The sequence below is a fragment of the Callorhinchus milii genome, unplaced genomic scaffold (genome assembly GCF_018977255.1).
Source record: "Callorhinchus milii isolate IMCB2004 unplaced genomic scaffold, IMCB_Cmil_1.0 Scaffold5, whole genome shotgun sequence".
NCBI classification, from domain to species: Eukaryota; Metazoa; Chordata; class Chondrichthyes; order Chimaeriformes; family Callorhinchidae; genus Callorhinchus; species Callorhinchus milii.
The window spans coordinates 42,947,777-43,091,955 of NW_024704746.1; the positions used below are offsets into that span (position 1 = coordinate 42,947,777).

At 44.8% G+C, this 144,179-nt stretch overlaps 4 protein-coding genes across 6 annotated transcripts in view; 2 read left to right on the plus strand and 2 right to left on the minus strand.

Annotated features, from left to right (window-relative positions):
• Positions 1-4,720, minus strand: part of LOC103179365 (mitochondrial glutamate carrier 1) — an 8,304-nt gene extending 3,584 nt beyond the window's left edge. Inside the window, exons 1-4 of the mRNA XM_007894598.1 lie at positions 4,678-4,720; positions 4,271-4,396; positions 3,436-3,491; positions 1,858-1,948 (exon numbers count right to left, since the gene is read on the minus strand). Coding sequence (XP_007892789.1) covers positions 1,858-1,948; positions 3,436-3,491; positions 4,271-4,396; positions 4,678-4,697 — 293 coding nt within the window. The 5' untranslated portion in view covers positions 4,698-4,720. The remainder of the gene's footprint in view (positions 1-1,857; positions 1,949-3,435; positions 3,492-4,270; positions 4,397-4,677) is intronic.
• Positions 4,721-13,486: 8,766 nt separating this feature from the next.
• On the minus strand, positions 13,487-88,304 carry LOC103179423 (cat eye syndrome critical region protein 2). The gene is made up of 19 exons (XM_042335098.1): positions 88,003-88,304; positions 50,886-50,980; positions 46,343-46,526; positions 43,728-43,873; positions 42,312-42,425; positions 40,136-40,203; positions 38,793-38,968; positions 35,551-35,640; positions 34,686-34,842; positions 33,476-33,605; positions 31,909-31,946; positions 31,702-31,793; positions 29,919-30,045; positions 26,442-26,830; positions 24,909-25,037; positions 23,313-24,138; positions 20,006-21,536; positions 16,912-17,008; positions 13,487-16,157 (listed from the first exon to the last, which is right to left on the minus strand). Exons 1-19 carry the CDS (start codon positions 88,129-88,131, stop codon positions 16,152-16,154), a joined length of 4,524 nt encoding a protein of 1,507 aa, XP_042191032.1. The 5' UTR covers positions 88,132-88,304; the 3' UTR covers positions 13,487-16,151.
• Positions 88,305-90,299: 1,995 nt separating this feature from the next.
• ada2a (adenosine deaminase 2a) lies at positions 90,300-115,486 on the plus strand. Its single transcript, XM_007894605.2, has 9 exons — positions 90,300-90,666; positions 99,026-99,248; positions 101,345-101,555; positions 104,991-105,118; positions 105,764-105,854; positions 108,708-108,816; positions 109,538-109,695; positions 112,062-112,264; positions 113,628-115,486. Exons 1-9 carry the CDS (start codon positions 90,363-90,365, stop codon positions 113,737-113,739), a joined length of 1,539 nt encoding a protein of 512 aa, XP_007892796.1. The 5' UTR covers positions 90,300-90,362; the 3' UTR covers positions 113,740-115,486.
• Positions 115,487-142,857: 27,371 nt separating this feature from the next.
• LOC103179424 (calcium-dependent secretion activator 2) overlaps positions 142,858-144,179 on the plus strand; it is a 104,304-nt gene continuing 102,982 nt past the window's right edge. For all 3 annotated transcript variants that reach the window (XM_007894716.2, XM_042335347.1, XM_042335348.1), the window contains exon 1: positions 142,858-142,916. In XM_007894716.2, coding sequence (XP_007892907.2) covers positions 142,896-142,916 — 21 coding nt within the window. In that variant the 5' untranslated portion in view covers positions 142,858-142,895. The remainder of the gene's footprint in view (positions 142,917-144,179) is intronic.

A 144,179-nucleotide genomic window follows, 5' to 3' on the forward strand; every position in this document is an offset into this window, starting at 1 on the left:
AGAAACGGGGATATGAAAATAACAACAACTGACTGAAACAAACAATAATTAATCTCTTCTGCATATCTACGCTACAGTGTTATGAAACTGGGTAACTCGGCCGGGGTTTCAGTTCTTACACTGCAGTGAGGCAATAAATAGTATCACTTGCACCACCTATTTCTGAGACTGATGGTCAGACACCTGGATGACCAAAAAAAATTCAAACTGACATGACTCGACTACCTTTCCATATTTTTTAAAAAAATTCCAAGTTGTCTTTAGAGTTGCTTCAATATATATATATATAAAACTATATATGACAACTTGCATTTGTACAGCGCCTTTCGTACAAGATAGCATCTTGGGAGCACTATCCTGTGTGATATTCTATTACCTGGTATCCCAAAAAATGTCTTTTCTTAAAAGCACTGGCTATTCACCATTCAATTTTTTTTAGATAGGTGTTTCACTTGCCATGTTTTTAGTTTAAAGAAAACAGGCTTGTGATGAATAGTTTTAAAATACTGTATAACACAATTAGTGATGAATTTTCAGCTACAGTACCGCTACTAACCAGCTGGTAGCACTGCTACACCATTAGACCTCTGGTCTAATGCATTGCCAGTAAGCCTGCGGAGCCCATAGAACTGTACACTGTCTGAGTACAAAGGCTCCAGTTTTGATCCTGTTTTTGCAGATGTAATTTTCACACTGACTTTGCAATTGGAATGCCAACAGGAAGGCTCATGCTTTCAATGATTGACACCTGGAAGATTAGGAACAATAATAATAATCTTTTCATGTAGCATAGCACTTTTCATGTCAGGAGGATGTCCCAAACATTTTTCTTTTTTTAAAAAAAAACAGTCATACCCACATTAGAATACAGTTTGAATAATTAGGATTTTCCAGTGATCAAAGCTATTTCAGCCCTCATGTTCGATCGCAAAACCCCATTGTCTTTTTCAAATAGTTTTGTAATACTAATCCTTGCATTTGATATAGTGCCTCATCGCATCATCAAAATACGTCAAAACGTTTCATAGGATATACAGTAAAGTGCAGTGACTGTGCACTTGTGTCAAGAGTTCTCCCATAGGCTGTTTGACAGAGCTCTGTTGAGAATAAGTCACCCCATCTTAAGTAGGACACTGAAGTAATTCTTTATATCTATATGCTCTCTTTCATTTTGGTGCATTCCTTGGTGTCCAACTGCTAACTCAGTCTCTTGGAAAGCTGCTGTACTTTATCGGATTCTCCACTTCGAGGAATGTGGCTCAGCAACTCGACATGTTCACAGATCAGTTCTAGGACTAGCTAACACCATGGAAAACAGAATGAAATGATAAGAGGAAACTCAGGATAAGCATTACTTATGCATCACAAACAAGTTACAGGCTTCCCTGGTACTTGCGTAAAAGATTCTGCTCATCCCTTCTCCTCCAGCCCATTGCACGAAGTGCAGAGGTCAATATATGCTGAGAGTTAACTCAATGCAGACCAGGTTCAAATCCTGGTCTGCATTAAGTTAACTCTCAGTATATATTGACAGGGCCTCGGTTTAATGTCTCATTCAAAAGACAGCACCTCTGAAAATTTAGTGTCTCCTCAACACTGCATTTGAGTGTCAACCTGGACTGTGAATTCAAAGTCCTGACGAGGAGCTTGAACCTCCAACTCTTTGACTCAGAGGCGAGATTGCTACCGACTGACCCCGGCCAGTAGTGGTTTTAAATGGCAGATAAGAATATTTTATTTTTGAAAACTAGACCTGTCAGCAGGAACTGGTTTGATTAAAAAGGAATGAAGAGCCTTCACCAGAACTGAGCTCAGGAGGTATTTCAGACAAGTCAAAATGTTCACAACAAGACCTACCCGTCTTTAGAGAGCAGTTGTCTGAAGAAATCATTGGTGGCCAACTTGATGGCTTTCTCAGGCACGACCAGAGCCATGTTGACTGAAGCCCCTGGAATGTACAAAAACCCAGACTCATCATATATATTGGAGTAACAACAAAACAAGCCCTGATGCTCACATTTGGTATTGCGACTATTATGTCAAAATCTACTTCATGGGTAATTTGATAACACTGTAATAATTCTTGCATTTGATATAGCGCCTTTCATTACGGATGAACGTCTTCTCAAAGCGCTTCAGAGGATACACTGTAAAGTGTAGTGACTATGCATTTAGTGGTTGAATACAGCAGCCAATTTGCACACAGGATTGTCCCACAATCAGCCATGAAGCGATGAACCAATTTTATTAAGAGGGTTGTTGGCCTGAATACAAGGAGAAACTCCCTTCATTTTTTGGATAGTGTCATGGACCTTTAAACTGCCTATAAAATGCAGCGACTGTTAGGCTTGGCACAAGGTATATTTAACGAAAGAAATTACATTGCAAAATTGGAAGATGGTTTTGCATTTCTGCATAGACCTAAAACCGTTCTTATAAAATCAGACCAAAGACGATACAAACAAATGTTTTTGTTAAACGTGTCTAGAGCCAAGTGTAGTACTCGTGCACTTTGAAGGCAAACAAAGCAGCCAATATGCCCACAACAAGGTCCCACTAATAGAAATGAATACAAACGTCTTGTGCTGATTGTGACAGAGAGGCCATAGCTCTCAAAGCAAGCCAGTGTTTGCTCCTTTATTGCAGTGTAGCTGCGACATGCACAAAGACACTGATTCATTTACCGGATAAGCATGTGTTCTTTTCCTCATGCCATTCCCCAGATGCTAGAGCCAGTTAGAAGGTTTGACCACAAACCACTTGATGCAATGGAGTTGACAACAGTGCAGCAAATAGGGCAAGGATCACAGTCACACATCAAAACCCACGACTGTTCCTTGAACTATATCTTCCAACTGCATCGACAGGAACAGCCAGAACAGGCTCTCCTGATTATACCACATGCTCTGTGTTCACATTCCTGCCAGCCTGGGAAGATGGGTTTGTTAGAAGGATTTTCATGCAGGAAAATAGGGGGAGATTGCTAAAACAACTGCACACATATTTGGACACTGTGTGACCCTAAACCTGTTTAACTCGACCTTAATCACAGCACATTTCTGGACGAAAGTTGAATTATGTTTGACATAATGTTTCAACTTCACCAAGTGAAAATGCAGCTGAAATTCACCAGCCTTTTAACACCTTGGTGCTAAGGCTCTGCAAGAGTATTGTGGGTGGGATGTGACTTTACACCTAGGTGCTTGAGTTGCTTTCTCACTGCACATGGGTGCCTGGCATCACCATAACTAGAGCATCAATGGAACTGGGTCATAGGTGACCTTGTAAGATGGTCATGCGGTTCAGGACCACTGATCCCCTGAGTCTTCACTTCTCCAGTGATCCTGAAGCTTCAAACTGAGAGTGTCCAGGTGGACCTGGACAGAGTAAAAGTAAACTTGGAATGCCAAATAAGCTTACAGTAAAATCGCTCACCTTGATACATGCCAAGGAAGCCCTCCGCTCTAACTGTTTTTACCATACAGTCCAACCTGAAAGGTGAAATGCTCATTTACCTACGGCATGAATTGAAAGACCTTTCTCAGGGGCCAAATTGATACAAAACAAAACAACTTCTACATAGATAACAGGAAGCGCTGAGGAAGGAGGAGAGGGAGAATTTAAGGCTGCTGACCAAATGCATTGAGATTGGATTTTAAGGGAGGCGGAGGGAGAGGCAGGTAGAGGGAGTTTGGGAGAGGGTTCCAGGAAGCAGTGGCGTAGTGGCTGAAAGCTTTGATGGCAGGATGGAGGGAAGAAAGGAGTCAGGAGAGTGGAGGGAGAAGAGGACTGGAGCAGATGGCATAGATTCAAAGGGGCTTTGGGTTGAGTACAAATCACTCTCTGGCAGTGAGCAGGAGACTGGGCTTAGTCTAGGTGGCTTGCATTTATATAATTTATAAAATAACAATAATCCTTGCAGTTGATATACCACATTATCATGTTTAGATGTCTCAAAGCACTTCACAGAATATATTGCAAAGTGAATTGATTGTGTATTTTGTAGCCGAAACACGGTAGCCACTTGCAGTGTTATCAGCGGTGTCCCACAAACAGTCGTGGATTTTGTAGTGCTTAACAGTGGTGGAGACGGACACCGAGCCAGAGGGCAGGGAAGGAGAGAGGGGGAAAGGGGAAGGTTACGATAGGTGTGGTCAAAGAGGTAGGTTTTAAGAAGGGGCATGAAGACAGATAAGGTGGAGCGTGTCAGGGGTTAAGGAGGGAGTTTCGGAGGTTAGGTTAAGAAGAGTGAAGAATATGAAGCACCTACATGCTGGTGTAGAGATGATGCCCTTTCTGCTGGTTCTGGAGACGAGTCTTCACCAGGTCAATGGGGAACACACAGCTCACGCCTACCAGGCCAGCAATCCCCCCATTCACCAGCTTAGGAAGCAAACTGCAACACAGCAGACTTCAGTCAACAGCCGACACCCGAAGTTATTCCTCTTGGGGGGGGGGGGGGGGGAAGCTCCCTTCAAAAGGGTATTACAGTGTGGCTCCCAGTCGCAGCATTGGAAGCGGGGATCTTACTCAGGGACACCATTACTTTCTTGAGTTTTCAGTTTTTACTGTTAAAATGTACTCATTGTATACACACAAACACACACACATACAGGCACCTATATAGACCATATATGAACACGCATGCCTGCCAATGCACACACACAACAAAATAACCTGGTTTCCTTCCTGGCCATGGTGGCTTCTTTCAGAAAAATGCCAAGCTTTTAACTGGCTGCTTGTGTACAGCTCCTGGACCACGTTTCCATCCAACGAACGGGATCCGCAGGAAACCTGGAGGCAGCCTAGAAACAAGCAGCAAAGACCCATTGATAAAGGAAGCTTGTCTGCGTGACAGAATTACAATGTGCCAACGTATCATTGAAGGTGAGGGAATGGGTTGATCTATACGCACAAAATTTGCAGCTCTGATCGATGGAACAAATAGAAAAAAATTGGTCAGTCGGGTATTTCACACATGCGGAAACCTGTCACCGTACTTAAGCGTTAGTATCCAAACCAAGCTGAGAATTCCATGCATCCCACCTACACATGGAGATCCCAGAGACAGATTGTTGGAATGGAATGCGCACTCTCTCCCTGGAGGGACGCATCCTACTTCGCTAATTCCGGGAAGTATTAGGCGCAGATTGGCAAGAGCCAAGGCTTGGGGACCCCAGAGTGTGCGTTGCACAAGGCAGAGCACGTGTCCACGCGGTCACTCACTGGCAGGTACCTCGAGTGGAGATGAGCTGCAGCCTCTTGTTCACAATGGGATTCCTCACTTGCTCAACAAGGAAATAAGTGTTCACATTGGATCCATTTTCTTAAGTGGACGATTGGCAAGAGCAGCTTTTCACTGGTGATTACACCGTCCTCTACAACGACAACAATTTACATTTATAGGGCACCTTTCATTTTCAGGAGGACGTCTCAAAGTGCTTCACACAACTGAATAGGGAACCTGAGCTGTGGGGGGAGGGGGTTGCGGGGAAGGGGAAAGGTGGCTGACAGTGTAGTCAGAGATAGGTCGAAAGGCGGGATTTGAAGAATTAAGAGAGGGAGGGGGTGAGGTGAGACGGAGGGTCACTGGAATGGGGCTCCAGATTGTAACATATAAGACAGCCCAAATATTCCATTCTTGCTGACGGATAAACCAGGTTCCGTATCTCTGTCAGGCCCAGAGAGCAGATACTTAAACCCTAATAGCTCAATTTACTGTGTGTGAATTGGCAGCCCCGCTTGCCCGCAAAATACAGTTACTACAGTAAAATCCCTCTCAATGTAAAAAGCATTATATCAAGGCACTATATTATTTTTATTATTATTATCTGCTCTAATCGCACCCCTCTTTTTTCTTTTATCCTTATTATATTCTCCCAAGTATTTTCCAATTCCCTTTCAAATGTTCTACTGACTCAGCTTTGACAGTCATTTGTGGCAAAGCATTCCCCATTCTAACAGTCCTCTCCTTACTTCCCTTTTTATCTTCTGGTGATAGTGCACCAAAATGCGCATAAGATAAGATTCTGCATTACCTTGACCACCCAAGTTGTCCTTCCTCCTCCAGCGAGTTTGCTTCCCTCTTATGGCTTTTTGCATGCCTGAGAGTGGAAGGGCCCGCTCATTTACCAAATGCTTATCATGTTACGGTCTACCCGCCTCCCTCCCAAACAAGGCAAGCCTTCACTGTAACAGATAAACATCTGTCTGCCTTGGTGTCTGAGAGACGGATAATAGTGACAACCAGCTGGTAGAAACGCCCATTTTCTAATCTTTGCCATTGTTATAGTTACTTGGAACTCATATAGTCAATGCTGACACTCCAATGCATGCTGATGATACATTTAAGCCATTTAAGCCTGTTCAGGTAGACAATAATAATAATAATCCTTGCATTTGATACAGCGCTTTTCACGTCTTCTCGAAGTCTCAAAGCGCTTCACAGAATAGTCTGTAAAGTGAATTGACTGTATATTTGTGGACAAAACGCGGCAGCCAATTGCGCACAGCAGTGTCCCACAAACAGTCGTGGATTGAAAATGACCAATTTATTATTGTTTTTTTTGTTTTGGAGGGATTATTATTAGGCGTGTGGAGTAAGGAAACTTGCCCAAAGTTTCGCCCTGCCTCAAATTGAACCCAGGTGTCTCGCTTGCAAGGTGAGTGACCTAACCACTGAGCTACAGGACTCCAATCATAAGTTACCATGGCTCAATTTGAAAAGAGAAGGGAGTTTCTCTCAGTATCCTGGCATCCTATTATCCCCCAAATAAAATTGCTCACTCACTTCATGGCTGTTTGTGGGACATTGCTGTGCACAAGATTGGCTGCCGGGTTTGCCCACGAAACACACAAACAACGCACTTTAAGGTATAAGGTCAGTGACGTCCTCCTGATGTGAAAGGTGCTATATCAGGTGTAAGAATTATTATTATTACCTCTGCTTCAAGGAGAGATAAAACTTGGGAGATAAAACTAATCTGAATTCAGGAGATCAAGACTCTAAATCCTCTACATCTTGGCTTCCAGACTGTTCCAACACCACAGTGACTTTTACTGTCAGGTTCTCCTGCATGCTGAACATTTGCAAAGTCGAGAAAGGTCGCTCATATCTGCTTATGCTCAGCCCTCAGATATGGTCTTGCCCCTCTCCCACTTTAAACATCCTTACTGCAAACTAGGGGGATAAACCTGCTGCGTTTCACAATGCTTTTAATGTGATCACATCAAATGCATTGTGAAATTTCACCTAGCCCTGGATCAGATTAATAAACTCTCTTTTTTTCACAAGTCTCAGCCTGCTTTACCCAACAATAAATATACTGAGCCTCAGCCCAGGTAGAGCTGGGCTGCACATTCTGTGTTCCTCACTTACCTTGGACTGTATTGTCACAAAGGCCGTTACTTTCTAAGCCCTGGAATGACAGTTCAGATTTCAGTTTAGCCGTTCTTCCATTGAAATATTCCCAAAGTCTTATCTTACTTATCCTGCTTAGCTCAGGTCATCGATACTTATTCACCAGCCAACAGCTCAGCAGCATTATCCGACTAACATGTAGAGCTGCTCCACTGGCAGATTCCTTCTTATATATAGTAACCTTGAGCCACTGAGCCAGAACCCAGCCTCTTGGCAGTGCTGTTATGCCTCAAGTTACATTTCTTTGTTGTTGCAGCAGTTCAGAACGAAACCTTGAGATAATCCTCAGTTACACTCTGAGCTGGGGAACTGAGGGACAACAGCTTTCAGACCATCGCAGCAGAGTCTGATCTGGCTCTGTACAGTTCATCCAGGAGGAGTCCCTGTGTACCAAAGAGGTTGGAGATATCGGCTTCTTTTGCATGTTCTTAGCCAGGGGTGACTGAGGCCAGTGGTGGCTCACACTTCACTGCAGCTGAGGTTAACTCAGCCAGGGCCAGACATTGAGCCTGGGACCTTGTAAAGCTTAGGCCCACACCAGGTATTACACCCAACCAATCATCAGAGGACAAAACACTGGTAAGAAAGGAAGACAGGTAACTCAACTATAACAGGAGCAATTTCACATTTTTACAGCACCGTTCATATCGGGAGGACGTCTCAATGCACTTCCTAGAGTTGACTTGGAGCCTGAGCTGGAGGTAGGAGGAGTTAAGAAAGTCAGAGAGGTGGGTGCGAGGTGATCAAAAGCACAATGGTAAAGAAAGGATTTAAGGCAGGCTTTAAAGGTGGTGAGGGAGGGGAGAGGAAGGGCCGGTGTATGCTGAGGGGAGAAAGTGGTCCGGTGAGGCTTATAAATGCAATGATGTTGAACATTGCCCTCCCTCCCACTGTGGCTTCAGCAATGCAATACAGTCCACGGTGGGCTCAGAATAACTGATGTGGGTGCTGACCACTCACTGGGGTTAGCAATTAGAATAACAATAAAAATAGCATTTGATTTAGAGCCTATAACACAGAAATGTCTCAAAGCGCTTCAACAACAACTTGCATTTATGTGGCACCCTTCAAGCGGGATCGTGTCTCGGAGAGCTGGACATTGATGGGGTTGGAAACTCAGCAATGGGGTGGGGGGGAAGTGACCATAGGCACGGAGAATTATAGGGTGTTACCCCCTGTTTTTTTCTGACAATTAATTATTATGGAGTCCTGTAGCTCAATGGTTAGAGCACTCGCTTTGCAAGCGAGAGACCTGAGTTCAATCCCAGGCTGGTCAGGGCGAAACCTTGGGCAAGTTTCCTTACTCTACACGCCTAATAATAATCCCTCCAAAACCAAAAACAATAATAAATTGGTCATTTTCTATCTACAACTGTTTGTGGGACATTGCTGTGCGTAATTACAAATATACAGTAGTTCGCCCACAAATATACAGTCAATTCACTTTACAGTGTGTTCTGTGAAGCGCTTTGGGACGTCCTCCCGACGTGAAAAGCGCTATATCAAATGCAAGGATTATTATTATTATTTTCTATTGCAGATGAATCATGTGTAACAACAAGATTACAATTGTATAGCGCCTTTCATGTCGGGAGGACGTCCCAAGGCGCTGGACAGTGTACAGCATTTCAGACCTGAGCTGGGATCAGGGGGGAGAGGGAAGGGGAAGGGGTTGACCAATGGCGTAGTCGAAGAGGAGGGTTTTGAGGCGGGACTTGAAGGAGGCTAAGGAGGGGGTGAGGAGGAGTGATTGGGGGATGGAGTTCCAGAGGTTGGGGGCCGAGTGGCTGAAGGCTCTCCCGCCAAGGGTGGGCCGGGGGACATGGAGCAGGCCGGAGCCAGCTGAGTGGAGGGAGTGGGCGGGTTGGTAGGGGGTTAGGTCACAGAGATAGGGTGAGGCGAGACCATTGGGCTTTGTAGGTGAGGACCAGGATTTTGAATTGGATCCTCTGAAGGATAGGGAGCCAATGGAGTCGGGCGAGAATGGGGGAGATGGGGTCACGGAGTTTGGTGCGGGAGAGGACACGGGCGGCAGAGTTCTGGATTATCTGCAGCCTGTGGAGGGAGGAATTGGGAAGGCCGTCAAGCAGGGCATTTGCATAGTCGAGCCTGGAGGTGATGAAGGCATGAACAAGAGTTTCAGCCGCCTGAGGGGTGAGGTAGTGGTGGAGTCGGTGGATGTTACGGAGGTGAGGGAAGGCAGAGCGGATCATGGCTTGGATGTGGGGAAGAAGACAGTTGAGGGTCGAACAAGACACCTAGATTCCTGACTGGCTTGGTGAGTTGAAATGTGCAACCATGGAGGTTGATGCTGCCAGAGCCTGAGGTGCAGAGGCGCTGGTGGAGGGCCTCAGTCTTGTTCACATTCAACTATAAGAAGTTTACCCTCATCCAGGATTTGATATCCGACAGGCAGTCTGTCAGGACAGCAGTGGACCTGGAGTTGAGGGTGGAGGCAGCAAGATTGAACAATGTCTGATACCAGTAACTTCCTCGTCACTCCATCCATGTTACGGAAGATGTCGAACCGGACATGGAGATGGATCATTATCTGGACATCTAAATACAGTTAAACACTTGTACTGAATACAATGAAATACTTTGAAATGCAATTATCATCATTCTTCCACGTTTCAGTTGTTGGTCAGTGCACTGTAGAAAAAAACATGGGGGTAATAGGACTTTGGGCGGGGGCTTCCTCTGAAGCCTCATCTCCGCTTGCAGGAGAGGTGGAGTTTTTAAAGACTGCTTCTCCCTTTTGTTATCTGGCCGAGGCAGCTCCGTTCCATTGCAGCAGAAACCGGCTGTAAAAGTACAAGTCACTTTTATTCATCTTGTCTGGAAAAGCCAGCACTGAAGGTGTGGTTAAGGCAAAAGACACTCTGCAAATACAAGGGTCCCTGGGACAGGCTTGCTCATTAGGGCAGAATTTGAGTTATGTTAACAGCATGAAGACGGTCACTACACTTCACCATAAAATCCTGCGAAGCACTCTTTGAGAGGTTTTGACAATGTGATGGGGTGCTATACCAAATGCAACGATTATTGCTATACAGTATTGTAAGAGTGAGGTCTTCAAGAGCACTTAATTGAAAGTATTTAATAAAATGTACCATTTGCTGAGACCGGAATCAATTTATGTGAGAGACAGTACAGAGGAAAAGCAACATTGTAATATTACACATAGCTTGTTGAGGGAGCAATTCCACAGTGGTCGAGATTCAAGCTGTTTTCTTAGCATTTCAGAGTCCAGACTTTGGCAAACTTGAATTTGGTCTTCACTCTGGAGGAATAAATAACAACAGTACTAATAACACTTCAAGACGTTTTTTGAAAAAAACATCACAATAAATAAGAAATCAGTAAATTAGTTTAGTAAATCAGGTCACTCAATCCGAAGAGTGATCTCTTGCATGGACTGGCCATGAGATTATGACAGACCAGTGTGGCCCTTAGGTCAACAACAACTTGCATTTATATTGAGCACTTTGTGCAAGGTGGTGTCTCGGAGCACAGTACAGTGGTGGGGTTGAATGCCGAGCAAGGGGGAAATGGAAAAGGGAGGTGACCAAAGGTGCATTTGGAGAGGTAGGTCTTAAGGTGAGACTTAAAGGTAGACATCGAAGGAGCAGGTGGAGAGATTGAGACAGGGAGTTCCAGATGTTTAGGGGCATGGCAGCTGAAGGCACAGTCACCAATGGTGGCGAGGAGGGTTTGGAGACGGGCAACTTAGCTAAAGGGGATGGGACTAGTCGTTGAGAAGCAATGCACTTGATGACTCCAGGACACAACTAAATTTAGTCGAGGATCAAATAGCAAAAATTATCTTCAGAAGGAAATTCTAACGTGCCATTAAATGTAAGTTGATCCTGACATATGATTTTTTTTTGGGGGGGAGGGGGAGGGGGTCGGAGGCGGGGTATAACATTTTGTCATATTAACCATTTCCAGTCTCAGGTTTTCCATTTCATCTCCTCTAAATACAGTCACTCCACTTTACACTTGTGAGACACAATCCAGGGTAAACCCATCCGTTTGTTTTTAGTATATCACAGAAAATACTAAACATTAGGAATATTTTCAAAAAAATGTTTACATGGCTATTAAAATAATAATCCTTGCATTTGATATTGTGCCTTATCACGTTGTCGAGAGGTCTCAAAGCACTTTGTAGGATTAGCGCAGCTGTCAAATGTTCACACAGCAGTATCCCACAAAGAGCCATGAAGTCAATGACCAATATTATTTGGTGAATTGTTTGATGGGGCACCAGGAGAAACTCCCTTTTTTTCAGAATAAGGGGCAAAGCAACTTGAGTGAATTTAGTCATTCACTATTCCACAGTAGACCAGGCCAGTGCAAATTGAATACATTGGATTTTGTAATTCCCCAGTGTTATTTCTACACCAACTTGCATTTTTATTGCACTCACTGCGTAAGGGCTTCAAACTACACCACTGTTAAGCGCTCGGATACGCTACATGTGGGATGGGTGCTATATAAATGCCAGTAGTTGTTGTTGCTGTGGTTCACAAAGACCGGGTCAGACACTGAGCAAAGGAGTGGGGGGAAGGGAAGAGATGTTTTCTCTTCCTAGATGTCCAGTGCATTACAGTGCCTGGATCTCTCCCCCCACATCACTTGCAGAACACAAGGCAGTTGCGAAGAAGGCTTTTTTGTTACAATGAGCTCAGAAAAATGCACAGAGCATAACTTTGAGAAGAAACAACTTAACACAGATGAAGAGTGTCCCACAGAACCAGCTGAGGAACTGGCTCCAACACATGAAAGAGAAAGAGCTGGAACACAGCAGAGTGAACAAAGGAGGAGGTAGATAAAAATAGCTCATCCACATCCTGCCCATGAATTGTAAAATAGCAGGGGGTACTGAAGGCTTGAATAACCTTTGCACATCTTTACCTTATGCTCTTATGTGGCCTCACCATTTCAACAATAGAAAATAATGAACTAGTTTGGAGGATCTCTCTGCAGTTGTACTTTTACTCAAAACTTTTGAACAGGATAGAGAAGAGCAAAACGCTCCATTTTCAGAATGAACAGACCTTGTGAGAGTAGGACCTTACGATCTTACTCCAATAATGTAGAATTTTTTGGACTTTGAACGCACAGTCCAAGGCTGACATAATCCACTGCAGTCCCTGAGAGTGCTGCTGTGCCTTCTAAGCTCTCCGAGATGCTACCCTGGTAAAGGGTGGGCGTTATATAAATGCAAGTTGCTGTTTGTGGAGTGCTGCATTGGAAAGAGGTGCTATCCTAATTTCTCCCCAACAATCCCTCCAAATAAAATTGGTTATTCACTTCATGGCTGCTTGTGAAATATTGGCATGTGCAACACAACTGCCACATTCTCTACACAAAACTACACTTTACAGTAAATCCTGTAAAGTGTTTTGCGATGTCTTAACAGGGATAAGGCATTACATCAAACAAGAATTATTATTTTATTTCAGACTATCCAGAATTTGGCGAAATGTTGAATTCAGTCTAAACTTTGAAGTTGATTTCTATAGTTTTTGAAAAAAATAACTTCCAGAAAACCAACTTAAAAATTATAAACAATGATAGTAATCCTTATATTACATGCAGTGTGTGGTGTGGAATGAGGAATTCACTCCTCTAGATGGCAACAGAGGTCAATTGAAGAATTCAAAAGGCAAAAAGATAAAACTTGATAGTCAAGGGTATCAGGGGATATGGAGAGAGGGTAGGTGGGGGAAACCGAGTTCTGGATTGAACACAATCTTGAAATTTACTAGCACAGGCTGGATGGGCTGAATAGCCTCCTCCTGTTCCTATTTGGTACAGTGCCATTCATGTCAGGAGTGCATCCCAAAGCACTTCACAAGATATCCTGTAAAGTGTATTAACTGTGTTTTATGGATGACATAGTTCAAGGCTGTATTGAATCTGGACACTCTGAAATGCCACATAAACAGAATTTCTTCCCAGAGACGTCAGAAAAGCAGATTTGTGCATCAACTTTTGCGCCAGTGTTCATTGACATGAACTAAGGTCATTTTCCACACAGAAACACTCCACAAGATGCAGGTTTTTCAAACATTTATTCTAAGTATGTACAATATAGAAAATAGTAAATTCATATGGAAAATAATCTATGTCAGTCAAGCAACAATAAAAATGTTCTCTTACATAACAAGGGCCCTAGTACAGAACAACTGAGGTATGTGTCACAACTGTAACCAAAGTGACTTGACATTGCATTTCTTTAAAAAATTTCAACATATACAAAATATAAAGTACAAATAAATAGGTTTTTATGTTTCGCAGCATCGAGTGCCTCGGACAAGAGTAAAATACTGGCTGTAGCTAGTGCAGGCTCAGTGGAGGACTGCAGGAATGACAGTCTGAGGTATGTCATTGGCTTTTATTTGACAAAAATGGCCAGAAAAAAGAGAAAAAAAGTGGTCTGATCATAGAGCAATAGTTGATAGTTTGCTGTGAGTGGTCGCCAACATACCTGCCTCCAGGCAGAAATGCGTCCTTCCTACACTTGAATGTCGTTTGCAACGCCCTAAAGACTGTGAGTGGTTAGATGTAGTTATCGCTGCATAGATTTTGTAGAGATCATGGAAGAAACTTGCCACAAGAATACTTACAGCATGCACGACTTACAATCTGCCTTCGCGTCCCCCAGATGTACCGACCGGCGAGACTAACAGCCCTCCTCTGATGAAGACATTGAGTCACGCAGAGGTTACGGTTCCACGGGCTCCAGCACCCGACCATTCTTCGTACGCGGGCGCAAGGTCATGCAGTTAGTCTCCGTGGACTGATTTACCACAGTGGGTATCAATGGGAAGCCTAATCCTCAGTTTACCAACCAACGATGCCCTCCCCACACACACACAGGATCACTGACCAATTCTGTCCGTCTCTCTCCCCCTCCCACTTCTCTACTCCAGGGATTCAGGAAAAAGCAACAGCCCTCTCCCCCTTCACTGCTGCTTCCCTCATTCCGCTTGTTGGGAGTGCATGGCATCACCACGTGTACATTAAAGGCACACTCAGGCAAGTGGTGTTCATCTGGTCCCCAGTACATGGCAGATAAAACTAGAATTATTGCATATAAACCAGGCTTTGCTTTTTTCTTAATAAAATCAAATGCATCTTGTAGTTTACAGATTTTTAGGCGGATTTAAAGAGGTGAAGGCAGGGCCTCTTGTCGGGGATTAGTGGTTAGGAATCATGCTGATAAACAAAAGTACACAAAGGGAAGACTCTAGCTGTAGTTATTTTCTTTTTTAAAAAGTTTAAAAAGACAGCAGAGGCCCTCAATTCCATCTAGTCTACACCTGTAAATGCCAATGCCTTGGGATATCCTCCTGAAGTGAAAGACTCTATATAATGCTTGTTGTTGTAAGACTAAAGCTTCTTAAAATATAAGATTGTGCAAATTTGCAGACAATTCTCAAATTCAGTCTTAATTCGGAAGTCAGTTTCTTTTCTCAAAAAAGAACGGAAAATCCACTCCCAAATGAAAACCGAATTTAAAATCGTTTCCACAATTTGTTCGCAAATCAGAAGGGGGAAAAAAAAGTCTTCCGGGCTGAGATTAGGTGGAATTTCAGGCACTTCCGCAGGCCAATAGGTTTCTCTGCAGCAGAGGATTCTGAACCATTGGGGTGGTTTAAAAGAAAATCCCCAAAAGGGAGCCTAAATGAGAGCAATCCAGTCCTTTCATGAATGTCGAGTTCCAAGACCATCAACATAACTGGTCGATTCACACACATGCACACATACAAACCAAAGCTGGGATGGATGATGACTAAGGGATTGATAAGCCTTGCAATGCCACACAACTGCTGGCAGTGTCCAGCAACATAAATTACCTGTAGGATTAACCCTTCCCGCTCATCTCTGTTTAATTATACAGAGAACGGAAACAAAAATGCTTTGCTGGTGAACCTGAATCAAAATGTGTTTTTTTTAAATAAAAATAAAGTTTATTTTAGTGTTCTTGCGGGTGTCTTAAGCGGGATTTATCATTCATGGTAAACGTCACTGCTTGTAAACCTGAGACTGGCAATTAAATATTACAATTTCAACAGCAGAGAACACTTCATCAAATGTTACAAAAAAAACAGCAAGACAATTTTAAACAAAGAAATGCAGAGTAACAAACATTCTGTGCATCAGTGCAGAATGGGTTTCAATGTTAACAATTTAGTGTATCAAATGCAACATTATAGAATAAAACAGGGGAAAGAAATATACAGCCCTCCCCTTCCCCCCTCCTCCCCCTTCTTTAAAAAAAAGTTTGCAACCCCTTCAACTAAACTACTGCATCACAAAAACCTGTGGCTTTAAAATATCGGTACAAGAATCAATATCCACAGAAATTGTCCGAATTGATTCTCTTTTGTGAAAAGAATGCCTAGGTATCTTATTGCAGTGCTACTTCCATGAGGTATTGCTTACCTGGCAGCTACCTGTTTACAGATACATTCAACAGACTAGAGGAAAAGGCATCATTATTCTTGTAAACCAGTTTTAAACAAAACCCTACCTACACAGATAGAAATTGCTACAATTTAAAGTACATGTTTTACACCTGAGTTTCTCATAATACCTATTAATTTTTTTTAAAATAAAAAAAATTGCATCTACCCATCGAACTAGGAACACTGATATGCTGTCATTACAATGTCCTTTTCAGATGCTGGCATCCGTCTGCGCTCGGCTATCTTGTTCACTTCTGTAAGACATAAAAGGAGACGTCATCATTGAACTCTCGGTTGCAACAATTCTAGCCGGACGCAAATCACGTATTTTTAAAAAAAAGAAACTGACTTCTGAATTAAGACTGAATTTAACTCAACCATTGCTCAAAATATCTCTCCACCTCTCTCTCTCTCTCTCCCTTATCGCACACACTCTCACCCACAACACACCCACCCAACAATGCTCAACATGTCCTATCAGTTTTGAGAAAAACAAAGTCTCCAAAAAGAAGAAATGTATAAAACACAATTAATTATAGTGGGATGGTCCTAACTTTGGCAAGTAATGGGAAGCTTGACAGACAGTGTTCCTGATGGTAAGTTATGAGGTTTTTGCTGGTTAAACTCGAGCAGTTACCCCCACGCACACACTGGGGATCCCAAGTCTTGGCTCTCACCAACTTGCACCTAATACTCTCCGGAATTTGGTAAGCAGGGTGCGACCTTCCAGGGAGCACAGCAAAGCAGGAAGCAAGTGACATTGGACCCAATGATTATTTCAGTACAAAATGGCACCCAGCTGGCGGGAAGCGAGTGAGATGGCTGTGCACATGTCCAATGATTGGGGTCCACATAGCACCAGTGTTATAAGCATAGTCACGCTGCAGTGCAGTGCTGCGTGTTATACCAGCGCTGCACTATACTAAGTGTGGAAACTACTGTAACTACTTTAACAATCATCAATGCCTCAGATGGATTTCCACAGGCTGCAGAGGAGCAAGAACCCACCTGATCAGCAAACGGAGCAGATATCTTCTGATCACCCTCTTTCCCCGATTCTGTTCCCGACTGTGGTTTCTGGTAGGGATGCTCCTGTACTGGGATTCTATTAAGAGCAGACAAGAAAAGAAACAGGCTTTATTTCACCTCCAGTTTAAGAACAGAAGAATTGCTAGACGAAAGAAGGCCAAGATTCATCCAGTTTGCCTTCCACCATCCTAGCAGTCGCATTCACACATCATGTCCCAAACCATATACAGTATCCCAAGATATTATTTCCTAAAATAAATCCATCTAATTTTCTTTGGAAAGAATCAACACTTTCTGCTTCCACCGTCTCCCTAGAGAGCCTGTTCCGTGCATTTACTATTCGCTCACTGAAATAGTGTTTCCGCAGATTTGTTTTGCAGTTACCACCCCCACCCCTTCAATCGCAGGCCGTGAGCAACATCGAGAGCACAAATCCAGCCCGTAATTCAGCAAGATATAATTCAGAGTGCGTGTTGAAAGAAAAGCTCGAACAGTTTCCAGCCCAAAGGTGGCGCTCCTTCCAAACTGGAGCAGCAAGCATCAATGTGGAATCACCACAGCTGCCCCCTCCCCGGGCAGTGTCCCTCTGCACACCCACGCACCCGACACACACACATGCACGTACTCCCAGCCAAATTTGATCCACATCCTTCCATTCATCCTTCTGACTTTAAACTCTGATCCAAAAGCTGAAAGGCGAGTGAGCCAATGTCACCACTCGCTCATTCTGAAACCCCTCCAATTTTAACCGTCTCCAGTTTGTAAAAAGGACTTTGCCTGAGGTGACCTTTTTACTTTACTCGACAGTTAGGAAACCTGGAGGGGAAACAACCCCCACCCCCCAACTAAAACGGAGCTTCTCTGACGGGAAGTGATAGATCAGGAAACCAAAAGGCATTTTAATTTGAATACAGCCTTTAGAAGTGGGGCGAAAGGAAAAAAAAGGCTGACAAATGGGCAAAAAAGGAAAGGGGAGCCTTTCTTTATCGTGCTATTCAAGGGAGGAGCCTGTAATTGGTCTCGGAGATCACATTTCACCCAAAGCATTGGTTACTTGCAGGGCAGAAAGTTCCTGTTGACCAAGAGGAATTCTGCTGTTAAAGAGGCTGCAATTCAAAACATCAGTGCTTCTTTTTTGGGGTGTTTCCTAATTTATTAGCTTGTAAAATTGTGTTTCTTTCTAAGCGGCCATTCATTTAGCACTATTATCGCTAAATTAAATGTTTAACTCGAGGACATAAAGGAAAAGATTTTTTTTAAAAAAACAGATCAAATGTATTGACCTTCTCTCTTCCGCCCTCCCACCCCCAACTCCCTCCAGCTTTCTGCCTCCTTTTGTCCTGAGCACTCACAAGGAGCACTCACTGGCAGCTTGAGCAGAGTGCAGCATTGCTTTTAACTGGGCAAAGGAACAAGATTTTTTAAAAAAAACAGCTTCTGACTCGCCATGTTCTGCATTGCCACAGTCTGGGCTTGGAGATTTAAGTCACATTATAGACACAGGTACACTGCTGCCTTCTCAAGGAGGGAATCACCCTCTCAAAAGACCCCCACCACTTCCCCACCTCTCTGCTGAGTCTGGCGATTCACGTTGAAGCATGGTCCTGCAGTCCGGTGTTCTCACTCATGTGGCCACTCTCGTGACGAGCTGAGGCAGGCAGTGAGGGTTGGCATGCTGTGTGCAGCTGGGGGAGGCTGAAGAAAGTAAACACTGCAACCCAGCCTGAACCGTTGCTCAAACACTCCAGCAGGAATCACTGGGTGGCTCAGGGGTTGCAAACTTTGGCGATTCCCTTCCCCTAACCCGGGTGCCTCAAATACTGCGCCGGCTGAGTTCAGATAACTCAGAAAACACCAGTATCCTACTTAGTAATCGTTGCATTCGATATAGTGCCATTTCACATCACTGAGACGTTTCAAAGTGCTTCAGAGGAATTACTGTCAAGTGTATTCTGTAGGTGAACGCAGCGGCCAATTTGCACATAGCGATGTCTCTTCCTAGACAGTATGCTCTAAATGTGTGACAATGGGATTCTCCGTCTCATCTCGTACCCTCCCATCACCTGCTCAGACTGACGGGCACAATAGTGTTAGTCAGCCTTAATACAAACCTCACCTAACTGCACAGCACTGCAAATTATGAAGCTGTTCACAGCATTTCTGAGTTAAGAGTCTGAATATCGCTCAGCTCTCTCCAGGTGACTGGGGTAATGCCACAGTTAAAAGGTGATGATGTTAGTTCCCATGATAATAATATTGCTTACATTTACATTTGGTGTAACGCCTCATCACGTCGGAGATCACATTTCACCCATAGCATTGGTTACTTTCAGGGCAGAACGTTTCTGGTTAACAATCCTCCAAAATAAAATTGCTCAATCATTTCGGGCTGTTTGTGGGAGATGTGCTAATGCTTCCGACTACAAATATAGAGTCACTCTATTTATTTCACAGTAAATCCTATGAAGCGCTTTGTGTTATTTGAACTCACTATCTTTCCCTCCTGCATCTTAAATCTCTTCACAAGAGCAAAGGGGTTTAGGGCGTCGCAAACCCACTGCGAAGCTGCAGCTGACCATGCAAGGCTAGGTGAAGTGTGATGACATCTGGACACAATGCCTCACACAGGTCAAACAGCCACTGTGAAGTTCCAGCCGCGAGCTAAGCCTCTGCATTTTTATACGCTTCACTTTCCGTAAAGCGTGGAGCAGAGCCTGCGTGTCACAGCGCGGAGCCCACTCCCCACTGCATTTGTTTTTATTATATAAAAGTCATAGAGTTTTGCAACTTTAAACAAAATACCACAAATACCCCCATCCCCTCTGCTGTTTCTTCAAAATCTTTGTTAAAAAACAAAGCGTGTTCAAAACCCCCACATCAATTTTGTCGCAGCTTTGGAACATTTTAAAAAGATAAATTGAAAGCCGCATTTCCCCACCCCCACCCCGGTTCGGAACGCAACAATCTCGTAAAACAAAACTCTAGTTCTTTTAAGTAAGAGAAAAAGAAACCTCACACAACAACAGAGAAAGAAAGGTGGCGAGTGGCTTTGGGTTGCCCCTGCCTCACTTACCCTGGTAGATGATACGGATCCTCCGGTGGTCTGATCCCCTGGTGCTGCATCATCATACTCTGGTATTGACCCATCCTTTCATTGTGCTGGCTGTACAAAGGCATTCTGCCCTGTGGCTGCCCATTCATCTGGTGAGGTGGTGCACGGTGACACGTAGCGGCCATCATGGGGTGAGAAGGTCGTTGAGTTGCATGAGGGCCGGTATTGAAAAGCCCCGGAGCCTGGGACGCATAGGCAGACGAATGGGACACAATCCCGTGGGGTCCGTGCATCCCTGGATGCATTCCAGGAGCCCTGTACATTAGCCCACTTACAGGCTGCGCGGCGTGCCTTTTGGCAGCAGCGTTGTGACTGTCTAAATCGAGGATTTCCTTTGGGCTTTCAGGCCTTTCCTGTTCTTTATCCAATTTTTCATCTTTTATGGGGTTTGACATATTGCCGCTCCCCTGGCTCGTGCCTTTGTTTTCTTTACAGTTTCCATTCATCCCTTCCTGCATAGCATTTGCTGATCCGTGACTGTCAGATGACCCTTCCGAACCCTGCAAGGCGCCACCGGGCCCTCCAGCTTTCCCGGTCCCGTTCTGGGCAGACAAATGGCCTGACTGCTGGAGGTGATGGACTGCTGAGGGGGGCGGTGCTGGAGGCAGAGGTGGGGGTCCCTGGGACCAGTCCTCGGTGGAATAGCCTTGACCCTGAGGGTAAGGGTAGTAATGCGGGTGCTGGTACTGGTGGTAGGGGGGTGGAATCTGCTGCTGTGAGGGATGATACGGGTAGCACTGGACCTGGTGGCGGTAAGCGGGGTAAACCCCTGGAGGTGGCTGGGGAGGAAAACCTGGAGTGGGAAAAGTCTGGCGATTTGCATAGGCCTGAGGCCCACTCATGCCTCTCACAAACTGCCTCGGCCCTTGAGCCATATCGTACTGGGCCGGGACGGGGTAGTCGGGGTTCTGGCTGTATTGTGGCCGCGGCCCCATCATGCCCATCATCCCGGCGTTGGGCACACTGTTCATTCCCGCTTTGCCCTGCTGGGCTAGAGCATTGCTGCTTTGGCCAGAGCCACTGAGTACAGTACCGGCAGCAGTTTGCTCAGAACCCTCACTGTACTGGATGGAGTTGGAGGCTCCTTGGTTGACCCGTTCATTCTGGGCCTTCACCTCAGTTTCGTTCTTAGCTTTCTTGCCTTTTACTGCTTTGCTGCCGTTTCTCCTGCTGTTCTTCACCTTGCCCTTTGCCGGAGTCTTCCTGGCATCTTGAGAAGTCTTGTCCTGTTCCACCTGCGACCTGGCAACCGGACTGTTGCCGTCCTTCAGCCAAATGTTCAGCTTCTCATCCTTTTCGGTCTTGATGGCTCGAGTCCCATTACTCTGGGCCTCGCTGGTCCCTGGTTCAGTGGACGCGACCAGATTGGGTCTGCTGTCGCTTTCAGATGGTGGCATTGGATTCTGCTCAGCCCCCGGGGAAGAAATCCCACAATCTGTGCATGGCTGCCTCTGCTCCCCCGCAGCTGAAGTGTGTTTGATTGACACTGTTTCTGTCAGGGAAAAAATATTTCATTGAGCTACTATTTTCTGCTTAAGGCTCTTTCCTCAATTCACCCGCCCCTACCTACTAGAGTCATCAACTCATGATGGGTTGCAGCTCCTTTCTGGCAGACTCTTGGAGCTACAGACTAAACATCCACATCTACGAGCACGCAAATACACACAACACTTTTTCCTTAGTAAACATCCACACACACACACACACACACACACAGCACATACACACAACCCCACAGCTCACACTCTCTCTCCCTCTGACACACACACACACACACACACACGCCTTGTCCTTCCTCCCTCTCTATCTCTGAAATCCTACCATAAAACTTAACTCTTCAACCACCCCTATGGCTATTTCCCCCACTTCCCCCTTCCCCCACTCGGCGTTTAACCCAGTCTTTTTAAAGCACTCCGAGACACTATGCTACATGAAGGGTGCTATATAAATACAAGATGCTGTGCATGAGTTTTGGATACTGGCCATCATTGCATGTTCAGAGGCATTAAAAATGAAAGCAGTAAACCGTATGGCAATAACAAGCTTTGGATTAGGGTGTAACTAAATTACAATGGACTTGCACCTGTGATCTCTCATGAGGGTTGAAAACACAAGCAGGGGACAAAACAACAGAAATTTTCTGAACGAACTAAGGTTCGTATTTACTTTTTTGCCCGTTGCAACCCATTTTTTTCTGCCTGAGAAAAGGAAATACAACAGGGATTTCCTTTCAATTATTTCAAGCCTGATGCTATGCAGTAAGGCTTAATGTCAAGTCAAACCAACACAGCACAACAAATTGTAAATAAGCTAACTTGATGAGTAAAAGATAAGCAAAGGAAAGAAAGTGAGATAAAAAGAATGTAATATTGTACATCATTGCTCATCTTTAGTGACAACAACACCACACATCACCACAGGGGGATGCTCAGTGTTAGCAAGGTAACTGGTACATCAGTTGACTTGAGAGTAATGCTCAATACTTGAGAGCTGGCCTCTTGGTAATACATACAATACAATTCATATACACCTTTCACGTCAGGTGGACACTGTTGACTGGGGACCCAAACTGGCGTTGAAAGCTGAGGGAGAGGTGGGGACAGATTTGATTTTTGTGTGGGGAGTGAGGGAGGGAGAATATAGAAACAGGTCATTCAGCTGATCAATCAGTTTATTAGATCATGGCAAATTTTATAATCCCATTTCTCAGTCTTTGCTCTAGACCTTAAATGTGATTATGAAAAGTCTCCAGGATGGACCTAGCATTTCGACGGTTTGATATATATATATTTCAGCGCTTCGATGGTTAATTGAAATTGCACCCAATGGCAAATATTCACCCCTTAATAAATTACCCGTCTTGAATGCAAACAGCATTGCATATTGATATTGTGTCTCCATGTTAGGGTTATTTGAAAGCTTCTAACACGGTTACTTTGAAGTAAAAAAATAAATTATCATCATTATAATATGATTATTAAATAATCAACACATTGAACAGGGTGGCCAACTGGGGCTGGAAACAACAAATAAGATTTGTATAGCGGCTTTCACATTGGGGAGGACATCCTAAGGCAATCCCATCTTCCATCACATTCATTGATTCAAAGTTTCTTTCAGGACAGATAAATTGAAATCCAGTTCTCTTTTGGACTTTGGTGAAGAAATAACTCCCGCCTTCAATGGTCAACAATCTATGCAGTTTATAACCTTTCTGCACACCATGCACGTATTTGCTGATGCTTTCGCATTTACAACACGCACTTACCTCGAGTATCTCCAATAATTTCTGGCACCTCAGCAGCCTGTGGTGCTCCCAACAGATTGACGCTATGCTCCACGGCTGCTTTGTGAGGTTGCACGCCAGGCATTTGCTGCTGGGCTCCGCTGTGCGGCTGCGGAGGGGGAGGGGGAGCACGTGGGCCGGACAAATATTGTGAAGCGGGCCCTGGTGGACAGACAGGGGCAGAAAGTTGCTGCATTGCGATCATCTCTGGGCTGGACATCATGGAATCGATTTGAAGACCTTGATGCTGAGGTCTAAGGAAAGGAGGAGGCATTCTCTGCATATTGGGTGCTTGAGGAACACTTGGCAGTCTGGGGTAGCCGGGAGGCCTGTTATGAGGTAGAAGACCTGGCTGATCTGACCAGTGGTTGAGTGGCGCGGATGGTCTCATTAAGTTGGGGTCCACCATTTGAGAGAACGGGTGATGCTGCGACTGGGCCGAGTGCCCGGGACCCATGAGCGGAGCTTTGTCCCCAGGCCCCAGGGGCCGCTCGGTCGGCCCAGCGTTGCCTCCGTTCCACATGTGGCGAGGGCCGTGGCGGGGCCCATAGGGGTTGTAGATGTGCCTCGCCTGGAAGTCGGAGGGGGAGCGGTGGGCCAGTCCCTCCAGTCTGTGTGGCGTATACCCCGGCTGGAAAGGTTGGCTGGGGTACATGCTTCCCTCCTGAGGTGGGGCGCTCAGGGTCCCAGGGGGCATGGACGGAGGCCTGGGGCCCAAGGAAGGTCCGTGCACCGGCCCGGCATATGTCGGCTTATTTTCCGGTCCCATCATGCGTGGCCCTGGGTGCTCGTTCACAGAGACCTGGTGCTGGAATAAAACGAGAGAGAAAGAAAGAAAGAGAGAGAAAGACAGATCAACACAAGCTTCTTTGACCGTGCCTTCAGTTCCCCTCTCGACTCTCTACCCCCTCCTCGCTCCCTCCCTTCCCTCCCCTCACCCTGACCATTTCCCCCTTGCTCGGGTCCTGACCCAACTGTACTGCGCCTTGGGACGTCCTCCCGATGTGAAAGGCGCTCAATAAATGGAATCTTGTTGTTGTTGTTCTATAACTTGTAAACATTCAACTTTTTGAGAAAAAAACACAAAAATGTATTTTATTAAATACTTAGGAACAGCTTCTCCGTATCAGAGCAAAACCACCTATTTGCCAACTTGCACTTATACAGCGCCCTTCACACACAGCACAGAGCCTAGGAGCCTCAGGGATTGAGGCAGTGAGTTCCAGAGCTTAAGGGTGTAGAGGCTAAGGACACAGGCATCAATGGTGGGAGTGGAGGAGTCGGTGGACATGCAGTTAGCCTGTGACCACTTTATTAACATTCCTTCATTATTATTGTTTAAATAAACATCAGCCCTGAATTGAGTCTCAATTTGAAAGTTAATTTTCCGCAGTTTGTTGTGGGCACTGTGAGGAACTGGCTACCAAATTGAGAATAAATTCAAGACTGTTTCGAGAAATTGTGCACAACCCTAAAACAGTGGTCAGACGTCTAACATGAGGATTTCAGGCTCTAAATATAAAGCTGATCCAGCTTGGGGGGGGGACTTTGAAAAAGCTCTACACAACCGAGGGTTACCTGCATTATAAACTGTTGATGTAACTGCTGCCGCACTTGATCTGCCAGCCGTGGCTCTCGTGAGGAGCTGTAGTGATATTGGGTCTCCAAACCGGGTCGTGATCCAAACATACAGGGAATCGGTGGTCTCTAGATCAAGAGAAATACTAGTTACTAGTCATCAGTCCTGACATCGCCACATGCATTTCTCCCTCTCTCCAAAATCCTTTGTGTCCCTCCATTCACCAGGGTGATGATTTAACCATTTCTTTGTAGATTCTGGTGAACAATCCACTTTCCAAAACATTGGAGATGCTCCACTCAAGTGTTCTTGGACTCAATGAAGCTCTACCCCATTGACTACAGTCTACTCTAGCTTCGGATAAAACTAAATTGATGTTCAACCGGAGTCTCAGTCTCTAGTTCTACACCACTTTAATAAACTACTTGATCAGATCAACCTTATTGTAACTTTACCCAAGACCAAGGATGGAGCTCTGGTTGCAAGCATCAGATATCAACTAGTTCGTCCACTGCTTTGATGCCTGACTAGAGCAGTACATCAAGAAAATTACATGTGTTTCCTTTCACATCAGGAGGACGTACAGTACAGCTAAAGATAGGTTCACAGAGCTTGAGGTTGTGAAGTTGCTTCCTACTGCTCCGTTGTGCAGTGAACAGCAAAGCCACTGCACTAACTTGCCTAGTCAACAACAGATCTTCAGCTGAGAGAATGAATGAACAGCAATGCGAGTTGTTATCCAGGCCATTATTGTCTGTTGATTTAAAACTTCTTCCACACAAGGTTTCTGCTAATGTGTTACTCAGAATGCTGAGATTTTGAACTCCCAAGTGCAGTGTTAGACCTTTACATCTTAAAACAAACCCTTGAGTAATTGTTACCAAGAATAATTTCAGGTCTCCACAACATGTAACCTTACTAATACATAAATATACAGATAGCCAGACACACACTATAGACTCTGTGTGTGTATATATATATATATATATATACACACACACACACACACATACACACCTCCTATGGGGAAACCATGCTTAACAGTTTCCAAAACAGATTTCCACACGTGCCATCCACACATGGAAATTTCCTGGTCTGGAATGGAATACGCACTCTCTCCCCAAAGGAACTCATCCTGCTTATATAATTCCAGAGTATTAAGCTCAGGTTAGCAAAAAGCAAGGCTTGGGGTCCCCAGAGTGTCTGTTGAGGTACTGCAGGAGTTTAACAAACTAAAACCGAATAGCTTGCCATTGAAAGCGTTGTCTTCCAAGCTTCTTGCTTATTCATCTCAGACCATCCTACCTGTTAGGGCTTTAGCTTGCAGGGTTAACAGGAGCTGAGTGGCAAGAATCTCTGCCCCTGACTATGATTCCGACATTCTGTTGCCAAGCACAGCATGTCACCGTGGAGACAGTTAAGATCCAAGGAGACCCAGCTTACATACCCACCAAGAAGGACAGATTTTATATACATCTTAAATATAATACACACACACAGCACTGCGCATTGATGGAAAAAGATGAGCTTACTTGTTGACCTTGGAGATGGTACATCTGGTGAGGAGTTTCAGAAGGTGCCATTTCCTTGTAAGATGGTGTAGGGGGGAAGCCCTGCCCATTCACTAGTCCTAGTGTCCGTAAAGGAAGCACCTGGTCACAGTTGGGGTCAGACTGAGAACTGTGCATATTACCATTAAACGGCTCCGGTCGCCGTCTCAAAGACTCATCGCTAGGTTTGGTAAAGGTCTCGAGCCCGTCTTTTCCGAATCGATTAGACTTGCTTCTTCTCCGGTCTTTCTTTTCCCGATCATCCCAACGCAGATTAAATTCTTCCTCGCTGTCAGCATCCTCTGCTGGGAAGTGTTTCAACATCGCCTTGTTAAAGCACCTGTCAAGAGCTTCAGCCATCTTTGTGTACTCTGTTAGAGCAAGAAAATGTATAGAACAGTGTTTTGAAAATCGGGTCACCGTGGCTGCAGGTTGTGATTTGTGCAGCCGCATGATCCTCACTCCCACACACGCGCACAGCATGCAGGCGCTATTAGCTACTTTTAGTGTCAATACATTGCTGATTGTGCAAAACATAATCACTCTAAGCTGATTACAACTGTACCGACAATTCTGGTCCCTAATAATAATACCTCAAAATTGTTTTCATTTATTGTGCTGTCTGTGCAAGGTTTTGTGCACAAGGTGTTTTCTCAAATGTACACAAATAAATGAAAACCATTTGAGATGTCATATGCCTATACTTCATTTTTCACATGATTAAGTATTTTTAGGAAAAACTAGTACCATGGTCTAGATTTGGTGGCCATACACTGAGAATCACTGGGATGTCCTGAGAGTGCATCAGTACTACTTTCAGACCAGGCCAGAATTAGGTGTCAGCCTGGCTCAGTTCAGAGCACTTTTGTTAGAACGTTGAGGATTCATGCCCCACATTAGGACTTTGAACTCAGTCTAAGCTGACACTTCAGTGCAGTGTTGGGGGTACGCTGACATGGTTTGGATGCAATGTTAAACAGAGATCCCGCCCACCTGTTTAGGTAGACATTAAATATCCCATGGCATGATTTGAAAAGAGAAGGCCTGGCCAACAATTCCCCAGACAAAACTGGTCTGTCAGTTCATGGATGTGGGCGGGACATTGCTGTGTGCAATTAGCTGCCTCGTTTGCCTATAAAATATAATCACGGTTCTTTATAGTAAATTCTGTGAAGTGTGTGGAGACATTCTTTCGACATGAAAGGTAAAATGCAAGGATTATCAATTATTATTGTATTATCATTAGCAAAGACAACACAAGATATACTACATTTCGTCACTCAAGAGTGTTGTCAGTGTGTGTTGTTGAAGCTGGATCAATAAAATCATTCAAAGGGCAACTAGATAAGCACCTGAAAAGTGAAAATACTGAGGAATGTGGGGAACGAGCTGGAAAAAGAGATTATATAAAGGATGACTTCTTTTTAAAAAAAGTAGTGCTAACAATGATGCAATGGGACAAATGATTTCCTTCTTTTATAAACTTTCTGTTTCCCCCAATTGCCTGTCAACACAGTTGCACATTTTATACCATTTAACAGTGTCAGTCTGTGAAGTATCAAAAGCACATGTGAAGCTTTACAGGAGCAGATCTCAACAGAATCACTGGAAACTTTACAGCACAGAAGGAGCACATTATGCAGTATATTATGTAGGGCTCATTTGTTCCCCTAAAATTGGCAGTTATTAAATAAATCCTGCGTATTTGATCTCATTTTCATGTATACCATTGAGCTTTCTAGGCTTTATACTGGAACACAAAAGTAAGAACCTAGGGAAAAAGGAACGGAGTGTCCATTCAGCTCATCAAGCCTGTTCCACCGGCACAATTGGAACGTGGCCAATCTTTTAATCCCAATGTCCTGCTTTTTCATCATACCTCTACTACCCAACATAATAATCCCTCCAAAAAAACAAAAACAATAATAAATTGGTCACTTTCAATCTACGACTGTTTGTGGGACATTGCTGTGCGCAATTGGCTGCCGCGTTCGCCCACAAATATACAGTCAATTCACTTTACAGTGTGTTCTGTGAAGCGCTTTGGGACGTCCTCCCGACGTGAAAAGCGCTATATCAAATGCAAGGATTATTATAGGTAAATTCCCGTCATTGTGAACTTTTGAAGGTCATTGTTTTAAAAGAAAATGTCTGCCTTACTGGTGCCAGCCCCTCCAGTGGAGCAATCTACCCCAATCTCATGGCTCTGTCCTTTCTTCATACCCTAGGCTGCTATTTTTTCAAGTACTTGTCCCAGTTCTCTTTTCAGTGTTGTTGCAGATTCAGCTTCACCAGCCATGAATCTTGGTATGGAGGCACCAGAGTGGCATCAGAAATGAGTTTGGTGATCCAGTTTGATGAAGCTCTGCAGGACAACCTTTACTGAATAGTTGCTTTTAGTGTGGAGGGGGGTGGTAAACATAGCAATATCATGTGGCACTTACAACAAGTATAAATATTATATAGAGGAAATCACAAGATGAATGACAAACTGCAGTGTGTTGCTGAAAAGTGCTGCCAGGCAATTGTTGAAGACACTGATAAGTTGTCGGCCATGACCTGACTCCCATCACAATGGATGTGCTCAACACCAGCCATTCAGTGCATTGGTCTGCCTGCTAGTTTGGAGGATAGTGCCTTAAATTAACACTGTTGATCCAATATAACAGAAACAACCCCAGATTTCCATCTAACAAATTTTAGAAAGGAATGTTTCACAGTATCAGGTAGCACTGAAACCCATTTAGATCACTGCTCCTTTTGTCTTATCCTGAACCTCCCTTTCGTCCCGATCCTCTCACGCAGGAAGGAAGGACAAAGTCGAGGCGAGGACACCCAAGGGACAAGAAAGGAAAAGAACTGGCTTCAATGGGTGCTCACCCATCATCTTCCATGTTGTAGGAAACTCTGCTGTAATTGGTGCGGGTGGCTTTTTTTTGAAAACAAAGATACCATTCGCTGAGTTGAAAGCAATAGAGATTAACAGCATTGTCCTCCCAAGTCAATAACCAGCAAGAGGCTCATAGCACAATGTGACATTGTGTACCCGCAAATCCCTCTCCAACAATCTGCTTCTATTCTAACAATCCTCCTTTCCACCATCGCCGTCCGTGCTTTCAGTCACTACGCCCTGAAGCTTTGGAACTCTCTCCCCCAAATCCTCCACCTTGCCCCCTCCTTCCCCTCTTTTAGATTACGACTGTAGAACTTCCTCTTTGACCATGCCTATGTTCAACTTCCCCCCTCTCCCCGGCTCGGGGTCAGGCTCCGCCTCTGTTAAGTGCTCCAAGACGCTGCTCTGCGTAAAGGACACTATATAAAGTTATTCTTCTACCCCTACAGCCTTAGATGGAATGTTGGAGAAAATTCAAATTCCAATGCAGCTCTGATACCAATGATTATTTCTTGACCACAGCACCCCCCAAAGATAACAGCAAGAAATCACCACTTTCAACTCACCGTTTCCTTCACCATTGTATTCCAGACAGTTTTCAAACATGACTTTCATATCAGCTACAAATTCTTCTTTGACAGTGTAATTTTTTTCGTTGAGCTTTTTATCAATGGTTGATAGATCCATAGGCGTCTGAAAATGAAAAACAAACAAAATAATGCCTTGAGAAGGGAACCAAGGAAGCATTTCTAGCAGCAAGCTAGCAGAAACTAAACCAGAAGGTTTTATCATTGAAGGTGGTAATAGTGCAATAGAATAGACCCAGGGGATAGAAATGTTATCTTTCTAGGTTTACTTTATTTTCTGAGCATTTCAGAGAGTCCAGAATTTGTCCCATTCCGAAATTCAGAATAAGTTTTGAAGCTGTTTTTAAGTCGTTCTTAAAAGAACTTAAAGAAAACTGTCTCCAAAATTAAGACTGATCTTGTCAAATTTTGGATGCTACCACATGCTAAGAAAACAGAGTTAATCTAGACCCAGATGGAATATCTATCCCTATTCTTTGTACAGACAGGCACAAGATAGCAATCAGCCCACTCTTTATTGGAGCTTTTTTGAATCAGTTTCCTAATGCTATCCATCCTCCAGCGCAATGCTGCAACAACCATCTTGACCTTGAAGCAGGGTTGTTAAGGAAGGAGGCTTCCTGGTGATCAGCATCCAAGCAGAGATCTTGTGTCCCGCCTGAGACATATCCAGGTATCTGCAGAGCTACTACAACAACTTGCATTTTGTTTCGCACCCTTCAAACAGCATAGTATCTCGGAGCACTGCATAGTGGTGGGGGTTGGACGCCAAGCAAAGGAGAGAGGGAGGTGACCACAGGCATGGTCGAAGAGGTAAATCTTAAATTAGGGATTAAAGAGCGATAAAAATAGGATGAGGAAAATTGATGGATGCAAGGAAGTAATACTTGCAAATCCTTTTGTGAATCTTGCAAATTATACACCATACTGCAGTCTGCCCGACATCAATCCTCCAGAAGTTGGCTTGAATCTCACTGATGTTAGCACTTGATCTAACCAAGTTGACTAATGTGAGCCCTGCTGCCTTCCTCTGTGTCTTCATAGAAAAATGATCAGCGGCTATGAACCAGAGCACGACTGAGATTTATTGCCATCGGGACAGCCCCGCACGATTCATCACAGGACCTGCACTTGGGCACCAGACAATGCAAAAGTGAAACCACATTTCATGGCAAGAAACCAAGTTGGGTGCAACTTGTCTCCCACCCTTTGCTGAGGAGCGAAGCAGAGGAAGCAAGAAGCATTGCAGTTGACATCAAACCACAACGGCTGTGGTTGCAAATTCTTTCCTCTCCAGCCTCATTTAAAAGGTTCACTTTGCCTAATGATCTTTGAAGCTGTCTATCAAACCCCATCTGCAGCCCATTGTAAATCCATCAGTTTAACCAGCCACAGTTGTACCAAGTTGCTGCTGGAGAAAATGTCAGTGATCAATAAAGCTTTCTGCAAGGACATGACTCCAGCTAGGATAACACAGGGAACTGGGACACCAGCTAAAATTGCACAGGACATGGGGTACCACCTAGGATTGCACAGGACACTGAACTCCAGCTAAGATTGCACAGGATTCCAGCCAATTATACAGTAAACATGGCTGCAACTAAGATAACATCGAAAATTGGGCTCAAACGTAGATAGCACAGAGCACAGGGCTTCAGATAGTGCAGCACAGGGATGGGACATCAGCTAAGTTAGTACAGGACATTCGGCTACAGCAAAGGTAACAGCAATTCTATTCAACAAAAAACAGTGCAATTCTTACTTCAATTATCTCGTAGTAATTTGGGGCATACGATTCATCAACAGGTTCAAGGAAGGGCCAAGAATCCTTGTGGGCTTTCACAGCATCGAGGACTGAAGGAAGCAAACAATGAAATTGGAGTTGAACAAATTTGAAATTCATGCACAGAAACAAACTGAGAAATACACGCATTCCAGAACAAATCTTTTCCAATTTAAATTTGCTTACCTTTATACATGGCAATGTAATCCTCATCCAATTCAAATCTAGGGGGAACAAGATGTGCAAAATAAATAAAACTGAAGAATCATACAGAATTCAGCCACACATCAATCCTTTCCAGATTGGGATCTTTTTCTGGTCAGCATGATTCCATTAGGGCATTAAGTAACTTTTTACGCTCAGAGGTTTCACATTTATTTGCCACTGTTGCTACATTTCTGGTGGTGGGTTTATGCTGTGTTGAGATGCTTTAGCAATTGTGACTCCTTGCTCAAGCAGGGTCTCTCGTGTTATTTGACTCTCTCTATATCATGCCTCTTGAACACCAGTCATCAGCAAACTCCCAGTGTATCTAAGCAGTTTTGAATCTGGAAATAACATTGCTAACACTGCACAATGGGTTGGCACACACAGTCAAGAAGATTGCCTTAAGTTGGACATCGCTGGGTGTAGCAAATACATTAGTGGAGAGCATAGGGGAGAAAAGATTTTTTTCTTGTCCATTGGAAGATTCTGACAAGCACAAAGCACCTTACACTTTAAGAACATTGGGTGTGTTTTTCAGGTTCTGACATTCACTGAAACCCATCGCCACAAGATGAGTATCCAAACCACTGAGAGTTCCACATATATATGGTTTCTATTTGTCTGATATGAGGTATGGAGTGTGTGCTCTTTCTCCCCCCACCGCCCCACCATGAAAGGATGCATCCTGCTTATCTAAATCACAGTGTTTGGGGCAGGATGACAAAAATCAAAGCTTACGGACTCCAGATTGTGCATTGAAGTACTTTTGAAGTTTAACCAGTAAAACTGTACCTCCAGCTACTGAGAGACGTGCAGAGGTTCCGTATAAGATAATGTAAAGGCTTGCATTTGGTATAGCGCCTTTCACTTTGGGAGTACGTCTCAAACCGATTTGCAGGATTTACGGTAAAGTGGAGCGTCTGTGTTTTTGTCGATGAACACTGCATGCTAGCTTTGGAGAGTGCACTGATCATTGAATAAATGCTGTTTCTGTGTGGGAAAATCCTGTACAATGCTTTTCTTGGCGCCTCAGACTCGGTGTGTAAAAAAAACCCTCTCAATATGCAAATTTATGGTGCATGCTTTCACATTTATGGAATTTTTATTTTAAAATCTGTCAACGTTGCATTGTGTTCCGGGGCGAGGATTGTTAACACAAAGAGAACCTGCTGCTCGGAGCAGCATACTGTTTGGTTTTAGTGCCACAAAAAAAATGACACGTTTAACTGAAGCTAAATCCTTGGTGCTGGAAAACCATTGCTACCATATGGTTTCCACCCTCAGGTGCATAATGAATTCCTTTAATTCAATCTAAAATACCATGCAATTCTACCTCTTATTTAATTACCCAGCTCATAAATATCATCCAGATGGGACATTCTCAGCTTGATTCCATTAGGCCGTCAAGTAACTTCTTGCACTTTGAGGTTTCACATTTATTTACCATTTTTTCCTACAGTTTTTGAACCAATTTGTCATTGCCCGCAGGATAGGGCAGGACAGGACTCAACCTCGACCCCCTCCCCAATATTAACAAGCTACGTACATGTCTTTTGTCTTCATATCGTTCTTTATGGGGGAGAGTGGCTCTAGGTTCATAAGTTCAGGAGGCAGCTCTTTTCCCTGAGAAAGCAACCAGGCTCGTTCTTCTCTCATCTGCCTCCTTTTAGCACGCCCTGAGTGAAAGAGTACATGTGCAGGTTAAACAGACTCCAAGACTGCTTAAGAAATAATAATAATCCTTGCATTTGATAAAGTGCCTTATCACGTCTTTGAGATGTCTCAAAGTTTCGTAGAATATACTGTAAAGTGAATTGACTGTATATTTTGTGGGCAAAATGATAAGGAAGCAAACAAGTAAGTAATCCTTGGTGTCACTCCAGTGCAGCGCCTCGAGTGTGTTGCATTATTGGAGGTGCCGATCGTCAGATAAGACGTTAAACCAAGGCCCGTCTGTCTGTTCAAGTAGATATTAAAGGTGTTAAGGCAGGATTCGAAAATAGAAGGGAGTTTCTATTGCATCTTGGCCAACAATCCCCCAAATCAAAATTGGACTTCATAGCTATTTGTAGGACACTGCTTGCATAAATGGGCTGCCACATTTGCCTACATATACACAGTAACAGAGTCACTACACTTTGCAGTATATCTTATGAAGCCCTTTGAGATGCCCTCCTGACATGAAATGCACGATACCAAATGCAAAGGTTAATTATTATTACTATAGACTTAAAATAAAACAACAAATATATCAACAGAGGGATATATTTGTGGGATACGATCACAACAGCGTGCAGATAAAATGATAATCACAGCATCTACACTCGAAATCCTTAGTGTTTCTATCACCAGCAGCAAAGCAGGACAGTTGAACAGCATTGATGAAAAAAAATCAATCAGCCCATTTTTCTGAAAGCAATGCATTCCAGGACAATGTCCTTCGCACATGAATGAAACCAAGTGGAGTCCTTTGCCAAGCCCCCTGCCTTGTACTCCAGTGCACCAGCCAGGACGTCAGGTAATCTGCTCTTGCTCTCCCACCCTCCCCCAATGCAGGTTCATAACCAGCTGCAAGCACCAGTGAGAGGCAGCAGATGTAGGACTGAACCATGCTCTGATCTTCACTCCCTTTCAGCAGTGTTCCCCCTGACCGCTTGGCATAGAGCCAAGCTCCTGCAGCCACAGGCACAGCACGCTGGCTGCTGCAGTGCAGACGCGCTCCCTGATAACGGAGACTTTCTCAAGTGAGATGGTACCTTCCACGGCCTTGACCTTTTCCTCAAACTCCCTCCTCCTCTCCTCCTCCATGAGCTGCTCCTGCTCCTTCTTTTGAACAGCCAACAGCAGCTGCCGCTCAGCCTCCTCATCCCGACGTTTCTGCTCCTCCACTTTCTCAATAGCTGACATTTTTTCCTGTAATGAGCATGAACAACTCTGTTCTTTACTTAAAATCTCCCGCGTGTTTCTGAATGTGTGCGCATGCTCATTGAAAACGCTGTAGATGTCTGTTAAGTCAGATAAAGCATCTTTGAAGTTGCTCAGTTTTAATAGTTTTACACCAAATCATGTGTGGAATTTATTGGGGTCTAAGTTGTGGCATTTCTTTATGGGAAGGAATTCTGTTAGAATTCCCGTTGATCCGTGGAGGCTCCGCTCTGGAAGGAGTTTGTGTCAGAGGGATGTCCCCGTGGGGCAGGGCAAGACCAGGCTGGGGTGGGGGGAGGTGACTTATCGGCACGACTCGGATTCCCTATTAAAGAATCCCTCCGAGAAATGCTGCAGTTTAGTTCCCAACCTCCTGACACGAACAGGGTCACTCTGTGAACACGTTACTCTCTGTGTTCACGAGCTGCAAGCGTTCCTAAAACAACAGGCCCCTTTAAAGCTGGGTAAATCATGAGTTCAAAACGTCTCAAAAAGGTGCAGCGCACGTTAAAACCCTGTTTCTTTTTAAACTTTTAACTGGGGCCGCGAGGTGTCATTCATTCAGTATTCAGAGGCAGAGTCTGTGACTGAGCGCTGTTTGTGAAGAGGAACGTCAGACCCGCACAGCATGAGGAGGGTTAACAGAATGACCAAGTTCAGCAACAAAGTGATATTGTGAAACTTGATCTGTTTTACCTCTTCTTCCTGCTGCAACCGTTTCAGGGTCAGGCGGTCAGAGATTCTCCGGGGAGCCATTTCAGACAGCTTCTTCTGCAGCTGCTTCTCCTGGAAATGAAAGCCAGGGAGGGTCAGAGGTCTAACACACAGCTATTCCAGAGAGCCTGTTAATGACCATGCTTGGCACTATACGAGAAAACCCTTTTTGGATACAGGCCTGAGAGATCAGTCACACACCACATTCAAATCCTCGTCAATCCCTGAAAATTAATTGCTACAAGCCTTTGCTTTCTCTCCACCACGTCAATTCTTCCCAATTTAGTTTCTGCATGAAGCGCTTTTGCTGCTCTATTCACGCCCACCCCTTCTCTTATATCCTTCCCCTAAACGTTAAGCCTCTCATCTCCTGCTGAGTAATACAGAAACACAGGGAGGCCATTCAGCCCATCAAGTCTGCTCCACCAGTTGATTAGGTCATGGTAGATCCTACAATCCCATTTTCCTGCCTCTCTAAACCTTCCCAAGTTTCTTCCCAAGTGTTTCTCTCTATGAATAATCCAAGTGAGGACAACAGTGGGCAGGTGGTGTGCAGCAATGGAATGGTCTGTGAAGTCTCTGCTCTGCCACCTCCTGAGCTGACATAAGGGGAAGGAGATAAATGGTTCTTTACAGCTCACCCAGTGGCTCAGTTGTTAACCCACCCACTGAATTACACAGACTGGCAAGCTCCGAGATGCACTGCTCTGGCTAAGCTGAGCTGCTTGTTCTCAGCCAGGGTGGCAGCTCTAATGCTACAATTAGCCTCTGGATCCCTGACTAAGAAGGGATTTTAAAGAAAATCAGCCAAGTTACTCTACTCCTGATCGCTGTCTCATGATTCTTGGAAGGTGCTGTGCTCGTACTTTGGACTCCGTAGTCAGGTCTGTCTGTGCCACAACCTTCCTCCTCCCACACCAACTGGCCATGAATGCTGTTCAACAGCTATTTGCTGGGAGGAGTACGGTGGAATCTTGGGTGTCCACCTGACTCAATTAGCTTTTTCACTACACCTTGTCTGGCTCACCTGTGTTGAGACTCCCACACCAATATAACTGAGGCTGTGTGGAGTTAGCTAGGGTGGCAGCAGGGACCCTATGGCAACAGAGATGCTCACATTGGTTACCCCTCGTAAGTACCCCTGGATTAACGAATGGAAAATCAGACAAGGTCCTTGTCAATTTGTTCTCCAATGAATGTCGCTCAGCATTTCACCCGCCCTCCCCCTGGTTGAACAAGATTAGGTGGAATACTCCAGTGGCTTAATGTTGGCCAAGGATTTGGTTTGGCTTTTGATATTGTCTCCGCCCCTCCCCATCCCATCCACAGCAGGCTGCCAATGCTCACAGCCATGACTCACACACTCACACGTGAAATAATGACCACAAGTAATTGTGGGGAACTAACACCCAAGAAGGCCACCCCCGGTGGAAAGTTTCGCCCACAAATATACGGTCAGTTCACTTTACAGTCTATTCTGTGAGGCGCTTTGAGACGTTGAAAAGACATGAAAAGCGCTATATCAAATGCAAGGATTATTATTATTATTAAGGGAATGCTAGTCAGAATGTCTTCAAATAAAGTGGGGGTGGGGGATGGAAACCATAGCCACAACATTGAAATGAATGCAACTGAATTGTGTGTGCGTTATGTGTGTGGTGGGGAGATGGGGGTAAGAGAGAGAAGAAAGATCAATGTAAAACTGTGAATGTAGTAAACAAACTTAAGAGGAAGCTCGGTTAAACACTGTATAAATCTCCTGGTGATCAGATATGCAGTTCTCTTCCTGGGAGTAAACCAGAGATCCTCCAAATAAGAAATAATGTTGCTTCTTAAAGCGACCGTACAGTAGATGTTATTTAAATAAAAACAAGATTCAATTGGTAGGAAAAATTATTGCAGTGGCAATAAGAACTCAGGCCAGGGAAGCTGAGATTTGCACCTGCCTGGCAACAGCAAGCCAAGTGCAAGAAATTCCACCCTCTATAATTTCTCAGCCTCATCTCTTTAACCTTGAACGAAGGGATCATACAACTCGACAATAAGCAGCAACCACTAACTCCACCCCACTCTCCACCCCCCCCCACCCCTCGATGTCTTCATATAAAGCAGCCCCCGCCCCACTTCCTTGTGCACAGTCTGTGGAGCGAATCTCGTTTGGTACTTGAAGATCCTCCTCTTAAAGGTGCTACACAAATGCGCTGTTGATGAAAGCTTGCTTGTTTTATTGGAATGGAGGAATAAGGGTCCAAGTTGCGGGATTCATTAATGGGATTTTTCCTCGAGGAATCTCAAGTCACACAAATAGGGAACCCAGCAACATGACACTTAAGTGACTGGGGGCCAACAGGACTCCTCATCCTTCCAGCTGCTGAAAACCTCGCACACGATCTGGCAGCAGCCAGAATGAGACAATTACTTTCTTCTGGAAGCTGGCTTTGTATTGGCATTAATTTATAAAACTAGTGCAATGCCGAGAGGCTGACCTACAGTCACAAAGCAGGATATAGCCAATCACCAGGAGAGCAGGAGGTCACTCCTAATAGTCTATTTAAGCGCTTAGGTTTCACCACAGGAAGCTGCCCATGCAGGCAACTCCAGGATAAAAAAAAAATCATAAACATTCTGGAGATAAGTGCTTCCAAAGTTACATGATTTCCACAGCAACATTTACCCAACCACAAAGCTCGGGCACATTCTGTCACAAGATGGATTTCCAAAGCCAGTTCCGGCCTCCTCACGGCCCTCATCCCCTCCGTTTCACCTTCCGTGGCTGTTCTTTCAGGCACTACGCTCCCAAACTCCCTGTCTCAATCCCGCTTTGTCTTCAAATCCCACCTGAAGACCTTTCCTCTTCGATCGAGCCTCTGTTCACTTCCCCCACTCTCCTCGGCTCGTTCATAAGTCCTGTCACTGTGAAGCGTTCTGTGATCGCGATAGAGCTCGATATAAATGCAAGTCATTGTGGTTAATATACTCTAGATTGAATCTCAATCATTCCTATTGCCTTATCTGGGAATTTCCCCCTGAAAAGCATTGCTGAACACAGTAAGTATGTCCTGAGAGAGAGAGTGTGTGTGCGCACGTGTATGTGCATGGGGGATGGTTTGTCAGGGAATGGGAGGAAGAGTTACAACAGATAATAAAGCTACTTGTCTAACGCAATGCACTGCACACTGTCCCAGGCACCCACTGAAACAAATTACCAGCTTATGTTGCCTAACCTTATGAGCAATCATGTTGCAAATTTCAGGGAGGAAGTCTTCAGTCAGCGTTGCATGCAGCTGCCTTTCTTTAACAGACTGGTTTGTCTGGAGGCCATCTGTCAATTTCCTCCACTCCTCCTCTGTTTGACAGACCAGTTCCCAGGTGCCAGAACTTCCTGGAGTTTTCAGTGGATCTGTGGAGGTTGTGGGGCGAGAAGAACTTAAAACGTGGAACAAGCAGCGACTTGCCCTTGTGATTTGGGCAGCAAACCCTTCAGAAAATAGTCATCAAGCAGGCTGTAATCTTCCCCAGGCTGTACACCATATTAGCAGACTAGTAAAAGGAGTCATAGGTACTCGGAAGAAAGATGAAGCCATTACATACAACAATAATGCCTGCATTTAACGTCGTGCCCAAAGTTAGCAAACGTGATAGGGAATTGATGTCAAGTGCTCTGGCTGTGTATTTTTGTCGGCAAAAGTCACAGGCAATTTGGACAAACAGCCTCAAGCAATGTCCCATAAACAGCCCCAAGGTGAATGACCACTTTATGTGGGGGAAATTGTTGGCCACACTGGATGGGGTCTTACCTGTACTGGGACACACACATTTTAGAACTATTCCTTAACATTCTAGGGAGTACCTTGCATTTCAGTTTTGTTTATGTATCTTGTTTATTAAGGTCCAATTTATTCTTCACCAGATTAAAACTGGGCAACAATGCTCCAGATTAACTGGTCCCCACTTCATTGCTGTGTGTGGGACCTTGCTTTGTGTAAATTGGCAATCAAATTTGCCTATAAAGGCAGCTATTACACTTGAGAGTAATTCACCGAGGGGTTCTTTTGCCTTTTTTCCTCCCACTTCATGCTGTTCTATGTGCAATTTATTTTACAGTAAATTCTTTGAGACGTCCTCTTGAAGTGAAAGGCACTATTTCTTTTTGGAGGTGTCTGACACATGCGGAAACTCGTCACCATGCGCTACATCAAACATAGTATGGAATGCGATTCCAGAAACATTGGTAAATACGGAATGCAAGTGGCTGTTGAGCTGTGGTGTAATCTGGTGCCCTCACAGTGCAAAGACCCTGTGTGAAATTGACCCAAAACAGTCAGCAGAGTCCAGTCCCCAGTGGGCTAATGGGTGGAGAGAGCACCAAATCCCACAGAGCCTGTAGTACCCCCTTGGTCTGAGACTTGTACGGCATCAGTCACCTTGTCTGCCCCACACCTCCCCATCAGGACACGTTTTACAAGTCAACAGCAGCAACAGTGACTGGACAAACTGCTGTGGAACACGTGATGTAAAATATATCAATGCCCAACAAGACTGGAAAAACACCATTAGATTCGCTCACCTTGGCTTCTGCATTCTTGTTGCAAGTTGTCACCAGGAGGCACTTGATGGTTTTCAGTTGTGGAGTTCCTGTAAAAGACAATTCATTAAACTGAAATCCTGATCAAGAGTAGAGCCCATGTACAAAATCTCCTCCTGTTAAGATAATTCCTAATACAATTCTACATTGGTGCACATACATTCCCTGACAAAGAGAGCACAGGCACTGGGTGAGAGAGAGAGACAGAGACAGCGTGTACACTCTGTCCACTGGTGTAAACACTCCTCCACTCACTGTATTGTACTCTCCTCTCTATACTGTACCTACAGTGAAAATAATCAAGTTTAGCATACGCATCCTACCTCTAGGCACCGCAATATTGAACATGTCCTACCTCTGTATAGAGTTCTGTTGGTTAAATAAAGCATAGAGTGGGGCGGGGGGCTCATAATTGCTCTGCCTCAGAGCCTCATTTGTCCCTTTGCTGTTCAATTCTCCAGTGTCCCTGTGAGGTGCAGCGACAGAGGACTCTCGGGGCTGTTCTCCTTGTACAACGCGAGGGACATTTGCTTCTAGTTCACAAGCCTTTACACCCGACAGATCGGATTCGGAATTGGTTCATTTACCACCCTTCTGTTTTCCCATCTGGATGAGCACCGCAGGGCAAAACCTAGTGGGTGATTGGAGTTCTACTTTTTTTGTATTTGTCATTTTTCTCCCTCATCCGCCATTCCTCCTGAATATCCATTAAAAATAGCTACCTCACAAATGAATCAGGCAACTCATTCAAGATAGAGGAGCTTGAACTGATTCAGTGAATCAATCAGTTAGCACATGCTGCATGTTAAGGCAAGCAGAAGAAACTGCAGCCAACACCATGCCCAGTCTTTTCACAAGAGGAATGATTCAGACCACTTGGCAAGCAGCACAGTGCCATAGAATATAAAAGTTTATGAAAAACAAAGATAACCCAAATAAAAATAATAAAAACCCTTTCGGTGACGCATCGATCTGCTTGATTTTTTTAAAAGACAAGAAAACCACAAACTATAAAAGTCTGAAAACCAACTGAGACCACGACAAAATGTACACAGACCAGACTGTTGTACTTTATGTTACAACACTTTCCTGAATCATAAAACAGTCACTCCTGCTCAGGGACCAACTGAGTCACCCTCGAACAAAATTCTAGCTCAGGGTCATACCAGGAATTCCTTCCTGGAGCACGCAAGAGAGAGAGAGAGCAAGAGACTGAGTACGCATGAAAGAGAGAAAGAAAGAAAAAGTATGAAGGAGATCATGTGAGCCAAAAGGATTGAGGCAGATGGAAACGAGCTCCATAAGAAAGAAATTGTATCAAAGCTAATTTGCAAAGAAAACCAAGTGTGAGGATGACTGAATAAGCGCAGGAGGGCTCACACTTACCCATTATGCTGCTGATTTAGTTCATCAATGGCATAGACAATGATTTGCACATAAAATAGGAGTAATATTGCCCTCCCTCACCTCCCCCCATCCCTACTCCACTGGCTAGGAGTAACAAGGCAAAAAGTGACGTGATCTTTCCTGTGCACCCTTATAAGCTAACGTTTCAGGGTGCCATCCTTCACCAGATGATAGATAGCACCACTCGTCCCTATATAGATAGGGATTCTCCCACTTGCGAACAAGGTCCATTTCTGAAACACGAACCCAGTTTTAGGGTCCAGTGGTGCAGTGATGAGACTCAGAAAGATATGTACCCGGCTATGTCCATGCAGCCTGCTGGAATTCTGCACGAACGCAACTTCCCAGAACTGGGATCAGCGGCCAAGCAGAGTTCCAGAGGGGCCTGGATTCAGGATTTGACCGTCACAAAACCTTTAGCAAATATGGCGAAGTGGAGCCCAGAGCATCTTAAATCGTGCACAATCTCAGGTGCCGAACCCCTCTGAAGAGATTGGACAGTATCGGTAATTTTCCACTTTGTTAATTGGCAGTGACCAAAGAGCAGGCGGTGTGGTGTGTGATTTGATCTAGTGTGGTGCAATGCGACGCTCAGTGGTGACCAGAAATAAAGGGATTCCTTCTCCTCTCCCTTAGTTGGATTGGAATGTGGGTCACTGAAGGGCAATGGTCCTTCTGAGCCAGATGACTCCCAGACTGCACCTAATTAGTCCTGACTGTTGCTATTTACGGTCTCAGGCTGGCAGCTCACCTGATGTGCAGTATGCAAGCCTCTTCCAGCTTTCTTTTCTTTGACGGTCGGCCTCGCTTCCTCGGTTTGAACTCGGGGAGTTGGAAATTGGGATTTCTCAGCTTGCCATTTTCTCTGCAACATTGAAAAGGTGAGAAATTAGCAGCACTGACTCTGGTCAGCGAAACTACCACCTCCGCATGCAATCCACTCATTCCTCTCCTGGCTGACCCGTGAGTAGACGGAAAATGCCCCAATGTGCAACATTAACGTATATTGCTGGCAAAGAATGCTTCTCAGTCACTATCTGAAATCCTGCCAGTGGAGAAACTTCATCTGCCGTAGTTTCTACAAACACAGATTGTTCAGCTCCTTGGGATGTCCCCCCGACGTGAAAGGCGCTATACAAATGTAATTTTGCTCGTTTCCATATGACTTAACAAAATATTGTCATTTTGGGACTACCGAGGCTACTTCATTTCATTTCGAAGTATTTTTTCCTCCCTTGTTCCCTTTTTGTTTTACGCCAACTGGAATGGGTGGAGTGGGTGAGGAGTGAAAGTATGGGAGAGCGTTATTCATCTCCCCTCTTCATCTTCCATTCTACTCACGTCGGGCCATTTAAACCTGAAATACTTTCCTGAGTAGTTTTTTTTTAAAATGATGCCTCCAATTATTTTTCTAATATTCGCATAATTTTCCTGTGCTTCTTTGCTCCCATCTCTTGCTAGGCTGTGGTTCCACGGATGCCTGTTGTCTACCGGTATGCTGACCAAGAGATTATTATTCATCTGGGAGCCTTGGCAGACAGAGCACTCTGATGCAAGAGGGTCACAGCTGACCCAGCCTAATCTCTCCCCACCACTCGACAGCAGGCATACCACCATTAGAGGGTGCTAGAGAGGGACCAGGAACAGGATGTTTGGCTGATTTCTCCTCCCTAACCCTTGGGAGGCTGGGCCAATTAAGCTTCCTCCAAGCAATCCCAGCTGAGACCTGGATCAGGATTTGAACCCATGAGCTCCTGGTCTGTAAAATGCAGCTCTATCCACTATACCATAGGGGCTGCCTCCAGCCACTAAAAATCCCACACTCAACAAATAAGTTTCACTCCAGTCTAACACCTTCTTGTGCAACCACTGAAGACATATTTAAAGTGTGCTTTAAAAGGAAATTGCAACTCATGACTCTGTCTGGAAACCAGTAGTGAGTAATTCTCTGGAAGTAGATTAGGTTCCGGCATGTCAGCATGACACACTGATGGTTAGTGGCTTCAGACCTCCTCTAATGCCTCCCTTCTGGAACCACACCCCTCCTCTCCCCCTCCCCCAGGGTCAGTCGTCACCCAGCACATCTGCCCTCGGGAACATTGTAGGTTTAAACCCTATAAAACCATCTGCCCTAATAAATGTTGACAAAACGCCAGTCAAGTATTACATTTCTTCCGCTTCGCTGGCTTTACTTCGCTCCCACATTGAAGACGGTGCCTCCTTGTATAAGCGAGTGCCGTAGAAATACCAGTAGATTGCCCCATAGGTGTCCTCTCCCAGGGGTTCCACTCGCAAGTTATCTGCATCCAGCCCCTGACAATAGACAAGACAGAGAGAAGTGATCACCAAATTCACAGTAAATAATAAAATCCTTGCATTTGGCGCAGCGCCATAAAGTCTCAAAGCACCTCACAGGATTTTGCTGTGAAGTGACCGTGTGTTTTACAGGCAAAATTAAATTCTACCATCCTTCCTGGGCACTCCCCTCCCTCCACTATCGGAGGCAAAGAATGGATAGCAGAGGTCGAGCAACAATATGGTTGCAGGGTCGTGACAGCTTGACCTCTCTGGGAGACCACAAATTCCAGCAGGTTAACAAAGCTGCTGCAAAAACAGCTCAGCGTCTGCCAGGCCTGGCCAGGGGCTGACTGACGTTTCTGTGAACTGACAGGTTCCAGTGACAACTGAACGCACAAGCGGGCACTTCTGAACCCACTGTAGTTCAGAAGTATTTTCCTAACAATTCATTACATTTCCCGCCCCCTCCCCATCCATCCACTCCCCTCCCTCAGCCATCAACCCCTACCCCCCCGCCACCATGATTTTATATTATGTATTTAAAAAAACATTGCGTAGCGAATCGTGCAATTTTGTTTGCAAAGCTCAACGGCAACTCTCTGTTTGCCAGCACCACATTTTCAACACTGGCGTATTCAAACTCCAGCCTCCAGAGGAGCTCCCGCTGCAATCATCCATTCAAAGTTTACTTTTCCTGCACCAGTCATGCCTATCCCTCTCGAGCTAGCTTGCCAAGTCAGTGCTAAATTGCAGGCTTTCATCCCACCAGTCTGGGGCGCAGTCAGCCCCAGCCTGGTGCCAGAGGTAAGTGGACAAAGCGTTAACCAAACTCAGTTGTCCTCAAATGATTTTTCTGAAACATTTTATGTTCAAAACATTTTTTGGGGTTTTTAAAAAGATCTGGCTGACTATTGCACACATGCGTTTTCTATGGAATCTCACTTCCGTCACTTTCACAGCAAATGTGCACAGTAAATGTCTTTCTGCTTGTGGCTCTGAGAGGCACTGACAGCACAGAGGAGCTAATGCAGCATGATTAATCCTGACATGCTCGACGGCTCAGAGGGCTCTGCCACGCAGACAAAGGCCCATCAATGCCCTATCGTCCGCTGGTCCGTTCGTAAACGGGGCAAATAAATAGATACAAAGTATTGACAGCCGCTGGAGAGAGGTTGGGTATAAACACAAACAGCAAGGACCTGCTAACAAGCAGCAAACAGGTGTGCCCAATTCCGATTCACCTGATAAAAGTGGCCATTCAAAGTAGCTGAAAAAAGGGAGTAGCAGTTACAGCAGACTTAGAGAAGCAAAGAAAACCAAAATCATCAATGTCTTCTTTTAGGATAATGTGCCGTGTTTTTCACTAAATTGGGGGAATGGGGGAATGGGTGACTATGGGTGGGAGAGAAACAAACCCCACACCGGTTGAAACCTTTTCCCTAGCATTTTTCAGTTGGATAATTTTCAAAATTAACATGGAATTTTAGGACTGCTTTTCTGATGGTTTTAAGAACAATGGGAAAGCGACTTCACATTAAGGCTGAATTAAGTGTTCCAACATTTGCACGCCCGCTTCTCTGTAGTTCAATGAAGTCTTAATTCAGAAGCCTTTTTTGGTGGGTTCTTTTAAGATATCTTTGAAGATTGTGGAGTCCTGTAGGTCAGCGGTTAGAGCGCTCGCCTCCCAAGTGAGAGACCCTGGTTCTATTCCCAGCAAGGCGAAATGTTGGGCAAGTTTCCTTACTCCACACGCCTGTTTGCCTAGCAGTAAGTAGGAACCCGGTTGTTAGTCGATTGGCTGATCTTTTATCCAGGATAATAAATCTTCAAAAAAAAACAATAATAATTTGGTCACTCAATCCACGACTGTTTGTGGGACATTGCTGTGCGCAATTGGCTGCCGCGTTTCATCTGCAAATATACAGTCAATTCACTTTACGGTATATTCTGTGAAGCGCTTTGAGACGTCTAGAAAACATGAAAAGTGCTACATCAAATGCAAGGATTAATATTATTATTAGATACAGAAAAGAAAAGCAGTTGTTAAGACCATCTCTAAAATGCTAGGAAAAAGTCAATTCCCTCCCTCTAATTCCCAACCCCCTCCACCAAACTCAAATGAATAAGACAATAGCAACAACATCAAAATTACATTTGTATTAGCACCTTTCACGTCGGGAGGTCGTCCCAAGCAAGCATCCAAGTGTAATAACAATAATCCTTGTATTTGATATTGTCACTTATCACTTCGACAAGTCATCCCAAAGCGCTTCACAGGATATACTGTGACGTGGAGTGTCTGTATATTTTGCATCGCTTGCTGAGGCTGGTTCTGCGTTGCAAGCTTGGGTGTTGCACCGTGTTTACTATTACAGAATAACCCTGTTACTGTTACAAAACAGTAGTCTGTGTCCATAAACTAAGCCTCTCCCCCCCGCCCCCCCATTAAACTAAAGCGTGAAAAAGTGGCCACACCAAATGTACCTTTAAAAGATCAAACACATCGTCTGCATCCAGCCTATAGTCGCACAGTCTGTGCAACAGTTCCACCCGCAAGCGAATGGGAAGCTCCTGCAGCTTGGTGTCCTTCAGTGGGTTTGGTCGTCCCTCTTCGAGCTCCCACCGATGCTTGATAATGTCTTCCAGGTACACGTCATAGTTGTCAGGTCTGTTGAGCAACAAACGCATCAGTCACAGGCCATCAGAGACCACAATGCAAACACTCACTGAGGTGCAATGCTGTGCCACCATTTATATTTCAGGAACATTTCATCCCTCCTCTCTCCTTCCTCTCCCCCCACCTCTCCGTTGCTATCCACAATGATGGCACATTAACGTTTCAGCAGTTTCATTAATAAATAAAAGCATTTTGTAATTACAGGCCAGGGACGCAGCGCACTTACTCCACTGCCTCTCACAAGACCCTGTTCCGTGCCATGGTCTCTCAGCTATTAGAAGCTGAGCCAAGGCCGTGGAAGGGAGAATGTCAGCTGGCTTCACTCAGAACGTGCTGATAATCGCTGCATCAATCAGGAATGGGTGTAAGCCACCACCCCCACCCCCAATTCCCCATGACGGACAGGGCAAGAGGCAAGCAAGAAAACAGCCAAAACAAACAAACAGATTTCCGATTGGTGTAGAATGTATAGAAATAATCACGATGCACAACAGCTGAACGTTCACTGGATCAGAGTGCTTTGCTACAACAACACCCAGCCGCAACCCTCAGGCATCCACATTCCCAGCGAGTTTACCCACTCTTACACCTGTACTGAAAATACAAACAAACCATTTGTTTTCTTTGCAAACATCTATTTTATCCTCAGATCTGTGTTGCCTCTTTCTTTCCTGTTTTACCTGGTTCTGACATTCTTTGATGATTCAGATCTTTCAATGATTCTGAACCCTGTTGCCTTTTGCAACTCTGTTCCTTCCAATGACTTATATTTTCCCCCCAGGTCCCTACCATTTACAGATCACACCGGTTTACCAGTGGTTGCCACTCTGGGCTCCACACTCTGCTCCCACACCTCCCCTCCAGGACTCCATTACCCGCTTCAACAACTTCTCTGCACTTCAATCTTCCCATCATTCCCTCTATCCATGTCTCCAGGCGCAGTCACTTATGCTGCCTTCTTAGTTTCCTGGTTAATTTAATTTCTGATCAATTTAGCGCTGTAACAGAGTGCATTATATTGACTGCTGATCCTTTGGCAGGTCGCAAACCTTACACCATTAATATCCTCCTCACAGAGAGTGCATCACCCAGACAGTAATTCTCTCGCTCGCCAGCTCCTCCACTAACCCATTTGCAACTTACTATCACAACCAAGTGTGTTACATCACCTCACAATGCTCCTTTCAATCCTCTTTCCTTTCAGTCAAACACAAGTGTGTTTCGCAATTTGCCACTGATGCAAATTTTCTTTGCCCTGGGCATGTTTCTTCAGCATTTGCCAAAACAGTTACATCTCCAATATATTTCTCACTATTGCCAACCAGCTCTTGTCATCTGTCCTGCTAAATCCTGTTGTCTCTGCATGGACTCATGCTCATGTACTGTGTTTCTCCTCCACCTGTTCAGCTCCCATTTATCCTCTCTACATTTCTTTCTTACAGATAGCTTCTTGAGTGCTTGGCTCTCCTTCACCGCTGGGTCAATTGGTAAAGTCACTGCCCAGACTATCAAACCTAGAAGGATTCCTGCTCTGTCGTGAACTAGCTGATCTCAGATGGGGAGCTGTAAGATCTTTGAGATATCGTAATGATGTGATAAGGTGCTAGATCAAAGGCAAGGATTATTATTATTATTATCATCCCCTAGGTAGAAAGGGGGGAGGGAAAAGATATGAGCTAGGATGCCCACTGATCATTATTTAGTGAAACCCTTGTTTGATTGTGTTTGGGGAGATTGGGCAAAGATTGAGCTGTAGTCTAATAGCCTGAGAACACTCAGTGCCTGTGCTCACATACCAAGCGTAATGTACTTCTATAAGGTGCTCGAGAGCACCTGTCGAACTGGCAGAACACCTTAGCTCAAACCAGCTGCACTAGCACGGAAGTCGATGCATTTCACAGCGTCTGCCCCAGTCTCGGAGGATAGCTGGACAGGAACGTTCAACTCGATGAATGCAATGCAAGTGTCAAATCCTTGTTTAGGAGTGGGGTGGGGGGAGAGGAAAGAGAGAGACAGAAAAAAAAACAACTGGGATGCAAGTCATTGGCATAACCTTCTATGAGATTGCAATTTGTATAGCGCCTTTCACGTCGGGAGGACGTCCCAAGGCGCTGGACAGTGTGCAGCATTTCAGACCCGAGCTGGGGTCGGGGGGGGAGAAGGGGGGTGGCCAATGGCATGGTCGTAGAGGAGGGTCTTGAAGCGGGACTTGAAGGAGGCTAAGGAGGGGGCGAGACGGAGTGACTGGGCGATGGAATTCCAGAGGTTGTGGGGCAGAGTGGCTGAAGGCTCTCCCGCCAATGGTGGGGTGGGTGGTCGGGGGACGTGGAGCAGGCCAGAGCCGGCTGAGCGGAGGTAGTGGGTGGGTTGGTAGGGGGTTAGGAGGTCGCAGAGGTAGGATGGGGCGAGGCCATGGAGGGCTTTGTAGGTGAGGACCAGGATCTTACCTCTGCAAAACTCAGCTCATTTTCTCCCTTCCTTCCTCATCTCAAGAAACTGACTCAAGCAACCTCACCCATTCATCCTCCCCGCCCTCCCAGCTCGGGTGCCAACCCAACGCTGCCATGGGCCTTGGGACATCCTCCCAACGTGAAAGGCGCTATATAAATGCAAATTTGTATTATATGGACCTGAGCTGCTGCTCCACTTTGTGCAAGGCCTAGAAGCAGAGTGTCGGGCGCATTGCAAGGTTTTACTAGCCTGATCCTGTGCTCACTCTCCTTCCATCCATGGACAATTCGCAACAGGTGATCAGCAGAGGCCATCTGCATTGCCCCGATCACTGGTCTGGCACAGATCAACCAATCTGACCCCTGCACACCTGGCAAGATTCCTGGCCCAGGCCCGGTGGAAATTCACCACTGAGCCAAGAAAGGAAGAGCTCAAAACTCCTGGGTTTAAAAAAGTGATTTTTTTTTTAAGCCAACCTCAATCACAAGGGAGTGGAGCGTCCACACTGTTTGAACATAAGGGCAGGAACAGAGAACACTGCAGAGTACAGACGAGTCAGAAGAAACGCTTTTTAAACCCAAAAGTGTCCCTTGGGAGTTTGAACTGCCTAATTCAATAAAAGATTACATCCTGGCCGTAAGCACTGGACCAAGGGACGGAGATCAATCACGTCTCCACTTCACAGAAACTAAAGGAAATCAATTCAAGAACCAAAAAAAATAAAAACAGAAACAGAACACCACCCAGCCCTGAACCAGATCCGCACCCACTGCACAACCTAATTCCACATTGCTCAAGGTTTGCGTCAATATGATATGCAACTTTTCCTCCTTAGTCTACATTTCACAAAAGGATTAAGGCTGTAGAAAATTAAATGGCAGACTTTTCTTATATACATACAAATCATGGAAGAATATTACCAGTGTTCGTGAGCTGGTCCTTCTATATTATTATTATAATGATTTGGAGTTAACACAGAGGGATACAGTATGAAACAGGCCATTCAGCCCAAATCAAGCTATGTTTATATTCCACAATTGTCCTACCCCTCTTATACTTGCGCTCTCATGTATACATCAAGTTTTCTTAAATACATTGATGCTTTTTGCTTCAACATTCAACACCTTCCAGCAACGAGTTCCACATCTCACCACGCTCTGCGTGAAGAAGTTCCTCGTAATAATAATAATCATGTTCTTCATCTAGACACCATCGTGTTGTTTTTGAGATTGCAGATGCTATGGAGCAGTGTTTCTTAGAAATATAGGAACAAGAGGAAGTAGTCAGCCAGTCCAGCTTGGTCTGCCTGTTTATCAGATCAGGAAAGATCTTTCCATCCATTTCTCCTCATCCCAGTAGCCACCTCTCTTCCTGCTAAACATTGCAAGTGCATCTATGGCTTTTTAGGACAGTGTTCCGCATACGTTAATTGAATTTTTTTTTTGGGGGGGGGTGGGGAGTCTTTATAACTAAGAGTCTGAAGCCCAGACACACGCGGGAGGTGGGGGGGGGGGCACAGTCATCTGCTTAGTACTTAGTGAATACACACACACACAAACGCACTGAATTCTGCAGAGACCAGAGCCACCATGTACAGTGTAAAGTTCAAAAGCCAAACAGCTAGTGCAGGAAGCCTACAGCAAACTACTGACATCTGCAGTGGATTGAAGTGCATGGTGGAAAACTATTAGTCAGGCTGCAAATTTTACGAATTTTCCAGTAATTTTGCCACGATCTTAAATTTCACGGCAACAAAATTTAAATCATAAGGCAAAGACCATGAGAAATGTCCAGGCCTCGGGTACTTCCTGGTAAACACATCACCAGCAAAGCTAACATGCCCCAGTTTTTGCCCCTCCCTCACAGCAGTGGGACAAGGCAGTCTGGCTGATTACTCACGTGATGTCCCTGCGTTGATAGCAGCCTTGGAGCAAACAGGCAATCAGGTCATCCAGGAAGTCAATGTCATTTATCAGCAGAGCCTCCTCCAGTTCCTTGTGGGGCACAAAACAAAAAAGGCTTGAAATTTTGAACATTACAAGCTATGAAAATAGATTAAAATTAATGGTACATTATCCTTCCCATCCCAATTACTCTTTTGAGTGGCCAATGTTGAAAGCTAATATTACTTCGTTTTCAAAACTGCTTCAGGGCAAGATGATAACTGACTGTGGAATGATCACCCAAAGCCCCACCTGGGTTGTTGTAAACATTTGATAATAATAAATAATAATTACAATGCTTGCATTTGACTTAGTGCCTTATCAAGTCACTGAAACATTTCAAAGTGCTTCTCGAGCTTTACTGTATGTGTGGATGAACATAGCAGCCAATTTGCTCAAAGCAATGTCCCACGAAACCACCTATTTCTCGTTCACTTCAAACACCTCAGCCTGACATTCCCCAAGGTTGTAGGACTCCAATAAATAACCATTTCTAATGTGACCGCTTCATAAGGAATCTGAAGGCACACTTAAAGTCACACTGAACTGTGAGAACTGTGCTCTGCCAAAGTAACGGAGGGGAGGGGGGTGTCATATCATACTTGTGATTCCTCATACAAATCGTACATTTAACACTCCACAGACAGCATGATCAACAAGACACCACTTTATCCAGAAATGGAAACAGGACCTGTGAACAGTTCAGAGACAGTACCACCCAGTGCTGTGTGTAAATGCAGAGGGTATTTACTGAAGTTTTCTTTACAAAATTAACCACTATTGGAAAAGAGAAGCGAGTTTCCTCTGGTGTCTTGCCCATCAATTCCCCAAATAAAATTGGTCACTCACTCCATGGTTATTTGTGCACTAATTTACTATCGCATTTGCCTGCAAATCAATAATAATAATAATAATAATAATCCTTGCATTTGATATAGCGCTTTTCACGTCGGGAGGACGTCCCAAAGCGCTTCACAGAATAGACTGTAAAGTGAATTGACTGTATATTTGTGGGCGAACGCGGCAGCCAATTGCGCACAGCAATGTCCCACAAACAGTCGTAGATTGAAAATGACCAATTTATTATTGTTTTTGTTTTGGAGGGATTATTATTAGGCGTGCGGAGTAAGGAAACTTGCCCAAGGTTTCGCCCTCTGCCTGGAATTGAACTCAGGTCTCTCACTTGCAAAGCGAGTGCTCTAACCACTGAGCTACAGGACTCCACAATCATTATACTTTACAGTATATCCTGTGAAGTACTATTCCTCCCAACATGAAAGTGCTATACCAAATACAGTACGATTATTATTAACTAAAGGATTGATGCTTGTCAGATTAATAAACCCTATCAATTGGTTATTTGCAATTCTCTCTGCACACTTGCATTTGCACAAGGCTCATAAAGCACATGATATACGCTGCAGACTTTCAGTTTGCGATGAGCACATTTTCATCAAGTCCTGAGGTTAGCAGGTAGAGCCTTGCGTGCACAGTTACCAGCTGGTCCACCAGTAACAGATTCAGAACCACATCTGCAGGAAGAAAACCATTTTCAGATTTGCTAGTCAAGGTGATCAGAGAAAAGGTTTCCAAACAGACTCTGGACCTGCCTGGGCCAGTGCACTCTAAATGCGGGTAAGAGAGAAAAGTAAGTTCTTAAGAGCAGTGACCATTTAAGTTAGGTGGGTCCAACAAGTTGCCATTTCTAATGTGATTTCTCCAAAAAGGAATGGGACAACCCCAGTGACCCAGCGAAAATGACAGCAGAGCAGAATTCACCCGAGTCAGCATGATGTACATCCAGGTGCCTTATTAAGAAACTGTTGCATAATAAGAGCCCGGTGTCGAGGTGCATCATGTTTTCAGGCGTGCAAATGGAACCAGTGAACCATTTGGAGCATGTAGTAATAGCACCCAGCATCCAACAAAGAGCAAATAACAATCCTTGCACTTTTGTCAAGTTAATGCAACAACTGGTACAGGCCTTAGCGTAACACAGTAAACATTCAGGAAGAAGCCACATCATAAATCAGTGCATGGTAAAGGGAGGAGGATAAAGAGGAATGTTTCAGGCAACTTATTGTTTACAAACCCCCATATCAGTGTTCTCCAGTGTTCTGGGGGCTTTAGCATTTCTGTATCAGCAGGATATTAACTTAAGTCACAAACTCTGGAAAATTGGAATCCCAAACTGTTTAATTTCTACTAAAGAAAAGGTTTTAAAGTGCACAGTAATGTTTACCATGCACTGAATTTCAATCACAGTACAGATAACCTGTCCAACAAGTCATTCAGGTTTTTACCAGTCAGATAGTTGCATTCCAGCACTTAGTACCTCAAAGGCCCAAACAATGTTGAAAAGATTCATTGAGTTTCAAACCTACGAGGAAGGGAATTGCCTGAAAGGTTCCATGCACTGCTTGCAGATTTCTCACTCGAAGGCAAAAGCTTCAGACACAGTGAGAGTCCAAGAGTCCAGTGAATGCAGAGGCTCATTTAGGCTTGACCCTCTTGTGACATCCAGCTTTGCACGGATTCAGGTGTGAAGCTTTTATTTTTATGTTACTGTAAAGCAGTTCACTGGGACCCCAGTTAGTTTGGGTGGACGTTAAAGATTCTACGGCACTGCTCGAAAAAAGAAGGGATTCCTCCCCGTGTCCTGGATAACAATCCTTGGGGGGGGGGGAGGTGACCATAAGAGGGAAGTGACGAAAAGGTGCGGTCAAAGAGGTAGATTTTTTTATATAGAACTTGCCACTGCATAACAAAACCTGGGATCAGATGGGGAGCCGATCGGGATCTGCAAGTGAAAGACAGGTTAACACTTCAAGTCAAGGAGCTCTTCACGGGCACAAACACTTTTAAAACAAGACTAAACAGATGCAAATCTTACAGAAGTCAAAAATGCACTGCAAAAGAAAGCATACAGATACACATAGGATCGTCACGGAGCCAGTCTTAAACTGAGGGCACAAAGAAATCTTCCTTCCCCAACTACACCCCCAGATATTGTGTTTGTTATGTTTTAATCAAACACACAAAGGCGAGACACTTGTTTCTGAGACTGGAACTGTAGCATGAAAATAACATGTAAAATACTGTACAATGCAGTGCACCGGATAAAATTCTATCAATCAATAAACCAAAACAGTCAACTCAATAACCCTCCCAACCCCCCAAAAAAACAGGCAACAAATGTTATTTTAAGAAATATTTGGGGCTGATTGGACATTCATGCCTTGGAGAAGGTTTAGCAGCTCTGTCAAACTGTTACGTGATACAAACAACAACTTGCATTTATATTGCGCACTTCACACATAATAGCATCTTGCTGAAAATGACTATTTGTCATTGCTCCACACGAACTGGCTGCCACTTTCGCCCACAAAACACACAGTCACTCCACTTTATAGTATGTCCTTGTGAAGCACTTTGGGACGTGAAAGGCTCTATATCAAATGTAAGGACTCATTATTATTTTTAAAGGACCACCCTTCCAAGTGCTGGCAAATAGCCAGGCCAGGCTGGCTGTGCTGTCATCAGCAGTACCCTGGAGTACTGCATGACTCAGGAACTGGACTACCGAGACCGCCACCGAGAGGGCTGGCTCAATTCCAACTCAATTCTGTTATTTTGGAGCCAGTTCTGCTGCAAGGAGACCCCACTTACCTCCCCCTCCCAAGCAGGAGAGTCACAAGAGTCAAAAATAAAATAAACAATTGTAAGTATAAACCTTGCATTTGAAACAGCATCTTATGTCATCGAGGCATCTCAAAAGGCTTCACAGGATTTGTTGTTTGTGTATTCTGCTGGTAAACTGGGCAGCCAATTTGCACACAGCAATGTCCCTTTAAACAGCAATGAAGTAAATGATCAATTTTATCTTGGGGCTTGTTGACCAGGACAACAAGTCAAACTTCCTTCCTACATCCAGTATATATCTAGGGGGAGGACAGGTGGTAAATAAGAAGCTGACTTGAGAATATAACTTTACAAAACATTCAGTCCATTTGTAACTCGAACGTTTGCTCATTGCTATAAAAGGCCTCTTGGAGGTGAAGCAGCAGCACTCTGCGACATTCCTGTCCAAAGCTCCCATTAATCTTTCGGGAGATAAGGCAGCTGACAGAGGTGAAGCAGATGTTGGGTTTGGGTTTTGCCTGAAACCGGAAGCCGCCATCCTGGGGCTCAATCCATATATACCTGCAATCGCACACTCGGAATAGACCAACACGTGCACCCTGTTCCCAGGCACCCGCCAGTGATATCCAACCATAGCAAGAGCATCTCCCTTCTGCTCTCTCCACCTTCCAATGCCAGAGTGCACTTGGCCTCTGTCCAACCGCCATCCACTAATACAAGTCTTGGAGGGACAGACTGGTCACTGGAGAGCTGGGATTCTTCCCGATCAGCTCCTGTTAACCCTGCAATCCAAAGCTCTAATGAGTAAGTTGGTGTGAGCTGGGCAAGCAGCAGGAAGCTTGCCAGACAGTGCTTTCAATGGTTTCAGATGGTCTAACTCCCAACAGTATCCACAATGAACACTCTGGGTCCCCCACGCCTTGGCTCTTTGTCAACCTGCATCTAATACTCTTTGGTATTAGGGACACAGATGGTGTGATGCACCCAAGACATGTGTATCCCTTCAACAGAGCCAGGAATATGCAGCATTCATTCTACAAAAGAGACTCATACCCTTCACAGTGCTTCCAGCTGAGCAGCTGGGCAGAGACAATGGTTTTTATTCGCAACAACATTGATCATCCATCCTAAAACAAGCTGGGCATCCTCCAGCTCACGTCAGCCCAGATCCCAGTCTACAGCCTCCTTTTACACTCATTTGAAAGGTCTTTTCTTCAACTACTTTTCAGGTTTTTTTTTTTCTTTTTGTACGACAGTCCCTCTTTTAGTATTTTCTGTTTATACGATACCTACTCCCTGGGAGTCGTCGGACAATCCAGTTCTTATTTTCTAACCTTCTGATGCTATTTCTCTAAACAGCTTCTCGTTTGTCTTTATTCCATAGATTTCCTGGTTTTGGTTCCCACCATCTGAAAGGCCTTGGTTAAACATTCCCAGGACGTACACGGCAAGTGTGCATCTCCGCCACATGGACGGCATCACAACAATAGTTACTGCAGGGGACCCAGGCCGGAACGCTGCCCTTTCACCTCCACGACCTGGGTTCAAATTCCAACACAGTGATGGGATGAAGGTCTCCTCCCTTCGACAGTCGTATGCAGAAGGAGCTTGGTCCCAATTCTGATCAGAGTCTCTCTGGACAACAATACTGCTCCCCCTCCCTCCCCCCCACCTCCTCCTGAGGCAATGTTGACTGACATCTAGCTCAGACAGGCTAAGAGATAGCTGGTGTGGGAAATGTAGGACTGGGGGGAGTACTGGCGGGATTGTGGTTGGCACAGAGTAAGAGGAACTCTAACCTGTAACTCACTCATGCTGTTAGTTGATCTGGAAACAATTGGCCTAGACAGAAACTGGGTATAAAATCTGTTCCTATTCTATTCGCCTCTCCTCAAGAGTAGAAAACATCTTCCATTTTACGTCAGGCACCTCAAAGTAGAGGAAAAACTCCAAGGAGTGTTACGTGCATTGCCTTTGGTGATATCAGCTGGCGTACCTGCATAAAATCATCCTAAAAAAGAAAGAGTTGTAAGAACACCCTTATTGTGCAATTCCTAAAGAGACTGTTATGCACTGTCTGTCCTATTACACACCATAATGGAAAGGAAGGTCTCATTTGAGTGTACTGTATATTTAAACATTAATTCATGTTCACAGAAGTGCTGCTCAGTGATTTGTTTTAGATGCTATACTGCAAATCCAAGCTGAATAAAACTACTTTTTTGGTCAGCTGGTTGTCTGACAATATGCGTAAACCCATCACTATGCTTAAAAGTATGCAAACCAAGTTGAGATTTCCATGCATCCCACCTACACATGGAAATCCCACAGATCGATTGGTGGAATGGAATGCGCACTCATTCCCTGGAGGCTGCTTACTTAATTCTGGAAAGTATTAGGCGCAGGTTGGGAAGAGCTAAGTCTTGGGGACTTCAGAGTGTGTGTGTTGGGGTACTGTTGGGAGTCTAACCAGCTAAACCACATAGCTTGCCATTGATATTGCTGCCTGGCAACCATTTCCATTGCTTGTCCAGCTAGGACCACCCTTACCCGTTAAGGATTTGGCTTGCAGAGTTAACAGGAGCTGAGTGGGTGATTCCCTGCTCCCAGTGACTGGTCTGCCCTTCCAGATCCTGCCGATGAGCACAAGTTACATACGTATAGCACCTTTCATGTCAGGAGGATGTCCCAAGATGTGTCATTTGCAGTATTTTATCTAAAACAAATCACTGAGCAACGCTTCTGTGAACAAGAATTAATGTTTAAATTCCTCTGAAGGCTGGATTTTCAATGCGGTTTTGTGAGCACATTATTCAGCTCAAGAACAGGCAAAGGTGAATGTAGAGAGATGTGGCCGAATGGTCAGGGCAAGATCAGGTGCTGAGGCCAACAGTAAACATGGGGTTTGATAGTTTTGTTAAAGTAATAAAGGAAAGATTTAAGCAAGTATCACATCATATTCAGTGAACTTTGGGACCAGTCGGGTGAATTTCAATGGTTTACCTCAGACCTGTGCAGTCAACAAAAACAGACTACGATGCTTTGCACATAGAACATCTTCAAAGCACTTTACAGAGACTGAGCGGGAGCCTGAGCTGGGTGGGAAGAATAGGGGGTTCAGTGGGAAGTGACCGAAGGCACAATAAAGACAATAGTTTTGTTTTAAAGAAAGATCTTAGGCTATGCCTAGACTCGTGGATCGTAACCTCCAGAGTGGAAGACACAACAATCCAAAGCCCAATATATTAAATGACAGAATAAACCCAAACAGGGTTGCAGTTTGTTACGGCATCTGAAGAAGTTGTGAAAAGTCTTTTTATATGTGAAAGGTGGCATACGAGAGCAAATTATTGTTATAACGGCTTGATTTCCTCTGCAAGTCTGAATGGTGAGTAATCTCCAGTTCAGGCTGCACTGCACGCACAACATCCAACAGCTGTACCTCCTTCACTGCATGCTTTCATTTTATAGAAAGCTCCATCAGTCTGAGGTGAAAGGCAGAATTTCTCACGCAAATCCTTTGCAATTGCAGGCCAAGGGTGAAAAGTGCTGCTTAGCATGTCAGCCTGGTGTCAGCCTGGCTCAGTTGGTAGCACTCTTGCCTCGGAGTCAGAGGTTGCAACTTCAAGCTTCACATCGGGACTTTAAAGACACTCCAGCGCATTGCTGGGGAGTGCTACAAAATCGGAGTAGCTGTCCCTTGGATGATGCATTAAATCGAGGTCCTGTTTGCCTATTCACTTTAAAGATCCCATGACACCATTTAAAAAGGAATGGAGTTTCTCTTGGTTTCCTGACTAACCATCCCCCAAATAAAAATTGATCGTTCATTTCATGGCTGTTTGTGGGACATTGCTGTGTGTGAACTGGTTGGTATGCTGACCAACAAAATACAGTCCTAAATTTTACAGGAAATCTCATGAAGTGATTTGACATGTGCCTGACGATAAGATAAGGCCCTATATCAAATGCAAAGATTATTTCATTTATTTAGTATCATTTTTAAGAATCCTAGAAAATTTACGGCGGGGAGGGAGGCCATTTGGCCGAGCACATCTGTGGGTTTCTCTGAGCTTCTGTATTTAAAGACCTGTGGCATCATCAATTTACCTTCTGGCTAAACCACACTGCAGGATGTGTGTGCATGCATGCAAGGATCAAACCGTGCTTTAATCATTCCAGCAACACCGAAAGGTTCAAGAGCCCCAGACACACAAAGAAGATTCTCTGATAGATTAATGTCCTGTGAAATGCGATGCACAGGATGCTTTCTAAATGCCATAAAGGGCTCTTCAGTGGAAAGAAAAAGCACATTACACCTTTGTGCCTCTATTGATACCTCACGCTGCAACTTGTCCTGAACTCCTAAAGTGAATGAGTGAACAATGAACCATGAGAGAGGTATCTGCCTTATATCCACAACACATCAGGATGTGAAACACATGTTTAACTTGAACCAAAATTTCTGTTTGATCTGCAGCCATTTAAACACAGACTGTCCGAAACGTTTATCTCCTTGCTGTATGTAGAACATTACTGTGTGCGAATTGACCACCCCGTTCACCTACAAATACACAGTGATTACTGTGAAGCACTTTGAGGCTTCTCTATACCAAAATACCAAATCCAAAGCTTTATTTATATTTGGTGTCAAACTGGCTCACCTCTGAGTCAGAAGGTTATGGGTTCAAGCTCCACTTGGGATCTGGACTCATATTCTAACTGACACTCCAATGCAGAGGGTGTATTGCATTGTTGGGAGGTGCAGTCCTTCAGATGAGACATTAATCCAAGGCCCTGCCTGCCTGTTCGGATGGACATTAAAGATCCCATGGCACTATTCGAAATAAGAAGCGAGTTTCTCCTAGTGTCCTGTCCAACAATCCCCCAAATTTAAAAAAATGGTTATTCACTTCATGGCTGTTTGTGAGACATTACTGTGTGAAAATTGGCTGCCACATTCGCCCACAAATACAGCCACCTCACTTTACAGTGTATCCCGAGAAACACTTTGCAATGCCCTCCTGATATGAAAAATGCAATACCAAACATAAATCCTGTGAAGTGCTTTTGAATGTTCTCCCAATGTGATAGGTGCTATACCAAATACAATTTTTTTTATTGTGAACGTGTTGATTGTGCAGGAGGATTGTGGCTCAATCTTGGCCCCACCAGCTAAGAAGTTATAATCGATGTGGTTCTGCTCTCTGTTACTATTTGAAACAAAGACTGTAACATAATGCACCTCCGGGATAAATTGAAAAACACTGAAGCCAGAGGACTTTCCCAAAGCTTGAAAGCTCTGGAGCTTTGACGGTGCTTCTGCGAGAAGCCAAACCAGTCCCATGATTAATTCAGTGCTCAGTGAATCCACGGACGAGGAATTACAGCAAGTGCGACTGGGGGATGGGCCAAGGCAAGAGGAGTCCCTGTGTCTCCAGTAACAAGCACTAAGTAGGTTACTCGATGCCAGATACAAACCTCTACGGACACTCATGTGAGTCAAGTCGACTGCTTGGGGGAGGAACAATGTAGGTTTCAGCATCATAGCTCTGTCTTTGAACAGCGAGAGGAATGCTTGCAGCCTCCACAGTCACAGGTAAGAGTGGCACGACTTTCGTCTAAACAGAAAGGAGAGCTTTCACCTCTTGCTCAACATCATTGGCTACTCTCATTGATGGGGACGCTTCTGCAATGATAATGATGATTTGCAAACAAACAATGACTGCCAGGACTTTGTTTCGCCGAACACCCTTTTAAAAAACACAGCCAGTCCACTGAAGGGAGCCTTTGGGCTCATACCCCCTGCAGAAATGAACAGGAATCAAATGCATCCAGGAGAGGAAAAACAGCAACAACCTTGCACTTAATATAGCACCATTCACGCAGGATACGATAGAGTCTTGAAACTCTGCACGGTGGCAGGATTGGACCCTGAGCAAGGGAACAGGGGGAGGTGACCATAGGCACAATCGAAGAGGTAGGTCTTCAGGTGAGACTTAAACATAGATGAGACGAGGTAGGAAGATTGAGGCAGGTTGTTCCAGAATTTAGCGACATAGTGACAAGCAGGAAGGAAGGCAAGAACAAAAACAACAACAACAAAATTACATTTATAGAGCATCTTTCATGTCGGATGTGTGTGTGTGGGGGGGGAGGGGGGATGGTGTGGGGGAGAAAGATCACCACCAAATTTCAACACACCCACCAAGCTAACAGGAGATATGCAAATTCTAAGTCTGCAGACGATTATATTAGTTGCCCCACCCAGAGGGTGACTCAGTTGGATTGGAACGAGTTGAATAAATTCAGTTTTCCCATACCTGCCCTCAAATACGTCTCTGCCGGGTTACTAAAGGAGACCGACTATTGCAGCTAAAAGCTGTGCAGGGGCTGGTGGGACATGCAGCATCCAGTCAGCCATCACCCCAGTCAGTAAACAAAGGGAGGAGATCCCACAAAAAAAAAGCACTGGAAGAAAAGCACCGCCAGTGGTGCAGCTATTGGAGATACAGCTACAGGAGAGCAGGCTTTGTGTATAGTGGTGTCTTGGTCTAACTTGTGGAGACAACTATAGGACTGCAATTTGCACATTGTGATGTCGTTTGAAACAGGCTTGAAATGAGTGACCATTTTATCTTTTACTTGGAGGATTTTTGGCGAGGCACAGGGGAATCTTCTCTTCTCGAATATTGCCATGGGATCTTTTAACGTCCACCTGGACAGGCAGATGGAACTTCGATTCAATGTCTGATCTGAAGGACAGCCCCTCTGACAATGTAGCACCCCTCCAGCAATGCATTGGGGTGACAGCATAGACAATGTGAGTTCAAAGTGCTTACATGGGATTTGAACCAAAGCCCATTATTGACTGAATAGCCCGTTGACACTACTTACTGAGGCTCACACGTGAAGAATGGCCACTTGCACAAGGTAGTGAAGGGCAGTCAATGCCCCCAAGGCCAAGTCAGCTTCATCACGAGAGAAGATATAAATCCTCATCAATAAGCAGCTTCAAACTGTTGGTGCATTCACTGCTAACTCTCAGATGAACATCACAATAACCACACATGGAGTACCAAAGTATATTATCCTCTTTTATCCCATGTTAAAGTTTAAAGATCCCACAGCGCTGTTTGCAAAGGGAATTTCTGCCAGGGACCTGGACAACAACCCTCCAGGTAAATTGGTCAGTCATCTCCTGGTTGTTTGTGGGACTTTACTGTGCACAAATGGACCGTAGCATTCGTCTACAAAATGCACGGGCACTCTACTCTACACTAAATTTCTGTTAAGTGTTTGGAGACTTTTCGATGTTATATGAGCTTTGCAAGAATTATTATTTATTTACATTGCGTGCTCAGAGCCAAGATATTAAAAAAATACCAGAGTGGTTTGCACACAAAAGCTTTTCCATGTAGAGCCACTCTGCACAGAGCGATGGAGGCTGGATGCAAACTGGGAATGGAAAGAGAACAATAGACCGAGGAGTGGTTCAGCTATGCATCACTGTGAAATCCTGACAGTGCGTTTGCACAAGTTGCTTGTGTCCTATATTGTAATACACAAAAACAATACAGTCTCGGAAATGTAAGATTTACAGGCTAGACAGATGTTGGAAGCAGGTGGAACACATGGTCCATGTTCCTCTGGGACCTGGAAGTGAGCTATGCCCACACCACTGGATAGAAGCCTCCTCAGCCTCCTGCTGACTGGAAGCACTTGTGAAAGGAATTTGAACAATCGCAACCCAGCGGCTGACAAGAGACAAGAACATAGCCAGGAGTGGCAAGACTACAGCCGGAGTGGCAACTTCACTCGGTGGTCCCACAGGATGGCTGGCTTGAGATACATGGTGGGGGAAGAGAAGAAGTCACGTTGTGCAGAGGGTTGTCTCTTCAGACGGTAATATTAAGGCCACAATGTGATCGTGGATCAGAGGAAGCTCTGCCAGTGTTCCACCTAAACCTGGCGGGTGGGGGGGGGGTGCAATGTGATATCTCTAAAAAACATCCAGTGATAAACAGTGGGAGTAAGAGCGCTGTGGGAGGAGGAGACAAACCAATTCCCTTGAACTCCTTTCACTTGTTCAAGTTGCGCAATCCCCATTTCACACATCGATTGCAAGACAGGAAATTAGTTTCAACTTGAGTCACTTCACGCCCATGTGTAGAGTTGCAAACTATGTTTTGTACTTGAGAATTGTGGTTCTCCTGCTAGAATATCCCATAGGCCCAGAGCTCCAACCACCCCTCCCCCATCCCTCATCCTCAGAGCCCCCCACTGCAGGACTGGTTGGAAGCTGGTGCTAGACACGTACACTTGCTCAGTGACAATGGTGGTAAAGCCAGGCTATCATTGGGGGAGAAACGTTAAAACTAGATGGGGCATAAGAGCATCAGACAAGTGTAGCACATATTAAAGCATTAAAGCTGAATATGTCCTTGAGTGAGTGGAGGAGGCGGGGGAGAAGAGAAGGAGGAAGGGGGAAAAAACATGATTTCACACGAGTATGTTGGCTATATTTAACCTAATTTCCTGTAAAATTATTATTTTTCGCCATTTGTTTCCTCCTGACAGCACACCAGGAAATAAAGAGCGCACACATACATTTCATGGGTAATTTAAACCCACACATTCGCATAATTAGAATCTTGAAATCAATAGTTCACACACCAGGGGAAGCAGCCAAAATATTTCACTTAGTTGAACTGTGTAGGTTCTGCATTTAAGAAAAAAGCAGGGGGAAATCTGCTCAAGGTGAAAACCCCACATTTTAATTTGGTGATGGAAAGATAGACCCAATGACTCACGATATATTTTATTTGGTTAGCCGGCTGCCTGATGCCATAAAGAAACCCAGCGTCAAAGTTACGAGGCTCCAAACAAATACATTTCCACACACATACGTGGTTTCCGGAATGGAGCCCACACTCTCTCCCCAGACGAACGTACGCTGCTCACCTAATTCTGGACGGAATGTTTGACGCAGACTGGCAAGAGCCAAGGTTTAGGGACACAAGATGGCACTAACTTGTGCTTGCTTCGCCCACAAAGCACACAGTCAATCTACTTTACAGTATATTTTCTGAAGCGCTTTGAGACGTTTCGACGAGGTGATAAGGCGCAATATCAAATGGAAGGATTATTATATTACTGTTGGGAGTTTAACCAGCTAAAACAGGCTCGTCAACACTAGCAAGATTCCGAGAGTATAATACATTGTCAGCATTCCTCACGGCTAATGGCGAGACTGCGTGCTGTGTTTGCCTTCAAATACGGTTTATAGTAATTCCCCGAGAATTTTAGATATTTTTGACAATCAGTTTCAATTGCTTACACAGAGTGGCCGCTCGGCATGGATCAGGAGCCTCGGTTAATCTTGCCCTCCATTGCCCGTTGAAAACATTGGAGGGGATGTGGAAGTACTTTTCTGCAACCCCACCCCCACCAACGCAAAAAGTTTCCAATGATGGTGAGCTTGGGTCAACCAAGACTATCCTACCTCTGAGTTGGCCTGACTCAGTGCAAGTGCCATGCAGCTAGTTTATAAACCAGCCATTCCTTGTTTCTGTAACTGATGTTTATTTGGGATGATTTCACTTTAACCTGGGCCAGTCAGGAATCCCTGGCAGTAGATTTCACCTCAAAGGTGCAGTCGTTGCGTTGATGGTGAGGATAGACACAACAAAGGAGCCCAGCGATCACTCTCCAGTGTCTTTGGTCATTATCCCCTCACCCCACCATGACTAACCTCCAGCTTTGTCCCTTCCTCCCATAGTAAAAAGCTTCCCCTGCCAATGGCAGGTGATAAGTGATACTCAATGGATTCTCCAAGTTAATTTAAACAGCTATAAAATGAAAGATTATGAAATCCTTTTGTATTATAGTCATGATCTTACTGAATGAGAACTGCTATAAACCAATTTGTGGAGCGTAGCAATGCCTGCTAAATGGATCGTTGTTGCTGTGAAGAGTTATTTATGAATTGGTTTAGTTATTGCAGTACTGTAGCGAGTGAGGACATAGCAAGTCCCCAGCTCCATCTTTAGCTGAATCCCTGACAGACATCTTCAGTTAATAAATAACAGTGCATGCATCATTTACAATTCCCATACTGTGTAATACATGTGTCAGCTTGGTAGCATTCTCACCTCTGCATCAGATGATCGTGGGTTCAAATCTCACGTCGGAATTTGAACTTGCATAGTCTAAGCTGACATTCCAATGCAGTGTTGCATTGTCAGAAGTGCCGTCCTTCAGATGAGATGTTAAACCAAGATCCCAACTGACTGTTCAGCTGGACGTGAAAGATCCCATAGCGCTATTCGAAAAGAAAAAAGTTTCTTTCTCCCAGTGTCTTGACCAACATTCTCCTAATTAAATTGGCCATTCACTCCATGGCTGTTTATGGTTGATTGTGGTCCTGCATTTGCCTACAAACAAATACACAGTCACTCCACTTCACAGCACTTCCTGTGATGCACTTTGAGATGTCCTTCCAAAATAATAAGGCGCTATACCAAATGCAAGGATTATTATGATTACATGTATACATAAGTTAGATGAACTGGTTAGGCCTCAGCTAGAGTACTGTGTTGAGTTCTGAGCACCACACTTTAGGAAGGACGTCAAGGTGTTGGAGAAGGTGCAAAGGAGATTTACCAGGATGGTACCAGGAATGAGGGACTTCAGGAGAAGCTAGGATTGTTCTCCTTGGAGCAGACAAGGTTAAGAGGAGACTGAATGGAAGTTTTCAAAATTATGAGAGGATTCGATAAGGAGAAACTATTTCCACTGGTGGGTGAGTCGGTAACCTGAGGACACCGATTTAAAATTGTTTTAACAGAAACAGAGGGGAGGTGAGGAGAAATGTTTTCACATAGCGAGTTGTTCGGATCTGGAATGCATTGTCTGAAAGTGTGGTGGAAGCCAATTCGATAACACCTTTTAAGAGAGAAGTAGATAATTATTTTGGGAGGAGAAGTTTGCAGGGCTGTGGGGAGAGAGCAGGGGCGTGGGAATGTTTTGGATAGCTCCTTTCAAAGAGCCGGCACAGACACGATGGGCCGAATGGTCTCTTTCTGTGCTTCCTATTTCTATGAAGCGCATAATACAATACAGTACTTATAGGCAGGCATGTTACACATTATGTGCATATAAGGGAAGAGTAGGTACATCAATTATTGACTTTCAGAGAGTATTGTTGTATGTCTTTCTTTCTCCACCTAAATGATCTGTACCTACTCTGGGTAACAGAAAACAATCCTTCAGGCGTTTTTCTCAAACACCAGCTGAAAATTTCACTCACTGAGCTTTTCGGAAGACCTGCAATTTCATTATTAAATATCATCTATGTATACCTACACACTTTTTAAACAAAAAAAAACAGAAGATGGTAAATGAGGCAGAGGACGATAACGCCAATTAAATGTATGAAACAGGCTCTGGGGAGCTCCCTGATTTCATTGCTGCCCAGATGTTTCATTTACTGATCATCAAATAAGCCCTACTGCCTTAGTGTTCCTGTTCAGTAGTGCCTCAAGGTTAACGCCACTTTCGATTTTAACAGAGCTTTCAAGCCCCTCAAAGTTAAACAGGACAATGCTGCAGAGCAACTTTTTTTTAAAAAAAACTGCTCAATATAAAAATTATTATGATATCAATTATGATAATCAAATCCTTGCATTTGATTTTGCACCTTTCATAATGTTCCAAAGCACTTCAAAGGATCCACTCTAATATGTGTATTTTGCAGATGAACGCAGCAGTCAATTGCACACAGCAATGCCCTGTAAACAGACATGAAGTGAGTGACCAATTTTATTAGGATTGTTGGCTGGTATTCCAGGAGAAATTCCCTTCTCTTTTCTGATAGTGCCATTGGATCTTTAACATGAACAGGCAGACAAGACCTCGGTTCAACATCTTATCCGAAGGAGCACCTCAGACAATGCAACAACCCTAACATTGTAGTAGTTAGTCTAGATTGTGGGTTCAAACTCCTGACATGGGGCTTGAACCCACAAACTTCTGGCTCGGAGGCAAGAATGTTACCAAGAAGCTAGACTGACACAGTAACCAGCTCTGCAACTATAAAAGGCAGAGTCCTAGCAGATCACTTGATTTCCTGTATGATCTAATAAACTAGTGAAATCAGCTCGACAGGTTGAATGGCCTCATCCAATGTTACTAGATTTCCAGTCACAAAGCATGAACAAGCATGCATTGTCTAAAACTTCATAATCGTCTCTTTACAACAACATATATTTATATAACACTCTCCACATAGGATTACCATCCCAAGCTCCTAGCCACCATCTTACAATGCATAGTCGTAGGACGTCTCGAAGAGCTTAAATCCTAATCTACATCTAAACTAAATATAACCTCTTATCACTCTTCTTGCCCCTTTCCAACCTTCCATTCCCACTGATAAAAGTATTTACACTCAGAGGCAGTTTGATAGAGGTCAAGAAACATAAACCCTGTGCTCCACGTTCAAGACCAGAATCTTTTTCGAGTCAACAGCTAATAGTTAACAGGCACCAATCACCTACAAAACTATTCATTAAAATGTATTGAATCTCTGTTAGTGCTGAGTTTACTAGTCTTAAACATTGGCTTCAAGAGGATTCAATGCTCTCTGACAGAAAGGATCCAACAATCCTCTATAACAGAGGAAATCCCCAAATGTTCAAAATACTTAAGACAGAGGGTGGGTGAGGTGTGAGGCCAAGACACTAAATACTCCAGCTTGTTCAGCAGAGATCCTCGAATGACCTCGGAGCATTCTTGAGATGCTACCCTGCGTGGAGGGTGCTATATAAGTGCAAATTGTTGTTTATCTATGGTGTGGAAGGCAGCCAGTTTGCGTGACCTACCCTTTTCCCATTCGTAACACTTGTCTTGGATTATATTTCTGGTTGGTTTTATCTCAGTTTCTCCGTAATCTCTCCTACCATTGTGAGCTCATTCAAGGCCCGGATCTGTTCCCATTACCTTCATTCCAAACCCTTACCAATACATCCGTTGAGGTGGGGTGACCAAACTGGCCTAACCAGTACTCTCTAAATTTCCCAGCACTCTATCATTAGGTTCAGGGCAATATTGATCACACCCAAACCCTTAGTCCTTGTCGACCTCTGCTCACTAGCTCCCTTGTACCCAAAACCTATTTGTTACTGCACAAGTCTTAATAATTCAGAATTTTGTAAAACGTTATGTAAATATGACCTTAATTCGGCAGACATTGCCTTTGACAACAGCCCATTTTAACCGGTGTCAGCATTGTGAGGTTTATGAACGCATTCTCGAAAGTAATTTCCCATTTGGTGCCTCACAAGCTGCAACCATGCATGCCACTGCCCTAATTACAATCCTGTCAGCTTCACATTAGACCGTTTGTTCCTTTCACAAAACAATATCAGCATAATATAACATAATAATCCTTGCACTTGCTATAGCACCTACAATGTCAAGACATCTCAAAGTACTTCACAGGTAATTATTATTAATAATAATAATCCTTGCGATCACCTACAAAAAAAACAGATGCAAGGATTATTATGATCACTGTTTGATATAGCGTCTTTCATGTTAGGATGACGTCTAAAAGTATTTCACAGGAACCATTATAATGTTTATTTTGTAGGCATAAACCAGCAAAATCAGACAAGAGGTGAATGGCTCAGGGTCAGACTCCACTACAGTCAAGCTCTCCGGGACACTACCCCGCTTGAAGGGCGCTATATAAATGCAAGTTGTTGTTGTTGTTAACCAATAGAACTGGAGGATTGCTGGCCAGGACACCAAGAGAAACTCTACTCTCTTTTTGAACCTGACTCAGGCTCCATGCAGCCACTGCATCCCAGAACAAAGTACTGTATTTTGGGAAGCCACAAGGAAAACACTGCAGCATTTGAGTCACACTACATGTGTGTCTGAACCAGTTTCAAAGGTGCTCCTTGATGGCACAGCATACAATGGGCTCTCATTCAGTTTCTTACAGTGATACAAGACTGAATGGAGCAGTTTTCATCTGCCAGAGTGCAGATATTAAACTGCCTGTAGAGATTGCTGGCAGCTTTTTATCAGTCCAATGAGCCAGAAACTGCACTGGGTACTAATTAATTTTGCGAAAGTCTTCACTTGCCACAACACAGTTCATTCCTTTGGTATGGAACAACCTACATTTTATGAAACAACCCAGCAACAAAAGCGGTTTCATTCTTATGTTGTATTTAATCAGAGCGGCACCTGGTTAAACATGGGTGACTGAGCCAATTTCCTGGTGAGGAAAGACAACTGCATCTCTCTCCAAAGCACAGCCTGGCCTTGAAAGGTGGGAAGCATCCTCCTTGAAATCTTTCAGGCCCCCGAGGCTCTCCGTTGAGTGAGCTAGAACTATTTGCAATCCCGCCCGCTGCCCTTGTGCCTGCTTGCCTGCTCTAGGTCACTCTCCCACCATTTGTGTCTGAGGCGGTTGCAGTTTGGGATCTCCTCCCCTTTGCTCCATCGGAGAACACAGAAACCAGTCCTTGTTTTATTTTCAAGTGTCTAGCTCAGTCGGTAGCGCTCTGATCTCCAAGTCAGAAGGCTCTGGGTTTATTAAACCCCACATCAGAACTTTGAACTCAGTCTTGGCTGACACCCCAATATAGTGCTGGGGGATCTCCTGAATTGATGAAGATATCATCCTTCAGATGAGACATTAAACCAAAGTTCTGTTCACGTGGACATTAAAGCTCCTATGGCACTGTCTAAAAAGAGAAGGGAGTTTCTCCTGGTGTTGTAATCCTTGCATTTTTAATATAGGGCCTTATCATGTCTTCGAGACGTCTCAAAGCACTTCACAGAATTCTATAAAGTGAATTGACTGTATATTTTGTGGGCCAACAATCCCACAGATAAAATTGTTCTTTTACCACGTGGCTGTTAGGTGTGACCTCGCTGGTATAAATGAGTGCCATGCTTGCCAACAGCCATTATACTTTACAGTAACTATTTCTGAAGTGTTTTAAGATATTTTGATGAGATAATTTGCTATAAAAATAAGTTCTCTCTTAAAGCAGAATTTAATGGTTAAAACCAGATTTACAAGGCAAAACTGGTGAAAAAAGGATTAGGATTTATTTCTGTTTAAAAAAGAAATTATACAATAATTCTTGCATTTGGTACACTGTATTTCACAACAAGACAACATCTCAAAGTGCTCCATGGGATTTACTATAAAGTTTAGTGACTGTATTTCTAGGCCAATTTGCGACAGCCAATTTGCACACAGCAATTCCCACAAAGCCTTGAAGTGAATAACCAGTTGTGTTTGGAGGACTATTGGCCAGGACACCAGGAGAGAGAAACTCCCTTCTCTGTGTATCCAGATCACCTACAGTAATTAATTATTATTATTACTACAGTCCCTGCACTTTACCTTAGATCCTGTGAAGCGCTTTGGGGCATCCCCCGACGTGAAAGACTCTTTACCAAATAAGGATTAATTAATTTAATACTCTCCATTATAACTTAAAGTGAGTTTGAACTTCAAACTGGAGTACTGACCATTTCATACACAGCTCACCCTGCCTCGTTCAAACTTAAAGGCTTGGACTTTATCCTTATTTTCTGAATGTATTTATTCCCCCTCCTCCCATCATCACAAAAAGCTTTGCTATTCTTTTTGCTTATCTAAATGTTGCTGTACAAACATTTTATCAGAACTTAAATGTAACTTGTGCAGCTGCTGGCAACAAATATTTCAATTTGGGAAACAGGAAGAATAAAACCACTCGCACCACAGACAGGACTGTGTGGTACTCACTGCAACACACAGATGCAGCGCTCTTTGTCAAACCTCTGGCAAAGAGAGAGAGAGAGAGAAAGACACAGGGAGAGATAGAAAGAGAGACAGAGGCAGAAAAACTGAGAGAGAAAAAAAACAGAGAGGCAGGGAAAGGGAGGTAAGAAAGCGAGCAGAAAAAGAGACACACAAAAAGAGAGAGAAAAAGAGATAGGGGCAGAAACACAGCTTCACTTTACAGCTTCCTGTGCTGATTTCAATTCTATTTGTCCTTTAACTGCTCCACCATCAAAGACTCTGGAACATGTCAACTCTTTCAATGTCAGACCCAGGTGTCAAAAGCTTACCCTGCATTCACCGAGCACACAGGCTCATTCACAGCCCTATTGAACAAGAACTGAGGTGCCATTCCCAAATCATACTACAAGGACCATTAACTTGACCAGACACCTTTTAGCAACCTAATTGAGCCAGAGGAAAGCAGTTCATTTCATTGTTGTAAGAATTACATCCTGAGCTTTTATCTTTTGTTTTGAAATGTTTGGGGAAAAAACTATAATCAAAAGTACTTAACTCATTTCCTCTGGACTATCTAACACAGATAGAGGCGAGAGCTCCTGCTGATCTCATTTACAGTACCAACATGTTGCTGACTGCTGACCGTACATGCACATTCCGAGGGTAACCGTGGCTTTGGCTCCACCTCACGCTGCAAACAGGCGGGTTCAAATGACAGCGCAGACACCGACATGCCGAGGCCGAGACAGCGCAGACACCAACAGGTAGGCATTCAGACAGTGCAGACACCAGAGAGACGGAGAGAGAGTGCGAGCTCTGTTGTTCAGGGAAGGAAACACACAACACATCGAAACCTTAGAATAACCATCGGCAGGTGGGCCTTCAGCCACTCTGCTCCCCCCCCCCCCACCCGGAACTCCCATCCACCAGTCCCTCCGCCTTGCCCTCTCCGTTGCCTCTTTCAAGACCCATCTCAAGACCCTCCCTTTCGACCGTGCCTTCGATCACCCTCCTTCCCCCCCGCCCTCCGCCCTCCCCGATCCCCAGCTTGAGTCCGAAACACTGATTGTCCAGCACGTTGGGATGTCCTTCCAAAGTGAAAGGTGCTATACAAATGTAACTTTATTGTTGTGTGTATACACCCCACCCACACAACATAAAACTTTCAGATGTCAGCAACAGTAGAAGAGGTTGATCTCAGGTCAGGTATTACAATTGGCCTCAATGTTCCTGAATCTTTTTTTTTTGGGGGGGGGGGTGCAGGGGGTAGGAAGAGAAATTCGCCCAGAGTGATTGCTTTCCAGAGATCTCTGTTGGACATCACGAATATAGGATTGGGCTCAGCTGTGATGCTCCAGCAATCTTATACCCTGCCAGCACTGACCGTCAAGGCTCCCATGTGAATAATAAGCCAGGCACGTCTGCCTGCTTGCTGGCAGGACTTGAAGGAGCAACCAGTCACTGGGGACAGGGATTCTTCCTTCTCCTTTTAACCCTGTGAGCCAAAGCCCTAACTGAAAGAGTGTTCCCAGCTGGACAAAGAGCGGGAAGCTTACTAGACAGTGCTCTCAATTGTATGTTATGCAGTTTTAGCTGGTTAAACTCCAGAAGTACCCCAATGAGTACTCTGGGGTCCCTAAGCCTTAGCTCTCGTCAACTATCCAGGATCTGAGTGGAGAGTGCGCACTCCATACCAGACAAACAGAAGCCACACACACACACACACACACACACATATATGATTTGGCTTGGAGACTTAAGCTCTGCAATGAGTTTCCACGAGACTCAGGATACCAAATTAACAAAATAAAGCTGTGAACAAAGGGGACTTGGGCAAGGTGACTTGGCCAGAAAGAGAATAAAACAGTGAAAGGTCTTCAGGATAGAAACAATAATGAATAGTCTCTGCATTTGATATCATAGCAGGTCATTGAGGCATCTCAAATCATTCAAAGGAATTTTACTGCACAGTTTAGCGACTGTATATTGTGTAGGCAAATCTGGCAGCCGATTTGCACACTGCAATGTCTCATAAACAGCCATGAAGTGAGCGACCAATTTTATCAGGGGGGGTTGTGGGCCAGGACACTAGGAGAAACTCCCTTATCGTGGAAATGAGGGAGAGTGGTGGAAAGACACCGTTTCTGCACTGCAAAAGCGCTTTGTGCAACAGTTCAGCATAATAAATGCCCTGGAAGAATATATAAAGAGAGACAACACAAGACGTAGGGCAATAACTGAACATTGAACAAAGCTTTAGTTTCTCTCCCTTCCCCGACAGTATTTCCGAAACATCTTGAGTGTATACCCTGCAAGTAGATGTTCTCTGGTCTCTACATATTAATCCAGAGTTGTCCATATGATGTACTGTGTTTATATATTATATATAAAAACACATTTGAATGGGAAAATATTATTCAATTGAAAAATCTCCCTTCAAAAAGCACCAGCTTAAAAATAAATGCAGCAAGCGGAACATGTAATAAAATGGCTAAATCTAGATGTGGGTAGAGGAACTTTCATGTGGGTAGAGGAACTTTCATGTGGGTAGAGGAAAGATGCGCTATTTTCAGACTTTGTCTCAGTAGCCTGCAGCATAGTGCAATGCTTGTGAGTGCTGCACAGAAATTAAAGCTATGAATGTGTAATTAAAGGAAGCACATAGTAGATTCTAAGTACTGGTTTAAAGACCGCATCCTCGCTTGAAAGATTTATCCTGTAGCTTCAGTGCTCACTGTGCTTCAAAGAGCCTTTTAAAGCTGCACTGCCCTTTCATGTATGGTCACACAACAAAGGCCACATTTTTGAAGTACAGATTTGTGCAGAAAACATTTTAATGTGTTAAAGGCAGGGGACAGGTTCTGCTTGTGGACAAATGCAATCGCTTCCAACGGTCCAGGTCAGAGTGATTGAGTTCTGACAATAGGATTTCAGTGAAGTACAGCACTAACAGTTACTTCAAGACAAGTTCCCTCAGGGAGTTTTCTACGGATCTACCATTCAAGTGCCTGAGATCAATGCTTACATCTACCCCACCCCCTTACACACACACACCCCACCCCCAAGACCCAAAGCACGTGCCGTATTCACTTTGCTTTCAACTGTATAATCACACTAATTTTAAGAGTTCCAAACATTCAGCCTGTGGAATATAGGTTAAGTAAACGTGCTAACAGTTTACTGGGTAGCTGACTGCCGATTCCATGTGCAGCCTGGATGAGGGTCAAACTGGGCTGAGACAGGAAATATCGAGGTGGGTCTCAGTGCATAGGACCAAGCCGTCAATTTATCACAACCGTGGATACATCGCTCACATGCAAATCATTTTCATTAAGACTTCATCAAGCGAGCAGCCAAGGCCAGTCAGCGCAGGTGCCCTTCAACTGGAGTGGTTTTTTTGTTAAGCTTTGCAGCACCCAATCTACTCAGCAGCTCAGAAGTCTGTCTGGTACACGGTTTGTGATCAATTACAAGGGCAATTGAATTCACCAAGTGCAGTATGTGAATCTTTGGAAACTTCGGAGATTCAATTTTCACACATGAGAGTAAAAAAAATTCCTTTAAACGTTGCATTAAAAGATTACAAGGTATTTTGCCACAATTACGCAAGGCTCCGCTTCAGGTTCCGCATTCGCACCATAAAAAGACAGTGGCAATAAAAATGTAGCCCATGGAATCCAGAGTGTTGCTTCCTTTGTGCTCCACTGGTTGTACATCTTCAGCGTTAGCAACTTGAGGGCTATTTCTCCCAGGTTCAATTTAAAAGGTTTTACGGCCGCCTTCTTTCACTGCCAAGCTGCACATTCCAGCCAATAAATCAAGATTGTAGATGTTAAACAAGAGGACTCCTGAACTGCCTTCCCCACTGCTACACAGGCACACTTACAGGGTTAATCTCCCGCTTTGAACGTGCAATTGGTGAGGAGAGCAGTGAGCCCCAGGTGGTGAAAGATCCTTGCAGGCTCTGGCCCCCTCACACCTGCTCCATCTCATGCCATGCCAGCCATTTTTTTTCGGACAAACGGGATTTACTCTAATTATGATACAAGTGTAATTGTAAACTATTCACAACCTGAACTGGGGGAGAATCCAGGGCGTAACCTGAATTATAGAAATTTACAGTGCCAAAGGTAGGCATTTGGCCGCTCAAGTCTGTGCTGGCACTTTTAGGAGCAACCCTTTCAGTCTCACACCCTTGTAGCTCACTCCATTTTTAAGATATCGATCTAGTTCGCTTCTGAAAGCTAATATGGATTCTGTCTCAATCATCACTCCCAGCAGGGCCTTCAAGAACCTAACCATTCTCTGTGTGAAAAAAATTCTCCTAAGCTTCCCATTTGATAACTATCTTAAATAGATACCCTCCAGTTACTGACTCAACTGTGTCACCTCAGTCAACCATTTTTGTGCAATAGGACTGGGGACTGCATAAATTGGTCAGTGCGATCCAGAGTGCGTGATCAGTGCTTTTTCCAATAACAATAATCCTTGCATTCGATTTCATACCTTTTCACATCAGGATGACTCAAAGTGCTTCACAATGTCTCTGTTCTTCCTCCCACTCTCTTTCTCGCTTCACTCAATTGCTCTCCCCCCCCTACGCCCTTCACTCAATCGCTCCCCCCACCCTACGCCCTTCACTCAATCGCTCCCCCCACCCTACGCCCTTCACTCAATCGCTCCCCCCACCCTACGCCCTTCACTCAATCGCTCTCCCCCCTCCACGCCCTTCACTCAATCACTCTCCCCCCTACGCCCTTCACTCAATCACTCTCCCCCCTACGCCCTTCACTCAATCGCTCTCCCCCCTACGCCCTTCACTCAATCGCTCTCCCCCCTCCACGCCCTTCACTCAATCGCTCTCCCCCCCACGCCCTTCACTCAATCACTCCCCCCCCATGCCCTTCACTCAATCACTCCCCCCCCATGCCCTTCACTCAATCGCTCTCCCCCCCACGCCCTTCATCAGTGATATTTTAACAGCAAATTTAGAGAAAACAATGTTGCAGGTTACCTTCTGTTTCTACCACCCCAAAAACTAATAACTTTGTAACAAAAGAACCTATCAAAAGCTCCTCCTGTAAAGTACATATCATTGGTAAATGGAATAACCTGTAAACTTTGAGACTGCCTGTTTTTTTGGAAGTTGTACAGCTTTGATGTATTCAATGTATAAATACTGGAAACAATAACTTTTTCACTTGAAGTAGCACCTTATAACATCGAAACGTTTCAAAGCACAGACAGAAGCTGTTGAGTGTTGTGGGCATTTATTTGTAGGCAAATGCAGTAGCCACTCTACACACAGCATTCTCCCATGGCTAGCCACACATTTAGCTGGAGAAACTCCCTTCTCTTTTCAGTGGTGCCATCGATTCTTTAACATCCCACCTTAATGGGCAGACAAGCCAATGCAAGTTCAGTGTTGGGAGAGCACTGCATTGTTGGACGTGGCGTTAAACTGAGCTCCCATCTGCCTGTAAGTATCCCATGCCACTATTTGAAAAGGGAAGGGAGTTTCTCCTGGTGTCCTGGACAACAATCTTCCAGAGAAAAAGAACATTCACTTCATGCCAGGTAGCAGAACACTTCTGTTTGTAAATTAGCTGCCCGGTTTGCCTGCAAATACACAGTCACTGCACTTGATGGCAATTAATCATGGAGCCCTTTGAAATTTTTCCAACATTATTGATGCTATATCAAATGCAAGGACTAATTCAATGATAAAATATAATAATAAATAAACATGGGGCTTGAACCTATAACCTTCTAACCTAACACCCAGATGAGAATTCTACCAAATGAGCCAAATAGAATTACAGTATGGAGTTCATGCAAATGAAGCCGCCAAGTGACACAATGTACTCACTCTGTTTAACTAACAATGTAAAACTCAATATTTTGTTTGGCCAAACAGTTAAACACTGTATATGCTGAGTTCTGCAACGAGTGACACAAGCTATCGACCCCGGACACTCTAAGGCATCACTGCACCCTTTGTTTGCATATTCAAGTTGCTGTTTAGATATGCAACTACAAGCAGATATCGATCCCAAAAAAATCAATTAACATGAAGCTTTGTAACCGCCAAAGTTGGGGGACATGTGAAGGTTAAACATTAGAAAGATCAAGCAAAAATTCTTAATTCCCACCGCTCTGGAAGGACAAGTACTAACTACTATCAAGTACTACTAATAATATGCCGATAATAGTAATCTTACATTTGATATCGCTCCTTTCACGTCAGAAGGATGTCTCAAAGCGCTTCACAGTATTTACTGTAAGGTGGATTGATTCTGTGTTGTGGGCGAACCTAAAAATTCTGAAATATACAAAGGGCATCCAAAGATTGCCTTTCCACGATGCAGATACAGAAGTTCAGATGAGCCACAACTATGCGTAGAAAATACACAACGACTACACTTTACAGCAATTCCTGTGAAGCGCTTTGAGACGTCCTCCTGAAGTGAAAGGACGCAAGTTTCTGTATCAAATGCAAGGATTATTATAACCTGTGGGCATGGGCAAACCAACAGGATTGTGCTGGTTTAATATATTAAATTTACTGCGCAAGCAGCCACTTTGATTTACGATTCCAATGTCTGTCAAGCCATGAATGCTTCACTCTTGCAGTCGGCACTGTTAATCTTCACTTTAAAGGCACATTACAGGTCAGGAATAGAACACTCACACAAAGATGCCTTGCACCTGAGGTTGATTTCCATGATGGGGAAATAACATGTGATACTCACAAAAGGTTTTGTAAAGCGTCGAATCCTACTGATAACTGGCTGCGTGGACCCCTGCCCACCAACCCCCCACCCCTCATAAACTCCTCTCCAGTGTAACTGGAAGGACTGAGTGTCAGAGCAGAGTTACTGTGTGCACATACAGTTGTACTCGATGCACATCAACAGTTTTCCATGCTTACAAACCATTTTGTGACGTCAGCATTTGAAAGCCACTTCCACACACACACACACTCTCTCTCTCTCTCTCTCTCTCTGACATGTCTGAACCCCGCCATGCCCCCCTCCTCCTCCCCCCTCCAGGCACTCACAAAAGCTCCCAGCAGTCAGGCAGACCCCGTCACTCATCCCTGCAGATGACAAAAAGACTAACTTGACAATCTCAAAACGTTCAGTTGTCTCTCAGTTGCTGGCCCGGCGCCAGCCAAGCGGGGTTTTGGTGACTATAAGCTGTCACAAGGTGCCAGTTAATTTGTCTTCAACTCAATGAAAGAAACATAAGGCCAGCATGTCACACAGTCAGCCCCAGCGCTGAGCAACAACTCAATCACTAACTCTCTCTCCTCTTTCTCTCCCCCACCCCCCCACTCACCACCCCCCCCCCCCCAACCACGATCAGGGCTAATCAACTATGAAGCAGGCACGTCAGGGATACACCGAACCGAAATGAAGACGTCTAGCTCACAGAATGTGCTGCCGCTGCCAGGATCAACTTCCAGTCACACACACACCTCACAGGCACAGTATGCTATGCTAGACCGTTTTCTCTCTCACGCATCGTCTGCTCTGTTCTTCCTCACTTGGGCTATTTCTCAAAACTTTTTTCCATTTGATCCAAGACTTCAAGACAATGAAAAAACATTTAACATTCCCCTGGCAACATTTTCCCTTTTATTGGTGACGCACCCTGAAAAGTTGCCTCTTCAATCGCGCTTATTCTCCTCGCTCCCTCTTCCCCCATCCCACCCACCGCAACCCTGTGCTTGTGAAGCATGCCCAAGATGTCATCCATCGTGAAGGTTGCCATATAAATGCAAGTTGTTGACTAGCCTGCGTGCTGCAGGGGAATCATTTGCAAATCAAATACGTATACTTCCAGGTACAATGTGGCTCCAGACTCGCTTTGTAGGACATTGCTGTGTGCAAATTGGCTGTCGCTTTCATTTACAAAATACAGTCACTATTCTCCAAATTAAATCCTGCAAAGCGCGTTAGGGCATCTTTCTGATATGAAAAGTACCACACTCCACGCGCGTATCATTATTGTTCCAGAAGCAAACCTAACCCTGGTTATGCCTTCTCCCTCCCCCCACCCGCAAAACCATTGCAGAAACGTGACACAGAAGCTATTGTTTCACTTGATTTACATGGCAAATTGTGGAGAACGTGCAAATCCCCCCTCACAAAATCCTGGAAAGGCTTATACAACGTCTGTCCATTCCAATCAACTTGCCCCAGTCATCAGAGCTCACCAGACGAAGCTGTTAAGTGGCACTCGTCTCAATGAGAACAAATGGCGAGTTGCTACTTGTAGTGGAGCCTTTAAAACCCCAGTCACACACATATTATCAAATTCAATCCAGATTGCCATTGATCAGGAACAAATTTGATGCGCCAAGCACTTACCCAGTGTCTGAGTTCAAAACAAGCAGATAGATTGGGCAGCATCAAATTACAGTCCATAACCTCAATTAAATTGTACAGAGAGGCAGAAATTCCGAGCACTCCACTTCCACAAACCCAATTGGAATCAATTTACTTAGCAAATGATTTAAAGGCTTCAATACCAGGAAGAATTCCTCCAGAGAAGGTGAAGAAGCACTTTTTTTGATGGGAGGCGGTGGTGGGGTGGGGGGAGAAAACAAATTTAGTTAGAAAAATAAACTGCAAAAGGGGACCGAATCCTGTCTGTGTGCCAATACACAAAAGGTGTAGACCAGCTAGCCTGCACAATTGCTCATTAACGGACTTATTTTCTTCCCTGAACAATGTCAATCTTTCTTAGATCTGAATGGAAATTGTACTTTACTCCCTCTGCGAAACACTGAGGATTTAATTTTAAAGGCCTGTTTTGAGTTGCTTCAGTGGTGTTGGGAATATTTAATGAAACTACTATTTTTAACCCTATTGTGTGTATTTTGTAAGTTTGATTGATTTTCTCTCTCATTGATCCCCTCCACCTCAACTGCTTAATGCATTATTTCACCATCACCCAGTGTTCTCAAGTAAAAATTGGTTACTCACTTCATGGTTGTTTGTGGGATATTGCTGTGTACAAATTAGCTGCCTGCAAATGCAGTCATTGCACTTCACAATAAATTCCTGTGAAGTACTTTGAGATTACTCACAGAGTTGATAAGACGCTATATCAAACACAAGGCTTATTACAGTGACCTAATGGCCAACAGCGTTAAACTGTGCAGTTTGTACACCAGCAAAGCAACTTTCTGCCACTCATTTACTCCAACTGGGCCACCTGACTGAGACTGGGAAGCAATTAACTCGCATTTTTATAGCACCTTATCACGTTGAAACATTACATACAAGTGCTTCAGAAGTACACGACTGGACCCACAAGTATACAACTGCACCATCAAGTGCTGTGATTGTTTTTATAGGCACGGTTTGCAGCCATTTCCACTTGAGCAAGTTTCCTTATTGCACACCCCTCTGCTCACCGAGCAGTAAGTAGGAACTCGGTTGTTAGTCAATTAGCAGATCGCTTTTCCGAGGGTAGTCATACTTTTTTTAAAAAAAATGTGATCACTCAATCTACAACTGTTTGTGGTATACTGCTGTGTGCAATTAGCTGCCATGTTTCGTCCACAAAATATACAGTCAATTCATTTTACACTATATTTTGTGAAGCCCTTTGAGACATCTTGAAGACGTGATAAGGTACTACATCAAAATCAAGGTTTATTATTATTAATGTTTTCTTAATAATTTTCTGACAGTATGGCATCCCATATACAGTACTGTTTTCAAGCAGTTTTACTGAAGCAACTACCCAAACATTTGCAAGTGATTTTACCACAATGCACAATCGTGGCTCTTATTTGAACACGAAAACCCATCTCTCTTGACTCGGACTTCTAAATGGCACAGCTGAGAGGAACTACTGGTTCCCTGTAACTACAACAGATGTTTCATATATTGCAGTAACCACTCTTGTTCAGTGTGCCAGAGTTGCCCAAGTGTGGAGTCCTGTAGCTCAGTGGTTAGAGCACTCGCTTTGCAAGCGAGAGACCTGAGTTCAATTCCAGGCTGGTCAGGGCGAAACCTTGGGCAAGTTTCCTTACTCCACACAGAGCCTAATAATAATTCCTCCAAAACCAAAAACAATAATAAATTGGTCATTTTCAATCTACGACTGTTTGTGGGACACTGCTGTGCGCAATTGGCTGCCGCGTTCACCCACAAATATACAGTCAATTCACTTTACAGTGTGTTCTGTGAAGCACTTTGGGACGTCCTCCCGACGTGAAAAGCGCTATATCAAATGCAAGGATTATTATTATAAGTATGTCTGCTGAAAGTATTTCAATAAATATTTCAAGAAATACACAAATATTCAAAACCACTAGAACCTACACCCACCCACAAAGATACTGCAGCACTGTTGAAGAGTCACAAACTGACTCACTTTATTGCTTGTGCTTGACAAAATTTGGTTTTGAAATGCACATCAGTAGCATGAGAACTTAACACCCCCCATCATAAAGGCGCTGAGGCAGCAGTTACATTTTCAAAGTGCATCAGTGAGCTCTTTTCACCAATACCAGGGCCGAGACCATCACAATGGTTTCAATGCAATATAGAGCTCTTTACGTGGAATTTCTGATCCAGAATACCCATTTTAATTCCCATCATGCGCTCTCAAAGTAGATGGGAGTCAGAGCTGCATTCCCACAGGTCACCGCATCGCAATTCCGGTTACCGGAAGGAGGCTTGGGATCCTTATTAGAGAATCCCATTAAAAACACTGCAAATTAGACAACACGGTCATCCGAAGCCCGGCACAACATACAATGCCGCTGCTTGAACAAAAATTAACAGCACGAAACATACACAACAGCAGGGTAGTCGTATTGTCACTGGACTAATAATAATAATAATCCTTGCATTTGATATAGCGCTTTTCACGTCTTCTCGATGTCTCAGAAGTGCTTCACAGAATAGACTGTAAAGTGAATTGACCGTATATTTGTGGGTGAAACGCGGCAGCCAATTGTGCACAGCAGTGTCCCACAAACAGTCGTGGATTGAAAATGACCAATTTATTATTGTTTTGTTTTGGAGGGATTATTATTAGGGCTCTGTGTGGAGTAAGGAAACTTGCCCAAGGTTTCGCCCTGCCTGGAATTGAACCCAGGTGTCTCGCTTGCAAGGCGAACGCTCTAACCACTGAGCTACAGGACTCCACAATCCACCCATAGTTCATCAGTTCAAAGCCTGCAATGGCAATTGGATAATTTCCATTTCCATAAAATGTGGTAATTTGAGCTAGCCAATGCCAGAAAAATAGCCACAAAGCCAACTGATATGCCAGTGTCCACCCAGTGTGGCTTACATTGATGTGGTTGATCCTCAATGCCTCCAAAATGGCCTTACATGTCACTCAGCCGGGAATAAATGCTGAGCCCAGTCAGCATTATGCACAACAAGGCAAGACACATTTTAGGATTCTATGTCCAAATCCCAGTGCTTTTCCGATTTTACCCAGGGATGTGTGTATGTGTGCAGGAGGGGAGAAGAGAGAGTTATAAGGATAATGAGATTTTAAAATTGTTTTGATACTAAAACAAGACCGTAATAAAATACCCATCCCCGCTTTTTGATCTATCGATCAAATCAGTTCAAAATACAACTGAAAAGGGGGAGGCAGCCAATAAGCAAAGGCAGCTTCTGAGGAGGCCAGTGAACTGATACAATAATTCAGGAACTCAATTGTTCCATCAATAGATTGTAGAATGAAAAAGTGGACAGTGCAAGCATTGAATTTTCTGGGTGATTAAGATTAAAGCATATCTTGAGCCAAAACAAGCAAAGGTCCCACTCTCCAGGTTTGTAAACATAAAATTCAGGCCCATTCGCTTCACTGTTGCAGCCATTTAGAGTAACAGTGCCCTGGACTGCCTGAGAAGCATTGTAAACTCTCCATCCTGCATGCTGTTAAGTACAACAACAATTTGCTTTTATACAGTCCTTCACGCAGGGTAGCATCTCGGAATGCTTTCAGATTTTTCCAAGGGGTTGTGTGTGTGTTTTGTGTGTGTGTATGTGGTGGTGGGGGGGGGGAGGTAGAAGAAGAATTATAAGGACGATGACATTTTTTAAATTGTTTTGATCCTAAAATAGGACCAAAATAGAATGTTTCTGGATCTATTTATCAGATAAATTCAGAATATGTCATCCGATGTGAACGGTGCTATATAAATGCAGGTAGTTATTGTTTTTGCTGCCTTAGGTTTCATTCCAGATCCAGGGGAATAAAATAAGTAACTTGCCAAGTGCCTGTAAACCTTGTGTGTCAGTAAACACATAACCAAGGGCAGGTGAGGGGGGAAGGGGTAAAGAAACATTACATTCAAGCTCGATCCTGTCCTCACCGAACATCTGCCCTCTGTAATAGGGAGTCACTGGTTAACAATCAGAAACGGGATCACTGGCTAATTATTCCCCACTCAGGAAAACTTCAGCCGACCTAATACCAAGGTCAGCAAACTCAGCAGAGACTAGAGACCAAGCTAAGAATCTCTCCTGGCTCTGAATGGTTCAGTTGCCCGCCGAATGGTTTCTTCACCAACCAAGTCATCAGGGGAGCTTTCCACAAGTCAGGGTCTCAAGTTGGTTGGGTTATGCTTCCAGTGTGTTGACCACCAGAATTTCCGTAACTTAATAATAATAATCCTTGCATTTGATATAGCGCTTTTCACGTCTTCTAGACATCCTAAAGCGCTTCACAGAATATACTGTAAAGTGAATTGACTGAATATTTGTGGGCGAACGCGGCAGCCAATTGCGCACAGCAATGTCCCACAAACAGTCGTGGATTGAAAATGACCAATTTATTATTGTTTTTGTTTTTTAACAGTAACTTAAGGGACACACAGGGTACCAGGAACAAAACAAGCAACTAACAGCCACACGAGTGCCATGGCATAACACACCCAGCCGAAGCAATAGTAATCCCACAAGCAATTTGCATTACCGAATCCCCATTCTCCCCGTGTCTTCCACTCTGCACCACCCACACTCTGATCTTAATAATTAATCCTTGCATTTGATATAGCGCTTTTCACGTCAGGAGGACGTCCCAAAGCGCTTCACAGAACACACTGTAAAGTGAATTGACTGTATATTTGTGGGCGAATGTGGCAGCCAATTGCGCACAGCAATGTACCACAAACAGTCGTAGATTGAAAATGACCAATTTATTATTGTTTTGGCTTTGGAGGGCTTATTATTAGGGCTCTGTGTGGAGTAAGGAAACTTGCCCAAGGTTTCGCCCTCTGCCTGGAATTGAACTCAGGTCTCTCACTTGCAAAGCGAGTGCTCTAACCACTGAGCCACAGGACTCCACAAAAGCTTCAGCTGAGAATGGTTGTTTCCAAAACAAAGTGCAGAGCTGCATCACGTGGCTGCACAAAAGCAACACTCCACAGCCAGAACGACGAAGTACACTCGTAAACAGCTCTTACACTTCTGGGAAAACAAGTACACGAGTGACGGGCCACATACATGCATTCGTTAGATAAAAGGCACGACTGGGACAGGTGTATTGCATGGAAAAATATAGCTGGTGCAGCTGCCGAACGAATTACTGATGCCACTTATTTACTGATGTAACACATCCACGACTGTTTGTGGGACGCTGTTGTGTGCAATCGGCTGCTGCACTTTACCCTCAAAATACAGTCAATACATGTACAGTGGATTCTGTGAAGTGCTTTGAGATGTCTCAAAGACGTCATAAGGCGCTACGTCAAAGGCGAGGATTTTTTATTATCATCATCGTCATCATCAGTACGGGGCAGCTATTATCATGATTATGATTATTATTATGGACCAGCTATGGGTCATGAAAACAACTGAATGAACAAACATAACTAATGTTACTTCAACATAACGGAATACACAGATCGAGTCCCCCCCCAACCCCCCCACCCCCCCCCCACACACACACACCGTTTAAAACATGTTAGCGTTTAACTTGGCAAACGCAATCCATTGACACGAATATTTGCACCAACATTAGATTGTCCTGGTTGCATGAGAACTGTAAGGTGCCCAAGTATTTAACAAAAAAAAAATTACTATTTTTGCTACCAAGGACAGCAACACCCAGCGATGTAGTGGGAGAGGCTGTGGAGCTGGTGGTGTGTTCCAACAATGAACACACGCACAAAAAGCAGCATTTTTACCAGGGCCCACGTCCCATCCAATGCAAAACAACTTGAAACGTGTCAGGATGCAGACTGTCATGGTGTTACGGATGGATGTGCTGTTTAGGGACAGCGCGGAAGAGGAGGAAAACAAACAAACCAGTGAATGGATTTTTTTTTTTTTGGGGGGGTGGGAGGGGGAGGGGATGGGATGGGATGAGAAGGAGGAGGAGCAGGAGGAGGAGGGGGGGATGGTGAGTGGGAGGTTAAAAGGTAAGATGTCTTTAAAGATAAAAGTGGAACTGGTCACTCCATCTTTGGAGATAGGGCCCTGAACTTAAACGAACTCCCAGGGATTTTATATGCATATATATGTGTAATATATATAATATATTAAATTGGTCATTTTCAATCTACGACTGTTTGTGGGACATTGCTGTGCGCAATTGGCTGCCGCGTTCGCCCACAAATATACAGTCAATTCACTTTACAGTGTGTTCTGTGAAGCGCTTTGGGACGTCCTCCTGACGTGAAAAGCGCTATATCAAATGCAAGGATTATTATTATTATTATTATTATTATTATATATATGTAACCCTCCTCCCCCCTCCCCCTTCCCCCCCCGTCTCTCACCACCGGAACAATAAAAACTGCAGGAAACGTCTTTGTTAGTTGGAAAGCAACAACACAGCAAAACCAGCAACTTGTTGCATTGAACAAAAAAAGAACACACAACACAACGCACACAACACAACACACGTTAAAACTCGTCTCTCTGAATGCGGTGTCCGCACTGCCAAAGCGATGGCAAAAGGGGGCAATACCGCCGACCAGGGTCGAAAGTCTCGACTCGGCGTTACGCGGAGCTCCGATCCCCTGTGTCCCCGAAAGCAGATCAGGACCTTCGAGCGGAAAACTCACAACCGGGAGATCACTCTGTGCGCTCTCCCGCAGCGCTGTTGGATGTGCGGTGCGCAGAGATCGTTACTTTTGCGTGTGCGGCTGTTTTCGGCCCCGAACACTTTTTTTTTAATGTTTTTTTTTAAAAAAAACACACACACACACTCGGATCTCGGGAGAATGAAACAAAAAAAAAGAGAGAGGAGAGAGAGAGAGAGGGACACGATCTTATGAAGACAACATTCGTTACGGATTAACCCCTTCGCGCCCCCTCCCTCCCTCCCTCTCTCCTCTCTCCTCCCTCCCTCTCCCACTCTCCTCCCTCCCTCTCTCCTCTCTCCTCCCTCCCTCTCCCTCCCTCCCTCCCCCCTCCCTCCCTCTCCCCCTCTCCTCCCTCCCTCTCCCCCTCTCCTCCCTCCCTCCCCCCTCCCTCCCTCTCCCCCTCTCCATCCCTCTCTCTTTCTCTCTCTCTCCCTCCCTCTCCCCCTCTCCTCCCTCCCTCTCCCCCTCGTGAAGAATGGCTTTTGCACAATAGCTTTCTTTCTTGGAACAAAAACAAACGTTTTATTCTTTCTTCCCCCCCCCCCCCCCAAAAAAAAGGGAGAGAGAGATCCCCGAAAGCTGATCCCCCCCTCCACACCCCGAGGGGCTATTTTAAAGGCTGTGAACTTCTGCCCCCCCCCCCTCAAACATACCACAAGTCGTACTTGTTACACTTATTTTCTAGCATCGGGGAGGGGGGGGACGAAATGCAACGAAATACTCGGGCGATCGATCAGCCAGTGAGTCAAGTCATTTACCAAACGCACATTAAATCACAATAATTTCCTCCCCGGCCCCCCATCACCAACCACAACACCCCCCCACCACCACCACAACACCCCCCCACCCTCCCACCACCACCACAACACCCCCCCACCACCACCACAACACCCCCCCACCCTCCCACCACCACCGTGTTTACTCCCCGTTAAACAAGAGGATGCATGAGTGTTATTCGGGGGTACTTTCCATCCGAAGGTGTGTGTGTATATATATATAAAAAAGAGGGCAAAACGTTAAGTTTGTGGCAGCATGTGGTCTGCCGTCCTGCAAACAATGCAACTGCTGTGATGGATGTGTGGCACAGCACATCATGTAGGGAGAGAGAGAGAGGAGAGAGAGAGAGAAAGCAGCACCTTTTAACCGGACACTCTCCTTTCTCAACCACAACAACAACAACACACTTCTTCCCCCCCCCCTCACCACCCCCACCACCATCACCCATCACCCGAAAAAAAAATCATCGGAGGCGAAGTTTAATAACTTCTTTTTTTTTCCGGGGCTTGAAACAATCGAGTTGTTTTAAAGGGAAGTCGCTGATCAGGAATAAAAAACCCGCACCGAGTCGTCGTCCCCCCCCACCCCCCCCACACACCCCCCCACCCCCCACACACCCCACCACACACCCCCCCCCCCCATCGCTGAGTGAAATCGAGCGCTTTCTTTTTTAATATCGGAACCACAATAGAATCCAAACAGCAGCTGGAAAGCGAAATGGACATCCTGCAGCCACGGTATAAACTTTACATTCTTAGGGGGTGACACGGGTGGGGGGGGGGGGGGAGAGATGGGGGGGAGGGAGGGGGGAGAGAGAGAGATGGGGGGGAGGGGGGGGGAGAGAGAGATGGGGGAGTGGTGGGGGAGAGAGAGAGATGGGGGGGAGAGAGAGAGATGAGAGGGGAGAGAGATGGGGGGGAGAGAGAGTGATGGGGGGAGAGAGAGATGGGGGGGAGGAAGAGAGACATGGGGGGAGGGAGAGAGACATGGGGGGGAGGGAGAGAGAGAGATGGGGGGTGGGGGGAGAGAGTGAGAGAGAGAGATGGGGGGCTGGGGGGTGGGGGGGAGAGAGACAGATGGGGGGAGAGAGAGAGAGAGAGAGATTGGGGGGTGGGGGGGAGAGAGAGAGAGAGTGCGCTGGGGGGAGAGAGTGAGAGAGAGAGATGCGGGGACTGGGGGGTGGGGGGGAGAGAGAGAGAGATGGGGGGAGAGAGTGAGAGAGATGGGGGGGTGGGGGGGAGAGAGGGAGAGAGATTGGGGGGGAGAGAGTGAGAGAGAGATGGGGGGCTGGGGGGGTTAGAGAAAGAGAGAGAGATGGGGGGCTGGGGAGGGGGTGGGGGGGATGAGAGAGAGAGAGAGAGATGGGGGGCTGGGGGGGGTTGGTGGTGGGGGTGAGAGAGAGAGAGAGAGATGGGGGGCTGGGGGGGGTTGGTGGTGGGGGAGAGAGAGAGAGAGGGAGAGAGATAGGGGGGGAGAGAGAGAGATGGAGGGGAGAGAGTGAGAGAGAGAGAGATGGGGGCTGGGGGAGGGGGGGTTGGTGGTGGGGGTGTGAGAGAGAGAGAGAGAGAGAGAGAGAGATGGGGGGCTGGGGGAGGGGGGGGTTGGTGGTGGGGGGTGAGAGAGAGAGAGAGAGAGAGAGAGGGGAGAGAGGGGGTAACTCGGCTTTAATAGTTTTAAGAGGATCAAACGAGTCGCACGACCCATTCGTGCGAGAGAGAAAGAGAGAAAGAGAGAGAGAGAGAAAAAAAATAATATTACCTCAATTTCGAAGTCCGGGAGTCCAAACGCTGTCCTGAATAATGAGCAAAAGTGTGCGATGGCGGGGACTTCCCACCAAGAGCGAATTTCGTCCACCGAAACGGTCGAAGATGGACATTCCTCGGACATGTTTAAATGGTATCAAATCCTTTTTTTTCCCCCCTCTCTCTCTCTCTCTCTCTCTCTGACTCACTCTCTCTCTCTCTCTCTCTCACATCAGATAGTTTTTTTTCGCCCCAAAGCCACTTCGTCGGGTTTTTTTTGAAAAAAAATCTCTCTTTTCCTCCGCCCCCTTTTCCTTTCCCTTTTTTTTTCCCCTTCTCCTTCTCTTGGCTTTTTTTTTCTCTCTCTCTTCTCTCTCTCTCTCTCTCTTCTCTCTCTTCTCTTCTCTTCCCCTCCCGGTCCCTTACATCCGACCGGTGCAGCAGTCGCGCCTGGTCCGCTGTGCTGAGCCGCTCGCCATCGCCATCGCCATCGCCGGGACCGCCCGCCCCCCCCACCCCCCCCTCTCCTCTCCCCGTGAGCTCAGTCAGTGCCGCCGCGCGTGTGTAATAATGTCACGATTTCGCAGCCCCATTCTCACCGAGGAACAGATGGCAAAGGCAACAGCAGAGGGTGGTGGAGGGGTGGGTGGGTGGGGAGGGGGGGTGGAGGGAGGGAGGGAGGGAGGGGAGGGAGGGAGGTGGAGAGCGCTCCAATTCCTCAGCACATCCGAGGGAGACGCGGCCAAACTCCCGGGCCGACCGCTGGGGGCATGGCTCGGTATAACGCGCCCAGCCCGAGGATCGCCCACCGAACACGGTATTTACCGCGATCCGACACGCACCGGGGAGTGCGGGGGGACGCGGGTCCTTCTCAGAGCGCTGACTGGCGGCCCGAGACACCCCCACTCGGATAGTGGCTAAGGCTCCGGCGACAGTACAGGATGTGACGCCAGGGATCCCTTGGGTGCGGGCCAATGGGCCGCCCCGAGCAGCAGCTTGGGGTTGGTAGCCGAGCTCGGCTGGGGGCGGGGGGGGGCGGGGGGGGGGGGTGTGATGGGGAGGCGTTGTGATCGAGGAGGCAGTTCAGACTGGGATATTGCGAGAAGGGTAGAGAGGGAGAGAGAGAGAGAGAGAGAGAGTGTGTCGGGGGGTTGGAGGGGGGAGAGGAGGTGTAAATGTGACAGATCAGTAGTTACTTTATCAGCTCAGAGTGCGGGTGGGTATTGGGGGGTTGTGTGTGTGTGTGTGTGTGTGTTTGTGTAGTAATTGGTGCTGAGAGGGTTCAGTCCGGTCGCTGTGTTCGACCATCTCTCCCGCATCGGAGTCGCCGGTGAGAGGGTCAGCGCTCCGAACCCGATCGCCTCAACGCTCCGAACCCGATTGTCTCCACGTTCCGAACCCGATTGTCTCCGCGTTCCGAACCCGATTGTCTCCGCGTTCCGAACCCGATTGTCTCCGCGTTCCGAACCCGATTGTCTCCGCGTTCCGAACCCGATTGTCTCGGTGGAACTCGAGCCTCGGGGTCACCGAATGGCCACATTCCGAGGCGGGTCCCGCGGTGACAGCCGCCGTCTGCACCCACCTGCCATCGCCCCCTCCCCTCCCTCCCTCTTTCCACCCCAGTAACTGCAGCTGCTCACCCACACCCCCCACACCCCCCCTCCCCGCCCCCCCCATCTCGTCATGTGTCCGCCTGAAAACTTTTACATCCCGACAAAAACAAAAATAAAAAAACAATCGACGAGTGATCCTGTGCTTCTTTGCCTATAGATAGAGAGCGATCACATGCATATACGTATGATATGTGGTGTGTGTGTGTGTGTGTGTGTTTATGGTCCTACACATGGAGAACGGTTATTATCAAAGGCACTGTATACAGTCTGGATGTGTGTGTGTGTGTGTGTATAAATGCTGAAAGGTGTGAATTTCACCCCTAATCTTTCAGTAGAGCTGTGCAATCGATACCCCCCCCCCCCCCCCCCTCCCCCCCTCCCGGTGCTAACTAAGCGGGGGGTTTCGGGTTCCAGCCCACGACCTGGAGTTTCAGAGAGAAGCGTCGAGAGGTGACATTTGTGGAAGTGAAATCGTCTCGGGTTCTGTTTAGTTTCGGTGGGTCGAGCAGTTTCGGTACAATTCTGACGCGAAACGAGAAGATCGCTGAGCACTTTCTCTTTCAAGAGTTCAGTCTTGGGGGAGATCTGAACGACCGCGCAGCGCAGCGCAGCGCAGTTCAGGCTTTCGGGTCGACTTAAGTCGTTCAAGTGACACTCTTGGGTGGTTTTTCTTTTTTGGGGGGGGGTCGGGTCTTGGGAGTGGGGTTGAGTTGAAGCACTTCCAACAAAAAAAATATAGCGCACAGCAGCGTTGCTTTGCAAAATGGTGATGGGGAAGGCAGCTGCGGGGATCGCATTCTTTTGTCTGTTCGGGGTTTGCGACACGTTTCCCACTCCAGCTGAGCGGGATGAGCTGATGAGACTCGAGCAGTTCAAGATCACAGGCGGTAACCTCGTGTCCAGCGTGAAAGAGCTTCAGGTGAATGACATACTCAAGAAAATAAAAGGGGAAGAGATCGACAGGGGAACGGCGAGCGGCAGGTTCCCCCCATCCGTGCACTTTTTCAGTGCAAAAGAACTCATAGACGAGAGCGCAGTCTTTAACGTGATCAGGAAGATGCCCAAAGGTAAGCGTCGGCGTCTGCACTGCACTTGCGACGATGTGGCTTTGCAGAAACTTTGCAGAAACTTTCCCAAGACTTGCTCACGCTCACTCTCTGCGTTTTATTTATTGCTCCCCCGCAAGAGTCGGATCGCTGTTATCTTTCCACTTAAGCTTATTATGAATAAAGGTTAAATCACTTAACTTCCTATGTTTATATAAATGTCAACAAGTTCTATTACTGTATACACAGGCTTTCGTTTTACACTCGCCGGAGCCATCGATCTGCTTCGAGTTGCACATGTCTTACTGATTTTTTTTGATGGGAGGGGGGGGGGGGGAAAGGAGTCGAAAAGGGGGAGGGGTTCAACATTTTGGCTCACTGCTCCCTACCCATTTTTTTTAAAAAAAAACTTTCCAACTGCGGTGAAGGTTGGATCATTTGTTTTTTTTTGTTTGCAAATGCAACCATCGTATGTCGAAACATGGCTCTGGGATCTTACATTTGTGGAATAACAAGGTCCTGCCTATATAAAAAAAACTAACTCGTTGTTATTTAAACATCCCGCACTTGTTTAAACAGAACAATAAAATCCTATCCGGATAGTCCAGGCTGACACTCCCAATCCGGTGCAGTGGGGGAGCTCTGCTTTGTCTGCCTGTTTAAGTGCACACGAAGGATGCCATTCAGTTGTGGGCACCAATAGTGATTGTGATCAGGAGCCTAAGCTGATAAATATTTTCTTTCTTAAACCCCCCCCCCCCCCCACCACCACCACCCCCAAGATCTGGATCGCCAGGGCTCACTGCGTATTCTACACCTGAATCTTCTTGGTTAACTTTTGGATTCTGAACTAGTTCTGCAAATGTAAATGATAGGGGAAAATATCGGTCGCGGTTCCTTTTTCAGTTTCTGAAAGTGTGATGTATAAAGATGGGCATCTATCTATCTGTATTGAACCTGGACTGTGAGGCATGTGGTCAACCTGACTCGGTCGGTAGCACTCTCACCTCAGAGGATTCAAGCCCCACTGTATTGTCGGAGGTGCCAACCTTTGGATGAGATGTTAAGCTGAGATCCTGTCTGCCTGATCACTCATGACGCAATTCGAGAAGGGAGTTTTTCTCTCCTGGTGTCTTGGCCAACAAATCTCCAGATAGAATTAGTCACTAACTTCATGGGTCATTTTGTAGGACATTACAGTGTGCAAATTGGCTGCTGTGTGCGTAAAAACATACAAATCACTAAACTTTACAGTCAATCCTGTAAAACGCTTTGAGACATTCTGCTGGTTGCTGAAATGCATTTTTTTTAAAAAGTGCTATGGGTGCACACAATAATCATTGCATTACAGTGAGATCTGCCTTTTCAACTAATGATCATTTATCTAGTATAAGGTAGTTTTACCCCTTTTTATGCGCTCAGTATCACCTCACTTCTTTCTATGCCTTTAAAAACCCTGTTTAAAAACTTGTGACTGTTGTTACGTTCCCTGTTTCCATTCCTCCTTGTTCCGAGGATCATTGTTATGAAATGCTTTGAGATAGATGTTCATCCTAACCTGAAAGGCACTGTGTAAGTTATTGTATAGTCACTGAGGCAACTTAGAATAAGAGAACAATGTTGCTTAAAGTGCAACCATTACTGAATAATCTACATGATTTCTGTCTGTGTTTTTAACCTTGCTTCATAAACTTGCAGGTTGGGAAAATGTAGCCATGCTTTTAACCAAGCCTTCCATCTCACACTCTTTGATTTCTCTCCTTAAGTCAAAATGTCTCAAAGCACTTTGCAGCATCTTTCTGTAAAGTATAGTGATTGTGTGTTTGAGGGTGAACACGGCACCCATTTTGTGCACAGCAATGTCCCACAAACAGCCGTGAAGTGAATGACCAAATTTTTACTTGGGGGATTGTTGGTCAGGATATCAAAATAAACTCCCTTCTCTTTCAAATAGTGCCACAGGATCATTGATATCCTGAACAGGCAGACCAGACCTCAGTTTAACGTCTCTTCTGAAAACAACATCTCCGACACTGTAGCGCTCCCCCTTGTGCTGCGTTAGAGTGTCAGCCTAGGCTGAGCTCAAAGAAGTGAAGAATGACCAATTCATTGAGGTAGCATGAGTCCAGAGCCTGTGAAACTACCCAGCAAACATTAATGCATTTAGAAGAGAGGGAAGGTTTCAATTATCCCTCTGGGGAGTAGCTATGATCTGTGTGTGCACACATCTTGTGGTGGAGCAAGGGCAGAATAATTTTTTTTCAAATTCACTTTTTTAAAAAAAGTCTGCAATGCCACATACAAATAAAATGCAAATAATCTTGGGCGATGTCTGCTTTCTCTTTTTTGTGCCTGTATTCGTTTCCCAGTGTGTGAAACTGCTGTGTAAATGTGCCAACTCGGCAGAAAGGAATACCGGTTTAGTTGGTACCAAACAACAACAAATTACATTTGTAAAGCGTCTTTCACGTTAAGAGGACGTCTCAAACCTCAGGAAATGAGGCACGCGTGAATATGTGGGACTGAAGAGTATTGATTTGCGCCACGAGTTGTTGCTATGGACAGAATTGCTTGTCAAATTCAGTAGAATTTTTATAAAGTGCACCCCGAACCTCAGTGAGCTGGAGATTTCCTGATGGCTCAATGGCTAAATGAATGATAGAGTCTGGTGCTGTGCTGTATAACTAGGAAGTTTTCCAGGTTCAATTGCTGCTGGGGCAGATTCAGCTGAGACAGCAATGGCTGTGCTGTAATTCGACTCTTGTGTTTTGATGCTGGGGAGAGCAAAAATATCAGCCACCATTCCTGCTCCTGATCACAGTGACAACAGAAATGTGTGCCAGGTTAAGATATCAATCAGACAGCAGGACAAACCTGTTATCAGTCTGTTATCCTCTGTTCAGCACACTTCATGTCCCCTTCCCGATCCACCATTCTGCCCCAGCTCTCTGGAACTCCATTGCGGGCTCCTACCTCCTTGCCTTTAAAGCTGCCTTAAAGACCTATCTTTTCAAACATGCTTTTGATCCCCTTCCACACATATACACACACACATAACGTAACATGTAGGAGCAGGAGTAGGCCATTTGGCCCTTCGAGCCTGCCCCGCCATTCAATCATGGCTGATCTTCTAATCTAACTCCAGCTAATAACCTGACCCTGCCTTATCCCCATATCCCTTTTGCAATAAGAAATCTATCTATCTCAGTCTTGAATATGTTCAAGGACTGAGCGTCAACAGCCCTTTGTGGTAGTGAGTTCCATACATTCACCACCGTTTGAGTGAAGACGTTCTTCCTTAACTCGGTGCGAAAGGGCTGGCCTCTGATTTTAAGGTTATGACCCCTGGTTTTAGTTGCTCCAACGAGGGGAAACAATCTCCAACTATCTACTCTATCATGCCCTTTGATGATCTTATAGCTTTCTATAAGATCCCCTCGAATTCTTCTATATTCTCTCCCCTTCTAAAAAATAACCCGCTCTACTGTTTTTGCTACCGAGGTGGATGACTTCGCACGTCCCTACATTATACTTCATCTGCCACCTACCTGTCCAATCACCTAACCTATCTAGGTCTCGCTGTATTTTTTTAATGTCGTCCTCTGTGTTGACACTTCCTCCTAGTTTTGTGTCATCCGCGAATTTAGATATATTAACTTGATCGTTGATGTAGATGGTAAATAGCTGAGGCCCAAGGACTGATCCTTGTGGCACTCCACTAGTCACATCCCGCCAATCTGAAAAGGACTCGTTTATCCCTATTCTTTGTTTCCTACCCGTTAACCATTCCCCAATCCAAGTTAATATGCTCCCCCCAATTCCATGGGCCCTTATCTTTTGGACTAACCTTTTATGCGGCACCTTATTGAATGCCTTCTAGAAGTCCAAATAGACCACATCCACTGATTCACCCTTATCTAGTTTAATCGAAATATCCTCAGAAAACACCATGAGATTTGTCAAACATGACTTCCCTTTTGTAAAGCCATGTTGACTTGGCCTAATTATATTGTGCTCCCCTAAATACCGCACTACCACATCCTTAATCAAAGATTCTAAATTTTTCCTATCACTGATGTGAGACTAACTGGCCTATAGTTCCCCATCTTTTCCTTTCCACCTTTTTTTAAATAGTGGTGTGACATTTGCGATCTTCCAATCCATGGCGACTGTTCCAGAATCCAAGGAATTTTGGAAGATCAGACATAAGGCCTCCACTATCTCATAAGCTACCTCTTTTAAAACCCTGGGATGCAAGCCATCCGGACCAGGGATTTGTCACTTTTTAGTGCTAACAGTTTCCCTCGCACCAATTCTCTACTAATGAAAACTTCCCTAAGTTGCTCCCTGTCCTTATCCCTTTGGTGCACCTCTATTGTTGGCAGACTTGTTGTGTCTTCTCGGGTGAAGACAGATGCTAAGTACCCATTTCGGGACTCTGCCATGCCCTTATCCCCCATTACAACTTCTCCCATCTCTGACTGAAGTGGACCTACATTTACCCTCACTAGCCTATTCCTCTTAAAATATTTGGAAAATCTTTTACAATCAGACTTAATGTTCCTAGCTAGCTGACCCTCATACTCCTTTTTCTCGCTCTTAATGAGTTTTTCAGTTTTATTTTGCTGGTTTCTAAAACTCTCCCAATCTTCAGATTTGCCGCTTTTCTTGGCAGTTTTATAAGCCTTTTCTTTTAATTTCATGCTTTCCCTAACTGCTCTGGTTAGCCACGGATGAATTGCTTTCCTTGTGGTACTCTTATTCCGCAAGGGAATATGTGACCGCTGAGAATTTTGCACTACATCCTTAAATATTTGCCACTCTCAACCCCCTCCCTGCACCAACTCAGAAGCTCAGCCTGACATTCTAGTGAGTGTATAAAATCAAAGTGGTTCTGTCCTGGTGCTTTGTAAATTGTATGGTTTTGTAAATTATTGTTGCTGTTGTGAGTTTGTTAAGCAATAGCAAAGAACTGAGTAAGCAACAACAGTGGTCGGGGAGGTAGGGTGGTTACAGCCGAGGATTATTTTGGGCATGAGCGTACACTGGTGTGGTAAACTCTAAACCCCACACACCTTAAACTTCAATAATGCTATTAGATCACCGTGGCTTCTTCATAAAATATGTATATTTTTAATAAACACAATGAAAGGAATAGTAAAGGATAGGATGAGAACATTTGAACTTTCTTGATTTCTGAGGATGTTTAATAATAATAATAATCCTTGCATTTGATATAGCGCTTTTCACGTTGGGAGGACGTCCCAAAGCGCTTCACAGAACACACTGTGAAGTGAATTGACTGTATATTTGTGGGCGAACGCGGCAGCCAATTGCGCACAGCAATATCCCACAAACAGTCGTAGATTGAAAATGACCAATTTATTATTGTTTTGGGTTTTTGGAGGGATTATTATTAGGTGTGTGGAGTAAGGAAACTTGCCCAAGGTTTCGCCCTGCCTGGAATTGAACTCGGGTCTCTCGCTTGCAAAGCGAGTGCTCTAACCACTGAGCTACAGGACTCCACTGCAACACTATTAGGCAAGTGAAGCAATTATGTATGGTTTCATTGTGGGCTGAGTACACATATGCAGTTGATGAATAAGTAAGGTATCTCATATGACATCTCTGACACTACATTGGCATGTCAGCCTTGACTCTGAGCACAGTCCCAATGTGGGGCTTGCACTCACTACCTGACTCAGAAGCGAGAGTCCTACCATCTGAGTCAGGGTGATATTCCTGGCACCAACTGACAATGATGCACACTCATGTGGTTTAAGTACGTAAAACAAATGCTTTGTATCTGCGCACTGGAATAAAGAGGTCAGCTTCATTAATCCATCCACGTGAACCTTATTGCTGAGCCCAGATTATAGCAATGGACTTCGGCAGTAATAGGGCTTTGCAAACTATTGTCCCATTGTATTGGCGAAGCAGCACCATATGGCTGTATGTTTTAAATAGTTCTGTCAAAATATTGTCAAGAAGCAAAACAAAAGTGAATTATAAATCAGACCTGAAGATTTTGTTCAGAATAAATAAACAAATATTGATATTTAAATATTTATCATATAATGTCATTAAGCTGAAATTGGTGCATACAAGAATGGCAACTTACATTTATAGTTTCTTGGAGCGCTTAAAAGAATATGACTGACATCTCATAGGAAGGACAACACCTCTGACAATGCAGCACTTCCCCAGCACTAAATGAGGGAGAAGGGAATAGAAGGGATTAAGTGTGATGGAGGCCGGCATAGGACTAGTTTAGATAAATGGCCTGTTTCAGTGCTGTAAAATTTTAGATGATCTGCATAATTGGAGAACTCACTTTTTTTTTAATTTCCTCTTTTGGTGCTAAAAGAATTTGTGTTCAATGTTTCACAAAACCATAGGGTTCACAAGGCTGCTGAACAGGTTTTTGCCATTGTTATGTCCTCTTACTGTTATTAATCATTTGAGGTAGACTAACCGGTGTAGGGCTGGATGAAGCAGCCTAGCGATCTGTTCAGCCTGGCGAATTGCTCTACCTGTTCCGCAAGTAGCAGAAGTACTTGACCTTTCAGGTGAAGGTCACTGGTTTGTGCTTCAGGGCTACCAATCATTGAGACCAGTGAGCCTAGCCTCCGGTGACTTACCCGCACCGGGCTGCTCAATTGAGTGTCACATATTTTGTAGAAAATTGATGCGGGCAGGTTAGCTCCTGGCCTGAATCTTGCCTTTGCTTATTTGTTTTCCTCTCCCGAAGGTTCGACTGATGCCAGGGTACAATTTTAAGGCCCACAATTCTTGTGTGAGCCAAGAAAGTGAAGACTGGAAGCTATTTGACCAGAATAGCACAACGGAATGTACAACGCCAAGGTGGTTCAGTCCTTGTGCTAAGTCCATATGTAGAGTGAAGCAGGTTTTTGATGGGGTGGTGGGCTTGTTGGCTGATTTGTTTTCTACTCTAGCCCTGAGGCACTGCATTCCAAATATGCTCCTGCTAGCCCAGCTGAGATCATAGAATTATACAGCACAGAAGGAGGCCATTTGAAAAGAGCTATCCAATTCAATCCCACTCCCCTGCTTTCTCCCCATAGCCCTGGAAACTTGTCCTTCCCAAATAATTATCTAGATCATCCAACTCAGCACAAACCAGAGATCGAACCTGAGACCTTTCTTTCTCTGTGCAACTTGGTTCTTCATGTTTAGTAATGGCTTCACCAACTGAACCATTGGAGTCTGTTGTTTGCTCAGAGTTAATGATGAAGAGACCTGTGCAGCTCATAATAAGATGCTGCAGCCAATGGCTGGAAACAGCCATATATATTTGTGACCTACAAGAGAGGAGAGCAAAACATTTTTTTTTGTGTTTTGTGATAAGAAGGCTGTTGAAACTACTTCTTGAGGGATATTCTTCTGCATAGACAGTTCGTGCACAAAATAAACAATGTGGTAAGTGAAAGAATGTAATTCACTAACATTTATGTTGTCTCTTTTTAAACGAAAACAAGTAAAGCCTGGACTGGAGAGCGTGAAAAAATCCTGCTGCCTTGGAAGATTCATTTCAATGCAAAGTGTAGTGTGCTAGGATCTGCATTATGACTACACTGACAATGCAGCAGTCCCAGTGCTCCTACAGGAGACCTAAAAGTGCAGGCCAGGCACTTCCCCATAGTGAGGTGAATTGGATTTAACTTGTCCAACCCATGGTCCTAACAGTGTCTGGTTATAGGGTCTCCAACCATCCCCAAATTGTAACCTTCCCCAACCAGTTTTTGCCAGCTGTGAGAGTAAGTGGTCATGATTGAGGATATTTCTAATTACTTCTCACATACCCTAACATTATTCAGTGGAAGGATTGATTGGCCTAATTCAAGGTGGATGTTGGCCCTCTCTTTAATATGATACACCTCCCCCCCCCCCAAACTCGACAAATAATTCAAGATCCTGTCTGCCTATTCAGGAAGAGGTTAACAATCTAATTACAATATTTAATATGCTCTGGCCAACAATGCTCTGACAATGAAGCATGTGCCCAACACTGCACTGGAGTGTCAGCCTAGACCGATAGTTCTTCCTGGCCAACAATGCTCAGGAGTAAATGATCATTCATTACAGGGTTGTTTGGGGAACCTTTCTCGCCACAAACTAGTTGCTACGTTTTCCCACTTGATATTAACTGCTTGCAAAGCACGTTAAGATGTTATAAGCACAATATCAAATGTGTGGGTTATTATAATTAACTTGAGAGCCTGGCAGGCAAGCTCTGGGTTGCAAAGGAAGCACCAGTACCATGAAACCCTGTTTTAAGTTTACAAATCTACATTTGTTTGCTCAGTGATTATTATTGGTTTTGGTCATTGAAGAGTTTATTGGCTTTACTTTTCTGCAGGTGCTGCCTTACATCTCCATGATTATGCCTTGTTGAGCGTGGAATGGCTGGTGAAGAATGGCACTTACCTGCCTCATTGTTATGTCTGCTTCACGGCCGAGCAAGGGGTCCGCTTTCATTTCTTCTCCAAAGGCCCAGGGGAAAGGTTGCCAGAATGCTCCGAATGGGTCTTGCTGGAAACATACAGAAAGCAACTTCATAACGTCACCGAATTTGACAACAGGTACATAATAATAATATAATAATCCTTGCATTTGATATTGAACCTTTTTATATCGGGAGGATGTCTCAAGGTACTTCACAGGATTTCCTCATTAAGTGCAGTGACTGTATTTTGCAGGTGAACCTATCAGCCAATTTGCGCATCTCATTTCATCCATCAATTAGCACAAAATGCACTCCATTAGATTAAAGTGTAATGCGGCTGTATACGATTTATGCCTCTATCGTCTAGAGAAAAAGTGCAGTTTGCTTTGTTAAGTTTATACTTGTTCTAAGTTTGTGCTTCGGGAGGCTCAGTGGGTAAATGTTCAAAAAGCCAAACACCAAATTGTATTTAACTAGCACTCTTCACATAGGGTATTGTCTCAGAACCCTTCACGGTGATGGTGTTGAACACTGAATAAGGGAGACGGAGTGAGAGGGAGGTAGCTATAGCTATGTTCAAAGTGGTAGAATTTGGAGTGGGTCTTAAAGACCCGAAAAAGAGGAGTGGAGTGGTAGGGTGAGGGCCTTCAAGAGATTAGGGGCAGGGCAACTGAAGACTCGGCTCTTGATGGCAGGGGACGTACATGTAACCTAAGTTAACTTAACGTTTGGGACAAGCAGAAGAGTAAGGTGGGAGGAGATAGGGTATCCAGCAACACTGGGTGTACCCAACATTAAGATTCCAAATTCATTTCCTGGTCTTGAGTTAGCTGATCTCAGCTTGGTCAGGCTGGGAGGGGGGAAGAAAGGGGAAAGCAGGAAGGCCCTAGAATTGGCCACAGTGTCCTAAAACTTGGGAAGAGGAAAAGATTAGCCACTCCTTGGTTATCCATGAGCTGACCTCTGCTGACAACAACTTGCATTTATATAGCACCTTTCACTTGGGGTAGCTGGGGGGGGGAAGTGGCCATAGGCACGGTTGATGAGTAAAGCCTTCGAATGACGAGCAAAGAGGTGGCAAGGCAGGGATTGTAGCAGTGTGGTGGATGAAGGCAGGACCATCAATGCTAGAGATAAGGGGATGGAGGTGTGCAGATCAGCAGTGGTCACTGTAGTGACAGCGATGGGGCTGCAACACTGTCCCAGTGGCCCTGGGCTAGAGAAAGAAAATCAGCCAGAGTTTCCAATCATAATTGTTACTGTAGTATTTCCCCCCCCCTATGCTGAATAATGTTCTACTTGGATATCACTTGAGGACAGGATCAAGCTTAATCCTGATGCCATTTGTGGTTGCTGACACTCACTGTGTCAGCTCGCACACGCCGAACAGCCACTTGTGGGAGTATGGATGAATGAGACAGTGGAGTCAGTGTTCTTCTGGGGAGAAACAAAAAATAACCTGTTAGATAACGTTACCTCTGTAAACAGGAAATGTTTCTCTAACTCTGCAAGGATGACTGCGTGGCCTTCTTCAGTGGTTAGGACTTCCTTAATGTTACTGCATTCAACAGCAAAACTCACACCTACAGACAGATCAAATACGAGCCTGTACTGCTGAGCTCTGCAAGCTTTGCTTTCAACTGGTGGGTGGGCGGAGGGCGGGGGAAGAGGGAGAGAAGCAGAGTCAGGATATTTTTTGCTGGGTTAGCAAAACCTGCTGGGGGTGCTATCAGGTGATAACAGTGTGCGTTCTACTAATTTTTTCCAAAATACAGCTGACGTAAAGTTCACTTGCCAGTACAACCCATTCTTGAGTCCAAACCAAGGGGCATATACAACAACAACTTGCATTTATATAGCACCGGTCACATGGGATAGAGCTTCACATTGTTTTAGCTATCTGTACCTAAGAATGCCAGGAGCAGATCTGAAAGGGGGTAGAGAAGGAACTTTTTTACACAGAGGGTGGTGAGAATGTGGAACTCAATGCCTCTTATTGAAGCAGGAAGCATCAACATATTTAAGAGGCAACTTAATGCGTACATGAGGGAGAAGAGAATAGAGGGGAACAAGAGAGGGGATTAGGAAGGACAGGGTTTCTTGTGATGTATAAACACCAGCATGGACAAGTTAGGCCGAATGTCCTGTTTCTGGGCTATATTATTATTCTATGAGGATCCTTGTTATAGTAAACTTCAAAGAAGTAACTCAGGGCATCTTTTATCTCTGCAGTTTGCTTCAAAACTTTACACTGGTTACAGAAAACCCAGAGAAAGCCTACCCGACACAGGCTGTCATTTGGAAGAAGTTTGAAGAGATATTTATGGTTGCTGCTAGTCTCATTTCGTATGCTCCAGTCTTTAAAGCCTACTTTTATCAGGCTTTGCAGGAATTCTACGATGATAACGTGCAGTATATTGAGCTGCGGTCGTTACTAATACCGGTACGTAAACATATTGGCCCCATCAGAATGTGCTTTAATTTTCTGCAAACATCTAGTAAAATTCTCTTCTCACAAACATTTTCTGTTGAGGCCATTGCGACTTTTTTGCTGAGGGCATGAGTGTTGGGTGCTCACAGGGTCTTTGGTTCATCCGTGAGCCATATTAATAATCCTTGCATTTGACATTGTGCCTTACCATGTTGTCGAAACATCTGAAAAGTACTTCACAGCACTTTACTGGAAAGTGTAGTGACTGAGTATTTTGTAGTTGAACACAGCAGCCAATTTGCCCACGGCAGCCTCCCACAAACAGCTGTAAAGTGCATGTCTGACTATTTTATGCGGGGGATTGTTGGCAAGCACACTGGTATGAAGTTTGTTATATTCGACCACAGAGCTACAGTCACTCCATTTTACAGTAGACCCTGTGCGGGGCTTTGAGACGTCCTCCCAACGTGAAAGGCACTGTATGAAATGTATTGATTATTGTTATAGCCAAAACCCAGGACTTCACCATAAAATGACTTTCAGCCATGAGGTAGGTCAGTGAGCCTGCCTGCTTTTCCCTTAGGGGGTTGGGCCTTTGACTTCACCCCTGTTCTGCTTGTCTCTCTCTAAGAGATCTAGCTAGTGCTTGGGTTCCGCTGGTTCTCAGTTAGCTGGTACAACCAGGCGGACACCCATGTACTGATTCAGCAAATGCAGGAACAGATGCTGCTGAATGTAGATATGTTTCAGTGGAACCAGCAGATGGTTGGGCACGATTAAAATATGCTTCTACAAAACGTGCAGCTGTTTTTTTTATTTTCTTTCCCGCTTTTCTTAAAAACTCTGACTCAAGGCCGGAGAACAGTTCCACATGTGTCGGAGCACTACAACCATCGTTCCCCCTCCCCTGTATCTTCACATGAAAAACTAAACAGTGGGTCGCGCCGTTAATAAGCAATCCCAGTAAAATTCCTATCATACTGTGGGAATTTGCCCCTGAGTGTAGGTTGTGTCCGAGCAGAGTTCCCAGAGGGCGTTGTGACATTCACCGGAAAGAAACCTTTCTCGCGTGACTGATTCCTTATTAAGGAATTCATTAAGAAATACCTCACCCTCTCCCTCCTCCCTCACACCCCATATGAGTTTGTGGTGCACACAAGCTGGCTATTGGGGGAACTGTGTACGTTCTGTCTTTCGGGCCTGCTAACAAGATTGCTGTGAGCTGGTTATGAGCCAGGATGTGCGGAGGACTGCAAGTGAACAGCCAGCTCCTTAATCCATAACAAAGCCAGCTCACCGGCACTGATAGTGTACATGGCTGTGAAGTAAGGGCTACATCACTCCAACGCACCAGACTGACACTTATACTGCTCCAGGAAGAGCTTGTAAAATATCAGTTTATTATTGAAAGAAAGTCCAGCTCATAACGATCCTTGGGCCAGTTGCTAACAGGAGGCTAGCCAGCAAGATCCTTCCCCCAACATGAGTCAACACCTTCAGGAGAGGGGCAGAAATAAGAACATAACAATTTGCTAGGCGAAAGAAGACCAAGGTCCATCTAGTTCGCCTTCCACCAGCCACTTGACATGTTGTGTCCACTGTTTCCTCTAAGCTCTAACACTGAAGTAGTGTTTCCGCAGATTTGTTCTGAATTTACTCCCCCCACCCCACCCCCCCCCGCCCCACCTCAATTGCAGGCCGTGTCCTCTGGTTGTACTGTTCAGAACAAGATAGAGCAGCTTATCTATTCCCTTCAGAATCTTAAACCATAATCATATCACCCCTGAACCTTCTCTTCTCCAGTGTGAATACACCCAGTTTATCTAATCGCTTCTCGTAGTCCAGTCCCTCCACACCTTCAGTCATTTGGTTGCCCTCCTCTGTTTCCTCTCAATCGTTGCAATATCCTTTTTATATTGTTTTGACCAGAACTGCACACAGTATTCCAAGTGTAGTCACACCAGTGATTTATAAAGTGGCAGGATTACCCCACTATTTCGACTCAATATTGCCCTTTTAATACAGCCTAGCATCTGGTTTGCCTTACTCACCGCTACTGAGCACTGTTGGGATAGTTTCAATTTATTATCAATCAGGATCCCCAGGCCCTTTTCATTTTCTGTACAGATTATTTTCTTAGATTAAATAATAATTTCTTCTGGGATTTTTTGTCCCCACATGAAGCACTTTGCATTTCTCTACATTAAATTTCATCTGCCATCGGTCTGCCCAATTCCCAAGAATGTACAAGGCCTCCTGTAATCTATCCTGTTCAACTTTGCAGTTGACCACCTTCATTAGCTTTGTGTCAATTGGTAATTTAGCCACTGTGCTTGTGACGTCTAGCTCAGGTCGTTCATGAAGATGTTAAATAAAATAGGTCCCAAAACAGACCTCTGTGGAACTCCAATGGTAACATTCTCCAAGCCTACTGACATTCCCTGTATCGTCACTTTCTGAATACCTTCTAAATAAATCAAATGACTAATACATAAGATGCACACATTGACTTTATATATACATATATGCATATATATATAAATATATGCACATTTATACATATATGTGTATTTATGTTTTGCACTTAAGTCTATGTAAAAATCTGGACGTGTATGTATACATGTGTGCATAAATATCTAAATTGTTTTGTATGTGCAAGTATATGTGTATATGTAAGGATTTTTTTGTGTGATTGTGTGTGTCTGTGTGTGTTATACATATGTATATCTGGATAGCAACTGGCAGCGGAAACCTTGGGCTGTTTTATTATCTGCTTCCTCCCAGCATCATTGAAGCCAATTGTAGGGTTGTGGCTAATTTTAACTTAGAGAGTACTTGCATGTCTTCTTACTAATTCCTCTCAGATCTGATAAGTCACTGAAAAGCTTCATGACATTTCAAACCAAAAGGCAAAGCAGAATTAGGGAGAGCATTATATACTTTTTATATCAAGGTCTGCAGGCAAATTTAAAGGGCGTTTTGCCAGTCAGCAGCGTCTAATTACAGATGGTTTAATCCCAAGTCTGCTCTGCCTTTTGTGTGGGTTCACTGACCTGTCACACACTGTCAGGGGCTACAAAGGTAACCTTACAAATTGCTTTCATTTCCAGTTGCTCCTGTAGGGCACGATAGGTACTGGACATGTGTGGTAGGTTGTAGAGTTGGCTGAAGATGTTGTATTTCAAGCATTGAATGTACCAGTGATATGTGTCCGACTCCACTGCCATAATGTATTTAACCTCCAATTTATTTTACTCCACATCTATTTAAAAATTTATACTTTTTCATTTTTGCTACAGTGCAATGTCAAAGCATTTAAATTTAGCAATCCTCAGCGATGCATTTGTGTGAAGAGAACACAGTAAGACCCAACTCAAGCCCAAACCCATTTAAATATACCAGGTGTTGGAGACTCAGTGACTATCCCATGTGGTACCTCTCTTTCAGGTATATGAGCTTGATGGGACCTTGCATGACAAGGAATGGTCCATTGTGTCATACAGAGAGGTTGCCAGGCGGTTCAGACGTGATAATCCTGACTTCATGGGAGCCAAAGTTATCTTCAGTCCACATCGGTAAGATATACAATTTCAGTTAACCCTTACACTGCTGCAAATTAAAATAATGCAAATTGTGTTCAGCATGAATTGGGGATGAAAACTGAGACCTTGCTGTGTATGTATAAGATCACAAGATAGGTTTGAATGAAGAAGGTTCTTCAGCCCATTTGATCTCATCCTTCCAAAATGCACATCCTCCCGTTACTCTATCTTGTTTGTGTGTCAGCCTGACTCAGCCATAGCATTCCCACTTCTAAGTCAGATGGTTGTGGCTGACATTCCAGTGAAGTGCTGGGGATGTGCTACATTGTTTGAGATGCCTTCCATTGGATGAGACTTTAAACTGAGGTCCTGTCTGCCTGTTCAGGTGGATGTGAATGAACCTATAGCGCTACTCAAAAAGAGAAGGCAGTTTCTCCTGGTGTCCTGGTCAACAGACCCCTAAATAAAATTGGTCATTAACTTCATGGCTGTTTGTGGGAAATTGCTGTGCCCAAATTGGCTGCCATGTGTGCCTACAAATTTCCAGTCCCTCTCTACACAATTAAAATCCTGTGAAGAACTTTGAGACATCCTCTTGACTTAAATGGCGCTGTACCAAATGCATCATTATTAGCATCTACTGTAGTGTCAATGACTTTCCTGATTTGCCTTTTTTAGGAAATGGAATGTTTCAAAAGTCAGAACAGAAATGTACGCAGCTATGGAACTGTATGAGAAATACCCAGAGACACTGGCTGGCTTTGACCTGGTACGTTCAATTCTTCACTTAAATTGCTCCCTGTCTAAGAGCTTTGTTTTATTACAATCATTTTTTCTTATGTTAACTGAAATTAATAATAATCATCCTTGCATTGAGTTTAGTATCTTTCACATTGGAAGGATGTCCCAAAGCATTTCCCAGGATATACTGTAAAGTGCAGTGACTTTCTTTTGTGTTTTGGTGAAATTGGAATTATACTCTATTTCTTCACTCTTCATACATGATCTGTTCCTAGAGCTACCCCAATTGCTCAGTGAGCATCAGCTTCACAAGGAACTCTCATATGCAGAGTTTATTTTCATCTCCTGAGAGATGACTCAGAGGGGTGTAACATTCAAATGGGATTGAAAAAGTACACCCAGAATGTAGGATGCACCAAGACAATAGAACAAGAGGATTTAGGTTTAGAGTTGCGAAGGGTGATTTCAGGACAGACACCAGGAAGCTTTTCCTTAATCAAAGGGCAATTAATGAATGGAACAGGTTGCCAGAAAGGGTGGTTGGGGCTAGGTATCAACAGTCAAAATATTGAAAAGTGGGTTTATACGAGAAGGATTCCAGTCAATGAATAGGGTCTGCGAGGATCTCAGAAGATGATGGAGCCATCTGAACGAACAGCCTCCTCTTGTTCCTGTCCCAAATTCACTGAGTTCTCATAAACTATCTCTAGATATGGTTCTTCGTGGACTCGGGAGCTGAGGGGGAGAGCCCAGGAGCAGAATGTGTGTCTATTGTAGCGAGCATTGCTAAATGAATCTATTCCACTTGAATGTCAGCGGCTTGAGCAAGATGCTGATCACACTAGAAATGAAAGATACTCGAGCTCCAAGAAAGAGAGAGTAAAAGATTAATATTTGATATATAGAAAGAATCCTTCATTTTCTAGTTGGTGGAAATTTTATCTCTCTTAATGTAGCAGTTGACGCTGAATCAGATGAGTTGATGGTGATTTATATACAGATCTTGAGTCATATACTGTCTGGTGGCTGAATGCCTCAATACTAATTGATTGGAGGAGCTATTGTAAGTATCCTTCTCTCTGAAGGCTGGAAGGTCTGCCCTTCCACTTGCATTGATAGCACTTGTCATCTCTTCCAGCTGTCCATTCCTGCAAATTAACGTGTTCTGAATCAAACTTAATGATGCTTAATAAATTGCCTTAAATATTCCACTACCCATGCATTTAATAAACCTGTAATTTTATGTATCCTCAGAAACATCTGTCGTCGAATATGACAGGAATTGAAATTTGAGTTTTGTTCCCCAAGTTTAAGCACTCTGAACTTTACACGTCATTTTCTATGCCAGTCGAGAGTGGCTGGCATAAAGTGGAGCTATATGTGAGAAGTTTTACTGAGCTGGCTGATGCCCCTTTGAACACGTAGGTGCCAACCTCTTGCAATTGCATTCCTAATGTTGGAAGCAGCGTTGTAAGGTGAACAAGCCCCTGCAGTTGATTCCTCATCCCTCTCTGGCTTTTTGTTATCAGGGGAAAGTTGCGAGCAAATTGGGAGTAGTGGGGTTTTGGAGGTAGCACATTCTCGGCTCACAGAGCAACGATGTGGTTTCATCATTGGCCGCACTGCCTGGGCATTGGGGCAGCTAGGCACGAGTTAAGATGTACGCTACAGTGTAGTTGGTTGTGTGTTGCCTGGGATCCCAACTGGAAGGAGGGAGGGAGTGGGGAGGGGATTTGTTTGAACCGGTTTCACCAATGCCTCAGGCAGTTTAAGAATATTCTCTGTTTGAACCGGTTTCACCAATGCTTTGTACGACAGTGCCTCATAATGTACACAGAAGTAATTATTTGGGGAGGATAAGTTTGCAGGACTATAGGGAGAGCACGGGGGAGTGGAATTGATTTGGATAGCCTCTTTTCAAAAAGCCAGCACAGACACAATGGGCCGAATCGCTTCCTTCTGTGCTGTATGATTCTATGAAGTGTTGCCCACACTAAAATGCAAATGTACATGCAATTCCTATCTCTGAGACCCCCAAGAATAGTTTTAATATTCCATTCACTACTGGACATCATTGCATAGGACTCTAAAATGGGAGATTAGCAAACTGGAAGTCACGTTTAACACTACCCTTTAAGACCATGTTGTCTTAACATTTACAATTGCATAGACATTTGGAAGATTCTTAAATTTAGTCTTAATTTTGAAGCAGGTTTGCTATAGTTCCTAAAGAGATCTGGCTTTTAAATTAATAACAATAATAATGATCTTTGTATTTGATATATCGCCTTATCACACTCACTCTGAAGTGCTACTCCGTATTCATACGCAAATAAGGCAGTCAGTTTGCATGCAGAAATATCACACAAAAAGCCATGAAAAGAATGACCAACTTTATTTGGGGGGATTATTGGCTAGGATACAGGGAGAAGCTCCCTTCCATTCTCGAATAATTCCATATAAAGTCCACCCGATCAGACGGATGGATGTAAGGTCTTATCCAAAAGGCAGCATCTCTGGCAATGCAACTCTTCCTTCCTCTCCCCCACCCCCCCCCCCCCCCCCAGTATTGCATTGGGATTTTACCCTGGACTGTGAGCTCAAAGTCCCGATGTGGGGCTTCAACACTAAATCTTTTGATCTAGAGGCAAGAGTGCTACCAACTGATACAATGAAGACCAAATATAAATATTTCCACAATTGTGCGCCATCCTAAATTTTAAAATAGTCTTATAGGTATGGGGATGGAATTTCAGGCCAATAGTCTTCATTAGCGTCTCATGAACATCTACCCCGGGGTTTGTTACAAGACCTTGGTCCTTTTGTTTGTTGCCGTGTCTTCTCTGCACAGTATAAACCATGGTCTATCGATCCTGCACAGGTTGGCCGAGAAGACGCAGGCCACCCACTCTGGTACTTCAAGGATGTGCTGTTGATCCCAGCAGAGAAGAAGGTTAAGATGCCTTTTTTTTTCCACGCTGGTGAAACTGGTAAGTTGAAGATTAAGTGCTTAAAAAATGGTTCCTTTTTCAATATAATGTTCAGTTCTTCCCTTTCCCCCTGGTGAGCGTGTGAGTGAATGACCATCCTGGGATTTTCCTTCCTCTCCAGAGGGGAGGGGCTGAACAGATCCATGTCCTGTGGCTAGGAATGGACAGGATCAGGGACTGGTGAAGCGAGAGCACAGAGCTACCCTGTGTCACTGGAGGGATTGTACACCGAGACCAAAGTAGCACAGGACCAATCCCGAGTATTAGTACTCTGGGGCTTTCACATCAAATCCTTCCATTTTGTGATAACGTTCCCCAGGGTCAGCTGGAACGGTTAGCTTTTTAGAGCGAAGTTCTGTGCATGCCAAGTTGTGGGGCTTCGGTATGGGAGGAGGGAACGGGGAGAGAAATGTGTGTGTGAACAGGGGGATTGTTGGCTAGGATCCCCCTAAACACATACACACCAAGACACAAAGGGTGTTTGTGCTGGGGGACAGATTGTAATATTTCTTAGTCTTTGCTATCAATGTTGTGTACCACAGTTGGCCTCCAAACCAGGGAGGTATATGGGCACGAGAGGAAGTGAACTTCAGTCTGACATCTCCTCCTTCAGAGAAGAAGGGGGAAAGTTAGAGGAGATGTTTTTGTTTCCTACCAATATCATCCCATGTGGGTCACATCCTTTGTAAATGGTTATAACTGAGGTTGCTTTGCCCTGCAGACTGGGAAGGTATGAGTACAGATGAGAACATCCTGGATGCCTTGATCCTGAACACCAGTCGGATCGGCCATGGCTATGGTATAATCAAACATCCGATTGCAAAGAACATCTCCAGAGAACTAGATGTGCCATTGGAAATCTGCCCCATTTCCAACCAGGTAAGAGGGACTCAGGGATCGAAGTAACGGAGCTGACAGTCGCTTTTCACTGTGATATTGTAAAATTGCGAGTTCTTTATTTGTTGGTTAGTGATGAAAATGACAGGAAAGATTTGGTCTCTTTAAACTGCATAATGACAACTTCATAGAAAAATAATGATAATCATTCCATTTAAAAGTATATCTTTCCCATTGGGAGGACGTTTCAAAGCTCTTCACAGGATTTACTGTAAATTGTGTAATGACTGTGTATTGTCGAGGCAAAAGCAGCAGCTGATTCGCGCACAGCTATGTCCCACAGCCATGGAGTGAATGAATATTTCCTTTATTTGGGAGATTTTATGAAACAAATTTCGGGGAACATTTGTGAAAATTCTCATCACTTCATCTCCTCGTTTGTACATTAGCTATTCTGTTTTGGTGAGTCTATAGGTCATGTGTCCATGGTCAGAGAAAGAATGGTGGGGGGTGGAAGAGAGACCAAGATGAATGAAGGGAGGATTTTGAAATGTGAAGAATAAGAAATAAGCAGATAGAGAGAATAGGTGGAAGGTTCAAAGAAAGCAGGAATAATAGAGCTTTGTGAACAAAGGAGGCTGGGATAAAGACTCCAAGAGAATGGATTAAAGTCAAAAAACGGAGGAGATCAACGACAAAAGAGGTTCCCAGAGAAACCAGAAATGAGCCCGGGTCTGAAGGAAGCCCAAATGCTGTGAATAAGTAAAAAAAAAAGTAGCAGTAAATTAATCATTCAACCTTGATACCATCTAAATATTTTATACATTCGCTCCACTTCCTAACCTAATTTTCACTTGCTCTACTCACCCCATACGCACACACAAACAGTGCATACAGTGTAGCCTGGCATCCGTGCATGATGATGTGTGCATGTGCATGGATGATGCGTGTGATGTGTGAGGCGTGATATGCGTGTGCATTTGTACATCTGGTGTGGGTGTGTATGAGAGGGGTGAGGAGGACGGGGAATGATTCAGTTCAGTAGCAAGCTCATGGTTATGTAACCTGCTCATGTTCACTGTTTAGGATGTTTGGATGGTTATTGGGAGGAGATGGGTACTGGCCCCGCATTCCTCACTCCTTTCAGAGAGGAGGGGGAGAAACCAGAAGGGGTGCTTGGTGGATTTTTTTTCTTGTTGCTACTTGCTACGCCTTTACAATGCTTGGTGGAACTGCAGTGCCAAGGCAAAGTGTTATTCAAGGCAGCAAACTATTTTGGCCCACAATGTGAAAGCTGAGCTGTGATGTTCCTGTTGCACATTAAGGATTTTTCTTCCTATTCTCAAGGGTTTATAAAGATTACAGGCAAACTGTACAGCAACGGAAATCATGAACCCACACATTCTCCGAGAGGACTTGAATACTGGTTACCAGATGCATGTAGTCGGCCTCTCTTCTCCTATCCCCTAATGTTAGAAGACAGTAATTCTCTGTATTTGGTAAAAGGGATGACTAATGGCAGTCAAATGGAATGATGGTGCTGTAAAGTTAGTTGGTGATTTAGCTTGTTCTGCCAGTTTTGAAGATTGTGCTTTTTTATCTTCGCATTTTTCCATATCCCTCATAGTTATAGACAAGTACTATGTCAACCTGACTCAGTTGGTAGCACCTTTGTCTCTGGGCCAGGACGTTGGAGACTCAAGCCTCATGTTGGGACTTTCAGCTCCCAGTCTAGGCTCATACTTCCAATGCAGTGCTGGGGGAAAGTTGCATTGTCAAAGGTGCCGTCCTTCAGATAAGATATCAAGAACTCAGGATTAGATCAGTCCCCTGGTTGACATTTTCTTAGTTCGTGGCTGATCTATAAGTTGTTAGCATTTGCCTGTCGTTTCTTCATACTTCCTGATATCCATACAAGCCAAGTATTTATCAACTTGGCACTTAAACATTCCCACGGAATCTGCATTAACAGTCCTTTGAGAACATGAATTCCACAATCCCACAACTATCCTAGTCAAGCCATGTCTTCCGTTTTCATTTCTAATGTATTAAACAGAAGTCTTGAGATCCCACAGCACTATTCAAAAAGAGAAGGGAGTTTCTTCCGATAGCCTGGCCAACAATCCCCTGGATAATATTGGTCATTTGTTTCATAGCTATTTGTTGTGCGCAAATAGGCTGCTGTGTTTGCCTACAAAATGCACAGACACAACGCTTTACAGTAAATCACGTGAGATGCTTTGATGCATTCTTGACATTGTAGGCACTATATCAAATGCACATCAATATCCCCTTTTCACATCTCAACTGATCCTGCTTCTACAGAACTTCGGGGCAGTGCATTCCACATTCTCCCAACCTGTGAGTGTGAGGATATGTCTTTGATCTAATTTCCAACTTTGCTGCAGGTGCTTTTGCTGCTGACTGACCTGCGGAATCACCCGGCTGCAGTCCTGATGGCAGAAAGTCACCCCTTGGTCATCAGTTCGGATGATCCCGCCATTTTTGGGGCTCGAGGTTTATCGTACGACTTCTATGAGGCTTTCATGGGAATCGGAGGATCAAAGGCTGACCTCATGACTCTGAAGCAGTTCGCCTTGAACTCCATCAAGTAAGGGTTGTTTATTTTCTGGTGTATTAGTTGATGTTGAAGTCTTTATAGGTTATTGTAAATTGTAACCATCTACATTACGGTTCATTTTGTTTTGAATTTTTTTGGTCAATCCCATGCAGAAGCCCATCACCATGCTTGAGCATATCCAAACCAAATTGAGAATTCCATGCATCCCACCTACACATGGAAATTCCACAGATGGTTATTGGAATGGAATGCACACTTTCTCCCTGGAGGGATGGATTCTGCTTACCTAACTCCGGAAATGCAGATTGGTCCAGATTGGACCAGCCTACCCGGTAGGCCTTTGCTTTAATAGGAGCTGAGTGGGAAGAATCTCTTCCCCCATTGACTGGTCTGCCCTTTCAAGTCCTGCCTGTGAGCCAGGCTGGCTTTGCTGTGGACCTGCCTGGCTCAGGAAGCAAATAAAACAGGAGGTGAAATAATAACAATAATACTTGCATTTGATATAGCATCTTTTCACGTGTTCGAGACGTCTCAAAGCACTTGTTATAACGTAATTGAATGTTATTTGGCTGAAATTTCACAATCATGTGTAACTTTTAATGGAATCCCAAGTCGCACACAGGGAGGTGCCTTCCGTGTATCGTGCCGATTTGTGGGAACTCCACTCTGAATTACAATCTGCAAGTGGAGTTCCTGCGGGATGGGATTCCTTATTAAGAAATCCCCCCAAATCCTCCACCGCAGCCAGTGCCCTCCGGAAAGGAGCAGCAATTATCTTCTTTTAAATGATGCAACCCGTACAAACGGTTCACTCACTCTCACTTCCTTTCAACTAGGTATTCACTTTTACAAAGAATTACTGTTACAACATGCAAATGGGAACACTCAGCCTAACTAGTCTGTGCCTGTGTTCATGCGCCTGAAGCCACATGAGCTTCCATCCCTCCAAATCCCTTCTCCCATTTCACTCGATTTTCATCTCCCTCATGCATGCATTTGGAGTTTCTCTTAAATACTTTGATGATTTCTGCTTCCACTACAGTTTCCGGCAGAATGTTCCACATTCTCGCCTACAAAATATCCAGTCGCTCCACTTTACAGTGTATTCTTTGAAGCGCTTTGAAACGTCTCAAAGGTGTGTTAGGCATTCTCTCAAATGCAAGGATTATTATTCTCACCACTCTCTGTAAAAAAGAGGGTGCTGCTAAACTTCCTTTTTGATCTGCTTGCAGCTACCTTATATTTATGCTCCTTGTTATTGACTCACCAACAAGTGCACCTCCTCCCCACCCACCACCCCATCAAAATCCACCTTGTTGAACCGTTTCATAATTTTAAGCACAAACAGGTATCTGAATGCTTATTAACTGTGTGTGTTTGCTGACTTTCCCAGATACAGCGCTATGTCTCCAGCCATGAAAGAAGAAACCACTCGAATCTGGCAGAAGAAGTGGGACAAGTTCTTGGATGAAGTTCTACATATGTTGAAGAGGGATGAGCTGTGAGGATCCCCCAGGGCTTTCACACATGGGAAACGCCAACTGCTTTCATTTGGCCTGAACTTTTATCTGCTTGAATTAGAAGCTTTGCTCCCCAATCTGGACTTTAACTTTAACAAGATGCACATCTGGATCTGAGCTCCACTTTGCTGGAAGCAAACTGATATTACCTCCAGGAGTAAAAGGGTTAGGAGCAGGCGACTAGTTTCATGCTCCTCACTCCTAATGCTGACTGAGCTGAGCTCCACACTTCTCTCTTATCTGGTGTTATCGGGTCAGGCGTATGACTTGAAATTTTTTTATGCACCATATGTAAATAAAAGGATAAAATGCAGCATGTGTAAGCACAAGCGTATAATGCATCATGTGAAGCACAACCAAAGGTTAGAAAGTAGCAGCATAGTTGGACAAGGCCATAAAGAGTGCAAATCGAGTTCAGAGGAATAGATTACAAAAGTAAGGAAGTAATGTTACATTTATATGGTTAGTCCTCATTTTGAGTACCTTACAGGATATTGTAACAATGGAGAGGGTTCCGCATGGATTTATGAGGGATGAGTGGATAGAGCAAACAAGAAAGATTGGCCAGGTTACAGTTTTTTCTCTGGCAATGAGACAATTGAGAGGGGACCTGTTAGAGGTGCTTACGATTATGAAAAGGTTCAGTAAGGTGGACATAAGTAGGTTGTTTCCTCTTGTTAGGGAGTCCATAACAAAGAGAACATAAATGTAACATTTTATAAGATTATAGTCAACAGATCTGAAAGGGAGTTTAGGCAGAACCTTTACACAAAGGCTGGTGAAAATATAGAACTCACTGTCAGAAACTGGCTGAAGCAGAAAGCGTTGATGAATTTAGGAGTAAACTCAATACATACATGAAGGAGAAGGGAAAGAGTGGTATAGGAGGCGGAAAGGGAAGTGGGACAAGGAGATGTGAATACTTGTGTGGAGTATAAACACCAGTGTGCGTTATTTGGGCTGAATAGCCTGTTTCAATGCTGTAAAATCTATGTAATTGTTTTATATACCTATGCGGTTTTAACTGATTATAATTCCAGCAGTACATGCTGGAGATCCCAAACTTTGGCTGTTTCCAGCCCTGTGCGTATTACTTTCTGGGTTTAGGTAAGCAGGATGTGTTCCTCCAGGGAGAGAGTGTGCATTCCTTTCCAATACATGCCATTTCCAAATCAATATATAGGTGGGATGGATGGAATTCTCAGTTTGGTTTGGATACTCTTAAGCATGGTGAGGGTTTCTGCATGTGTCGGACACCTGGCTGGCTCAAAAAAAAACTACTGAGGGAATTAAATCCTTTTCATTGGCTGTTAATATTTAAGGGACCCTGTAATTCCTTGGTACACATGGACTCTCACATTGTGCATAATACACTTGTGTTTACACATGCTCCACACGTGGTTTATACGTGGCGCAGAATACATCTCATTGTCTCATTAATGGCAATTTAAACAGTCCCTTTGAAGTTAAAGATACCCCTTTGTTCAGTGCTGTCAATGGGAGAACTTTTGGAGAAGGATTTGCTTTCATGTCCGGCTCCTTTACCCTGGTTTGTACAACATTTATGTGATGAATTGACTCAGAAGTAAATAAGTGATGTGTCCTCACAGTACAGACTTTGACTTTGTGCATATATATGTGTGTGTATCTATAGACAGTTCATAAAAGAGTTGTGCAGCACCTGTCCTCAACTATCAGCTTTATGAATAGAATAAATGTGAAGATAATGAAACACACCATTTAATGGGTTTCACAAATGACAGGAACAGGCTGGTCTGGGTTTCGTATGCCCACAGCCAATTCAAATGCGGAGAGTCTGGCAGGTTTACAGGGAGTGGGGGAATGTGAATTTGTGGTTGTGTACCAGACATTCTACAGTTTTAATGCAATCCCAGTTCTGCCTCAGTGGCAACCTGGTGTTCATTTTTTATGTGCTTTGTAAAGATGGTAACAATGTTTTGGCGACTCAGTGGCTCCCCCTGATGGCTCAATAGCAGATGTGTTGAAATTGATTCTGAGTCACCTCATCCGATGGAAAGGCAGTCATTCTTAGCCTTTGCAACAGTGAGGACACTGCAACTTCCCTGAGTCCTGAAGGGATGGGGGAGGGGGTGGGGAAAGGCAAGATTCATACATGTTATTACTTCTGATCACTATCCCGTTACCTCAACTGGAAAGAGTGCATCTGTGAATGTTGGGTGAGGATGAGATTGGGTTTGGCTCTGAGGTGGGAGTCCCCAGTGACAATGCTGAGGCTATCAGAGCTGATGTGAGGAACAAACACTTGGTCGGGCATCGGTGAACTGCATGACCTTGTGCACTCATGTTCATGTGAATCCCTGCCTCAAGAGAGGAGGAAAAGCCAGAGGGAAATCTTAGGATCTGTAGCATAATAATAATGCCTGCATTTCATATTGCACCAATAACATCACTAATATCAATAAGTGCTTCACAAAATTTCTATGAAGTGAATAGACTGTATTTTGTACTCAAACCTGGCACCCAATTTGTGCCACAATGTCACACAAATGACTATGAAGTGAATGACCAATTTTATCTGGGAGATTATTGGTTAGGACACTGTAAATGGAACCTCGGTTCAATGTCTCAGCCAAAGGACAGCACCAATGACCACAAATGCTTACCAGCACTGCCCTGGAGGGTCAGGCTAGACTATGTTGAGCTCAAAGTCCCGACTTGATATTTGGTCCCACAAGCTCTGGCTCAGAGGTTATGAGAGTGCTATCGACTGAGCAAGGGCAGGGAGAGTGGTGGCGAGAGAGGCAATGTGTGAGAATTGCAAAAGGATTTGCAATGGCCAGTCCTACTTGTATCTTCCAGTACTTCAAACCAACCTCGGACATTGATCCCTCACCAGTGGCCGCCTTTGGCCTCACTCCTGCTTCTTGAAAATTGAACATAAAGATCTGTGTTCCAGCGGGTTGGTTTGAGATTCCCGTGAGTACCTGCCGGATTCACTGTTAAGAAATCCTTTTGCAAATCTTAGGGTTTAGACCTTATTGAAAGTGGATGCAGATTGCCAGTGCGACCTGACCGGACAAATATCATCATACAGACAAATGTTCACCAGCCTATCAAGTCTTCCCCATCGCACAAAAGGCTTCTCCTTCGCTGAATACGCCCTTGTAGCTTGCGAACGCAAGTACTTTTGAACGAATAATCGTAACAACTGTAAAGCATTTATCAATGTCTTCCAGTTAAGCTGCTTCCTTAAACCCATTTAATTTTAAATATGGGTCAGAAACTTAACTGGATGCCATGTGTCAAATGTAATATAGACGTCAAATAAAAGCAGTCCAGATCCTTTTCATTTACTACACAAATATTTGCAGACGTGCATGTACATGACGGAGCATGGGTTCAGCTTTGTGGCAATTTGTATTCACACAGATTCGCTCCCATCTGCATGGGTATCCATTCATCCCAGCAGGGGAGTGAGTTATTCATTCAGCTGAGTGTGAGGAGGCTGATTAAACAACGCCTGAAAGGGAGAGCTCTGTAATAGAAGTAATGAAACATTGCTCAGATGGACAGATCCTTTTTTTTGGTCCTTTGTGCTCACAGATATGGTAATGGGACTGTTGACAAGGTGAAACGTTACTGCATGCTGATTAACGTGTGACGTGGTACAGAGATTGTGCAGGCCTGGCACCATTGACTGCAATGTTGGGGGGCACTAACATATGACCAGTTGGTTTAAATGCCTTCTGATGCCTCACTCTGCACATTGTTAGTATGACAATTTTGACTTAACTGAATATTGCCTCTCTGCCTGATCACACTTAACTCTCCTTTTCCTCTATGAGGTCTTTTTGATGTGTTTGGGTGTGATGGCAGGATGGTGGTGCAGGAGTAATCACAATTTTTCTTTTATCGTATTTTTGCTAAATTTCCTTTAAACACACGGCACTAAATCCTACAAAGTCTTCAAAGCCTTTGAGTTATTGCTGCCTGAAGGGCCACTGCTTGCTGCTGGGCTCCTGAGTGTTTTGCTCAGCGTGCCTCATAGGGGACCTGATAGAGGTGTTTAACATTATAAAAAGGTTCGATAAGGTTAGCATAAATAAATAGTTCCCACTGATTGAGAACTACAAAACCAGAGCCACAAGTATAAGATCTAAAGGGGATCTAAAAAGACAACTTAAGAGGAACTATTTCACTCAGAGGGTAGTGAGATTGTGGAACCCAAATTGGTGGTTGAAACAGATAGTATAGTTGCATTTAGAGAGAAAGGAATAAAAGACTACGGAAGGGACTGAGTAATGGATGGAGACTTGTGTGGAGTATAAAGAGCGGCATGGATTAGTTGGGCCATTGACCTGTTTCTGTGCTATACATTCATGGTAATCTTTTGCTGTAATGTTGTTTGTTTTGCTGAACTTGTTGAAAGACCCGACAAGCGAGACTCTGTGCGACTGCAAAGTTGCCTTTAATTGTTCTGTTGTTTTTGTAACCGGAGTCGTTCTGAGACCTTGAAATAAATTTTCCGATACTATTTGATGAAAACCTTTTTTCATTGTGCGGACTTTGAGTCTCTTTTTTGTAGATATTATATGTAAAGTACAGGTAGGTCTTTATACGAGCAGAGATAATAGCTCATTAAAACTTCCCACAAAGAATTCGACAAATGGAATGTACCATGGCAGCTATTGAATAAGTTTGCTGCCTTACAAAGCAGGAAGGTCCACAGTTCAATGCTTTGGACTGTGCTGAGTTGGCCAAACTCAATCTCTATGGGATGAAGTCAGGCCTCTGCAGTTGACTTTCATGTCCCTGGGCTAGGATCCTCAGCATTGTTCTCGAGCCAGAATCCTTAGCACTGGCTCCGCAGAGGCTATAATCCTCAGCACTGTCCAGTCTCAAAACTTGCACCTGAGGAAGGTTCATTTACCTATGGAACCACATCCCCCCCTCCCCCCCACCCCCCTCCAGAGATGTCATCTTTAAGTGAGGAGAAAGCAGCAAAAAGCTGCACAAAAGACACATCAATCAAGAAATATTTGTGTAAAACATTTGATAATATTAGCCATGCTTATTGATATTAAAATAGCTCTCTCAGGAGAGATTAGCTGCTGTGATTTTAAGTATCCGTATGAGCGAGGCAACTTTCATCCCACATGAAGGCACTGTTCATCAGAGCTAAAATTGAACTTGGCTCCTGTGTCCAAAGTTTAGTTGAAATGCCTTGAGATCCCTCATTCTCACCGACAATCAGCAAGTTCTGCGCTTTGTTAATATCAATAAGCATTGCTCATGATTTGATGTTTCTTTTGTGCGGCTTTCTGTTATCTGCATCCCTTCAGGCGCTAGGAATCAGAGTAAATTTGGAGCAGTTGACTGCAAATAAGTTGCTCATTATTCTTGTCTTCTCACTTTTGTTCTCGTAAAAATGTATCTTGTTTCCTGTAAACATTTGGTATTATGGGTTTCCTGTCGTCTAGAAAGGTTTGATTTACCAAGGCACATTTCATTTCAGAAGACAGAATGGGTTCAGTTGTAGGCCCGTTTATGAAGATCTACTGAAGTATACTGAAGTAAAAAGACTTTGCATTATATCTTGTATTTCTATATATGATTCTATATACAATACAAAATTATATTTGTAAAGCGCCATTCAAGTCGGGAGGACGTCCCTAGGCGCTGAAACAGTCAGGGATTAGGATCCAAGTGGGGGGTTGGGGTGTGGTGCTTGGAATCAGGGTTGGAGAGGTAGGAGTGGGCAAGGCCATGCAGGGTCTTGAAGGTAAGGATGAGAATTTTGAACTCGATCCTCTGAGGGATGGGGTGCCAGTGGAGTTGGGCCAGGGTGGGTGTGATGGGGTCACAGAGCCTGGTGCGCGAGAGTACACGAGCTGCAGAGTTCTGGAAGATTTGCAGCTTGTGGAGGGAAGACTTGGGAAGGCCGACAAGAAGGGCGTTGTCATGGTCGAGCCAGGTTGTAATGAAGGCATATATGACTATGGTTCACACAACACAGTGCTGCAGACTGAGACTCCCAGGCTTTCTCTGAGCGCTCGAAGATGCTACCCTGCGTGAAGGGTGCTATATAAATGTAAGTTGTGGTTGTTGTTTCTCCATGTGCCAAGCAAAGCCACTGGGTGCTTCACTCAGGGATGAAATTGCTGTGGAGGTTAAAGGTTCGATTTCTGGACAAAACAGGAATTCAGTGTCAGAACTTCAGATTACAGTAAACTTTCCTCCTCTAGAACCATTTCAGAGAGATGTAGAGATGAGAAGATGCTTCACCTGGTTTTGTGCACTGTGCTGATGTGACTGTGTCCATTGCCCAATGTCAATAATTCACAACAAGAAAAAAACACTGTACTTCCTGGCGTGTGCAAGTACATATTAAACAATAATAATCCTTGTATTTGATATACCACCTGATGATGCTATCAAGATGTCGCAAAGCCCTTCACAAGATTTTACACAATCACTGCACTGAGGAAGTGGGATCTTTAATATCCACCGGAACAGGCAGATGTATTGCTTCATCCAATGGATGACACCTTCGACAGTCCAGGACATCCCCAACATGTACTAGACTGTGAGTTTAAAGTTCCAACGTGGGACTTGAACTCATAACTTTCAGACTCAGAGCGAGATTGTTATCAACTGAGTCAGGCTGACACCTAAATAATTGAATCTATTGGTTAAATTATTGTAAAGATGCCAGTCAGGCACTCTCATTGTCTGTTTTTAATCAAGATGCTGAACTGATGGCAGTGCAGAGGAATCATCTATTTCCCCTTGTGTCCATGTTCACTTCACATATAGGCAGTTCCAGCACAGAATTAACAGTGGGCTCCAGAGAGCGAGAAAGAGAGCTACCACCCCTTTCCCTATCAAGTGGGGTGCCTGCAGGGGTATCAAGCCGTGCTGTGCCATCTGGGCCTACAGTTTACAGATGCATGTTGCCAAAACAAGGGAGAAGAGATATGACCCAGAAAGGGAGTTGAGCAAAAGATCAGCTTTTATAGAAAATAAGGTCACTTTCCACCGCAAAGCCGGCATTAATTATACATGCTGCAAGCTCAAATCAACTTAGTGGAGCCAAAGACCTTAAAAAAAGAGCAATTATGGATGTAAAGCATCTGTTTGTAGCCCTGAGGTTCAGAAAAAGGCTGATGTGACAGTCAGTAAAAACAAGCCATTTTATCAGTGTTTATTGGAACACTTTCTCAAAATGATTGGATCTTTGTTGTAAATGCAAGTAAATTTACCAAGTGCTGCCCAGTGTGCCTTGCTTCTCAGGTTCACTGACCATAATCCCACGAGTGCTGTGGATTTTGTTGACATCATTTAATACACAGAGCCACTTCAAATTCTGACTACAAAATGACAGGGTTTGTTTTAATCTAATACTGGGATTGAGGCACAATCTGTGTCCTGCCTTGAAGATATCTATTTATCCTGATTGAAGAAAGGCCTCCCTCTTTATTTCTAAACTGTAACTCCATTCCTGAATTGAGTTTGTTTAGACACTCTGGGCCCAACTGAGATTAGTTTTCCTTATTACCCCACCTTATTATCTGCCGTTGCTCATCGGCACTATTTCTGGCTGCTTGTAATTGCAGTATATGGCATTCCAAGTCCCAGCTTTCCAGAGGAGGCTGCATTATATTTGACTCTTTTATGCAATTGGATAAGTGCAGTGGCAGCACTGTGAGCAATGATAAAAACAGACATCTCGCATGCATATTTGCATTGCAAATCTGCAGCTACTCTTTTTTTTGTTCTGTGAAGCTGGTAATTTGCATATTCCTAGGATTTGTTCTCCCCTTGTTAAGAGCGAGAGAGGGGCCCGGGGCATCTTTCCATTAACACAAATCTGTCACCCGTTAAAAAGGGTTACGTGATCCAGACAGCAGTGACATAGCTGCCCTGGTGGAACCGTGCTAGGGTGGAGGTTAATGAAGAGCACACAGAGCCCCAGTACAAACAGTAATGTCAACAACAAACCAGGATGAATGCCACTGTCACGGCACCTCATAGACTTTAAAGACAGTTTATTAAAGAGGCAAACCTCTGGTCTTTTACCTTGCCTTTCAACATGATCAAATGATCAGAGCGTTCGAGCATACTGTTTGGGCAAAATGCAGCTTGGCTGGGTTTTAAAGGACAAATATTGACGATGGCTACAAAGCTCTCTCATTCTCCTTGATTCAATGGTGTTTAATATTTAACAGGTAATGTAAACAAAGGTACTTTAGACAGGACCTCATCACATCCACAAGGGTGAACACTGAAACGTCTTGAGGGAATATTTCAAAGCTAGGTTACACTGAAGGCACTGAGTGGATATTTTGTTTCACCCACAAAATTCAGTCAAACCACTTCACAGTATATGCTGTGAAGCGATTTGAGACATCTCGACAACATGCTCTATATCAAATACAAGGATTATTATTATTATATTGTGCAATAACAACAACAAAATTACATTTGTATAGCGCTTTTTACATCAGGAGGACATCCCAAGGCGCTGGGGTCGGGATCGGGGAGGGTGGAAGGGTGACCGAAGGCATGGTCGAAAAGAATTGAAGGAGGCAAGGGAGGGGGCGAGGCAGAGAGACTGTGGGATGGAGTTCCAGAGGGTGGGGCAGAGTGGCAGAAGGCCCGCCCACCAATGGTGGGGCAGGCAAAGTGGGGGACATTGGTAGGGGGTTAGAAGGTCGCAGAGGTAGGGGGAGCAAGATCATGGAGGACTTTGAAGGTGAGGACCAGGATCTTGAACTGTATCCTTTGTGTGATGGGAAGCCAGTGGAGTCGGGCACGGATTGGGGTGATAGAGTCGCGGAGCCTGGTGCAAAAGAGGGCACGGGCTGCAGAGTTCTGGATGATGGAGGGAGGAGTTGGGGAGGAGTTATGAATGCATGTATGAGGGCGGTGGCGGAGCCGGGCGATGTTGCAGAGGATGTAGGGTAGAAAGGATAATTGAGGGTCAAACAAGACGACAAGATTTCGGATTGGCTTAGTAAGATGGAGTGTGCAGCCTTGGATAGTGATGCTGTCAGAGCCTGAGGTGTGCAGGCTCTGAAGGGAGCCAATCAGGAGGGCCTCGATGCATGATATGTGCAGGGATCATGTACCACATACCATTAAGTACCGTGTATTCTGTAGGTATCACGTGTACCTCGATGAGCTGATGCTTGTAGAGCACTTGGATGCACTGCCATTGTCAGAGGTGCCTTACTTTAGATACAATGTTAATGCAAACCCCTGTCCTCCTGTCCAGGTGGATGTTAAAAATCACATGGTACTATTCAAAAAGAGAAGAGAGTTTCTCTCAGTGTCTTGGTCAATTAACTCCTAGATAAATTATTCATTCACTTCATGGCTGTTATAGGATTTTATTGTGCAGGATCTTTTTTATAAATATATTAAGAGAAAGAGAGTGGTAAAGGGGGACGTGGGCCCATTAAAGACAGATGTTGATGAGACTATAATGGACAATAAGGAAATGGCAGGTTTGTGGAATGAATAATTTGCTTCCATTATCACAAAATCTTCAGAACTTGATAGATTCCACCCCAGGGTATTAAAAGAAGTAGGGGAGGAAATTGCAGATGTGTTAGTCATAATTTTCCAAAGCTCTCTATATTCGGGAATTGTGCCCTTGGATTGGAAATTTGCAAATGTCACAACATTATTTAAGATGGGAGAGAAGGAGAAACCAGGGAACTACAAACTTATCAGCTTAACTTCACTTGTGGGGAAGTTACTGGAATCTCTCAACAGAGACAGAGTAACCGAGCACTTGGACAAGTAAGTTAATCAAAGAGAGTCAGCGTGGATTTGTGAAGGGTAGGTCATGTCTGATGAACCTAATTGAATTTTTTTGATAAGGTCACTAACATGGTGGATTAGAGAGTCTCTATGGATGTTGTTTACATGGACTTTCAGAAGGCATTTGATAAGGTTCGCACAAGAGGTTATTAGCAAAAATAAAAGTGCGTGGAATCTTGCAACGTGGCTTGGTAATTGGTTGGGAATCAGGAAACAGAGAGTCAGGATAAAAGGAACATTCTCTGATTGGCGGGATGTGACAAATGGTGTTTCCCCAGGGGTCTGTTCTGTGGCCTCAGCTTTTCACCATATATGTATCTATATAAATGACTTGGATGAAGGAATAGAGAGTTTGATATCAAAATTTGCCAATGACACAAAGTTAGGAGGTAAATTGTGTCGATGGGAGCAGGAAATTACAACAACAACTTGGATTTATATAGCGCTCTCTACGCCGGACGGCGTCTCAGAGCGCTTAAAAGGACTTAGACAGATTAAATGAGTGGGAAAAACTGTGGCAGATGGAATTCAATGTGGAAAAGTGTGAGGTCATCCACTATGGATCCAAAAATAGCAAAACAGAATATTTTCCATATGGTGAGAAACTTAGAACTGTGGAAGAGCAAAGGGATTTGGGTGTCCACATACACAAAAGGAGAGGAAATGATGCTTCAACTATATAAAGCCTTGGTCAGACCCTATCTGGAGTACAGCGTTCAGTTTTCGGCACCGCACTTCAGGAAGGATATATTGGCTCTGGAGGGGGTGCAGTGCAGATTCACCAGAATGATACCAGTGTTTAAAGCGTTAAATTATGAGGACAGGTTGCATAAACTTGGTCTCTATTCCCTTGAATTTAGAAGGTTGAGGGATGATCTGGTTTTTGAGGATTTAAAAAAAAAGGGACTCGATAAGCTAGATACAGAAAAACAATTTCCTCTGGTGGAGGAATCCAGAACAACATAATCTTAAAATTAGAGCTAGGCCATTTAGGAGTGAAATTAGGAGACAGTTTTTCACCGAAAGGGTAGTGGAAATCTGGAACTCTCTCCCCAAAAGGCTGTGGATGCTGGATCCATTCATATTTTCAAGACTGAGGTGGATAGATATTTGTTAGGTCAGGGTTTCAAGTGATATAGAGCAAGGGCCCTTTTATGCACTTTTCAGCAGTGGATTAGACCAGCAGCAGGAACCCTGACTGCTTTTTTGTGTTTTCCCGAGCCCCAGGGTGTTGAGTCTTGTTGCTGGGTCCTGAGGTCCACCTTGAATTGAGCTGCCTTAGGGCAATCTGAGCTTTCCCAATCGGTACAGTGCCATCAGCTACACTCTGTCCCTCCGCAGGGCCTTAAGCGGAGTCTCCTTGGAGCTGAACTGGCTCCAAGGTGACATGCGTGGCAACGGAATGTCAGAATTGGGCCAGTACTCTGTGGTGGTCTCAGTAGTCCAGTTCCTGTGCCAGGCAGGTCCACAGTATTCCAGGGCACTGCTGATGACAGCACAGCATCGGCAGGACTTGGAAGGGTTGACCAGTCTTTGGGGGCAGGGAGTCATCCCATTCAGCTCCTGTTAATCCTGCAAGTCATAGCTCTAGGAGTAGGGTTGTCCTATCTAGACAAGCAGCGGGAAAGCTTGCCGGACAGTAATATCAATGGCAAGTTATGCAGTTTTAGCTGTTTAGACTCCAGCAGGACTCCCATGCGCACTCTAGGGTCCCTAAGCCTTGGCTCTTAATGACCTGCACCTAATACTATCTGGACGGAATTAGATAAGCAGGATGCATCCCTCCAGGGAGAGAGCGCACGTTCCATTCCAACAATCTATTTCTGGAATCTCCATGTGTACGTGGGATGCATGGAATTCTCAGCTTGGTTTGGATACTCTTAAGCATGATGATGGGTTTCTGTATGTGTCTGATACCCGTTTGACCAAACAAAAAAAATTCCTACCTGGAGGAAGGAATTTCCTCAACGCCCAACATAATAATAATAATAATAATCCTTGCATTTGATATAGCGCTTTTCACGTCGGGAGGACGTCCCAAAGCGCTTCACAGAACACACTGTAAAGTGAATTGACTGTATATTTGTGGGTGAACGCGGCAGTCAATTGCGCACAGCAATGTCCCACAAACAGTCGTAGATTGAAAATGACCAATTTATTATTGTTTTTGGTTTTGGAGGGATTATTATTAGGCGTGTGGAGTAAGGAAACTTGCCCAAGGTTTCGCCCTGCCTGGAATTGAACTCAGGTCTCTCACTTGCAAAGCGAGTGCTCTAACCACTGAGCTACAGGACTCCACGACTCCAAGTACATGTAAGTATTTGGTGAGGCGCTGGGCTTGAGGTAGCTACGATGGGAGATTTTAGAATCAGCCTGGGGCCCCTGTCGGAGTGAGAATATACGTGTGTGTCTGGTTACGATGCTTCCCATAGTTCAATAACCAGCGTTCACACGCGAAGAATGAACAATTAGACGAGATATGGGAGGGTTTGCAGCCTCCATCAACATACCCCAGCATGAGTTGGCACCTTCAGAAGAGAGAGGGGGCGGGGAGGGCGGAATCACAGGATAAGAAACAAAAGCAAGAGAGTTGCAGACAGAAAGATGCTTAGCTACTTTGAAAGATTACGGTGGGAAACCCATCTTAAACTTATTCCCCTCCTCCTCCCCCCTCCCTTAGGATGACAAAGTGGGACCAGAATGCGACAGAGCAAAAACAAGGACTGGGACCGATGGCAGAGACGAGGGACAGATCTCAAAATGTTTTGCCCTTTGCGAATACATTAGTAGGCTTTGTGCGTTTCTGCTCTTCTGCTGCTGAGAAAGTGGCGTCACAAGGAATGTGACACATGGGGCTGCTCCCTGTCACTGTCCCAGAGACCATGCAACAAAACAATAGAAAGTGCCAATGGCTTCACCACAGGGAAGGCACCAGCGTGGAGGAGTTCTTGCCGTTGAGAGGGAGAACCGATTGAGACACAGACAGTAACTGAGTGGGAGGGGGAGCGAGGAGGCCTCTGACTTGTGGTATTTCTTGAGAGGGCCTGCCTTAAGAATGAATTATTATTAATTTATTAATTTAATAATTAAACAATTTAATAACAAATTGGCTTACAAATTCATTATTTATTATTATTTCTGATCGAAATGTTTTGTAACGGTGGGGTGTTGCATGTATTTTCGACTCAGGATGTAAGGGTTGGTATTTTACGTTTTTTTTTGCTTGAGACATAAGGGGGTGTGGGGTATCATGCGTTTTTTCGACTTTGGACATAAGGGGGGATGCTACGTGTTTTTCAACTTATTTACGTCCCCCACCCTATTTGCCCCACCATTGGTGGCCGAGCTTTCAGCCATTCTGACCCCACTTTATGGAACTCCTTCCCGGAGTCCTTTGGACGCACTCCCTCTGTTATTATAATAATAATCCTTGCATTTGATGTAACTTCTTATCACATCTTCGAGACATTCTCATTATGTTCTCCAACGTTTATAGATTTCTCTTTGCAAACCTATTGCTCTGTGTAAATCATGGCAATGTGCTTAATGGCCCATTGTTTTGCAAAATTCACAAACTTCTCCAATTCAGTTTCCGCCCTGCCCACAGTACAGAGACTGCGCTTGTGAAAGTCACAAACGACATCCTCTCTACTTGTGACCAGGGCTCCCTCTGCCTCCTTGACCTCTCCGCGGCGTTCGACACAGTCGAACATGCCATCCTCCTCCACTGCCTTTCCTCCGTCATCCACCTCAGTGGGACTGCACTCGCCTGGTTTGAGTCCTACCTCACAAACCACCAGCAGTACATCTGCACAAACGGGTTCTCCTCCCGTTCTCACCGGCTCACCTGTGGGGTACCCCAAGGATCCATCCTTGGCCCCCTCCTCTTTCTGATCTACATGCTCCCTCTTGGGGATGTCATCCGCAGATATGGGGTACATTTCCACATGTACGCGGATGACACCCAACTCTATTTTTCCACCTCTATTTGCGACCCCCAGTCCCCTGATTTCCTTCAGCTGAACGTTGACAAGACGGAAGCCATACTCTTTAGCTCTCGTCAACCTCTAAAATCTCACGGCTCTCACCTCCTCCACCTACCCAACCTCATACCTACCCAAGTCCTTGCCTTTGTCACCTCTCGGCTGGACTATTCTAACGCCCTCCTTGCCGGTCTCCCATCCACTACCATCCATTAAAATCCAGATCATTCAAAACTCTGCCACCCGCATTCTCACCCGTACCAAACTCCGCTCCCCGATTACCCCAGTCCTTGCCAGACTGCACTGACTGCCTGTCCCAGAGAGGATCGACTTCAAGATCCTTACCCTTCCATTCAAATTCCTCCACTTCTCTGCATCCCCTTACCTCTCTGACCTCCTCTCTCCTCAAAACAGTACCTATTGACTTTGTTCCTCGGGTCTGGCCTCCTCTTCATCCCCCGAGTCCTCCACTCCACCCTCGGCGGCCGTGCCTTCAGCCACTATGCCCCGAGGCTCTGGAACTCCCTTCCTCACTCCCTTCGTCTCACTCCCTCTCTTCCTATTTTCAGGTCTCTGCTGAAGATCTTTCTCTTCGACCGCGTCTTTGGTCACCTTCCTCCCCCTGGCTTGGAGCCGGGATCCGTTAATGTAAAGCGCTCTGAGATGCCGTCTGCCATGGAGGGTGCTATATAAATCCACGTTGTTGTTCTTGTTGTTGTTGTTGATGTGAATTGTGGTCAGTTGTTGGTAGGCCATGACTTGGAAACATGTCTTTTGCCATTTCCATGACAACAACAACAAGATTGCATTTATGGAGCGTCTTTCACATCGGTTGATGTCCCAAGGCTAGGACAGTTGGGTCGGGAACGAGCAAGGGTAAATGGAGTTGGAGTTGTGGAGTCCTGTAGCTCAGTGGTTAGAGCACTTGCTTTGCAAGTGAGAGACCTGAGTTAATTTCCAGGCAGGTCAGGGCGAAACCTTGGGCAAGTTTCCTTACTCCACACGACTAATAATAATCCCTCCAAAAAACCAAAACAATAATAAATTGGTCATTTTCAATCTACGACTGTTTGTGGAACATTGCTGTGCGCAATTGGCTGCCGCGTTCACCCACAAATATACAGTCAATTCACTTTACAGTGTGTTCTGTGAAGCGCTTTGGGACGTCCTCCCGACGTGAAAAGCGCTATATCAAATGCAAGGATTATTATTAAATGATCAGGGTGAGGGGAGGGAGGGAGGGAGCGAGGAGGGGGTAGAGAGTAGAGAGTTGAGAGGGGAGCTGAAGGCATGGCATGACAGCCTGTGGAGCCATTCTCATTCGACGTACTTTATATTATAATCTGCTATTAACAAAATGTCTTTGTTTCCGTGATGGCAATAAGTCCATTTCTACATTCCTCCAGTTTGTTCCCGGATCTAGTCATGGATTTATTTTTTCCCCTTTATTTTGCATCAAAATGCAATATCATTCAATTCAATAAAATACTGAATTTGTGTGGACAACACTGACCAGGAAATTGGTTTCCTTGCCAACAGTATTAACAGTTCTCTGAGAATTTCTCTTGGTATTTGCCTGCATTTTGTCTGGTATGATTTTCTTCAGTCCTTTGTTCCTGCTTGCGCATAGAAGTTATCCTTTGTATTCCAATACACTCAGTCCACCGGAACACCTTGTTGTTATCTAACTTGATAACATCCATCAGTCCCTTAAGGCCACCCTCGTCAGTGAACAGTAGCTTCATGTCCTCTGTACTTGCCACCCCACCATTGGCAACCAAGCTTTCAGCCAGTCTCCCTCAATCTCTTGAACCAGCTTTGGTACACATTGACCCGGCAATTGCACTGAACCTGTTGGCCCACACTGACTCTTGGCAACCAACAGAACCAGCCTGGCAGATATTAATTGTGCAGTCCAACTGAACTAGCCCTGGCTCACACTATTAGCGTGGCAGCCACCGACTTGGTAGCTACCATGAACCAACCCTGACAGACACTGACTCTCGGCAGCTACACTGAACATGCCCTGACAGACACTGATTGTGCAGCCAAACTGAAGAAGCCCAAGCACACACTGACTCAGCAGCAACACTAAACCAGCCCTGGCGGAAACTAAACCATCACTGAAGTTCACCGACTCTCAGCAGCTACACAAACCAGCCCTGGCAGACACTGGCTCATGGCAACTGCACTTAACCAGCTCTGTCAGACACTGATTGTGCAGATACACTGAAGCAGGTCTGACAAACACTAATTGTGCAGCCAATCTGAACAGCCGTGGCTGAAAATGAACTACCACTGGCTCACACTGACTCTCGGCAGCTACACTGAACCAGGCCTGGCAGACACTAATTTTCCAGCCAAATTGAATCAGCCCTGGCAGATACTGACTCAGTAATTACACTGAATAAACCCTAGCAGACAATGATTGTACAAGCACACTGAAAAAGCCCAGGCAAATCCACTGAACCAGTCCTAGCAGATACTGATTGTGCAACTACATTGAACCAGACCTGGCCGACACTGACTCGGCAGCTTCACTGAACAAGCACTGACACATGAATTGTGCAGCCAAACTGAACCAGCCCTGGCAGACACTGACTCTCAGCAGCTACACCAAACCAGCCCTAGTAGATACTGACATTCTGAAGCTATGCTGAACCAGCCCTGGGAGACACTGACTCTCGCAAATGCACTGAACCATCTTTGGCATTTATTGATCTCAGCAGCTACACTAAGCCCTGGCCGACACAAACTCTTTGGAGCTACACTGAACCAGCCCTGGCAGACACGGATTCTACAACTGCACTGAACTTGCCTTGACAGATCCTGACTCTAAACAGCTACACTGAACTTGCCCTGGCAGACACTGACTCTTGGCAACTGCACTTAACCAGCTCTGTCAGATGCTGATTGTGCAGTTACTCTGGCAGACGCTGACACTCAGCAGAAATATGAACCAGCTCTAACAGAATTCGGCAGGTTCACCGAACTAGCACTGACACACACTGATTATGCAGCCAAACTGAACCAGCTTGGCACACACAGTTACACTAAACCAGCCTTGGCACTCACTGACTGTCGGCAACTACACTGCGCCACCCCTGGCAGACACTAATTGTGCAGCCAAACTGAACTTGGCAAGACATACACTGACTCTCATTTGCTACATTAAAGTAGCAAAGATGGACATAGAATCATAGAATATTACAGTACGAAGGAGGCCATTCGGCCCATCGTGCCTGTATCGGCTCTTTGACAAAGCTATCCAATCAGTCCCACTCCCACCCTCTTTCCCCATATCCTCACAATTTGTTTCCTTTTCAAGTACCTATCTAATTCCCTTTTGAAAGTTGTTATTGAATCTGTTTCTACACCCCTTTCAGGCAATGCATTCCAAACTGCAACAACTCTCTATGGAAAAAAATTCTTCTCATCTCCCCTCTGGTTCTTTTGCCAATTAACTTGAATCCGTGTCCCCTGGTTACCAACCCACTTGCCAGTGAAAACAGTTTCTCCTTACCTATGCTATCAAAACTCCTGGACCTTGATCCAGGCCGGCAGACACTGTCATTCACAAGCAAATCTAAACCAGCCCTGGAAGAAATTGAACCAGTACTGGCTGACACTGACTTGAATCCCTCTGATGTGGAACTCCATCCCGGAATCCCTCAGACTTCCTCCCTACGTACAAAGCCCATTTCAAAGCCACACTCTGTCATCTTTCCTAACTCTGTACTGCCCAGTCTGCTCCCTGCCTCGGCTTCCACACCTCACCATTGGCAGCTGAGTCCCTTCCCACTGTGCAACTCCATCCTGGAGTCCTCCTGATTCGCACCCTCCCCATATTCAAAAAACGACATTTTAACAACATCACCACTGACTTTGAGCGGGATATTGTCAGAAAGGCTGAACTCTGGAAAATGTGGTCGGACACCTGACTGACAACAGAATAACTTTGTTTTAAATCTTAAGGAGTTTTTGAGTGGTGTTCAGTTAGGACAGAACTCTTTTCTCCCACAAGAACAACAAGAAAAGTAATAAATAACATTGTACAGATAACATCACATTGTGTCAACACGCCATGATGTTCAGAAGTGTAGTAGTAAGATCTTAAGTTGTTATTTGTTTTAAACTGTTATTTGATTGTGCAATCTCCACCCACCTTTCTTTCACTGTGAAAAAATATTTCTTGAGATCAAATCCTGCTCCCTAACTTTTTCTCCGGCAGATGAAGGATACAAGACAGCTTTCAGTTAATTACATTTGAAGTTCAGGTATCATAATGTTTGAGCAGTTCATGTTCATCATGTTTATCAGGACTCTTGACAAATCACAGTTTAAAATTCTTTTTGGGGGGTCAGCCGTGTGTCTGATACATGCGGAAACCCATCGTCATGCTCAATAATAATAATAATAAGAGTATCCAAAACAAACTGAGAATGCCATGCATCCCACATACACATGGGATTAGAACCCAAATTTTCCACAATCTGAGATACTACTGAAGATCTAGGTAATTTTATGTTGTATTTAATTTGAGGAAGCAGTTCCACTCAATGTATGAAAATGCAAAATTACTGTTTATCTTGGTGAATGTGTTTATATCATATAAAATATAGGTAAGTATCTTATTACACTCATACCATTTATAAACTGTCACATGTAAAACAATATCAATTCCGAAATATCTAGATGCTAAAATTTATGTTTTTTTTACTTGTCTTTCTTGTAGCCTTTTTGCTTGCCTGTGGATTCTGATCTTGGCTGGGTTTTCCCCGTAAGTAGCAGAGAATACTTATTTTAAAAGATGGCTGAATATATTCCTATAGCATTTAAAATAGTTTATTTTTTGCTGAGTATTCTGTTTTAATTTATTATTCAATGTTTATTGATCCTTCAACACCCTAACTTTCCCCATTTGTAATATTGTTGCTTCGGTTAGTTCTATATTGAACTAAATGTGTCATTTCTTCTCAAGTAGAAGAGAATACAAATAAATTGTATAACCAGCAGCAACTTGCACTTATAAACTGATACAGGATTGTATCTCGGAATTTAATCGAATTTAATCAATGAATTTGATTCAAGGGAAGACAGTTTATATTCAAGAAAATATTAAGCTTGCTTTGGAAAGAAAAATATTGCAGGACACATTAATAATACTACTTGCATTTTGATATACAGGAGTGCCTTATCAAGTCAAAGTGCTTTGCAGGATATACTGTACAGTTGGATGACTTTCTACTTTGTGGAAGACGTGGTAGCCAATTCGAGTACAGTAATGTCACACAGATAGCCATGGAGTGAGTGACCAATGTTATTCGGGGAATTGTTGGCCAAGACACCCCACTGAGAACACAGCTACTCTCCAGTTTAAGGTGGGTGAAAGATAATAATAATAATAATAATAATCCTTGCATTTGATATAGCGCTTTTCACGTCGGGAGGACGTCCCAAAGCGCTTCACAGAACACACACTGTAAAGTGAATTGACTGTATATTTGTGGGCGAACGCGGCAGCCAATTGCGCACAGCAATGTCCCACAAACAGTCGTAGATTGAAAATGACCAATTTAATTATTGTTTTTGGTTTTGGAGGGATTATTATTAGGCTGTGTGGAGTAAGGAAACTTGCCCAAGGTTTCGCCCTGACCTGCCTGGAATTGAACTCAGGTCTCTCACTTGCAAAGTGAGTGCTCTAACCACTGAGCTACAGGACTCCAGATGACCGAAAGAGATGACTAGTGACTGCAGACACAGGTGGAAATTATCCCCAGTTATAACTTTACTCAGCTCTTGTGAACTTTTGAACCTTAGCTTGAAGTTCTTGGTGTGAGATGTAAAGACACACTAATCCTGTCATCTTGCTGTTTACCAGGTCCAATGGATTAGCACGGTGTTTATCATGTTTAAAAATGTCCTTCAAGCCAGCTTTCATTCCTATCTCTTTAACAAAAGTCTTTTGTAGCTGAGAAAAGCAAAATCTTCTCAAGGTCTAAGTGATTGTGCTTTGCCTGTCAATTGGTGATCTTTCAAAACATTGCATTGATGCTTTCTTTGGCCTGTCTTTGCCACGCACCTGCCCTTTACGTTCAGTTTTGGACATCTAATCCGGGGAAGGATACACTCACTTTAGAATTAGAGCTAAACTGTGTTTCTTGTCTCTGAACCAGTCAGATCAATGTTAATGATTCTCTCCTTTGTTTATGGATGTGATCTTCACTGGATTCTAAAATTAATCTCTGATCTGGCATTATGTTCACCCAATTTCAAAGCTAGAGAATAGTTAACAGATCTCTGATATGCAAATCCCACAATCACATGGGTATACCACAATTGAAATGACTCATTGATTTGGGGATGTTAAGATCCAATACATTTACTTTAATCATACTTATTGGAATCAAATGTCCTGACTGTGTTAATTTCGAGTGTGATCAATAAGTCTGGGAATCATTCTGAGTGTTTCAGTGAGCCCATAATTAATAATACTTATTATTAATAATAATAATAACCCTTACATTTGATATAACATCTTATTACATTGTTGAAATGTCTCAAAGCACTTCACAGGATATATTGTAAAGTGGATTGACTGTGTATTTTGTGAATGAAACACAGCAGCCAGTTCTGCTTGCAGCAATGTCCCATAAACAGGCATGGAGTGAGTGACTGATTTTATTTGGAGAATTGTTGACGAGGATACCAGGAGAAACTCCCTTCTCTTTTGAATAGCGCAATGGGACCTATCTCTTTTTGAATAGTGCAACGTCCACCTGAAGAGACTGGACCTTGATTTAATGTCTCATCCGAAGGACAGTACCTTCGACAAAGCACCCACCCCACCCCAGCGTTATATTGGAGTTTCAGCTTAGACTATATGATTCTAGTCCCAATGTGGGGCTTGAACCCACAACCTTCTGACTCAAAGGCGTTAGTACTACCAATGCACCAGGTTGTCTCACACACACAGAAAAGATACATAATAGAAAATGTGAATACTTGTGGGGTGGACTTTTATCCTCTAGGTGGCAGGATTGTGTTGCTGATGGGCAGCAATCATTCTGTCCATACAGTCATTTCTCACCAGTTTTAAAAAGTCAGTCAGAACTGTTCCTGTTGTGTTCACCTACACTTCAGCCACAGCTTCTCATCACTGAGGTATTTATGACAAACCTATACCCTAGGCAGGTCATAGGGGGTTTGCTGTCAAGTGTAGTTGTGGTGTATATGTGGGTGTATATGTGGGCGAAGGCAGCAGCCAATTCACAGACGACGAGGTCCCACAAATGGCCTTGAATTGAGTGACCAATTAGGATTGTTGGCCAGGTAAAGAGAGAAGAACTCCTTTCTTTTCAAACAGTCCCAAAGAACATCAGTTTAACAGCTCATCTGAAGAAAATCACCACTGACAATGCAGCACTCCCATTTTCCATCCACTGGCGCTACACGGGAGCATCAGGCTGGACTGAGCCTGAGCTCCACCCGCCCTAGCTCAGTATTCACTGACTCTCAATTTCTGCTCTGACTCAAAGCCAGAAATTCGACGTGAGTATTTACCAGCCACCGACCTTTCCGATGTTGGGAACATTAAATTGTTTTAATTAAATATGAGCTGCTTGACCTATCCATCATCACGTCCAGACTCAGCTAAATCCGAGTGTTTATTAAAGTGGCAATGTTAGTCATACACATTGACCGCTGTCTGACGGTTAAATCCAATCACCTCTAGTTTCGGAATCATTTTGCCTTCCCCCATGTCTGCAACATTGCCCCCCCCCCGTCACTACCTCTCGCATCAGGCCGTCGAGACTCTCATCCACGCTTTCAGTACATCCAGGCTTGACTTTGCTAACTCTTCCCTCCACAAGCCGCAGATTACAACAACAACAACATCAAAATTACATTTATAGAGTGCCTATCACGTCAGGAGGATGTCCCAAGGCGCTCTAATTATTTTTTAATTAATGATTATTCAGAACTCTGCAGCTTGTGTCCTCTCCCGCCCTAAGCTCCGATCATCCCCTTCCTCACGTAACATCACTGGCTCACTGTCCCCCAGAGGATCGAGTTCAAGATCCTTGTCCTCACATTAAAGCCCGCCACAGTCTTGCTCCTCCCCATCTCTGCAACCTGCTAAAGCATTATCAACCTTTCCCACTCCCTCCACTTGGCAGGCACTGGGCCGCACCACTTCCCCAGCCCTGCATGCCTCCCCCACCCCTTGTCCGCCATCCCCTCTTGACTCTAGCCCCCAGCTCAGGTGCAAACCTTTCACTGTCCAGGGCCTTGGGACAACCCTCTCAATGTGAAAGGCACTATTATATATCATCTGGGGGGATGGGGAGCCAGCGAAGCCAGGCGATGATGGGGGTGATTGGTTCAGGGACTTGATGCCAGAGAGGTCAGGAGCTGCAGAGTTCTGAATAATCTTTGCAGTTTGCAGAGGGAGGGAAGAGTTGGGAAGTCCACACACACTTGCAGCTGACGCCTGACACGGGATTACTTTGAAAATGACCTGTTTGGCTCTGCCCACTTGCTCCTACCCGGATATCTTCCTCCCTTCACTCTGCAGACACGCCTCTGTGGATCTCTGTAGCAGCAGCAGCAGGTGTGAGTGCAAGTGAGACTTTTGAGTAAGTTGTCTCATTGACTGACTTGACCCGTCTTTACAATCTGTATCAGTGTATGTATATATGTGTGTGTGTGTGTGTATGTGTTGCAGTTTGGGTGTTGTTGGAAGGTGCGACAGGACATGGGTGCTGTGGGGGGTAAAGTGAATAGGTTTGTCTGTGTTTCTTAAAAGACACTTTGCAAACAAAATTCAGTAGTTTTTTTAGATGTCGGGAGGGAGGGGGTGCAGCGCTCACTGCGACAGCTGCAGGTAACTTTTGTTTTTGCTTCCAGTTCAGTTGTGGGACAATTTGTTTGAAGCGTTTGAGAAAAGTTGTTCCAGCTCCCTCCTCTCTTGTCTGAGATTGGAAAATTAGGGTTACAGATGAGGCGCTTTTTTTTTTGCGATTGAATTTAAAGCGATTTTTTTCCCCTCCAGATGTGACATATTTCATGCATAATCCCAAAGTTTTATCACTCGTTTGCTTGTTGACATTCCTTCGCGTTGTGCGATATTTTTCTTTTTTTTTCGTTTGTTAAGTGTTCTCTCTCTCTCTCTCTCTCGTTGAAAAAGCTCCTTAAAAAACAACGTTTACAAGTTAGGTGTCTATTATTACCCGAGCTTTAAAGTAAGAAGCTGTTTATAACATCGGTAATCTAGTTCCAAATTTATTTTCCTTAAACCTTTTTAGGTTAAATTATATAGCATTGGTGTCAGCCTGGCTCAGTATGTGTGTGTGTGTATGTGTGTGTATACATGAGTATCAGTCCAGCTCAGAAACGCCCACAAAATACACAGTCGATCCACTTTACAATATAACCTTTTTTAAAAAGTATATATGTATTTATACATATAATATTCGGTATAACCGAAATCCAAAACAAACACAACGTACAATATCTTCTGTTTCATTTTCCCCTTTCTCCCGATACAAAAAATATTAAATGTTTTAAATTACATTCCTTCACCACACATAGGTTGGGCACACATTTTTTTTTGGGGGACACTGCCTTTAAAACAGTCAGGAGTCGCCCCTGTGTGCACTACATCCACGTGTGCGCCCGCGCACACCCTGGTGAGACACACTTGCCGCCTGATGTGCACCGTACGTGCAAATGTTTACCGGACATACTTTACAATATGCCCAGTGAAGCGGTTTTGTGGACCAAGCTGGAGACAGTCAAACCTTGGAGCTATCTTGCTTAGCTCTCATCAGTGCCTTTTCAGGTCAGAGATTAACTGTATCAATCTGCATGAATGCACATTCCCCCTCATTGGTGTTGGTGCAGAGCTTCGGTGTCTTGTTTGACCACAGATTTAACTGTCCTACAAACCTTCTACCTGGGTTCAAACTTACTTGGCTTTCTCTCATCTCTACAACCTTGCTCTTCCCTACACGAGCCACAGACCATCCAGCTCATGTCCTCTCCTGCACCAGGCTTCGCGAGTCCATCACCCCATCCTTGCCTGGCTCCCTGTATTCCAGCGAATATAGGTGCGCCTCATATTTCAAACTCTAAAATGTCCTCCATCTGATGAGCCCAGTTTGCTCACAAAACACGCAGTCACTGCACTTTACAGTGTATACTGTGAAGTGCTTTGAGACATCTTCCCAACTTGAAAGGTGATGTATCAACTGTAAGGATTATTATATTATCGGCGGGCCAGGCTCTCAAGCATTTTACTCTCACACTCTGGAACATCATCCTGAAGTCCATCCATCTTGCAACCTCCCTCACCACCTTAAAGCCACCTCAAGACCCTTTCAACCTCGTTTTGGTTAACCCCACCAGCCCCCCCCCAATCCAGTTTAATCCCCCAATCTGAGCTTTTAGACCTCCTCTTGACATGTATGTGTGTGCGTGTGTGTATATATATAATATATACATACACACAAAATTGTTGTCTTTGGGATTTGTGTATCAATGTTTGCGGCTATGTGTGTGTGCGCATGCGTGTATCAGTGTTTGGGGCTGTGTGTATATCTCAGTGCTTGGTCCCAGCTCGGGTCCGAAACACTGATGGTCCAGCGCCTTGGGACGTCCTCCCGATGTGAAAGGTGCTATACAAATTTAATTTTGTTATTGTTTTTGTGTGTGCCAGTATTTGGGGCTGTGTTTGTGTGTAGCTCAGTGTTTTGGGGCTGTGTGTGTATATCTCAGTGTTTTGCGGCTGTGTGTGTATATCTCAGTGTTTTGTGGCTGTGTGTGTATATCTCAGTGTTTTGTGGCTGTGTGTGTATATCTCAGTGTTTGGGGGCTTTGTGTGTATATCTCAGTGTTTTGGGCCTGTGTGTGTATATCTCAGTGTTTGGGGCTGTGTGTATATCTCAGGGTTTTGAGGCTGTGTGTGTATATCTCAGTGTTTGGGGCTGTGTGTGTGTGTGTATCTCAGTGTTTGGGGCTGTGTGTGTGTATCACAGTGTTTGGGGCTGTGTGTGTGTGTATCACAGTGTTTGGGGCTGTGTGTGTGTGTATCTCAGTGTTTGGGGCTGTGTGTGTGTGTATCTCAGTGTTTGGGGCTGTGTGTGTGTGTGTGTGTGTGTGTGTGTATCTCAGTGTTTGGGGCTGTGTGTGTGTGTGTATCTCAGTGTTTGGAGCTGTGTGTGTGTGTGTGTGTGTATCTCAGTGTTTGGGGCTGTGTGTGTGTGTGTGTATCTCAGTGTTTGGGGCTGTGTGTGTGTGTGTGTATCTCAGTGTTTGGGGCTGTGTGTGTGTGTGTGTGTGTATATCTCAGTGTTTGGCGCTGTGTGTGTGTGTATATCTCAGTGTTTGGGGCTGTGTGTGTGTGTGTATCTCAGTGTTTGGGGCTGTGTGTGTGTGTGTGTGTGTGTGTATCTCAGTGTTTGGGGCTGTGTGTGTGTGTGTCTCAGTGTTTGGGGCTGTGTGTGTGTGTATTTCAGTGTTTGGGGCTGTGTGTGTGTGTGTATCTCAGTGTTTGGGGCTGTGTGTATATCTCAGGGTTTTGAGGCTGTGTGTGTATATCTCAGTGTTTGGGGCTGTGTGTGTGTGTGTGTATCTCAGTGTTTGGGGCTGTGTGTGTGTGTATCACAGTGTTTGGGGCTGTGTGTGTGTGTATCACAGTGTTTGGGGCTGTGTGTGTGTGTGTGTATCTCAGTGTTTGGGGCTGTGTGTGTGTGTGTGTATCTCAGTGTTTGGAGCTGTGTGTGTGTGTGTGTGTGTATCTCAGTGTTTGGGGCTGTGTGTGTGTGTGTGTGTCTCAGTGTTTGGGGCTGTGTGTGTGTGTGTGTCTCAGTGTTTGGGGCTGTGTGTGTGTGTGTGTGTGTGTGTGTGTGTATCTCAGTGTTTGGGGCTGTGTGTGTGTGTGTGTGTGTGTGTATCTCAGTGTTTGGGGCTGTGTGTGTGTGTGTGTATCTCAGTGTTTGGAGCTGTGTGTGTGTGTGTGTGTATCTCAGTGTTTGGGGCTGTGTGTGTGTGTGTGTGTATCTCAGTGTTTGGGGCTGTGTGTGTGTGTGTGTGTATCTCAGTGTTTGGGGCTGTGTGTGTGTGTGTATCTCAGTGTTTGGGGCTGTGTGTGTGTGTGTGTGTGTGTATCTCAGTGTTTGGGGCTGTGTGTGTGTGTGTGTATCTCAGTGTTTGGGGCTGTGTGTGTGTGTGTGTGTGTGTATCTCAGTGTTTGGGGCTGTGTGTGTGTGTGTGTATCTCAGTGTTTGGGCTGTGTGTGTGTGTGTGTATCTCAGTGTTTGGGGCTGTGTGTGTGTGTGTGTGTGTGTGTGTATCTCAGTGTTTGGGGCTGTGTGTGTGTGTGTGTGTGTGTGTGTATATCTCAGTGTTTGGCGCTGTGTGTGTGTGTATATCTCAGTGTTTGGGGCTGTGTGTGTGTGTGTGTATCTCAGTGTTTGGGGCTGTGTGTGTGTGTGTGTGTGTATCTCAGTGTTTGGGGCTGTGTGTGTGTGTGTCTCAGTGTTTGGGGCTGTGTGTGTGTGTGTGTGTGTGTGTGTCTCAGTGTTTGGGGCTGTGTGTGTGTGTGTGTGTGTTTAACCCCATAGATTGAGAGGAGAAGGGAAAGGGACAGAGACGGGGTGTGGGAGGGATGGAAAGGGAGAGACTGCGACTCTGAAACGAAAGCGGTGATGAAGCGGGAGGAGCAGCTTCTCTTTGCTGTGTATCTGTAGGTCTGTGTCTCTCTTCTCTCTCACTCTCTGTTTGAGTTTTGCTCTGTGTTGCTCTCTCGAGTCTCTCTGTGTGTGTGTCTCTCTCTCTCAGTCTTTGAGTCGGTGTCTTTCTCTTTCTATCTCTCTCTCTTTCCGTGTCTCTCTGTCTGTGTCTGTGTCCTGTGTGTGTGTGTCTCTCTCTCTCTCTCTCTCTCTCTGTTGGTATATCTGTCTGTCACTCGCTGTGCGAGTGTCGCGCTCTCTGCGAGTCTCTCAAGTCTCAGAGTGAGTCAGTGTGTCTTTCTCTCAGTCTCCGTGTCTCTCAGTCTCTGAGTCTGTGTGTGAGAGTCTCTCTCAGTCTCTGTGACTCCCAGTCTGAGTGTGAGTCTGTGTGTGTGAGAGTCTCTCTCAGTCTCTATGTCTTCCAGTCTGAGTGTGAGTCTGTGTGTGAGAGTCTCTCTCAGTCTCTGTGACTCCGTCTGAGTGTGAGTCTCTGTGTGTGTGTGAGTCTCTCTCAGTCTCTGTAACTCCCAGTCTGAGTGTGAGTCTGTGTGTGAGAGTCTCTCTCAGTCTCTGTGACTCCCAGTCTGTGAGTGTGAGTCTGTGTGTGTGAGTCTCTCTCAGTCTCTGTGACTCCCAGTCTGAGTGTGAGTCTGTGTGTGTGAGAGTCTCTCTCAGTCTCTGTGTCTTCCAGTCTGAGTGTGAGTCTGTGTGTGTGAGAGTCTCTCTCAGTCTCTGTGACTCCGTCTGAGTGTGAGTCTCTGTGTGTGTGAGAGTCTCTCTCAGTCTCTGTAACTCCCAGTCTGAGTGTGAGTCTGTGTGTGAGAGTCTCTCTCAGTCTCTGTGACTCCCAGTCTGAGTGTGAGTCTGTGTGTGTATGAGAGTCTCTCTCAGTCTCTGTGTCTTCCAGTCTGAGTGTGGTCTGTGTGTGAGAGTCTCTCTCAGTATCTGTGACTCCCAGTCTGTGAGTGTGAGTCTGTGTGTGAGAGTCTCTCTCAGTCTCTGTGACTCCCATTCTGAGTGTGAGTCTCTGTGTGTGTGAGAGTCTCTCTCAGTCTCTGTGACTCCCAGTCTGAGTGTGAGTCTCTGTGTGTGTGTGAGAGTCTCTCTCAGTCTCTGTGACTCCCATTCTGTGAGTGTGAGTCTGTGTGTGAGAGTCTCTCTCAGTCTCTGTGACTCCCAGTTTAAGTGTGAGTCTGTGTGTGTGAAAGAGTCTCTCTCAGTCTCTGTGACTCCCAGTCTGAGTGTGAGTCTGTGTGTGTCAGTCTCTCTCAGTCTCTGTGACTCCCAGTCTGAGTGTGAGTCTGTGTGTGTGAGTCTCTCTCAGTCTCTGTGACTCCCAGTTTAAGTGTGAGTCTGTGTGTGTGAGAGAGTCTCTCTCAGTCTCTGTGACTCCCAGTCTGAGTGTGAGTCTGTGTGTGTGAGTCTCTCTCAGTCTCTGTGACTCCCAGTTTAAGTGTGAGTCTGTGTATGTGAGAGAGTCTCTCTCAGTCTCTGTGACTCCCAGTCTGAGTGTGAGTCTCTGTGTGTGTGTGAGAGTCTCTCTCAGTCTCTGTGACTCCCAGTCTGAGTGTGAGTCTGTGTGTGTGTGAGAGTCTCTCTCAGTCTCTGTGACTCCCAGTCTGAGTGTGAGTCTGTGTGTGTGAATCTCTCTCAGTCTCTGTCTCCCAGTCTGTGAGTCTGAGTCTCTGTGTGTGAGAGTCTACTCTCAGTCTCTGTGTCTGTCTCCCAGTCTGTGAGCGTGAGTCTCTGTGTGTGAGAGTCTACTCTCAGTCTCTGTGTCTGTCTCCCAGTCTGTGAGTGTGAGTCTGTGTGTGTGAGTCTCGCTCTCAGTCTCTGTGTCTGTCTCCCAGTCTGTGAGTGTGAGTCTGTGTGTGTGAGTCTCGCTCTCAGTCTCTGTGTCTGTCTCCCAGTCTGTGAGTGTGAGTCTGTGTGTGTGAGAGTCTCTCTCAGTCTCTGTGTCTGTCTCCCAGTCTGTGAGTGTGAGTCTGTGTGTGTGAGAGTCTCTCTCAGTCTCTGTGTCTGTCTCCCAGTCTGTGAGTGTGAGCCTGTGTGTGTGAGTCTCGCTCTCAGTCTCTGTGTCTGTCTCCCAGTCTGTGAGTGTGAGTCTGTGTGTGTGTGAGTCTCGCTCTCAGTCTCTGTGTCTGTCTCCCAGTCTGTGAGTGTGAGCCTGTGTGTGTGAGAGTCTCGCTCTCAGTCTCTGTGTGTCTCCCAGTCTGTGAGTGTGAGTCTGTGTGTGTGTGAGTCTCGCTCTCAGTCTCTGTGTCTGTCTCCCAGTCTGTGAGTGTGAGTCTGTGTGTGTGAGAGTTTCTCTCTCAGTCTTTGAGTCGGTGTCTCTGTGCGCCAGGCAGTCGCGATGCTAGACCCATCCTCCAGTGAAGAGGAGCCGGACGAGGTGCTGGAAGGGGTGAGGGCTGAGGTGCTGGCTCCTCCCGGCCCGAGTCCCACAGCCAGCCCCCCCAGCCCCTGCCCCTGCCCCAGCCCGGCCCCGAGCAACGACACGGACCGCCAGGAACGGCAGCGGCAACGGGAGGAGAACCGGCGCCGCCCGCTGCAGCTCTATGTCTTCCTCCTCAGGTGCATTGCCCACCCCTTCACCGCCAAGCAGCCCACCGACATGGCCCGGCGCCAGCACAAGGTGAGCCTCTGTGAGAGTAAGAGACTCACTGTGAGAGTGAGAGAGTGAGTGAGAGACTCACTGTGTGAGTGAGAGAGTGAGGGAGAGACTCGATGTGTGAGAGTGAGTGAGAGACTCATTGTGAGAGTGAGTGAGAGACTCACTGTGAGAGTGAGTGAGAGACTCACTGTGAGAGTGAGTGAGAGACTCACTGTGAGAGTGAGTGAGAGACTCACTGTGAGAGTGAGTGAGAGACTCACTGTGAGAGTGAGTGAGAGACTCACTGTGAGAGTGAATGAGAGACTCACTGTGAGTGAGTGAGTGAGTGAGTGAGTGAGTGACTCACTGTGAGAGTGAGTGACTCACTGTGAGAGTGAGTGACTCACTGTGAGAGTGAGAGACTCACTGTGAGAGTGAGAGACTCACTGTGAGAGTGAGAAACTCACTGTGAGAGTGAGAAACTCATGTGAGAGTGAGAGACTCACTGTGAGAGTGAGAGACTCACTGTGAGAGTGAGAGAGTGAGCGAGAGACTCACTGTGAGTGAGCGAGAGACTCGCTGTGAGTGAGCGAGAGACTCGCTGTGAGTGAGCGAGAGACTCGCTGTGTGTGAGCGAGAGACTCACTATGAGTGAGTGAGTGAGCGAGTGAGTGAGTGAGAGACTCGTGGTAGTGAGAATGTCACTGAGAGTGAGTGACACTGAGAGTGAGTGAGCGAGAGACTCGCTGTGAGCGTGAGAGCGCAAGTGAGGAGAGAGTGAGTCAGTCACTAAGCGAATTGGGGGGAGAGGAGTCAGTTACTGAATGAAGAAGTGAGTGAGTACATCACTGAGTGAGAGAGTGAGCCAGTCACTGGGCACTCAGTGAGAGAGTGAGAAAATAACTGAGTAAGAGAGGTGCGTGAGGGAGTCTGTCAAGTTTGTCAGCCTGGCGTAGTGGTAGCACTCTGAGTCCAAACATTTCGCCCCGAAACTCTGGAGCACTCTCCCCCAATCCCTCCACCGTGCCTCCTCTCTCCCCTCTTTCAAGTCCTGCCTGAAAACTTTCCTGTTCGACTGCGCTTACAGCCACCTGCCCCCCCCCCCCCCAGTCGAAGTCAGGCTCCACTGCTATTAAGCGCTCTGAGATGCTACCCTGTGTGGAGGGCGCCATATAAGTGCGAGTTGTTGTTGTTGTTGGATTCAAGCCCCACATCAGGATTTGAAATCACATAGTCTAAGAAGACATTCCTACGCAGTCCTGGGGGTGTGTTGCATTGTCGGATGTGTCTTCCTTCGGATGAGAT

Bases quoted from the DNA above. Each gene is read 5' to 3' on its own strand.
- LOC103179423 (XM_042335098.1), bottom strand. From the start codon at position 88,131: ATGTCCGAGGAATGTCCATCTTCGACCGTTTCGGTGGACGAAATTCGC. The intron at 38,969-40,135 runs GTGAGCGAATCT...CAACCTCCACAG, and splicing joins ACAAGAATGCAGAAGCCAAG to ATCCACTGAAAACTCCAGGA. The intron at 31,794-31,908 runs GTAAGCAAATTT...TGCTTCCTTCAG, and splicing joins TTACATTGCCATGTATAAAG to TCCTCGATGCTGTGAAAGCC.
- ada2a (XM_007894605.2), top strand. From the start codon at position 90,363: ATGGTGATGGGGAAGGCAGCTGCGGGGATCGCATTCTTTTGTCTGTTC. The intron at 90,667-99,025 runs GTAAGCGTCGGC...ACTTTTCTGCAG, and splicing joins GATCAGGAAGATGCCCAAAG to GTGCTGCCTTACATCTCCAT. The intron at 108,817-109,537 runs GTAAGTTGAAGA...TTTGCCCTGCAG, and splicing joins TTTCCACGCTGGTGAAACTG to ACTGGGAAGGTATGAGTACA.